Genomic DNA, 121,896 nt, shown 5'->3' with positions numbered 1-121,896 from the left:
TTCTCTGCTCAAATTCTCAGAAACTCGGTTGATTTGAGCCTTAAATTGGCATTTAACGGTTTTTGAAGTCACTAATTCCAGGTATGAGGCATAAATTATGATATGGTAAGACGAAGCACAAGATGTAGCACCTTTATTTCATAAATGCCACAATTTCTCTCACAATTCGAACAGCAGCAAAAGTACGAAATATAACTACAATCATGAAATATCTCACCCATTGCGTTTCATTTCCATCAAAGTTCGAAATTAAAAGGTATTAAAGCCAATAATTATAGTCTACGCGCTAGCACAGAGTTAATAAATTGATGTGTGTTTCCCCCTGCGTTGTCATGTAGAACGGATGATCGAGAAAAAGGGCATTCGATGAAAAATCCTGAGATCTAAGTCTTTTTTGGGAACTGGATCAGCTGCTAGTAAACTTCCCTCTTTACCCTCTTTTTTGCTCCCACTCCTTCATAGGGTACCGGACCTAAATTTCAAGATAACTATTTTGATCAAAATGGTTGAAGAACAGTTCTTAAAGAACTTTAAAAAAACAAGTCTTTTCGACTGAAAGTAAGGAGCAACATTAAAACTGAAAACGAACAGAAACTATTCCGTATTTGAGGGGGCTGCCCCCTCTACAATACCTAGCTCTTCACGTTAAAGTTGTTTGGTATTTAAAAAAAGTTTCTTATTCTAATTAAACGGATCTTGTGTTTCACGAGTCGTTCTTAAGAGACTGAGATCAACAGTCAAACTTTAGCGGAAAGATCAAGGTATTGAGGAGGGGAGAAACCCCTTCATATGCGGAATCGTTTGATTTTTATTGTTGCTCCTTGCTGCTACTACTAATAATTCACCGTGGCACAAAACCGCCTGAGGCCAACACAGCTTTGCACGCTCCTCCTCCATCCTAATCTATTCAAAGCCTCCATCTTTACACCCTCCCAGGAAGCTCCCATTCCCTTCAAATCTTTCTTTAAGACATCCTCCCACCCCAACCGCGGACGACCTGCTTTCCGTTTAGTCCTAGACGGTCCGCCGAAAAGGACAATCTGTGGCAATCTATCATCCTTCATCTGTGGAACGTACCCTAACCATCTCAACCTTTCTCTCATTATAGCCTTGGAAAACGGGATTAAACCACACTTTTCATCCAGCCTACTGTTTGAAATACGGTCAGTCATCCGAATGCCTAGAACAATCCATGAGCAATTTCTCTGGTAAACATTTGGCAAATCTTCATCTGCTTTTTGGAGCGCCAATGCTTCAGAGCCATACTTGACAAGTTTTTCACTGCAGCTTCCAATATTCTAATCTTGGTTTGTAGACTTATTTTCCTATTCTTCCAAACTTTTTTTTGAACTGTGATAAAACACCCTGAGCCTTGGCTATTCTACTTTCGATATCTTCACTGCCCCACCGTTTTTACTAATAATACTACCAATTTAAGTGAAGCTGTTCACCTGATCAATCATTTCGTTGTCCAACGTCACCTTTTCGTCTTCACTTATTCCTAGCCTTAGTGACTTAGTCTTCTTAACATTTATTTTTAGACCTATTTTAGCATCCTAAACTTGAAAAACCTCTAATAGCTCATTGATTTTGCTCACACTTTCATCTAGGATGCTTAAATCGTCAGCATTATCTAAGTCAAGGAGAGTTTTTCCTCCCCGTTGATTCCGTGGTCTCCTATTGCCTTTCCTGTGCTTATTATGATAAAATCCATCAACATGGTCCCTACAAAGGGAGATAAAGCACAACCTTGCTTAACTCCAGATTTAATACGAAACCAAATGCTGACCTCATTTCCTACCATAACTGCAGTAATATTATTGTCCTACGTAGCATTAACCACTCTAATGTATCTGTCTGGTATATCATACAAGGATAAAACTTTTGCTGAAGGTCTTCTATCAACAGAATCAAACGGTTGCTCACAATCTATAAAACTAAGGACCAAAGGTGTTTGATAACTCGGGGACATTTCAGTTATTAACCTAAGAGTGAAAATTTGGTCGACACATCCTCCACCTTTTCTAAAACCGCACTGTTCTTCTCTTAACACTTTGTCTTCAACATCTGTCAGTCTGAAAAGTGTCATATTACTAAGTAATTTGCTACCTAAAGAGAACAGACCAATGACTTGATAATTACCAAACTCACTCTTATCACCTTTCTTATACAGTGGTATGATTAAGGTTTTCCTAAAATCGCTAGGCACTTCCCCTTTTTCAAAAATCATTTTCAGAATCTTCTGTAACTTATTTCTAACATCAGAGCCGCCATATTTAAGAAACTTATTTACCACACTATCAGCACCTGGACCCTTATTATTTTTCAATCCTTTTAGTACAGTCGCTATTTCTTCCTCGCAAAAAAAAATATCTTCCTTCACATCCAAAGTATTATAAACTTTTTCATTTCTCTGTATATCTTTTCCTGCAACTCTATCTTGGTTTAGCATATTCTCAAAATGTACTGCCTATATCTCTTTAACACTTTCCTTACCACTAATTGTGGCCCCGTTCCTATCTTTAGCTGGGACAAGTCCAGATTGACTACTCCTGTCAATTTATTCACATGCTAGTACAATATTCTACTATTATGCCGTCTAGTTGCATCTTCCAAATCCTCAGTAATTTTATCCAAGACCCCCACTTCACATCTCCGTAATTCATATTTTAAAGCTATCGCTACTTTCTTTGCATTCATTTTGTTTTCATATGTTCCATCACTCTGATAATTCTTGTATAAGCCCCTTCTCATCTCACTTAATTATAAAGCTTTTTCACTAATATTTCTAGCTGTGGTCTTAACTTTCTTCCCCAGGGCACCACCAGCAACTTCACCAATTATTTTCCTAAAATTATTCTATCCATCTTCTTCATTGTCAAATTTTAAACTCTCCAGTTTAGGATTCAACCGTTCCTTGAAAGTTTCTCTCAATTTCTCAACCTGGAGTCTACCAACGTCATAACTTTTCAAGAGGTATTTACACTTCTAAAATTTCAGCTTTGAATCTACCCTAGACATTATCAGATGTCCCGGATACCAGTGCAGTATGGGGACCAGCAGATTTTCCCAAATCTACACCGAAGCGCTTAAGCCGGCTCAAGAGCCAGACAGCAAGAACTCCCTGGGACCTCCAGTAGAAAAGAGGCTTTGTGCAATGCTGGGCCCATCTTGGTCACAACATGGTTTTCAGCACTTAACGATGCTCGTCTATCAATAAGAGTTGAAATCCTGAATAGACAGTCTCAAGCTTATTACCTCTGACTCATTATATATGCATGCCTACAAATATTATGCTATTATGGGGAGGCAACCCATAGTGGATAAATTAGCTAGGAAGAGGTTTTTCAGCCCGAAAACGCCCGTCAAAACAGACCAAACCCACAAGAAATATACCTTAATCAAAATCCTGTGCAAATACTGTGTCATTTACAAGGCTATAATTTCCTCGAGGAGAGCAACTCCTCAAGTGGACATAGAATTGAGCGCAAAATCCCCAGGCTTGCAGGTACCCCGAAAGGGTCGAGGCAGCCCTTCGCAGAGGCAAGTGTCCATAGATTTGGATCTTACGCCCTGTCGCAGTTTTCATCCTATAGATTATCTTCCCACGATGGTGTTCTGTATCACCCTGCAATTTAACCCATTACTGGGGGAACGTTCGTAACTCACGCAGCTTGTGCACACACCGGTGGGCCCCTTTGAGTGTTTATATGAGGGACCTTCTTCCTCCTCCATCTGCATTTACTGCCCCAGGCAAGGGTGCCCCAAACCCGCGACTGACCGTCACAGGTCTTGGAGTAATTTTGATAAAAGTAAATTTGGAATATAATTGACCTTTTTATGTCTTCTTTATAATTTGAAAACTGCAACATTTTCATTTGATTGACATTTATCAGCAAATTAATGTTAATTGATTGATATATATATATATATATATATATATATATATATATATATATATATATATATATATATATATATATATATATATATATATATATATATATATATAAAAATATGATATATATATATATATATATCATATTTTATATATATCATATCGCAGCAATTCCGTAACATTTACATTTTAAACTTTTAGCAACCCCCGAACCAATGCTGAGGATATAAACAGTGAAACGACCAACAATAAAGATAAAAAATAAAATTAAATAAAGTTTAGAAGAATAGGAAGAAGGGACGTTATTAGTAAAATTAGAAGATTAGAAATTAGAGTTGAAATATAAATACAAAGATTACAGATTGGGAATCCATTGTAATGTAAGCGTAATGTAAGTATAGTTCGAGTAAGGTTTTTATTAGTAAAGGTGGTGGATGCAATAAAAAGTTAAAGAAGAACAGACAATGCCCAAGCTGTTTTTATGAAAATAAAAAAAAGTTTGGAAAAATAGAAGAAAAAAATATCTGCAAACCAACAATAGAGTATTGGAAGCTACAGTGATGACAAATGTCCAGTATGGTTCTGAAATGTGGGTTGTACCACAGACAGAGGAGAATTTGCTGAATTTTTCTTCCAGAGAAATACAGATTCTTTTGGGAACCCGTCTGACTGACCGCATTTCAATCAGAAAGGTGTACAAGAAATCTAGTTGTATCCAGATTACTAGGGCTGTAATAAGCTAAAGATTGTGATGGCTATGACACATTCTATTGATGAAAGATCACAGATTGCGAACGATCTAGGGACAAATAAATAGTGTGTCGTCCCCTAATGGTGGCGAAGAAGTTCGTATGGATGGCTTTAAAGGACATTCAAACGTTTTGGGAGAGTGTACAGAGGGAGCCTTCGTATGATTTGGGATGTAGGAGTAGCGTTGGTAGGTCTCTTTGCCTCAGGTAGCTTGGTTCTTTATTCAGTTGTAAGTAATAGCATTCAAGTTAGAGTTTAATATTGCTCCTTACTTTCAGTTAAAAAAAAAATTCATGGAAATTCTCTCCCCTCACGGGAATTTTCATCATGGACGTTCCTCCCACGTAAAATACCCCCTCACGTAAAATTCCATTCGCTGAAAAATATATGTTAACGGGGGTTAAATTCTGTAACTTGTAGCCCTTTTCCCATGGGTTACGGGGAGTCATATTATCCCTACCTTTCAACTATGCAGAGAAAAAAAGGCTTTCGTAGAATTTTGATCGGACAACTTTGAAGAAAAAAGGGGCGTGGGAGGAGGGCTAGCTGCTCTCCAATCTTTTTTGGTCGCTTATAAAGGGCACTAGAACTTTTGATTCCCGACCAAATGAGTCCTCTCCCGATTTTCTATGATCATTGGTTTGATGCGATTACTCCTGCGAAAAACATACAAATAACGGATCAAATAAACACTCATCCGTGAACAAAAAACGGATGGCATCAGTTTTGGCAAAAAACGCAAAATTCTCTATTTTTATTTATAGGAGCTTGAAACCTATTCAGCAGTACTCTCTAATATCCTGAATGTGATGGTATGATTTTCATTAAAATCACTTGATGTTATGGGGATGTTTTTCTCCTTTTTCAAAAATCGAGCAAATTTCCTCAGGTCCGTAACTTATATTGAGTCACATTAAATTTAATGAACTTAAGATATTTTGAATCAATCAACATCTAAATTTTGATTCTTCTGATCTATGTATTCTTATCAAGACTGGATTACTTAGAGTTTTAGTTACTATTGAGCCGCGTCGCTCCATACTTACGGTTCGCTACCACAAACTGTTTGATCGGAATCATGCAGGAACTTTATTGTATTTGCCAGCTCTTGATCATCAAAGGAGTATTAATGGAACGATTTTAAATAACTATATCAGTCATTCAGTTTAAAAGGTTAATTGCATTCAGTTACAAATCTGAGGAAATTTAGCCTTTAAAATTAAGTAATTCAATAAACTGTAAGAATTTAGCTGTACAGAGATAAGCCAGCTATACTGCTACGGAACTTGCATTACGGGTTTTTAAAACAAGATTTTCTAACTTTACTCGTCCCAACGCAATTGCTAGGACTATTCCTACGAAAATTGTTTTGATGACTATACCTGTCATGAGTTTCCCAACCTAAGTTACTCTTAACTCCGGCTACCAAAACTTCTCCGTCAACCACTTTTCCAAAAACGACTGTTTATACCATACCTCTCAGCACTATTCTTATCACGGTTACTCCAACGAAAGCGACCTTTTTATGGTTACTCATAGTACAACTGCTTTCACTACTTCTTTTTTTCCCAATACCATTTCGCTTCAACTACTATTATTGGTAAAACTTATTAACCGAAATTACTGCTATTAGTATATGCAAACAATGTCGTTGAAAAATGAAAGTCTATTAAATATATAAAAAAGACTGTTTATGTGCACAATTTAAACGGTAAATTAAAAACATAAAACGGGTATAAATTAGATTGTATAAGATACCAAGCTTGAAACGAATAGAAATTACTATAAATGAAGAAATGGTACCTAAAATGCATAAAAATTACAATAAACAATTAATTCAAATTTAAACCAAATTACCACAAAAGGTGTCTTGCCATCTTTCCCAAGTTCCTAAAAGGTTAGAGTTTCAGTTGAGCTTTCTTGAAAACAAAATAAATGGAACGTTTTTTCATCTTTATGTGAAGTAATATAAATAGAAATATATATAGTAATATATATATAAATAGAAATACCAATCCAGTTTTTATAAGAAACTTTTATCGATGAAAAGCTTTTGGGAAAATTAATGTAGTTTTACTATTATAAGAAGATCTATTTTCTCGCTGCTTTCTTCTTTTCGCATATATTCCTTTTGAATATTTTGAAAAACTAATTTGACAAACAAATCTTTTAATTTAAGTAATTCATTTAGTATTCACTAGAGATCAAATGAGATAATCTTTTAGGGAGGCTAAAAATTGTGGCAGCACCACACTTATTTGTGGTAGTTTACGTTGTTTTTAATTTAGCTTTTATTCTTTCGTGTTTTTCTGTTTGTTTTAGGTTTCATTTTTACATTCATAGTAATTCTCTTTCGTTTTAATATTTGTATATTCTAGACGTTTATGCTCATTTAAATTTGTTCTTTACTTTTTTTGGAAAAATTGTGCTGTTGTTTTTTGTTTGACGTTATTTAATATACCTTTTTTCATGTTTTGATTAATTCGCTTATGATTGTTAAGCTTATGATAATTTGCTATAAATTTGCTTATGATTTGTTTGCCTAAACTAAATGCTTTTATTACACATTCCTGTATATCGTAGTGACATTTTTTCGACAAAGAGGAAGATAACTAATGATGTCTCATACCTCATTTTTGTTCGTGTAGCCAACAAGTCTTGTTACATCGATGTTGCTATGGAAATCAGAAATTATAAATACATTTTTAGTTTTGTAGTCTTCTGTAGTCTTTAAGGATGTTAGACAGTGTTGCTTTTCGTCAACATTTGCAGTATCATAGAAGAAAGGTAGATTATGTATTTCTAATTTTTTAAACTTTTATTTGACCCACGTTTTATTTTGTTTGCTTGTAAGTATTCTGTCAGTCTGTTAACAATTCTTGTAACTTGTTTTTACTTAGTTCCAGTTGTTTGACTTAGTGTTCTGATTTCTAAAACATATCATTGGTAAAAATCGCATTTTTGAAATCAAAGAATTTATTGTAATCAAATAGTTCGTGGTAACAAACTATAGTAAAGAGGCTCAATAGTAACCGAAACTCTAAAAAACGGAATTTTGATACCAATAGATACATCGAAAGAATTGGATTTTAATCTTGATTTAAATATACAAGTCTCATCAAGTCTAGTCTTACCCATCAAAAATTACGAGCCTGAGAAAATTTGCCTTATTTTTAAAAAAATGAATAAAAACCCTCTGAAAGTGACAGAGTCTTAATGAAAATCACGCCATCAGATTCAGCGTATATGAGAACCCTATTGTAGAGGTTTCAAGCTCCTATCTGCAAAAATGTGGAATTTTGTTTTTTTTCGCCAGAAGAAACATTACGGATGCATGTTTATTTTTTTCTTTTCTTCTTTTCCCCATGAGTGAGCGTATTAAACCTGTGGCCCTAGAATAGCGCAAGAGGGCTCGTTCTAACGGAAATTAGAATTTCTAGTGCTCTTTTTAATTGACCAAAAAATTTGAAGGGAAACTACATCCCCTCACATGCTCATTTCTCTCGAAAGTCATCGGATCGAAATTTTGAGATATCAATTCTGTTCAGCTTAGTCGAAAAATCTAATAACTATCTCTTTGAGGACAACCTAACCCTCTACAGTGCCTGGGGGAAGGGTTGCAAGTTATGAACTTTACCCATCGTTTACATATAGTGTTGGTTATTGGGAAGTATACAGACGTTTTCAAGCGGGACATTTTTCTGGTACTGGGGTTCGGGGGTTACATGGGAGGATTACCTTGTTACAAGGGGTTACCTTGTAGGAATTTATCATGGAGGAAGAGAATTTCCATGAAGGGGGCGCTGGATTTTCCAGTATTATTTGAAAAGCCAATAAGGAATCAAATAAAAAACAAGTTTTTCAAGTGAAAGTAAGGAGCAACGTTAAAAATTAAGACGAACAGAAATTATTACGCATATGACGGAGTTCGTCCCCTCCTTAATACCTCACTCTTTTCACTAAAGTATTTTTAGTAATTTCGATAGAATTATTTATTCTACTTAAACGGCCTTTGTGATTCAGGGGTCATTCTTAAAGAATTGGAGCGAAATTCAAACTCTAGGGTAAAGAGCGAGATATTGACGAGGGGTCGAAACCTCTCATATACGTAACGAAAACATACGGATATCGAAATTCATTACGTAAGTTAATTAATAAGTTGCGTATATTTATCACTAATAAAAATATCCGTAAATAAAATTAAGTTCTAGTGGCCTTTTTAAGTAACCAAAAAATTGGAGGGCAACTATCCCCCCTCCCCCGTGCCTTTTTCTCAAAATCGTCCGATCAAAACTTTGAGAAAGCCATTTAGCCAAAAAAAAGCAAAATCAATATGTAAATTTCGTATTGATTATTCATGTACGATGAGCCAAAATCAAAATCTGCATTAATTCAAAAACGTCCAGAAGTTAAATAAAAAAAAAAAATTAACTGAAAGTAAGGAGCGACATTAAAACTTAAAACGAACAGAAATTATTTCGTATATGAAAGGGGCTGTCCCTTCCTCACCACCCCACTCTTTACGCTGAAGTTTTTATTGTTTTAAAAAGTAGAACTGTGACAAAGAGTCAAACTTTAGCGTAAAGAGTGGGGCGTTAAGGAGGGGATAGCCCCTTTCATATACGAAATAATTTCTGTTCGTTTTAAGTTTTAATGTCGCTCCTTACTTTCAGTTAATAAAAAACTTGTTTTTTATTTATTTAATGTATAGGTGAAACAGTGATGGCATTTATTCATATGAAACTTATTTTCAATATGTGTTAAATTTTAATAAACAAATATTTTGAATAATAAATTCTTTTTTTTCTATTTATTTATAATTGTCTATTAAAGTATTAAACATGTGTTTAATGAATTATTACGTAAAGATTACAACAAACCCAGGAAACTGAGTCTGTAAATGGTATAAATACTATAATAAAGAATAATTTTGACTATTCAGAGTCAAATAAACTGAAATTTTAGACTCAAATTGAGCAGGCTTTTACTTAATTTACAAATCCCACTTTACAATCTGATTTTTCATCAATTGTTTCATAGACAGACATAACAATAATTCTTGATCCCAAGATTAATTTGGTTGGCAATATTTACCTGTGCAATACAGTAAGATCGTCAACATTCAGAACTTTCTATAATACAGCCCTTTTTATCGATCCTTATAAAACCAGCATTAACCCCAAAAATTGCGCAAGTTAGCTTGTGTTCTGATATCATTACGAGATTGGTAGTTTCGAACCTTCTCTTTGTGGACATGTTCAACTTTTTAGACAGTATTCGTAAACAAATCATCAAATAGTTGGATGTACAAGATTCTTTCATGTGTAGCAGCTGTTTCAAATTGGCCAAGTAGACTTGACATACTGATTTACTCAAGATCAATAAGAATTTATATTTGTTCCTGATTGGTGGGTTATCCTTAGCGGACTCATCATAGACCATTTTGAATCGGTTTTTTACGTTAAGTAGGTTACGTTAATACGTTAAATAGGTTACGTTACAGAATGCCATTGTGAAACTTCTGTAATTTATCCTAGAAGAGATGAGGGCCACTTGTGGATTTCTTTGGATTATTCCAAGATGCTTTTCATCATCATCAATAACTGATAATTTTTTATAATCAAGCGCTATACTTTACTGCAAATAATGATAAGACAATTGGTTTTTGTTAAAAAAAAAAACTTGTATTGTTTGCCTAAAATTTTTATTTGAATACTTATTAACTGATAAGAATACTTTATCAGCAATACTTTATGAATACTTTATTTGAATACTTATTAACTGAATTAAAATAAAAGTGTGTCAACAAAACAAGTGATGATGGTGATGAAAAGTGATGCTATAAATGAAAATTGACCTGTTTAGGATTGTTCAATAAGAATATGGACTTCAAATTTACACTAGATATTAACAAGAACTATTCTTATGTTGGGATTTTTCTGTTGAATGTTCACTGGTAGGTGGATGAAAAATGCTGGGAATAAACAGAAATTTCCAAATATTGTTTCCGATATCGATATTTACGTTTCGATATTCAATATTGATTATTGGTCCATCATATAGATACATCACTTTTGATATTTATTATCGTTCAACTTTAGACTTTTGAATTGAATTCTTAGAACAAGAAGTTGTTATCTAACCGTAATGTGACTTGCCTCAAATCGCTTTTATGGTGTTTATGTCTTCTGGAAATTGGAAGTAGGATAGTTGGCTTATTATATTATAGTACTAGCTGTTGGGGTGGCGCTTCGCGCCACCCCAACACCTAGTTGGTGGGGCGCTTCGCACCCCCCCCCCCCCTAAGCCCCCCGCGCGCGTAAGTCGTTACGCGCCATATTAGTTACGCGCCATTGTAGTTGTGTCCTTGTGTCATATAAATAGATTGTCAGGTTTACTGACTCTTGAACATGCAACATATAATTGTCCATGGGAAAAACAATCCGTATTCAGATCTATACCTCATTATTCTAATGATGTGTCCCTGTGTCCCGGTTGTCATTGATATTCCCTGTGTCCCGGTCGTCATTTGTGTCCCGGTGTCCCAGTTTGTAATTTCTCTTTGAGTGTCCCGGTCGTCATTTATATTCCCTGTGTCCCGGTCGTCATTTGTGTCCCGGTGTCCCGGTCTGTAATTTCTATTCGAACAATCCCTGTGTCCCGGTCGTCATTTATATATCCCGCCTGTGCCCCCGGCGTCCCCGTTGTAGTTGTGTTCCTGTGTCCCGGTCGTCATTTATATTCCCTGTGTCCCGGTCGTGATTTGTGTCCGGGTGTCCCAGTCTTTAATTTCTCTTTGAGGTTCCCGGTCGTCATTTATATTCCCTGTGTCCCGGTCGTCATTTGTGTCCCAGTGTGTAATTTCATCAGTTGACAAACATGACGTCAGTCGACAAACAACTTCAAGACGCATACAGCTCAATCCTTATAATGACGTCAGTCGACAAACATGACGTCAGTCGACACACAAACATGACGTCACTCGACACACACGCACACAGACAACTTATTTTTATATATATAGATTGGAAGAAGATAATAGGAGTATAGTAATAAGACTAATGCTGAGGCTAATTGATAATTTATGATTTTTGGTGATTATTGAAGAATAAAGATTTCAGAAGATAAGATAGAACTTGCTAGCGATGTGAGGTTTTGTGAACTGTCGATTTAACTTCAGCTCCCCCCTTCCACCACAGAATCAGCTGTCCCTCCTAGAGAAGATGCTGACTACCCCACGGGAATATGGTCAGTTGTGAAATTCGGATTATGTAATAAACTGCCTTTGTAGCTTGAATCGATCCATATTTGAACCTTAGTAACTTGAATCTAACCTCTGTATTTTAAATTTCTAATGGTCAGGACATCAATAAGCTAACGTTGGCCAATCTCTTTCCCATTTTGTAAGAAAATACAGATTGTTTTCATGTGTTTTCATGAAAAAAGGGAAAAAACACCGTGAAAAAGAAACACCATGTTTAAAACAACCGTATTAAAGTTACACCGTATTAAAATTAGTACACCGTAGCGTAATTAAAGTTACACCGTATTTTAGTGTTTCTACCTTTGAAAGTTCCAGCCAATTGGATAAAGGTGAAAATGAATTTCGATACTGACAAGAAAATTATATTCTAATTTTAAATATCGCCTGATGAATAGACGTATTATTGTTACCAAATTCATAACGCATCAGTAAAGCAATTATTAAGAATTTGAAAAAATTCATTGAATAGTCAGTGAAAATCTCAGATATTGTTTTGATGCCTGGTTATGCAGTGATGTTGTATTTGGGTGATATTTTGCTTTAAGTATTGCTTGTGGCGGAATTTATTTTTGATTAAGAAAGTTTGTTGAAAATTTACAATTTTTGGCTCATCAAAAAGAAATATCTCGAGCAACTTTTGGAGGATCCTTATATTGCTCTAGTGCTATCGTAAAATTCCTAAAAATATTACTTCTATGGTCAATTTCTTATTGTGAAGTTTATTAAGGGATTTTTAATGATATATTCATACCTAGTCAGTTAAACGACTTTTCTTTTGAATGTAGTTTGTCTTTCAGGACTTTCTCCCAGCTTCAGCACAAAGCAACAGCTTAGCTTCCCATTCACTGTTGGTTTGTATAGACCCCTGCTGATGAAGAGTATTATCATTAAAATCGCTTCCTCAATTCTTCTTTCTTGACTTCTCTTCGTTTGGTTTTGACTTTGTCAAAAGCCTTCTCAGATATAACAAAAACCGCTTCTAAGGCTCCCCTATTCTAAGACACGCCCTCCTTTTGTGCTAAATGAGAGCTTCACTAAACGTTTTAAAAGATAAGTATACCCTTCTGAACTTCCTACTGTTTGAGTCTCGTGAGAAATGAAGATTAAGTTGTTTAGTTTGCAAGTTCTTATGTTTCTTGGGTATTTTGTATTGTACTTGACAAATTGGGGACAGTTATATAACTTCATTTGGCGTCCCGTCGAAGTTAGCTTAACCGTTTATTTGCTGAATTTATTTCCCAAAACAACTTTATTTTACATTATGTCTAATGCAAAGCAAATAAATTGCTTTTCTATAGTTCGCTCTTTACTAAGTGTTCCTTTACTAAGTCTTTGTTTTACTGTTATGGAAAATCTTGCGTGGAAAGTTTTTCATTTGCAACGGCACGTGAAAAAAATAGACCTGATCCTTTTAGAGTACCAAGAAAAGTGAAAATTCAATATAACTATTTGAATCACATAAGTAGAAATTTACGTAGTCATATATATATCGTTAAGGAATTAGGAAAAATAGGTAATTCAATTTTCAATGGAAAAGACCAGTATATGCAGTTGTGTAGTTATTGCTAGTAGTGGTGCCAAATAATAAAAAAAAAAATGTGGGTGGAAAATTATCAATAAATAAGTTAGAAATTTGTGGTACCAAACCACTTAAGAAGGTATAGCTTTCATTTGGATGGGTAGTTGTCTTTGAGAATCATCAGATTGTTGATGTCGCAAAGTTTACGGGCGAAAATTTTGTCAATCTTAATTAATTAATCTTGCTTATTTATTTACATGGTTCAACATGGTAATGTTTGTGTAAATGTGGTACTACCCCAAAAACATCATAATTTTGAAACAATCAAATAGAAAATTAATTGTTTTCGGGCATGCATGGGCCTGCATGCATGGATGATGGTCCAGAGGACGGAAATGACAAATTTTGATGTCCTTGGTGCTTAAATACTGTTACTAGAAGATCACACCATGAAATAATGCATCAATGCAAGTTTGCTATTATTGGTAATCTTTATATATGGAAGTTCTAAGACGGGACCCTAAGATCTGCATCTCTTCCCCTCCCCACTAGATAGGCATTTTGTACCTTCCTCAAATCAGGATAATAAAAAAAAATTCCTTGGTACTCAAATTTGCTCAATTTTTTTTTTTATATTCATTAATGTTCATACCCAACTCATTGTTGTACAGTAAGGTAAATCGTCCTCAAGTTGTCACTGTATGAATCGGTGTGATGCTGTTTGAGTTTAAATGTATTAAATAAAAAAAACAAGTTTTTTCAACTGAAAGTAAGGAGTGACATCAAAACTTAAAACGCACAGAAATTACTTCGTATATGAAAGAGGCTGCTTCCTCATCAACGCCCCGCTCTTTACGCTAAAGTTTTTTACTGTTTTAGAAAGAAGAATTGAGAGAAAGAGTCAAACTTTAGCGTAAAGAGCGGGGCGTTGATGAGGAAGCAGCCTCTTTCATATACGAAGTAATTTCTGTGCGTTTTAAGTTTTGATGTCACTCCTTACTTTCAGTTGAAAAAACTTGTTTTTTTTATTTAATTTCTGAACGTTTTTGAATCAATGCATGTTTTGATTTTGGCTCTCCGCAGAGGAATAATCAAAACAAAATTTGCATATTTTTTTTTTTTGGCTCAATGGCTTTCTCATAACTTTGATCGAATGATTTTGAGAAAAAAAGAGCGGGGGACGAAGCCTAGTTGCCCCCCGATTTTTTGGTTAATTATAAAGGCAACTAGAACTTTTAATTTTTTACGAATCTTTTTATTGCTAAAAGATTTACGTAACTTATAAATTAGCTTACGTAAAGAACTTTTGTATTCTCATGTTTTTATTACATAGAGGGGATTCGCCCCATCGTCAGTACCTCGCTCTTTACACTAAAGCTTAAATTTTATCCCAATTCATTAAGAATGACCCCCTGAATCACAAAAGCCGTAGAATAAGTAGTTGAAATTACCGAAAATGCTTTAGCGTAAAGAGCGAGGTATTAGAAGGAGGTGAGCCCCTCATATGGGTAATAATTTCTGTTTGTTTTAAGTTTTATTGCTGTTCCTTACTTCCAGCTGAAAAAACTTTTTCACTTTTATTTTTTAATTGTTTTTTTTTAAATAATGCTAGTAAATCCTGCTCTCCCTTCATGGAAATTTTCTTCTCCCATTACAAATTCTCGAAGGAATGTTCCCCCAGCATATCCCCCTCTTCTCAACCCCTCCCCCAAACCAAAAAAATCCTCCTGAAAACGCCTGTATACTTCACAATAACCATTACTATATATAAGCACAGGTCAAAGTTTGTAACTTGTTGCCCCTCCCACGGGGACTGTGGGGGAGTAAGTCGTCCCCAAAGACATAGTTATAAGGTTTTTTGACTACGCTGAATAAAATGGCTATCTCAGAATTTTGATCCGTTGACTTTGGGAAAATAATTAGCGTGGGAGGGGGCCTAGGTGCCCTCCAATGTTTTTGGTTACTTAAAAAGGGCACTAGAACTTTTCATTTCCGTTAGAATGAGCCCTCTTGCAGCATTCTAGGACAACTGGGTCGATACGATCACCCCTGGGGAAAAAAAAAACAAAACAAAAAAACAAATAAACACGCATCCGTGATCTGCCTTCTGGCAAAAAATGCAAAATTCCACATTTTTGTAGATAGGAGCTCAAAACTTCTACAGTAGGGTTCTCTGATACGCTGAATCTGATGGTGTGATTTTCGTTAAGATTTTATGACTTTTAGGGGGCGTTTCTCCCTATTTTCTAAAATAACGCAAATTTTCTCAGGCTCGTAACTTTTGATGGGTAAGACTAAACTTGATGAAACTTATATATTTAAAACCAGCATTAAAATGTGATTCTTTTGATGTAGCTATTGGTATCAAAATTCCATTTTTTAGAGTTTTGGTTACTATTGAGCCGGGTCGCTCCTTAAGTACAGTTCGTTACCACGAACTGTTTGATTTGGGCTTGAATATAAACACGAGTTTGAGAGTAAGTGTGAGCTTCGACGAGTGTCGGGATTTTTTCGAGAATGGCTGATTTTTGCAAGATATAACGTCCGTGTATACGGTGTTGAAGGGGTTGCGGGGGCTTCGATTCCATATGGGGCTCTCTTGCTGTATAAATCATGAATTTCTTCAACAATTTCCCGTAGGCTGAGGTGTAATACTACTGTCATAATCCTTCGTGGTTTAACATTTCTCAGAGCAATGGCATGCTGAACGAGCCGATTTTGAGGGTGATTTTTCTTGACTATCATGGGTTTGCCTCCAATGTTTGTATGCATATTTCCATTTGTTTCATTAGCTAGTATCTTAGCTTCCGAAGTGGAATGCACATGAAAACCATACGCATTTTTGGTCGGGCCTCAAAGCTTCTTGAAAATATTGTGGTAACAAATCTCAGCTCGAATTCTTGTTGCCATAGCCATTTTAAGAATTGGATGTGCTTGTGGAAAGGATAGGCGTGGAGGGGGGGCTGCTTGATCTCAAATCACTTTTGACTCTTAAAAAGAGCACTATAAATTCCAATTTCAAAGCAAATGAGCCCCATCTGAATTTGATACGACCAGCCATTTTATAAAACCTTATATGCCCCAGGGTATAACTTAAAACCCTTGCTTTAGGGCTTTGGGGGTTGTGTCAACCCGAAAAGCATTGTTATATGTTCTTTGGACTATTTTGGACAAAATGGCTACCTCAAAATTTCAATCAGATGCGTTTGGTGAACAGAGTGGTAGTCGGGCTGGAGGACTAGTTACCCTCCATCACTTTTGACTCTTAAAAGGGAAGTAGAATTTTTATCCAAAGGAAATTCATCTTAAGTTTATACAACCATCCCTTCCATAAAACCTTAAATGCTGCCGGGGGCATAATTTACAATCCTCACCTCCAGGCTCTGGGGTTTGTTTCAACCACAAAAGCCTTGTTATATGATCTTTGGACTATTTTGAATAAAATTGCTAACTTAAAATGTCAATTGGATGCATTTCGGGAGAACGAAGTTTGTGTGTGTGTGTGTGGGGGGGTACTTTCTTCTGATCACTGTTACTATTAAGCTGTGCACTACAACTTATGATTGACAATCCAATGAGCCTCCACCGAAGCTTATACGACCACCCTTTCTATGAAAACCTCGTATGCCCCTACGGTATAACTTACAAACTTTGCCCTGTGGGCTATTGGAGATGTTGGGGTGGTTATCCTCATAGGCATAATTTCCGGATTTTTCAACAACGCTCAAAGAAAACGACTATCTCAAACTTTTGACTGGATGTGTTTGGAGAAATGATGGGCGTGTAGGTGGTTTTTTTCCCTCCAATCATTTTTGATTGGTAAAATGGGCACTAGCCCTTTCAATTTCTAATCCAATGAGGTCGTTTCGCAGTTTCTACGACGACTCATTCTACACGAAGTGCCCTGGTCTAAAAATAAATAGATAATACATGGTGCCAACACGTTCTATACTTAGGCAGCGCTATTGTGCTGTCTATACCTATTTTTTGCCAAGTCACTTAATATGAAAGGGGTGGTCCTATAAACTTTGGAGGAGCCTCATTCGATTGGAAACTAGAAATTCTAGTGCTCTTTTTAAGATTCAAAGTGATCGGGGGGCAAAAACCTCTCCCCCTCCTTGCGCTTTCCCCCCTAATGTACCCGATAAGGATTTTGAGATAGCCATTTTGTTAATAATAGTGCAAAGATCAGTTAACAAAATCTCTGGGGTCAACACGACCCCGCGGGGCGGGGGGGGGCAGGCTTTATAAGCTATGCTTTTAAGGCTTATTTGGTTGTTATGGGAGAGGTGCTCGTATAAATTTCAGAGAGGGTTCATTTGATTGAAAATTGTAAGTTCTAGTTCACCTTTTAAGAGTCAAAAGAGATCGGAGGGCAACTAGCCTCCCACGCCCTTTTTCCCTCTGAACCCATCCGATACACTTTCGAGATAGGTATTTTGTTGAAAATAGTTCAGACATCAAATAATAAAACCCTGAGGTCCACCCAATCCCCAAGAGCTTGGAAGCAAGTGTTTTAAGTTATGCCCCGGGGGAAGATAAGGTTTTTATATAAGAGGTGGTCAGTATAAACATCATAGGGGGCCCATATGATTGGAAATTGAAAGTTCTAGCTACCTTTTTAAGAGTCAAAGGGGATTGGAGGGCATATACCCAATCCCCCCATACAGCCTCTTTTCTGCAAATGTATCCGATCAAATTTCGATATAGCCAGTTTGTTTGAAATAGTCCAACGATTAGTTACTAAAATTTTTGGGTCAAAATGTCTCCCCCCCCTTTAACAGCCTTAGGGAAGGGATGTAACTTATGCCTCGGGGCGTATAGGTTTTTATGGAAGAAACGATCGTATGAACTTTGGAGGGGACTCAAATGCTTATATTTACACAAAATCTATCAAGCTAAACCTTCACCCAACTCTAAACAGAATGAAGTCACTTTGAAGACAAGAATAAACATATGTCATGCCCTCGTTTGGTCTGATGTACTATACCTCTGTGAGATACAGGCTGAAAAAGCATCCGACATACGAGCCCTCAACTCATTCGACCGTACATGCCTAAGGAGAATCAATGCCATTAAACTATGTGATCGAGTCAGCAATGATGAACTCCGCAAAATTTGCAATCAACGTTATGGTTTGGTCCTTATAATCAAGCAAAGGAGATTCCGATAGTTCAACCATGCACTCAGATGCTTTTTCAGGGCCTCGCGCACTACTATTTATCACAGTACACTCTCGTCAATAATGCCCTCAGATGTACGCCTCTTCTGGGATGGAAAGCAACATGAAAGACGGAAGAAAACGTGGCTTGCCTGCATCAGAGCAGACCTTGACCCAATCGGTGGCTTCAAGATGTATGGACGAAGACGGGATAAGTCCTTGCTCGAATCGGTAGAACCACACAGAAACTACGGAGACTCTTGCTTTACCACAATGACGAAGCTACTGGACGCCAGGGAGAGCTGAGATACTTGAGTCCTACTACAAGCACAAGCGTAAGTAAGTATGTATTAAAAAAAAAAATTACAGAAATTCTAGCGAGCATTCCCTGTCAAATGAATCTATTACTTTTTTTGTTTTCAAGCTCAGTTATAAAAAGAAATAACTGCCAGATATTCCTTAAGTTTGGACAACATATTTGTCAAAAAAGCGATCAATGTGACTCTCTTTATCAAAAATAAATGTAAAAGAATGAATGATTCAGAGATTTCTTTATCTTTGTTAAGTATTAACATTTTCAAAGTCTTGTATTATACAAAATTAGCATGAAATGTAATTTAAACCTTACTATTATTCACACAGGTAGCTGAAGTTCGACCGGTAATAGATACAACTGCACCATTTTCAATGCAAAACCACTCAGGGTCCCCTGGCAAGAAATTTTTCTACCGGAAAGTCAAGCAAAATCTTCAAGATCAAGAAAATTTTCGCTTGCTGAGAAATCTGAATGCTATCATGATCCAAGGAAAACGCACCTTCAAACAGTGATTTCAAACTAATTTGACCTCAATGTGATTTATATTTTCAGTTCTAACCTTTGCACACGACAAATAAAAAGGAAAAAAAAAACAGAGAAAGAAACCCCAGACTCCTTCCGTATATTCAGAGATTTTGAAAATATCTTCAATTCATGGATACCAAAAAAGAGAATTTTTACTAATGGACCCATATTCATGATATGATGTAAGAATCTTGCACTCAAATATCGAAAACTGAACATAGACAAGAACAGTGTTATTTGCAGATTAGCTTGGATTAGCCCTTTTCCCAGTCTAATGTTTTTGCACCATCAACTGTTGCTAAATTTGCTGAAGAACGTATTATGCTTTGCGGCAAACAATTAATTTTTATAAATATGAAGCAACAATATTTTGAATGAATATAAATATTCCTGTCAAAAAATGGGAAAAAGTATTTTTTCTTTTTATCTATTTTCTCATTTATCTGGTCATCTATCTGTTTTATTTTTTTAGTTTTTCTACAATGTTGTATCGTTTGGGTAGTTTTTAGATAATCTTGTTTAGTTCTTTCAGTGTCTTTATCATTTAGTTCAATATTCTTGTTCTCTTTTCCATTTCTAACCAGATTCAGGTGCAGTTTGGCCTTCGGTTTACCCGTGCGTTTCCCGCCGTTTACCCGTGCCATTTAACCAAACACTTGGTATACTATAGGTTCTATGACTATCTTAGCTCTATGACTATCTACCATAGTTCTGCCCTGAGAATGATGCAGGACGGATAATATGTAGGCTCATCTGTTAACAAAGGAATCGACACCATTTTTAAACAATTCTAATAAAAGCTTAAGCCAGATTTGCCTCTCACTCAATCGGACTATCTGTCTTGGCTTTTTCTACAATTTGTTTCGATATAAAAGCGGAATGCATAAACACTCTTTTGAGTCTCCGTTCCATCCCTCATGGTCAAAATAATAAACACTTATTTTCTTTACTTGAAACACTTGCAATGTAAGATAATGAGGAACATATTCTAAGGTTAAAAAATGTTTCAAATTGTGAATTTTCGTGTCGACGCAATTAAAAGAAAATTCTTTTACTCTTAGAGCTCTTGCTTAGAAAACATTAAAACATGAAAGTGGAGGGGAGGGCTACACACACTCGCTCTAAGATTTTCACTTGATGCGATCTTGCGAGACAGAGATACTGAGGTGCATTACAAAGTTGTTTTTTTTTGGTTAGATTCAACAACTGATGTATTGTCCTCGGTTGTCAGGAAATCGGACTAAAAGCTTTTTATATATAATAAAAATTCACATATTTCGCTGTTAACTGAAATTACTATAATAAATCCTCCAAATTGTTACAGAGGTAATAAAAAAGTAACTAACGATAATAAGTACCCTAAGGTGCAGTCTATACTGTCAAGTACGAAACGGTGAACGATCATATAGTTGACACGTAAGTTGTGTGCAAAGGTTAACGAGATCAACTTATTTATTCTCTGAAATTTGGAAATATTCTATCGCATAAATAAACTTCATTATAAGTTTATTATTATTCGCCTACTTGATCTGACATTTTTTATTGTAGATGAAAATAGACAATACCAGTGTAGTAACGTTGCCAAAGTCATACTTTAAAGGTTTATAATGAATAAGTATCTCGAATCAAATAAAAGAAGGGTTATTACCTCAATGTATGTCTGTCGGAAGAGGTGGTTTTGATTGAGAATTGTCTTTTAGGGTGGACACAATCGCTCAGAGTCCATAGGCAAGGGTTGTAAGCTATGCCCTGGGGTGTATAAGGTTTTTTGGGAACGAATAGTCATATAAGCTTTGGATCGGATGGAGCTCATTTGATTTGAAGTCCAAGGTTCTAGTGCCCTTTTTAATAGTAAAAAATGAATGGAGGGCAATCAGCCCCACCCAAACCTATTATTCTCAAAATATATCCAATCGAAATTTCAAGAGATCTATTTTGTTCCGTCTTTTTCAAAGGTCCAGTAATTATGTCTTTGGGGATGTTAACCAGCCCGAAGCCCTCAGGAAAAAGGCTGTAAGTTATGCAATTCGTTCATTGTTTACGCGCTGTATATGGTATTGAGAAATGTATACATGTTTGAACTTTGCTTTCCAAGAAGATGATGACCATTAAGGTGAGCCTTCCAGAGAATGTTTTGAACTAAATCAAAACGCGTTATGTGTACAAGGATGGTCAAAAGGGTGTAACACTGGAATAACTGAGTACATTAATTCGGAAAATTCAAGAAATGATAAAGGAGATGATAAAAAGGCAATATTTGCATGCTACCAATACTACTACAACTACCACTATTACTACTACCAGACCAATCTATTTACAGTATTGAGAGGGAATTCAAACTAAATCAAAAGACGCTATGTGCATGCAAATCGTCAAAATAGTATATCTCAAAAATTGATTTGGGTATTAAGTTGGAACTTTCCGAGAATACTTAAAGAGGAATATCATCTCAACAACTACCGTTACTGCTGCATTTACTACTACTAGTACTTCTATTGATACTACTTGTAAGTCAAACAGCAATGAGAGGAAAATATGATAACAGACAGGATATCAAAAGGACATATCAGCGACGTCATAGCAACGGCTAATTGTATTAAGAAGAAACCTCTAGGACTTGATGAGAAGAACATTCCGCTGATCAAAAGATAATATGTTAATGCTATTACTAGCAATATCAATACTACTACTTTAACTACTAATACAACTATTTCTAATGGTACAAAGTTGAAATTTTCAATGATTTTTTTTTGGGGGGGGGAGTGGAGAACTGAATCATAAAACGTTGTCTGTGTGCAGGTTGTCAAATGAGTATAACAAAAGTATCTTAGGAACAGTTTGGTGTGTGAGGTTAGAAACTAACAAGGTTTGTTGTGAGGGATGTTGAACTAACCAAGATAAAATATTTCCAACCTAATACTACTACTTTTACTCATACTACTACTACTGTTGCTATTATTACTACCTATATTACTAATACTGCCACCGTTGCTATTGTGCAGTTCAACTTCAAAAGTTATAAAATTGAATTAAAAGATACTGTTTGTGTCAGGATTGAAAATTGTTGAAAAAGTTTCTTCAACCTACAAATAGCGAACCAAACTGTGGATTCTTATATGAAAAAACTGAAAAGATATAGAATATTATCTTTTTCCGTCAAAAACACTAAGTTAATAAAAAAAACGAACAGAAATTAATTTAAAAAACTTTTCCCACAAAACAAGGTTTTCATAGAAAAGTAAAGAGATCCATTAATCCAAAAATGAGCAGAAACAAAATCAAATAATCTCCCAAGCGTAAAATTACCACAAATAACCATCAATAAATAAATGAAACTCAAAACGAACAGAAATTACAATAAATAGCCGATTAAATTAAAAACGAGCAAAAATTAACATTAGTACGGCTGGTAACTTCCATGCCTTCTCAAGACCAGAGCATAATTTGTACTTTACTGAAAACAAAAAACATTTTAAATGGTTTCACTTATTTTTACTTTCATAAATAAAAAATTATCAAAACTTTAAGGAATAAATATCAATATATATCAATTAAACTGACAATTCACGGTCATTCGTTCTTTTTTCTTTCAGTAAAATACAAATTATGGTCCGTTCTTTTGAAGGCATAGGGGTTATCAGCTGTACTAATGTTATTTTTTTTTTATTTAAATGTTAATGTTAATTGAAGTTGCCCTTCAATCACTTTCGACCATGAAAAAGTCATCTAGCCCTTAGAATTTCCAATCGAATAAGGCCTTTTTGAAGCTTCTACGACAACAAATGGTCATCTCAAAATTTCTATCAGATACATTTCGTGAAAATACAAGGTTTGGGGGAAGGCATCCACCCTCTGGTCACTCTGAATCTCTGAAAGGGCTATAAAGCTTCTTATTAGCAATCCAATGAACCCCTTCTGAAGTTTATACGGTCACCCTTTCAGTATAAACCTTATATGCCCCCAGGCCGTAACTTACAACACTTGCCCTGCGGGCTCAAGGGGGTTGTCATCCTCAAAGACAAAATTTCCAGGTTTTTGAAATAGGTGGAACAAAATGGTTATCTCAAAATTTTGATTGAATGTGCTTGGGAAATGGTGGGCGTGGGAGGGGTGCTAATTGCCCTTCAATAACTTTTGAATATTAAAAAGGAGACTAACCCTTTCAGTTTCAAATCAAATTAGCCATTTTCGAAGTTTAAACAATAACAAATGGTCATTTCAAACTTCTATCAGATACATCTCGGTAAAATACAAGGGGGGATATCTACCCTCCCATCACTTTAGCCCTCAAAAAGGCACTAAAACTTCTGATTAGCAATCCAATGGACCCCTTTCAAAGTTTATACGATCACCCCTTTAATATAAAAAGCTTATATGGCCCCAGGCCATAAGTTACAATCCTTGCCCTGAGGGCTCTAGGGGGGATATCATCCCCCAAAAAATAATTCCCAGATCTTTAAACTACGCTCAGCAAAATGGCTATCTCAAAATTTTGATTGAATATGTTGAGGGAAATGGCGGGCGTGGGAGGGGCATTAGTTGCCCTCCAATCAATTTGACTATTAAAAAAGGCACTAGCCCTTTGAATTTCAAATTAAATGAGCCCTTTTTGAAGTTTCTACGACAACTCCTTCGATACGAAGTGCACGTCTAAAAAAAAAAAAAATTACATTGCGCCCCCATCGTTCTTTACATAAGCAGCACTTTTGCGCTGCCTATGATAGAACCTTGAAAATTCGTTATTACTATTATTAGTGCTTTTTGATGGTGAGGATGGGGAGAAGAAGGGCTGTTTGAGAGAACTTGGACCCAAGGTGTTTGTAATATGCCCTTAATCATGCAAATCAAGAATCCTTGTATGGGTTGAAATTCATCAGTGTGTGACATGTTCACACTTTGGGAGATTCAATTAAATTTTTTCTATATTAGCCTCAGATACACAATCAGAAACCGCGGATTTCTTATCGGTGACTTGACAGTGTTAAAGTATGTTTATATGTTTGAATTGGATAGAGAGGCAAAGGACTTGAGGACTGTTCTGATATTCATCATGTCAAGCAAATTAAAAATACTTGTGTTACACCAATTTCAAAATACCTACTTAAGGTACTTTTATTATTTATTTGTATGGCTATGTTACACAATTAGGTCTTTTTTTAAATGCAGTTCTCAATAAAGCGTCAATAGTAGCTGAAGGCTAAACTTTTTATTGTATTTAGGCATTGACTCGAAGATCAACACTATTATTCATTTTGTTGAAAATGTTACAATGATTCTGCTGCAAGATAAAAAGATCAGTCATTAAAAATGAGTGATCTTTTTCATCTGTTAAAAAATTTGATCAGGAGAATAAACAAAAGAAACTTCCTTGTATCACTCTGGTAAGTCAAATTAAAAGACTAATTTTAATCGAAATTGTGTGTTACAAATGGAACGTCTTATATCATTTTTTTTAAAATAGTTTTGTTTATTTCTTTCAAAGATATTTTCGTTACTATGTTACAATCCGTATTCCAGGAATAGCAAAAAGTTATTAGCTCAAGTAACTTATAAAGGAAACCAATTTGAATCGACCTGATTTTTCTACTTGATTTCACCTACTTCAATTCCTACTTCAGTTTTCTCGTCTGAAGTAAAAAGTTATTAGCAAAAAGTTATTAGCTCAAGTAACTTATAAAGGAAACCAATTTGAATCGACCTGATTTTTCTACTTGATTTCACCTACTTCAATTCCTACTTCAGTTTTCTCGTCTGAAGTAATTTAAATAACAAGGAGTCAAACTTGCAACTCAGAGCTAGACAAATTGAATATTGACAGAGCTTCTCATCCAAATAAGCAAGCAATAATTTAAGTAACGAAAGCTTCCAAAAAGCCATCAAGCCCTGCACACAAAAAAGTATTAGGTATCATACACTAGGCGTACATCGGAAGGTTTTTCCTTATTACTCTCTATGTATGAACTATGTGAGTTTTCAGGGAAGAATGCGCGACCGTGTGGCAATACTTCCTCCTAAGAGATCGGAAGAAAGGTCCATTCCAGTGGAAAATAATAGTCCAAGCCCTTTACAGTGACCGATAATTACTTGATTTGTATTCAATTAGAAACAAAACTGAACCCTGGAAATTTAAGTGTAGAAGATGCTAAATAACACCCTTCTTACTTCCTGCATACTGCTGACTCAGCAAATCCTGAATGCATAGCTAGCTCACCAACATGCGGATCGTTCCTGATAGATAGGGGAAGGGGATAAAAAACAAAACAAGAGGCAAATTATTTGAAAACTTAAAAAATTTACGGTAAATGTTATAAGGAAAATGCTCAACTGGCTACCTTTTACTACTTCAACTACAATGGTTATTCGTGAAAAACCATAATTAATTTCAGACAAAAAAAAAACAATCATCAAAATTTCTTAAGAGAAAATTTTCCACCAAGTCTGTGTTTAAACAGCAGCCAAAACTGACTAGTCTACCTCCCCCCTCTTTGCAGACTTTGGCTTGGTTTCGAACATGTTCATTTCTCCAGGATCTTGCGGTTTTATAAATGGATAGTGCAATATAGTCTATTAGAACCAAATAGACATATCTCGCAAGAACACTAAACCGGTGAATTCTGTAGTAATAGAATTCAGATAAATTCTAATCCTAAATTTTACTGGGTCTTTTCACGCGGAAGAAAAATTTTCTGGTAATTTTTAACCCTTTTTGGAGTAGTCTTCTCTACCGTTTGGTTCAAATAACTAGTCACACACCTCGTTGGTGGAATATTTCTCCGAGATCGAGAACCAAGTCTGGTCTTCACAGTTCACACTCCTCGAAAGTCAAGAGTCTAGATTTAAAGAGTGGCTTGGGGAAGGCCCCTACTGAGCAGTACACTCATAAATCTACGCATCAATTATCTATTTGTATGTGTATTTTCTAGCTATAAGGCATTAATTTTTTTTTCTGTTTTCTAAGGTTTGAGTAGAGGGCGATGGAGGTAGCTTTTTGGCTTCATTTTCTGATATTAAAAACACAGGGCTCAAAGCACAAATTGTTTCCAACAAAGCACAAATGACAGGTAAGCTAATAAGAGCCCTACTCTTACTTTGGAATTTCTGTTCGTCTTGAATTTGACTTGATGTTGTTTTTAATATATTTTCTTTTTGGCTTTCTTACCTTCATTCATAGCTGCTTGTGTTATTTTCATGTTTGGTGTTATTATTTTTTTTATTTCTGCTAATTTTGGGTTTCAGTGATTAAAACATTTTTTTCATTCGAATTCTAAATTATTATGTGACTTTATTTCTTTGGGTTTGAAGTTTGGATCAGGCTAAGGTTTGAAAAGATGTATTCTTAATGATAAAGAGAAAATCTTTATTTGCTACTATTGTAAGTATTTTTTTTTAATCACACATTTCTAATTTGGCTTTTTTATGGAGCACTTTTACTACCTTAAAATTGAAAAATACCAAGGGACGTATTGCGATTTTAAAGATTTACGTCTAAATTTCATATATATATATATATATATATATATATATATATATATATATATATATATATATATATATATATATATATATATATATATATATATATATATATATATAAAGAAGATTATATTTAACCCAGAGGTTGATGTACTTCTTCAGAACATACGGTAATATTGCTTTAGTATCATATATTTGCCGTATATTTAGCCTATTGAGGTCTTTCTCAAGCTTGTGTTCCCCGCTACCCAAAATGTCAGTCCACTCTCTTTTTTTGTTTTTTATGTACATGCCTTTCAAAACGAGTGCCATAACAACCATAAAATTTAAATTTAAGATCCAGTCAGTATAGTTCACTGGACCAGGAATAGTTTAACAAGGTCAAATTTTGATTACCCGAGACACTGAAGAAGAATAAATTAGTCAAGCTCTTTAGCCTTAGTCATGACACCACCAAAGAGAAGTATAAATTGTCATACTATGCTTTATGTCAGTTCATAACCTGATCTTCTGTTATTTTTTACAGAGATAAAATCACTGATGATTTTTGCTTTGATTTCAGGTGCTTCCTTGTAGTTTTCTTACTCTTCCATTACTGGCTATCTAATTACAATATAAAGGAGCCTGTGCAAAAGCAGAACGATAGATGGCTAATATACACTGAGTTGCCTTACAGTGAATCATCAGCTTACACTCACATTTTGGAGAGACTGTCAAAAATAGGCCGGTTTAGCTACACGTCGCATCCATATAGGACAAAATGGAATAGGTAGATATACAGAATTAGCCATGTCCTGTCGTTTATAGTCTTTTTGATAATATTTCTAAAGGTTAAAATTCCAATACAGTAAGGCTTCCAAGACGAAAGTGTCATGTTAAAAAGCAGTAGTACCCGTGTTTCTATTAAATCTGTGTTAAATTTTTTCCATGAGTCTCTAACAAAAAGCTTTTCTAATTACTGGAAAATCTAAACTTAAGCTTAACTCTGTCTTAATTTCGAAATCGAGTAAAATTCCATTTTTGTTTTATTTCCTGGACTGTATTATATTATAAATAAATTTTCACGTTTTATATGACTATACACCTTCAAGGATATTTAAATATAGTATAGAAATATTTATATATTTCAGCATAAAAAAACAATAATAGAACAAATCAGCTACATTTTTTTTTTGAACTTAAATGTACAATGTTCGTAATTAGAACATATTTTGTGCAGATCAATACTCATACCTATTGCTTTCAAAATAACTTCAAAGGAGGTACAAGCCCTCATTTGCTTGGGGCATTTTTCAGAGGCGCCATTTGGGTGGGGCAGGGGTGGGCAAATGCCCATCCCAGATTTTTCAAGGGGCCCAAGCTTCCACCAAAAAGGGTCCTTTGCCGGTCATAATAATAACACTATTTGCTATTAACCATTGTAAACTTTGAAAGCAAGTTAGATACATAATCTAATTCAAGTTCTGTCAAATGCCCGTTTCCTAGATAATTATATTAATATTATAAATTCTGAATATTTGCAGTAATTCCTCTAAGTTGATAGACTAAAATAGGTCAGTTCCTGGCCTATCATCTCTTGATGGAATCGTTCCTTGTTATCTTCCAACTGCACTACATAGGAGCAATTACGCGAAGGACGAAATCGCTGTCTCAGCAACTCCATGTAGCCGACTTGGTTATTTCTCAATCGCGCACCCTGACTCAGGCCAAAAGAAGCAAACTCACCGACCTGCGTTCAGATGCTTCATTTGTATCGCTTTTCAAGAAGGCTAAAGAGTTTGCAACAGAACTCGAAATTGAATTACCTGCTGTGAATGGACCCGCGACTAGACCCTCCTCTGTTGGTCAGAAAGGACGACCTTGAAGAACTCAAAAGATCACCAAGCATCGGAAACAATTTGTGGCAACTTTGACGCTCGGAAAGAATTTCATCGAATCTGGAAATTGGACTACTACTTTGGCGGATGAAATGAAGCAAGAATACTTCAAAACTTTTGACCGTCTACTAGCCGAATTTGACAGAAGGTTCACAGGTAACTTGCCAGTGCTGAGTACGCTCGAAGCCATGGATCCAAGCTCAACCAAGTTTATGGACATAGAACTGCTCAAGCTTTTCTCTTCTCTTTACGACGAGCTGGATATCGACAGCATTCTTCTCGAATCTCAAGCTGGTATTTCCAAGCGTTTCTTGCTCAATGAGGAGAAAAAGCCGGAAAACTTACTTGACATTGTCGACCATCTTCAGGCATTACCAGTGGCTTACTCAGAAGTAATTAAAGTACTTCGTATTGCTGCCACACTTCCTGAGAGAACAGCGAGCTATGAGCGTTTGTTTTCTAGCCTAGAAATAGTGAAAAACTACCTGCGGTCTACAACAGGAGATGATCGTCTCAGTCACCTCCTTTTGATATTTGCAGAGAAGGATTTAGTAAAAATTTTGACTACACCCAGCTTGTTGACGATTTTGCAAAGATGAAAGCTCGGCGGTTCCACTTGTTACCTTGAATGTTGTTATGTTTTTTTTTCTTGTTATGTTTTCCTTTTTATAAATATATTTGATCTGGAAGACTTCTGCTGAAGGAAAACCGAGATTTTGGTTACAACCCTCAGCATAACAATGAAGGTTACTTTCACCGACGTATTGTTTACTTAAATAAGAAAGTTCCTCGCTGAGGAATGCCAGCCTGTAGTCTGGTTGAATTTTCCACTTTCAGTTTAATCACTTGACCTCGTTGATTGTATTCTTCATTGTTATAATTAATCTTAGAGGTCAGTGTGGCTGAGTTCCATATTTGGTTACAGTACATTTCCAAGCAACACACGGGTGCTGAAAATGCATTTTTACTTAGAATATTCGATAATTCCAAATATTGGCATCGATATAACCCGGATTTTTCTTACGCGACACAAAGTGAATCGTGGGGGGGGGGGCCAGATGGTGTTCATGCCCACCCCAAGATTTGCCCCAAATGGCGCCTCTGGCATTTTTCATACCAGGATCTTGGTCCAGTCTAGCGCCCAGCCTATGACGGTTTTATTGGTGCAAGTACATAACAAAATTTTTTTTCCGAGTCTTTACTTTGAACAGAAGTTGATTCCCAGCAGTTGAAATTATTTATTGTATATATTTCTGATAATAGCTTTTTTGTCATTTTATCTAGTTAAAGCATCTTTCTATCTGGTCTTAATTTTCGATAAAATACTCGGACTCATCTGTATGGAATATGTTAACAGTGAGTATTAGGACGGCGGAATACGTACCTCAGTTAAAAATAAATTAAATGATTATGTTTGGGATGAAATTGTTGATTTTCTTATTGGTGGTAGTGCGGTTAGGTTTCCATTTGCCTCTTCGCATTCATTTCACTGACTGGCAATAGAGGTACAGTGTCTGACAATATATACTAATGAACAGCGTGAAGATCCAACGTATATACGTATTTACGCTAAAGTATTTTTAGTAATTTCAACTATTTATTGGGACATGAATTGGGACAAAATTTAAGCTTTAGTGTAAAGAGCGAGGTACTGACGAGGGTGTTGAACCCCCTCATATATTTAATAAGAACATGAGAATACAAAATTTCGTTACGTAAGCTAATTTATAAATTACGTATATCTTTTACTAAGAAAATATTTGTAGAAAATTGAAAGTTCTAGTTGCCTTTTTAAGTAACCAAAAAATCGGAGGCAACTAATCTTCCTTCCCCACTCCTTTTTTCCCAAAATCATTCGATCAAAACTATGAGAAAGCCATTTAGCCAAAAAATAAATAAATATGCAAATTTCGTTTTAATTATTCCTCTGCGGAGAGCCAAAATCAAAACATGCATTGATTCGAAAACGTTCAGAAATTAAATTAAAAAAAAAAACAAGTTGAGAGAAAAACGAATTTAAAACGAATAGAAATTACTTCATATATGAAAGGGGCTGCTTCCTCATCAACGCCCCGCCTTTACGCTAAAGTTTGACTCAGTCTCTCAACTCTTCTTTTTAAAACAGTAAAAAACGTTAGTGTAAAGAGCGGGGCGTTGATGAGGAAGCAGCATCTTTCATTTACGAAGTAATTTTTATTCGTTTTAAGTTTTAATGTCGCTCCTTACTTTCAGTTAAAAAAACTCGTTTTTTTTATTTAATCTTCTATGGAGTCAGACTGGCAAATGGCTATTTACCAATCACTTATTGTTTATTACTTTTCTTTCTTTTCCGTTGATAAAGGTTCTCGGATGTGGAGTTAAAATATTCTATTTTTTTTATTAATTTGTATCTTTTGGTTTTGTTTTAGATTAGGTATTTAATCCCTAACGTTCTAGATGGCCTGCTTTCTAAGCGTTCTAGGCGGTTTGCTTTCCATAAATCCAAGTTGCAGTTCCCATAATTTTGTTACAATAGTATTATATTTTCATCGTATTTTGGTATATTTCGTTAGGATTAACTTCACTTTTCGAGTTGTTTCTGGAGTTGTTACTTTTCGAGTTGTTACTCACCTATTAAATAAAATACTTAATAAAATTTATTATGAATAAGTCAAAATAAATAAAATATAAAATATATAGTAAATAATAAAAAAATAACTCTCACAAAAATAAAAAAAGACTGAATTAAAAATAGATTAATAAAAACATTACAGCGAAATAACAATAACAAATTCAGTCGCAAACCCCCATCATTATTCAGCTCGATGACATGCTGCCCCGAGGAATAATTGCACAAATTCCAAGGAAAAACTCTCTTTCGTTGTGAGGGAGCCGAAGTGCTTGTTGAAACAATTTAAAGTCTGTGTGTCGTATAGAGTTTGTTAGGAATGAGATACTGGATTTTTAAATTAAACATATGAATCCAAACTTTACTTAAATTATAATCTATTCCAATTCTTTCGAATTAAAATAAGTCAATGAGATTATTCATTTTCATCTGATGCCAACTCGAATTTAAAGAAAAGAAGTAAAAAGCTTATATCATAGGTTTTTGCTTTTGAAAGTTTGCTTACATCGTGAATTAAATGTCATTCTTTTAATTCATTCCGGTCCTCAAAAGGTGCAGTTGTTAAAAGTTTGTCGAAACTCAAATATCATTACCATATTCATGACCATTCGGCAAGTGGTAGTAATATGTTATACACATTAAAAAGATTTGTATTTTAGCAGATTTGTCTAGCGCTTTTGATCTTTTCCTTGATTGCTTTTGTCTTTTGCCGAGGCCAACTTTAATAATCGTAATATTTTTTCTCATTCAAAATGATTTGATGTGTCATTGGACCACTTGCTGTGCCAGGAATCTCAGGCATTACTATATTTCAAATTAAATGATTTGGTCATTTCACTTAATGACTTTTGGGTTATATCTTGGGTCGCTGGGTAGCTGAATGATTGACCCGCCTTTTTGTCAGCATTGGTGTTTCAAACTCTTAATTTACAAGAATGCGAATACCCTAGATTATCGTCGAAAGGGTAGTCCTGCTAGTAATTGGAATTAGCATGGAAACCGTTTAAGGATGTAACCTTATAAACTATGATAGATGTTTGCGCTTAGCATTTTAAAATGACGGTTCAGAATTTCATGTAGAGCTATACGCTAATAGAAAAGACCACTGTTCAGTAAACATTAAATGTTAGGACGATAAAACCTCAGGCAAGGACAGTATTAGTAGTAAAATTCTAGTCTAAGGCGTTAATTCCCAACGCGGGGTACACGCCCCATCGGTGGGGCATGGCAATATTTTGGTGTGTCTTGGGCAGGACATGCACCCTTGAGCTGACTTCACTTTAGAGCCTTTATTAAAAAAACTAACGTTTTCATTTGAATTATGTTATATTTAAATGCATTTAATGAGCACAAAAAACATGATAGTGTTGCAATGACTATGCATTGTATAAAAAGGTTTGGAGGTAACTGAACCCATGTAACTCAGCTTCCATGCAGCTGAACCACTGTTTAACTAGACTCACGTAAAACTTAGCGTTATTTTACTGAACCCTCGAGCCACTAGACGTCTTTGCAGCTCAACCCTATTTGACTGAGCCTTTGTGCAACCGATCCCCATTTAACTAGATCCTGTGCAACTTAGCCCACGTGCAACTCAGCCCTATTTAACAGAACTCCTCGTTCGACTGAGCTCTTGTACAACTCAACCCCATTTAAAATATTTTGACAGCAGTAATTAATGTGATTGTAAGCTGGTTTGAATGGTGGACCAATCGCCTTTTCTTTGGAAGTTTTGGGTGAAATGTGCTATATAACACCAAACCAGTCACCAGCTAATGCACAGCTTTATGGGGTGGAAGAAATAATACACTAATTCCGAGAACCAACCTCAGAAGGTTATCCATTTCAGTGTCCCTACAATGTTCCAGTAAATGGCTAGTGCTTGGCAAAAAGAGAAAGAAAAAGAAGACACGTTCTGGTATCATACACTTTTTCGTAATTTCCAAGAATTTCTTTAGAAATTAATTTTAGCGCTGAAAGGAAAAAAAACCGCTTCTATCATTAACGGATCAGCTTTGTGTTCGGATGAATCTTTTTCCCTCTGTAGTTTATTTCAATACACTATTTTTTCGCTTTCTACTTCCAAAACTGACTGAATCATCTTTTCATTTAAAGGGAGAGAGGTTTAAACACCAATAAGAGGATTTTTGATCATTGATGTTTTAGTGCTGACCTTTTATGGTTTAAAGCATTTACACTCCAGAAAAAACGCTAAAATTGGATTTTGATGCCATAAGGCTTTTTATGATGGTATTGTCATGAGGAAATTGCAAAAACCATATAAGAAATATTAGAAATATGAAACATTAGATTTCAAATAGCATTGAGCAACTATCTATGATATTTTAGAGCCCTGTCAGTACTGGAGAAATTATACAGAAAAGGGAAGACTTATCAGTGAATCTGGCGCTTTTTACGAGGTCCCAGAAATTTTTCCGAAATAAACTTCTACTATTAATTTGAATAATAGATAAGTTCTTAAACCATATAGGCCTCCCATAGCACAAGGAAAAAACAATTAAAAATAAGGTTTTTAAGGGCCGAACGAAAATACTGAAGAAAACATAGAAAGCGAATATTTCGAGAGAGCAACCGCCTCACTTATTTAATTAATGCTCCTGCCAAAATGCTTCCGGCGTCGAGAGTGATGCTACATGGTGCCTCCGTTTGGACCGGTCTCTTGCAAGGATGTGGACTTCTTATTCAGATCGAACAAAACAATATAATACAGGAAAAAGCAAAAACCAGAAAATACAACAAAACCAATGAAAAAAACACTCAAAAATTAAAGATAAATAAAATCCAATAAAAGACCAAAAATTATAGGCATTAAAATCAATTACCTAACAACAGTAAAGTGAGTTACTCGCTAATATCCACGATTTGCACAAAATCCAAACGAATATGAGCTGTCATTGGCGTATACTAACGAACAACTGAGAAATAAAAGAAAAAATTCATTCACTCAAACGACCGAACCAGCAACTAAATAAATTGGAGAACTAGGTCACCTGATTTCTGATCTTAATCAATTCATGTCTTGCGGATACCCTTTGAGACCTAAGGGGGTTCACGACGAATATGATTATGTGATTGGGGAAGTGGCTCAAGGTTTATTTCAGGGTTTAAAACTTCGCTTTTGAGAAAACTGTATTTTTTTCAATATTATCGTTTGGTCTTTGAAAACCAACTTTTTGATCGTTTTATGATATTGTGTTTTTAATGTGTCTCTAAGATTTTGGCTACCATAGGCTTTCTCTGTACTAGAGTACAGCTATTGCTACAACCGTAACCTTCAAGTGTGTCTCTAAGATTTTGGCTACCATGGGCTTTCTCTGTACTAGAGTACAGCTATTGCTACAACCGTGACCTTCAAGTGTTTTCGGGCTGGATACGAAAAGCTCTGCCAATTTTCAAATATATAGGATAGAAGGATAATTCTTTTTAGATGGGGGGGGGGTAGTCTTTCATCAAAGCAATATAAAAGAATTAATGAACAGATAACGACCATTTTATTCGAGTCAGCTTTTGTCACTGCCGAAAAAACGGGCTGAACTATATTTTGTATTTGTATAATAATTAGAAGGGGGTTGATTTGAATTGGAGTTAAGTTAGACAGGTTTGGGTTAAATGAGGATTTATTTGAATGAGGATTGAGTTAAACGAGAGTTGAATTGAACAGAAGGTGAGTAGAATGGGGGTTGAAACAGATGAGGGTTTAGATACGCAAGGATAGAGTTACACAGAGGTTGAGTTAAGTGGGGTTTGTGCTGAATATAGTTGAATTGCAAGGATAATGAGTTGAATGAAGGTATAGTTGACTGGGAATTAAGTTTCACTTGGGTTAAGTCTTAAGAGGTTTAGTTGCATCAGGGCTCAAATAAACAGGAGTTAAGTTGCATGAGGGCTCAGTTACACGAAGGTTCAGTTAAACTGGGTATGAGCTTGACAACGGTTCAGTAAAACTGAGGTTCAAGTTCCACTCGGATTGGACTGTATGACGGTTCAGTTGCAAGAGGGTCTAGTTACACGAAGGTTCATTTGTATGGGGGTTCAGTTACACAGTGGTTCAGTAATACAAGGGTTCAGTTGTGCCTGGGGTCAGATGCATGAGGGTTCGGTAGCAAGGGGTTCAGCTACACGAGAGTTCAATTGCAGTGTAACTTATAAAAAGTGTTGTGTTCAGGCAATATGTTTCATTAATATGATAAAAAGTCTAGAGGACGTCCTAAAAATAGATGCCAACGTTAATCACCTTAGCTTCCTTCAGGCGAATAAACGTAAAATTTTCATAATCAAATTTAAATATCACAAGGGGGTGTAAGGATTTCAGAAATGTTTTGGTGGGGGATGACCCAAAATCGGTTGGGAAACACTGATCCAGGGTATCAGTGCATTTTTTTTTTGTATTTGAAAAAAAATTTATATGAATTGGAACATAAGTCAATGAACTAAAAATAGAACATTGGAAAATAATGTTGGAACTTAATTGGAGAGAGCAAAAGTGGTGCTTTGAATAAATTTGGGCGGAGAAGGAGCACATACAGCTTTGTTGGCCTTAGGTGGCTTAGTGCTGCATTAAGTTATACGTATTAGTAGCAGTAGAAAGTAATCAGTAAAGGAGGAATTAGCCCCCCTTCTTTCTCTGAAAACCCTCAATACCATTGCGATTATTCTGTAAATTTGGCTTATATTTTGTGTAATTCACCTTTTTTCTTTTTTGCAAATACTCTTTTGGAAGCTAAAATACCATAATTATTATAGATAGAAATCCCTTCAGATAAGTTTTCTAGTGGGGGGGGGGGAGATATATCAACATTCGTTTTTGCCGAACCAAACTCTGCAGGAAGCTGCCCAATTATTGAGATCGAGCTTACTGTGAAATGTTTGCTGTACAAATAAGTAGAAAAATATGTGCAATTACAGAAACTTTTTCCATTACGAGCTATTTTAAATAGTGTAGTAATAATTTCCCTTTTGGATTTGTATAGTAGGGAAGGCTTTTGTCAAATATGTATATCCTGAATGGGTCGATACAAGCAAGACATTTGTCTCAGAAATGTAAATGCGGAACAAGTATTTAAACTCACTTCTCACAGTTTCCCACGAAAAGTAAGGGCTATCTGGATAGATATTTTTATCCTTTGCATTTGAGATAAACCTATTAACTCTTTTTTCCACCGTTTAAACAACGAGGGTATGGACGAAAAAGCTTGAAATAGTGATGTAGAGGCATTGAACTAATCAGTGGTAATGCATTAGCACTTTTTAAGCGTTACGTTGCTTGAGTGAAGAGCCATTGTAATGTATAGAGCCACTCTAAAGTATATTTTTCTCCCAACCAGTTGTATTGCAGGTTTGGTCAAAGCAACTTCTCAGGACATCTATTCAATTGATAATTCAAAGTTATAGGGTATTCTTCAAGGACCAAAAGTGATTGAAGGGCAATCACCCCCCTTCCTTGAACATTTTGTCCATGAGCTTCCCCGTAATCCTCTGTAATATTTGATGAAAGTTGTGAAATGGCTTTTATGTTCAGAATAATGGATGGGCTTAAAACTTAACCTCTGTAATCAACTTGACCACCACAGCCCCAGGGCCATGGGGCCATAGCCCAAAATTATATAAATTGCTTATTGTTTAAAGATAGGTTTTAAAAGAAAAAGGGACATGTTTAGTCAGCCTAGTTTGTCGGTCAGCTCGTAATTCTTTGGGGTTACGCGCTAGAAAAAGAGTTTAGAGAATTTCCCAAGAGTATATTGCAAAAATTGTTCAAGTGTACTATTTGATTAAAAGAAAGGAAGTTGCTTAAAACCACAGTTTAAAAAAAAGTTATATTTAGTATCTTGCGGAATAGCATAGTGGATGGAGTTGAAAATTTTCGTGAATGACGGAGGGGGCAAGCTGATATAGAGTTTTGAATTGTGGAGTTGGAAGAAGGAAATTAATAGTTACTATATGTATGTAGATAATCAAAATAATTTTTCTGTAATCTCCGGAACACCAGGGGGAGGAAGTTGAAATATTTAGGTAGTGTTAGGGAAGAAAGGGGACCCGAAGGACTTCAAATTTTGTGCTGGGGAGGGAAGAAGTGCTTATATTTTCTTTCTGATTAATATGAACGTTCTTATGCTATAGGCTCCTGAACTACTTTGAATCTATTTGTGCTTAAGTAGTGAGGTAAATCAAAAGACAGCATTGCATGCCAAGTTACCTAAATAGCGCATCTGTAACGTCTCGGAAACGAGCTGGAAACAAATGGAAACTTTAGGGAGATTTTGTGGAAGACAACATGAGTCCTATTTTTGACTTGGGGGAGATGACAAAGGTAGGGGGGATACCGTGTCTCTGTCCACCTAAAAATTGTTCAATAAGGTCCTGTGTGACTTAGAATGTATACACGGTTAAGTAGTGAGGTACATCAAAAGACTTTGTGTTACCAGGTCATCAAAGTAGCATGCTTGCAATATCTTGGGAGCCGCTTCGAGGATGAAATTGAATATTTAAGAGTGTTTTTGGAAAACAGTTAAATGGACTTAAAATCCTAAGTTTGGTGAGAGGGCAGAATAGGGGATGGGGTAATAGAAATTATAATGTTCAAAAAAGTTTGGCACAATAAGCCTTAATAAATAGAATTTATTCAGGGTAAAGCAGTGATGTAAAACAAACGGCAATCTGTTTAACCAGGCTATAAAAATACCGTATCCGCAATATCTTGAGAACGGCTTGGGGGAATGAAGTTGAACTTTCAGGGAATAGTAGAGGAACGTCGGGCTAATTGAATTTAAAATTTTGACTTTTGGGTAGGGGGAGAGGAGGAAAACTAATAAAAGTTTGTTTTCTTCACCTAAAAGATTGGGCACTATACAACCATGGAGCTAGAATCTGTTTCCCGGTAAATTATCAATGTAAACCAAAAGACTGTAAATTTATCCAAGCTGTCAAAATAGCTTGTAAATTATATTTCAGCATCGGCTCGAGAGATTGAGTTGGGTTTTCAAGGTGTTTTGGGGGTTTTTCATGTTCCTTAAAATTTGACTTTGGAAAATGGGGTGAAGGCAAAGTGAAACACAATATGTTTTCATACTGTCACACTACCATATCTGAAATTTGTGTTTTGCTTGGAAGGGTTACTTTAAATTTCACAATTTCGGTGAATAGGGAGATTTTGAATTTTGTTCGGGGGAACAGAATGAGAGTAAAAACAAATTATGGTGTCTCATCCGTCTATAAATTTTGTACAATGATTCCCAGAGAAACTTAGAATTTTTTCACGGGGTAATTGCGAAGTAAATCAGACGACACCATGTCTGCCCGTGTCATGAAAATAACTTTACTTCAATGCAGCTGGAATAGCTTGGGGGATAGAGTTTGACACTCTCAGGAAGTTCAAGGAGACAAGTGAACTCTAAATAATACTTTGGGTGAGGGGGTAAGCTGTCAACCCACGACTCCCATATTACAAGCTTAGTCCAAAAATATCCCTGTGAATAAGGGAAGCTAGCGATTAGTGTCTACCCCTCCCCAATACCTCCTTATATATTTATCCGGGCGTTCACAAAGAATTTAAAAATTTCGGAACAAAGTACACTTTTTAACCTTTAGACAGAATACTCCCCCCACCTGCAAAAAGATCTGCTGATCTTTCTCTGAAATTATAAATCAATTTTATCAAGTCCCAAATAAATCAGCTTAGTTAAACGAAGCCTTAAATTAACTATCTATTTTTGTCTATTTATCTATTGATGATAGTTATTTTATAACGATCATTATTTTTGACAGCCAAGTTACCAATTTAACGAGTTGTAATTGGGTAATGACAGATTTAAAAGCTTTGAGAAGTGTTTAGTGACGGTGGCGTTACGAAAAGTTGAAACCTAGGTTTTAAACTCCTTTCTCTCATTTGAAATAAGAAAGGTTTACTGGCTAATAATCATTTGACGATTCAGCTAGCAAACTTCAGATAGAACTTAGCTCAAACAATTAAAGTTAAACGATAAAGTAAACAATTAATTAAAGTTAATAGATTAAATTAACTATCTAAATTAACTATCTATATTACCGTTCATTCTGTATGAGCTATGTGCATCTTAAGGGATGAATACGTTTCATCGCGGCATTGCTCTGCAACTGGGAAGCTAATTTCATAAATTTTTGGTAGTTTAAATCGATTGGCAATTTCAGAATTTTTATCGATAGCTTGTTGGCCCTCTTTGGGGCAAAACTGATTTTTTATTTTGCTACAAAGTGGCAGAAAAACTATTTTACAATCATTTTTGCTACTTAAAATGACACAAGAACTTTTAGTTCCTGCTCAAATGAGCCTTCTTTTAATTTTCTAGAACCATTCATTCGATAAGATCACCCGTTAAAAAAAAATAAAGCGTGTCCCTGATCAGTCTTATGTTCAAAGATGCAAAATTTTCCATCTTTCTTTTTTAGATTGGGGCTTGAAACCTTAACGATAGGATTCTATGATATACTGAATTTGAGGCTGTAGTTTGCATAAGAACAACTCACCGCTTGGGTTTGTATCCCTCCTTTTTGAAATTCAGGCACAATTCCTCATGTACTTAGATTTTGGTGGCTAGCCTTATATGTAAGTGATTTTAAAAATTCAGAATCACCCTTAAAATTATATTCTTCTTAAGTATATATATGTTGTTATGAAACCAAATTAATTGACCGCTTTGCTTTACTTTGCTTGTATAAGTGGTATCGAATGACTGCATTACTAATTTTGTTCGAATGTGCTTCATTTTCCAGACCCAATGTTGAGACCACGCAATCCTGCAGTCCACGCAAAAATATTGAAAATTTATTGGTGCTTCATTTAATTTCCTATATTTTTGTTACAATCCGTATGTTTTGTATTTTTAGAATTTCTATCCTTCGTTCCCCTCCCCGGAACTAATTTCATGTTTACATGTCTAGAGGAGGCCAATGATAAATAAGCAAAAGGTTAGTAGTCTTACGGGTTTAAAGGTACTTTAAACATTGAATTTCAGGCCTAGGGAATCCCCCCACCAGTTTCTAAAAAACGATTTTGGCAAATTTTTAATTGCATTGCTGCATCGGTTCATTTTTAATATGGAGGCTGCAGCTTTTTTTAAGCAATTGCATCTTTTTTAAGCTTTTTAAGCAATATTCCTCGAATTCACAGTCAAACATTTCTTTCATTTGTATTGATAAGAGCATAATACTTGAAAAATATTGTACCATGGGATGTTAACGTGAAATTATTAATTTATGGTTTTTTAATTTGTCTTTTATAGACGGTGACTAATAATAACAAAGGTTAATTCTGGAATTTATTTTCGTACGAGCCTTCTGATGGTTAATAAAGGACATAATGATAACGCCATAGCTTCATTCAAAAGTCATGCTACATTTAAGTCCATCTCGTATAAAATAGGAACGATATTTCTTTCAGAAATCTTATTACACCCCCCTTGGCCAGTTTTTTATTCTTGGGTTGCATTTTTCTTTGGGGTTTAAAAGAAAATTCATTAGCAGCGGGGGGTAGGCCACCCATTTAAAAGAGACATTTCATAAAAAATCGATTCTATTGTCAAAGAATATTACTAGGATTCTATTGTAATATTGAACCAATTAAATAGTTTATTGTAATTGAAACTGATGGAACCGCGCCCAGGTTCCACCTCAAATTAGTGTCTTCCAAAACCTATAATTTAAAGCGTGAATGAACGTGTGAATAATTTACAGAATGACTACACACAAACACACACACATATATATATATATATATATATATATATATATATATATATATATATATATATATATATATGTATATATATATATATATATATATATATATATATATATATATATATATATATATATATATATATATTAAAAACAGTGACATGCATTAAAACAAAGTCAAATTATGCTTTGTATAAGAATTAGCTACAACCACAGAAAGATAAGGTTGGTTTTTATCATTAAACCTAGTATAACACAGATACGTTTCAGATATGGAAACACCTAAAATAAGGTCGGACCAATGTTGAAACTTGCATTCTCCAAACCATAATGTCAATGAGCGTTGATGTATACGGCACAGAAGCATATGCACCAAGTTAATAGGAGAAGAGTAGATAGCCCCATGCACCATGGGTCTGCAAGCCTCACATCTCTCAACCCAGAATGTTGGTTTTTTATACTATTTCCCTGTATTGTTTATATAATTAGTGCATTCTTTTACTTTCTGATGGATCCATCTTCCTGCGTCAAAATGATTCCTGGTTTCATGTCCAAAGGCTATGATGATATTGCGCATAATATTTATCAATAAAAAAAAGCGATTTTGAAAAACTGCTATTTTTCAAACAAAAGCAAGGAGCAAAATTAGAACCATTCAGCATGCTCTGAAAGTTTCAACTTAATGCCCTCAGCCGTTCCTGATGTATCGCTGATGTACACTTTTGACAATCAGTTTGTACCAGGTATGTTTTGATTTTGTTCATCATTTTAACAAAAAAACTGCCTCCTAATATCCCCTAGGATTCCCTGAGAGTCGGTACAAGCAAATGTAGTACTTGTTACATGCACTCGCAGTCATAGTTGCAAGTTGTTGCAGTCGGAAGTAGTCACTGCCTTTGTCGCAACCAGTCGCATTTGCAGAGCAATAGTAGTAGTAGTAGAAAAAATGACCCTTAAAGTTTCAAGTCAATAATCTTAACCGTTCCTAAGATGTTGTAGATACGCCATTTGATAACTTGAATGCAAAGAGTGCTTCTTGATTTAGCTTAACATGCCCCTCACATACCCAGAAACTTCACTTCAATACCCTTTGTCTTTTCGGGCAAACCCAGATAAGGGCAGCTTTTTGCCCTATGTTCTGTTTTCAACATGCTTCTCAGCTTTATTTTAAAGTTAAAACCTAATGCCCTCAACCGTTACTTATGTTTTGCTGATCCACTCTTAGATCAGCTCCTTAGACGTTGATGTTGATTCTTGGACTGAAATACCGTTTGTTTGTTGAAAGAAATTTGTTTGTTGTTTTTTGATTGTTTTTTTTTGTTTGGGGGGGGGAGTGCCAAGGACGAAGGGCTAGGGATCAGCTCCAATGATTTTTGGAATATAATATCGTTTTTAAGCATTTTTTTTTGGGGGGGGGGGGGTAGGTCAGGCCATGAAGGGAGGGCCAGGGGTCAGTTCTCATGAATTTTCAAATACAATACCTTTAATAGGTTTTTTGGGGGTGAGACGTGCAATGACGAGACTTGCCCCCTCCGTCATTCACGAAAATTGTGCAACTTTTGGAATAAAATACCAATTTTGGTATTTGGAATAGAATACCTGTTTTTTGGAGGGGGAGGTTTCGCGTCTTTGAGGGAGGACCAGGGATCAACCTCTATGACTTTTTGAATAAAGAATCGTTGATATGTTCTTTTTTGTTTTTTTTGTGGTGGGGAGGTCGGGTCTTAGAGAGGGGGCCACAGTTCAGCTTCCATAATTTGGAAGACATTGTTAAAAAGTTTTTTTGTGGGGAGGGGAGTCGGAGAATGGAAGAAGGACTAGGGGTCAGCTCTCATGAATTATCATTGATACAAATTCTTGGGGGAGGAGGGGGAGTAGATCTGACCATGGAGGGGCAGGGGTCAAATCCCATGAATTTCGAATAAAATATCGTTTATAAGTTGTTTTTTTTAGGAGGGATAGTTCGGGCCATTGAGGGAGTAACAGGCATCAGTTCCCATGACTTTTGGAATAAAGAATCGCTAATAATTTTTTTCTGGGGGGGGGGGTGGGGGGGCAGGACAGGGTTCAGCTCTCATATTTTTGGAATAAAATACCATTAAGAAGTTTTTCTTTACTTCTTTGGGGAGAGGAGGGGCCTGGGAACGGAGGAAAAGCCAGGGGTCGGCTTCCATGAGTTATCATTGATAATTTGTTGTTTTTTTTTTTGGGGGGGGGGTCGGGCCATGGTGGGCCAGGGACCAGCCCCCAAAAACTTTGGAATAAAATATCGTTAAAATTTATTTTTTTGGGAGGGTGTAAGGCTATAGAGTAAGGTCCATGGGTCAGCTCCCTTAAACTTTGGAATAAAATATCTTATAAACTTTTTTTGAGTGGTGAGGGGGTGGACTAATCTTATCTTCGAACTACTTTAAAACCCTCACACAAAAACCATATATATCCAAGGGTCTAACTTACAACGCTTGCCTTGGGGGTTGTGACGACCCGGAGTATTTTGTTTTCTGATTTTTGAACTTATTTTAACAAAACGGCTATCTCAAAAATTCGATCGGATGGATTTAGAGAAAAGAAGGTGGAAGAGGGGGGGGGGGCTATTTGCCTTCCAGTCTCTTTTGACTTCCAGTCCCTCTCCAATCAAATGAGCCCCGCTGAAGTTTATATGACGACCTATTTCATAAAAAACCTTCTATGCCCCAGGGAAGAATTTATAGAACTTGCCTCCGGGCTCTGGGGGGGGAGGGTGTAACTCTGGAGTTTGTCTTATATTGTCTTTGAGCTATTTTGAACGAAACGGCTATCTCATAAATATTCAATGGGACAGAGAAAAAAGAGTTGGTGGGGGGTCTAGAATTTTCAATTTCTAATAATTTGAGTCCCCTCTAGAGATCATACGACCACCTCTTTCATTAAAACTAATATGCCCCCCAGGCATAAGTTACAACCCTTCCTCCAGGCTCTGGGGGGTTGTGCTAACCCTGAAATTTTTGTTATCTGATCGTCAGATTATTTTGAACGAAGTGGTTATCTCAAAATTTTGATCGGATGTATTTGGAAAAATAGGGGGGAGGGTAGAAGCCCTTCTATAACTTTTGTCTCTTAAAAAGGAACTAGAACCTCTAGTTTCCAATCAAACGAGCCCCCTCCGAAGTTTATACCCCTTTCATATGAAGTGCCTCATAAAAAAATTAGAACCTTATGGCCTTTACTATCGGTAACGCTATAGCGTTGCCTCTGATAAAAAATTGTACGCTAACAATGGGCAGCTTGAATAGCTTAAAGCCCTTGTACCGGGTGGTTGGGGGGTTGTTAGCCCTGTATGCATAGTTGTCTAACCTTTGGACAATTTCAACACAATGGATATCTCAAAATTTTTATCGGGCGCATTTAGAGATAAAGGGTATGAGGAGGGGAGGGGGGCTAGTTGTCATATGACTCTGAAAAGGGGCACTCGAACTTTCAATTTGCAAAGGAATTATCTCCTTCCAAAATTTAGGCGACTGCCCTTTCCAAATGAAATGCCTCGGGAAAAAAATAACACAATAATACATGAAGCATTATGGCTCTTTACTATAGGCAACATTAATGCATTGCCTCTAATAAGGTTGCTTATTGAGAAAAGATTTCGGGTTTGATCCTGAATTTCCAAAAAGGTTTAGATTATTAAGAGAAAACTTTCAAGAAATATTGAGGGGGGTATCGAATAAAATCAAAACACAATATATGCAGGATGGCTGTCAAAAGGACGTATCAGCAATATCTAAGGAACAGCTGATGGCATTAAGTTGAAGCTTTCATGGCCTATTTGGAGGGATGCTGAAGAATGATTGGAGGGCAACCAGTACACCCTGGCCTTTTAGACGCCATCCTCAACAGTGATAGTAATTTTGAGAAATAATTTCGTTCTAAATAGTAGAAAAATCTAACAATTATTCCTCTAGAGATAGTTTGCATCTCACAGCACCGGGGCAAAGAATCTAAATTATAAAATTTGTCCATTTTTTACATGCAGGGGTTATTATTGGAAAAGGAGGAATGTTTGATCCTTGGTGTGTCTCAGAAGGCTAAGGGTATTGAGAGAGAGTCTCAGGATATATTGAGGGATATCTTAAGCTAAATAAAAAAAAACATTACTTGCATCCAGGTTAGCGAAAAGGAATATATGTAATGTTTTAGGGACGAGTGAGAGTGTTAACTTGAAGCTTTGAGGGTCGCTGCTACTCCAGCTACTACTGTGACTGCAACAGTGACTACTTGCGACTGCTACTGCAACTAAGTGTGACTGTGACCAATATTACTTGTAACGGTGGCTACTTGCAGCTGTAACTAATTGCGATTCGACTACGATTGCTTGTGAGTGTGACTACTTGTGACTGTGAATGCTCACGACTATGACTGCAACTAATTTTACTTGTTACTGCCTTGGGAAATTTTGAAGAGGACACTGAAAAAAAATCAAAACATCTTATGCACATGCTGGTTCTCAAAAGAACGTTCCAGCAATATCTTAAGGACGGTTGAGGGTATTAACCTGAAAATTTTAAGGCATATTCAAGGGTCAAGGACCTATTCATAATTTTTGTTCAACGGGTGTTTTTTCAGTGAAGGAAGTTACAAAAAGTATACATTTTTTACGCTTTTATGAATCTGACAAAAGTTGGGGATGGGGAGTTCAAAACTCTTAATATATATATATATATATATATATATATATATATATATATATATATATATATATATATATATATATATATATATATATATATATTTTACTTTTTACTGTTGCAGATTTTACTTTTTCTTTTTTCTTTGTTTTATTTTTTATGTTTACTGGTAAAAAAAATGTAAACATTTTTTACTTATTTTAAGAATGGAAGTCACGTCTAATTTATTGAAATTTGAATCTTGAAGCTCCTTTGTAATAAAATAAGCTAAGATATTGATGTTTTTCTTAGGATTTTGAAAGAGAGTGAAAAAGAAAACCTTGTCACGTGGTTTGAATATCAGCCAATGGAAAAGGCCTACAACAGAAAGATGCTTTTCTTTGATTTCAGTCCGTACTTAAAGTAAGCATTTCGTGTATTTGCAGTTCAGAGAGCATATAATAAAACAAAAGAGAACAAAAATGAAAGGAAATATGAACTTGATTTTCTGGAACATTCTCTAATATGGCTGAGGAAGGCAAACTGTTGTCTTTTCGAAATGTCTGTTTTTGTTCCATCCAGTCTTTTTCTTGGCATTTTAAAACACCCTTTTCACTTTTCTTCTCTTTTTTTTTGGTGATGGATGGCCGTGTGGTTTATGAAATTACCGAAAACACATAAGCGGAAATATGTCAGTGAACAAATATTGACATAATTCCTTATTTATGGATGAATCATCTCAAAAATACTATTTTAATTTTCTTTTCATTTTGGTTTTAGTTTTTTTTTCGTTTTTTTTTATTATTATTCATCGAAACACCTAGATTCTCCTCTAGGAAAATACTAAGAGACAGAAATTCATGTCCCGACTTCAGAAACTGTTCGAATAGAAATACTAGAAATAGTATGTTTAATAGGTAATAGGTATGTTTTTATCACGAATGGGTGATCGGATCTTAATAAAACTTGATACATACAAAGATGTCATGTCTCAGATCAGATCCGGATTTTAATCGGATCAGATCCGGGGACACATAGATTAGACAAAGTGCAGATTTTGCTACACTTGTTAGATAGACATGTTTTGCTCCACTTGCGGTACTTTTTCGAGCAGAGTGGCTGTCAGAAAACAAAACACACGTTTAAAAGGTTTTTTTGTGCTCCAGAGCTGAATTTGCTTGCAAGAGAATTCAAACATTAGACTTTTATGGTAAATATTTTTTTGGAGAACAATTATAAACTTAACAATTTTTTCTCACTGTGAAAAAAATGATCTAGATAGGCCATACATTTGGGAAAATTCATTCTGAGTTTCAATTTCTTATGGATGATGTCATATTCATGTATTTATTGTCGTTCTGCTTCTTTTATTCACTTTTATAAACCATCTTAGGGCATGGATAATATGATGGACAGTAGTAGGGTCATTCCAGATCCCAGAGAAACCTCATTAGCATACCCATATTAGAAACAAATTTGGGTGAATGACCTATTTACTCCTGTCAGAACATGATTAACATTTATTTGACCTTCATTGAATAAGCAGAAGGACCAGTTATTATAATACTTAATATTCAGTTCATTATATTTATATGAATACATTTTTTATTTTGGGTTGTATGAAACTAGTTTTGATATGCGCTTGGGTAAAGGAAATCGGATGTATTTTATAATACTATCCGGATTTCAGCGAGCCAAAAAGCGAAAAATCCTTTAAAAATTGTGTTTAAAAACCTTTAGGGCCCCATCAAATCTTGTTTTCTTTGAACTTTACTATTAAAAACCTAACAGTGTAAAGGAAAACTTACGTGACCCGACAAATCAGGATTTCTTTTAATCCTATGTCATAGTTTCTTTGAGTATTTAAAATCCTCTAACTCCGATGTAATTAAATTTACTTAGAAGAATGCGATGATCTTTACTGTCAACCGCTTTTTAAAGTCAAGCAATATAGCAGTCGGAACAAGTCCTAGGTCTCGTGCTTTGTTCACAAATAAGCTCAACTTGTGACCCAAGATGGACTCTCGATTGAGGGAAATTTTTTTTGATTTTATGACAAATTTCAGGCGTGGGAATAGGTACTGATGTTTGGAGCAAGTCAAAGGGTATTTTTTTATCCTCGAAAGTAGACTGATACTGAGCCAAATCGGTTTAACTCAATTCAATGATAGTTCTCCATTTGTAAGGTCGATTTGCGCGCATTCGATAAAATGGTGCACTGATTTGGAACGATAGCGGTAAATGGTCAGAAACAAAAAATTCACGGAGCACATCTACTGTTATTGAGCTACTAAAGATACTACTAGATACAGGGACGTGATCAAGGTTAGACACTGATCAGGTAGGGTGAATGTACGTGAAGTCACCCGCTTTTGGTATAAGAGCACTTTCATTTGAAATCAGACTAAGCAGAAGAGCTGAACGCAAGCTTCCACTTTTGGATATATCACAATTAAAGTCCGCCAATAAAATCCAATGGAGATGAGAAGCACTAATTTTATTCATACATTTCCCCAGTTGTTTGCACACTAGAGCAAACTTCATTTCGGAGCAATTGTCTCTGTAGTCGGTGGGCAGGTACACATTTATTATAACAGTCTCACCAACTCTAACTGCTAAGAAATGGTCGGAACGCGAACAATTCTGGGTTGAGATGCACACTTTTTAGCGTAGCAAGTCGACATGAGGTGCGCCCTCGTTTCTTAGGTTTTTTGGCTGGTTTAAAATGGACCATGTGTGAGGGTAAGGCATCGAATATATTTCTACTGTCGTAAGACAGAAAGTGTTCTTGGAGACAAATAATTTCTTCGGTGAGGCAGAGCTGTTCAAGCACGGTAATTTTGGCACTAAGACTACCATTCATATTCCAGGAGACGAAATGCTTGTCAATATAAAATTCATTTATTTTGGGCGTTTGAGGTCATTGACTTCGCTGACTTGTTAGATGGGCAGCTAGCGTGGTTGTATGTGTGTCAGGTGCTTGTACAGCTTAGGCAACGCGTCGCATTCTAGCAGGGATTTTCTTTCGTTGTACCATAGTTATTTTTAGCACAATAGGCACACTTAGCTACGTTTTTACACTGGGCAGCTATGTGGCTAGATTCATGGCAGTGTTAGCAACGTTTCGGAAGAAAGACGAATTCTTGAACTCTGAAACTTTCAAAGCCCACATTCATTGACAGTTTTGTGGCAGTATCAAGGGATTCACGACTTGGAAAATACAGCTTGAATGCACGTGATTTTCCACATTGTTCGGCTTTCTCACATCCAGAAAGTAGACTTTGAATGGCCTCTGCGTCAAGGGGTTCAGGAACACCTTTAATCAGTGCTATGTACAAAGGGGTTTTTACTTTGACATCGGATTCTGAATTTTTATTTTGATCGCTAGTGCTGTTTTTTTCCGCCGTAGATTTTTTTTTAACTGAATACTTATATTGCTAAGAAAAAGAAAAAAAATAATAAATTTCAACAATCAACAGTGTATACACTTTTATATGCACACAAAACAATGAAGGACGTAGAGGATACTGAATCAAATAGACAAGAAATGACAAAGGCAGCTTGGTTGTTCAATAGTCATCACTTTTTATGTATACATCATTTCCGCCATATAAGACATCTTTTTCGGAATATGGACGCAAGCATCAAAATAACCAGCGAGTTCATCTATAGAAATATCTTCAGTCACACATTGTCTTGCTTGTTGCGCAAATATTGTAGGAGAGCATTCACGGCCTGTCAGCATTTTGATGTCATTTTTCGAGATTTGTGTGCTACTTGTTCTTTTTCGTTTTTTAAAAGGTTTTGTTGCTTTAAGATTTCCGCTAATTTCTTCCAATTCTTCGTCTATGTTTTCTTTTGAACTACGAAGGTTTGAGTGTAACTCGATAGAGCCCTCTACTTCAAGCAAAGTTGGCTTTAAGTCACTAAAGTTCACGAATTCACTTTCAGAGCCAAATTTCTGCCCATTCAAATCTTTTTTTCTTTTAGATTTTTTGACTCGATCAATGCAAGAAAATTTTAAAGCATCTAATCTAGTTACTTGATTATACTCTTTGCCTGAGTTAAAATCCAATTTCGAGGAACGAATAATAGGTGATTGAAAATAATTCAAGCGACTTTTCCGAATTAGTGTTTTTGTGTTTTTGAAAGATGATGGACAGCTCAACGAGTGGAGTTTTAATAATTTTTTTGTCAGTCCAGTCACAAGTGCTTCATCTAGTCGTTTGGATAGTTCCTCATCAATATCAACATTCTTCATTTTTCTTGTGCTCATTTTGAACTCTCCTGCCGATTCGGAGCAAATGATTCAATTACGTTCGATCCACTTAAATATAAGAAAGCTATCATTTTTACACATGACGTCATATTCAATATAATGACGTTTTATACAATATAAATGTTTGCGGCTCAGAGAAAAATTACCATTATATTGTGGCTCAAAGAAAAAGTATTACTAACTAGCTGTTGGGGTGGCGCTTCGCGCCACCCCAACACCTAGTTGGTGGGGCACTTCGCGCCCCCCCAAGCCCCCCCGCGCGCGTAAGTCGTTACGCGCCATATTAGTTACGCGCCATTGTAGTTGTGTCCCTGTGTCCCACCTGTGAATATAGATAGATTTATATATGTGTTTCAAACTACGTAAAAATTGCGAATATACAACATTCTTGGCTTTCCCATTGTCTGTCCATATACAAAGCCGTATGTACTAATAATGACGTCATATGCAAACGCCCTTTTTACAAACAAACAAACATGCATACACACAAGTCGTTTTTATATAGATAGATAGATAGATAGATACCATACAAATTAACTACGTAAAACTTGTGAATATACAACAGTCTTCGCTGTCCCATTGTCTGTGCGTATAAATAGATTGTCAGGTTTACCGACCCTCAAAGATGCAACATAAAATTGTACATTGGTAAAGCAATCTGTATTAAGATCTATACCGCATTTTTCTAGTGATTTGCTGTCCAATTGTCGCTGCATATAAATAGATTGTCAGGTTTACCGACCCTCGAACATGCAACGTACAATTGTCCATGGGAAAAACAATCAGTATTAAGATCTATACCACATTTTTCTAATGATTGACCTTGAGCTTTGTTAATGGTGATTGCAAATGCTAATCGAATTGGGAATTGCACGCGTCATTGATGCAGTTATCCCAGTGTTGGTCATTCTCCAATAAATTCAGAGCTTGGCATGCACTACGGTAAGTGTCATGTATAGTACCATTTACAGTACTCAAATACTCAAAGGATGTCGGACCGGGTACATTCACCAAAAGCAGGCGTAGAAAGAAGCATTCATGTTGATTGGGGTGAACGGTGTAGAGTCTTCCTATCGTGGTATCTTTGAAGATGGTAGGTTGGCCGTCGACTGACTTACCCTGTTTTCGACGTTCAAATACTTTATTTTTAGTATTCCACGTGTAATACGAAGGCACTTCAGTATACAGCAGTTTTTTTGCAAAAGAATCATTTTTGCAAAGCGAAAAAAAAGCTGTTAATGTTGTATCCGGTGGATTCAGGACTCTTTGTTGCACGTTGGTTTCCGTGAAATAAACACGTTGACCATTCTGTAAATGTACCGCTAAGTGAACAACAGCTGGACTACGTTCATGTATCGGAAATGAAAAAATTCGCCAAACAGCTTCATTACTGCTTATGTATCTTCCAGCCTGATATTGTACGATTTCATCGAAATCTTTGATTTCGGGCTGCAAGCCAAAAACTGCCATGTCACTGCCTTTGTTGACGTATTTACATATGTATTTGATTGCCTTTACGGAGTTACAGTATTCAACGTTTATGTGTGCATTAAATGTTTTTGATAATAATGGGGAATATGGAACAACCCACTGGTTATCTACTTCGATGGTGGTACCGTTACGCTTCTTTATTATTGCTGTTTTACCGCCATCTTCAGTAGATCTTCTTCTATATTGTGGGTAACCATCATTGCCAGTAATTGTGTTTGATACTAAAAGTCGAGGATATTGCTTTGTGCACCTTCCTTTGGCCATGCATGGTGAATTTTCGTTCAGTGCACCACAAGGTCCATGTATCATATTTTTTACAATAATATCATGTAACCCCTTATCGACATTTTTATCAGGTATTTCAGCGGAAATCACATCATCAATTTCGTTCGAAGTAATTTTTTTATGTAGCCAGATTAGTATATGTGCGTGTGGCAAACCTCGTTTTTGCCATTCCACTGAGTACATCCAGCATCGCACTGACCCAAACACTTCAAGTTTTACAATGTAGTTTATCAGTGATTTCAACTTTTGCCGGAAGACACGGGCCGTAATGTCATGCCTATGAACCGCCGATTGTCCTTGAAGTAAAAGCTGCAGTATCTCGTCCCAAGATTGATTACATGTAAATGTAATAAATAAATCTGGACGACCATAGAGACGAACATACGCAATAGCATCTTGAGCATATTCATGCATATGACGGGGACTGCCAGCATATGACGAAGGTAAAATTGTTAATCTTCCAACGTTTGTGGTATTACCGTCATTTATAACTGCATCTCGCAAATGAATGTATTGTTCAGAGCGGAGCTTGGTCTGATTCAGGCGGATATATAGCAAACGTTCTGATTCAATTTTAGCATACATATCAACGACGAATTGGTGAAGCAATTCACGGCATTTTAAAATATAATTTTCTTCATCCTGCCGAATCATTAGTCTATAGGAATAATAATGCATTGCACTGCATTTCTTATTCATTTCTTTGTTAGTGGCTGGATTCATCAATTTAATATTAAAATGATAGCCGTCGGCTCCATCCCAAAAAATGATAGGATATTGTAGGGCATCGTAGCATCGATGAGTTTCAGCAATTCTTAACAACTGAGCGTTTCGCTTATGAAGAATAATATCTCGAGGTAAAAACTGATCACCGACCATAACGATTGCCACTTCGTCGATAGTTGGAGCATTGTATCTACGCACATGTTGGCCAGGAGGCGTTTTGTCAGCGGAAATAACAATTTTATGCGTATCAGTAGGCATCAAATCGATGGCTGTTTTGAACAGACGCACTAAATTATTATTTTCGTGGAAAAGATGTTGCAATTGGGAAACGATTGTCCTTTCAACGTTGGGAGAAATTTCGCAACGTGCATTCAATTCAGAATTTCTATCACTGATGAAGTACAATTGTAAAAATTTATGATTCTCGCCTGAGAATGGTAGAAGGGACCCTGTTCTATGATAAATTTGCCCTTTTACTTTGAAAGTAGACATAAATTGATCTGGATTTTCGATTTGGGCTCCAAACGACGTCATTTGGAAACATGAGTTGTATTTTCTGATTTTTGACAAAAAACGCTTAGATTCTGACGTAGTTCCAGTAAGGAAAGTCTTCAATGGCTCTGGTGGTGCAGCCCATAGAGGAAGTTTAACTTTTCCTGAGGCGCAACACATTCCCATTGTTTCACCATTGAATTTCAAGGCCTTGCAATAGGGACAAATTTTAGACATTGTCCCGATTTGAACACATCTACTCAAGCTATAATCATCGACTGGGTTGTACCTGAATGCCAGGCGATAACTTTCAGGTTGCTCTGATTCCTCGGCACGCTTTCTTTTCTTACTTTCTCTTTTAGCAGCAAGTCTGCTTCCGCGTTGCTCTGGTAGTTCCTCGGCACGCTTTCTGTTCTTTCTTTCTCTATCAGCCTCAAGCCTGTTTCCTTGCTGTTCTTTTGATTCCTCGGCACGCTTTCTGTTCTTTCTTTCTCTATCAGCCTCAAGCCTGTTTCCTTGCTGTTCTTTTGATCCCTCGGCACGCCTTCTTTTTTCACTTTCTCTTTTAGCAGCAAGTCTGCTTTCGCGTTGCTCTGGTAGTTCCTCGGCACGCTTTCTTTTCTGAAAACTTGCGAATATACAACATTCTTCGCTGTCCCATTGTCTGTGCATATAAATAGATTGTCAGGTTTACCGACTCTTGAACATGCAACATATAACTGTCCATGGGAAAACAATTCGTATTCAGATCTATACCTCGTGATTCTAATGATTGCCCTTGAGCTTTGTTGATGGTGATTGCTAATCGACCATTGCTGTGTCGCCGTCGTCATTTATATATCCCCCTGTGCCCCCGGCGTCCCCGTTGTAGTTGTGTCCCTGTGTCCCGGTCGTAATTTATATTCCCTGTGTCCCGGTCGTTATTTGTGTCCCGGTGTCCCAGTCTGTAATTTCTCTTTGAGTGTCCCGGTCGTCATTTATATTCCTTGTGTCCCGGTGTCCCGGTCGTCATTTGTGTCCCGGTGTCCCGGTCTGTATATACATTCGTTTTTGAATTGGTCTTTTTTTTGGTTTTTAGTTTTTTACCTTTTTTTTAGTTTTTTAGTTATACCTCATGATTCTAATGATTGCCCTTGAGCTTTGTTGATGGTGATTGCTAATCGAACCTTCCCTGTGTCCCCGTCGTCATTTATATATCCCCCTGTTATATAAATTATACAAACATTTAATCATTTAAATTTTTGTCTTTTTCCTCTTTTTTTCTTTTTAGTTTTTTTTGGTTTTTACTTTTTTTTAGTTTTTTTTTTAGTTTTTTTTCTTTTTTCTTTTTAGTTTTTTTATTGTAGTTTTTACCTTTTTAGTTTTATTTTTATTTTTATTTTTTTTAGTTTTGTTTTTCTCCTTTATTTTTCAGTTTTTTTCCTTTTTTTCTTTTTTTCTTTTTTAGTTTTTTTAGTTTTTTAGCTTTTTTAGTTTTTTTATTAGTTTTTAGTTTTTTTCTTTTTAGTTTTTTTTTTGTAGTTTTTACCTTTTTTTTAGTATTTTTAGTTTTTTTTTTTTACTTATGTCCTGGTCGTCATTTATATTCCCTGTGTCCCGGTTGTCATTTGTGTCCCGGTGCTTTGTTGATGGTGATTGCTAATCAAACATTCCTTGTGTCCCGGTCGCTTTCTCTTTGAGTGTCCCGGTCGTCATTTATATTCCCTATGTCCCGGTGTCCCGGTCGTCATTTGTGTCCCGATGTCCCGGTCTGTAATTTCGTCAGTTGACAAACATGCGGTCAGTCGACACACAAACATGACGTCACTCGACACACACACACACACAGACAACTTATTTTTATATATATAGAAGATTACTTGTAATCCATATTGGGACGAGATACAACGACTTTACTTCCTAAACAATCGCCAGTTCATAGATATGACATTACGGCCCGTGTCTTCCGGCAAAAGTTGAAATCACTGATAGATTTCATATTAAAATCAAATGTGTTTGGGCCAGTACGATGCTGGTTGTATTCAGTGGAATGGCACAAGCGAGGATTAATAAAAAAATGAAAAAACTAAAACAAATAAATTGAATAAATTAAAAACTATGTAACAAAATTGCTTCTAATGAAATTGAAGATGTGATTTCCGCTGAAACACCTGATGTCGATGTCGAGCTTACATGAAATTGTGGCAAAAAATATGATGCGCGAACCTTGCGGTGAACTGAATGAACATTCACCATGCATGGACAGAGGAAGGTTCAAAAAGCAACATCTTCGACTTTTAGTACCTAACACAAATTAATCAATTCAATTTATAAATATGTTAACTTTGTATATGAAAATAGGATGACTCGTTTTAAAATCACCTTATTTTAACTTCTAGATATACAAAAGATATAACTCCAACATATATAAGTGTGTTAAGAAAACCAATTGACCGGCTGTTTCTGTGGTATTTAGAAACGAATTATAGCCAGACTGCCCAAAAGAAGAAATATTTTATCCCTGGAAAAGGTGTGTGCTTTGTCTTTTGTTCCTGACACGTATTTTGTTTTATTTGATGCTTAAGATAACAACTTTCATTAATTCACTGCATTAACAGAAGCAATATAATATGTGCTATGCGGCGCTATAATTTTTATTGCAATTAGTATGTTTTTGAATTAGTATTTTCTAAAAATTGCTTGCGTATAGATGTATTCTCCAATACTTTTGTTTTCAGAGCCGTTCCCAATGGCGGGTGGGGTGGGTGGCCGCAGCAAGTTTTGTCTTGAGCCGCGTGGCTGGGGAACACTGCAGCCAAGATTTATTTTAAAAGATATTCTTTAGGCTATTTCACAGTTCACATAAAATGTCCTGTTTATTTCCCATACGAAAAATTAAACTGTGAAATGCAAATTATTTTTATTGTTTTTGAGAGTCTAAACCTAACCCCTCCTAACTGTCTTATCTCCAAACTCTCTTTTTTCTTAGCTCTCTATCAAAATTTTTTCTTCCAGTTGAAAATCCCTCTGTATTCTCACAAATAATACATATTAGAATTCCAAGCGATGGGACTGTTATAAATTCCCTGATTTTTAGTTTTTCCTTAATTTTTTAAGTCTACATTTTAAAGGAGAATAATATTGGCATCGCCATATTTAAAAGTCAAATATGTCGAATTTTGCAAAATGTCTCACTCTCTAAAATGGATATTTCAATTCAATTATTTCTTGTCTAGGGGAATAATATCTAAGGAGGATCTTGGTCGGCAAGAAGGGGGGGGGGGAGGTTAAGACTACAAAAAAAAAATCAATTATGGCTCCACTTTGAAATTTGTTCCTTTTTTTGGCATAGAGTAGGTATAGGTAAATTAGAAAGGTAGAGGATGTATCGAACAGATTTTCACTCTTAAGTTAACAATGCATAAGTGCCTGAGTTATCAAACACCTTCGGTCCATAGGTTTATAGATTATGAGCAAGCGTTCGACTCTGTTGATAGAAGAACTTCAGCAAAGGTTTTGTCCTTGTATGGTATGCCAGACAAATACATTGAAATGATTAGTGCTATGTGCGAGAATAACACTGCTGTAGCATATATTCTGGTAGCATATGAGGATAGCAGCTAGTTTCGTATTAAATCAGGAGTTGAACAGGGTTATGCTATATCTCCTTTTATATGAATCATTTTAATGGATTTTGTCTTAAGAAGCATAGGAAAGACAGTGGGAGATCATGGAATCAAATCAGGAGAAAAAAATTCTCCTAGACTTAGATCATGCTGATGATTTAAGCATACTAGACGAAAGTGTGAGCAAAGTGAATGAACTTTTAGAGGTTTTACAAGTTCAGGGTGCTAGAAGAGGTTTGAAAATAAATATTAAGAAGACTAAGTCACTAAGGCTAGGAATAAGTGAAGAGGAAAAGGTGATGTTGGATAAAGAAAAGACTGATCAGGTGGACAGTTTCACTACCTTGGTAGTATTATTAATGAAGACGGTGGGAGCAGTGAAAGTGTTAGAAGTAGAATGGCAAAGGTTCATGATTATTGAACCTTGTGAGTGAGGTAGGAAGGGGTGGGTATGGAGTATTTTTGGCTGGGTATTTTCGTAAGATATTTGAGGTAGAACTTCAATATTTTATAGTTATAATTTTCACATAGAAAGATCGTCGAACCTATTTTATTGACATATATTTGGGCGCAGAATCAATGACATATATCGGCGAAGAAACGTATTCTAGCTTAGAAACATATTTTGGCGAGGAACTGTGCTTCCACTATCGTTTATCTGGCCTTTATTGTGGTCCTCTCTTTTCTAAGAACTTGGAAGAAGGATGACAGATTGCCAAAGACCGTCCTTTTCGGCCAACTACCTAGGACTAAGGAAAAAACAGGTTGTCCCCGAACGGAGTAGGAGAATGTCGCAAGGAAGGAATCAATGGGAATTATATCTTCTTGGAAGGGTATAAAGAAGTAGATTTTGGACAGACTGGGCTAGAGGAGAGGCATATGAAGCTGTGTTCGTCTCAAGCCACTTGGGGTAGCAGTAAGTTGCTAGGAATAGTATTAAATGTTGTAGAAATGGATGTCGTAGCCATGAGTTTAACGCATCAGATGATTTTTTTTTTTGATTTTTTATAACAAGGACAGTGATACAATTTTTTCCCGTAAATAATTGACTGTTTCAAATTGACTCTTTTCTCTTTTTCTACTTCTTTGTCATTTGATTTACCTCTGCAGACGTTTGAATCAATACGAATTTGAACATGTTATCCTAGTCGAATCTTAAGGAAAATTTAAATATTTCTTATTTAAATAAATGGGTAGAGTATATTTATATACTAAATAATACCGATTTTTGTATCGAATATTAGAAGCCCAAATGAACCCTTTACTTTGAGACATTTATTTCTATTCTGAGGCAACCTTGACTAACAGCAGTCAATACAAAAAGTTCATATTTTGAGCTGCTTCATTTCTTTCCAATAGACATGATTAGTTTCAAGCATAAAATTGGCTAACCTGTACACCCCAATTGACACGATTAGTTTGTGTCTATTTCTAGAAATAGATGAGCACAATACGGGTCTTGGCTAGGGTATTCCTTTGTGCATCGCTTTAATACACTATACAATAGACGCTCGGCCATAGGTCTTAGAGAGCTTTATTAAGTTTGTGACATATCTAGGAGCCCATGCTGTTTGAGCCTCGCGAAAAATATCCCAACACCTGCATGATACCTTTAGATTATGTCAGGGTCTAATAAATTTATGGCAGGCTAGAATGGAAGGGTTTTTGATTTGTGGGTGCTATATTTTTTTGGAATGAAGTCCGCCCTAGCCATTGAAGATTTCAAATATGTATAAGGAATAATTTTATTTTGAAGGTGGGTGGGGACTCGATTTTGCTAATTAGCTTAACGTTGATGTTAATGAAGGTGCTCCTTTGTTTCTGTTGGCATGCAGTGCTTAGAAGGTAAAATTCAAGGGCGAATGACTTTTAATATCCCAACTTTACAAGACCAGATAAAATGTCAATTATTGGTAAAATCTTGCAACAATATCTTAACAGTATTATTGTCTAGACAAAAACCTAGGTTTGTATCTGAAATTGAAAATTTTTATAGGATTTCTAGATGGAACTCTGAAAGTAACAATTAGGTATGGAGGATTAAAAAAAAGTTTTGAGATCGAGCGTCCAGTAAAAGTTTAAATCAAAGAAGCTTATTCCCCGTAAACCATGAATGACACAGGAAATAACGACCAAATAGAATTAAGAAATCAGCTTTATGAAACATATTTGGATTCCAAAAGTGATGAGTCTTTTATTTTATCTACAAAGCAAAGAAATCTGGTGAATAAACTGAGGAGAAAAGCAATGTCTGATTGTTATGAAAATAAGTTGGGGGATAGTAAAGGCAATTTGAAGGAAACGTGGAATATTTTAAATGAGATCATGGGTTAAAAGGGAAAAGAGACCCCACAGCAGACATTAAATTGTATGGATGTAACCTTGGTGATTCAAATGAAATTGCAAATAAGTGTGCTAATTTTTCCTTAAATATTGGCTCCAAGGCGCAATCTAAGGCTAGCAACAAATATAACGAAATGGACTGCAATATTATTAATGATGCCGCGGTGAAACTTTAAATATGGAATTTCAGCCGTGCAAGAGTGAAGAAGTGCGTTAAGTTGTACAGTCACTTAAGTCAAATTCTGCTGATGTTGACGGTTTGTCCCTTCGAGCTCTTAAAGTGATTTTAGGATATATTCTTCCCTGTCTAGTTTTTATCATTAATCTTTCCATGGAAAAGTGATGTTTTCCGGTGCAGTTTAAAGTGGCAAAGACACAGAACCGGGGGGGGGGGATATTCTGAAGTATTTTTCTTTTATTATTTAAATTTGTTATGTCCTTATTGTTGGGTAAATCTGTCGATCTATCCATCTGTCTATTAAATACAACAAATGCTGTTTTGACACTAAAAACCGGAAGTTATCAAATATAAACTATTGTCTCAAATTGACTTTTTAAGAAAAATCACACAAAATGAATAAAATACAACAAATGCCATAAACAATTTTTCCTCCACTTTGTAACAAAATACGACACGATTTGTCTTTGTTAGTGGCTTTCGCATGGTTTGAAACGGTTGCGATAGTACTTACATACATACAATAATGCGTATTTGTAATCTCAAATGCCAATATTATATTTTATTTAGAATTTGCTGTATTCCCCTCAAACTTATTTTGTGTTTCAGAACTTCAAATAGTTAAAGATGAATTCAAACTAAAATTGGAAAAACTGCATTTTAATATATCTGGTTTATCTACATCTTTCTTCTTCAGCACGGCTTTCTTTTGTGGCCAAAACTTGGAATGTCTGTAAGTATATATTGTTAATAATGCATTACTTTCGGGGTTGCAGATCTCGAGTCTCCGTCTGCTCAAATATTATAATAAAGTAAGATAAAATGAATGAAAACAAAAAACAGAACAAATTCGTAATCGTTTTTTTTTCGTGATCTGCAACCACTTTCGTGGTTGCAGATCTCGAGTCCCCGTCTGCTCAAATATTGTAATAAAGTAATATAAAACGAAAGAAAATAAAAAATAGAACAAACTCATAATCGTTTTTAATGTATCTGGTCTATCCACATCTTTCTTCTTCAGCACGGCCTTTTTTTTGTTGCCAAAACGTGGAATGTCTGTAAGTATATATTGTTAATTAAGTATTACTTTCTTGGCTGCTCTTCTCGAGTGTCCATCTGCTCAAATATTATAATAAAATAAGATAAAATGAATGAAAACAAAAAACAGAACAAATTCGTAATTGTTTTTTTTCGTGATCTGCAACCACTTGGAATGTCTGTAAGTATATATTGTTAATTATGCATTACTTTCGTGGTTGCTTTTCTTGAGTCTCCATCTGCTCAAATATTATAATAAAGTAAGATAAAATGAAAGAAAATTAAAAAAAAAAAACTTGTAATCATTTTTTTTTTCGTGATCAGTGGTCTGAAGGTTGAACTATATCAAATAACTGTAATAACTTCAAATTATATCAAAACAACAGTGAACGGAAAATAAGAGTTCAACTTCAGATTGCAAGATTTCCAATAATGCTCCAGAAGAAATTATTTATGGTTTTGTTCTTGTTTCGTTTCTGTCCTACTTGATAGTGTAAAAAAGAAGCAAATAGAATTGTTTTATCATTAAACGACGAACTCGCGCCTACATTAAAGTAATCTCCTCGAGCCGAAACATGGGATATTATGTATCATTCCTTCCTAGGAAATTTTCTAAAAAATTCAATCGGCATATTCCAAATACCTAATTCAATTTTCCAGCAATTTAATTTTGACTAAATTTTTTACTATTCTATGTACATATAAGATGCGGAAACCAAAGAAACTGAAATAAGTCTAGCCGTGACTTGAAATAAAGCAGAGGGAAAAAAATTCTCAGGATAAAGAAAGAAACGGGACTTGGTGTTTTGTAAAAATCTTTTGCCATTATTAGCTATAGGTTCATGTTTAAGAATCATATCATAAATCGAGTTAATTTTTAAATTACCTGCATCTCTGTTTATAGAAAGATTAGTAAAAATAAGTTGTTGTTTTTTATTTCAATGGCTTCTCTACCCTATTGTGTCAAGCCTCTATCTTAAAAAATACCCGTGGCATCATAAAATTGTACGTAATGGTCAGGGTTGGGGAAATTGCGCTCTGCTAAAGGTGAAACGAAAGTTTCAGGAGATTTGCTATATTTTAGAGCCTTATCTATTGAGTTACGATGCTCAATAAATCGTTTAACAAACTAATGGTGGGTTCCTTCCATCTTAAACTTTCCACAAGAAAAAAGAATGTTGTACACCCTACTGCCTAAATTTCCAAGATTCTAATCCTTCCCATAATTCCGAAAGCTACTTAATGGTCTACTTGATTCAAAACATGTATCAGTGTTATATTTCCCTAAAATTCGTTTAATTTTTCACCTAGGCCAGGTTCATAGGATATAGAAATATAGCTAGTTTTCTAATTAAATTCAAATGTCTTAGAAATAGCGTTTATTTTATTATTATGTTTAGTGCATATATTTTCAACTAATACAATCATAGCTCCTTATTTCACTGAAACCGAGTGGTACGAGTGAAATTTTAGATGTCTGTCACTATGTGTAGGTCACTGCGGAAATATTTAGATATCTCTACAGTGGTGTCGGTTTTCTATATATTGAGAAAAGCAAATGGTTATCTCGTTTAATTCGCAAAATATCAAGCGATGGTAGCCTTTTGTCCTCTTCAAATTCATCTGTAAATTTAACGTTTTTATCAAAACTATTTAAATGATAAAGAAAGGGATTTAAGAACTCATAGCCATGCCTCCAAATACAAACAACGTCATCCTTGAATCAACCCCCAAAATAAGGGGACAACAAAATCCATGAAACACCTTTCATAGATTTCGTTGACACGTCTGCTATTTATTATTTTCCTTGTTTGTTTTAGGTTTTATTTAATTTAGGTTTTATGGATAATTTTAGATTTGTCTTTGTTCTTAGCGTCGACGACACCTTGGTATATACCGGCGAAACATCTGCTTCGTTTTAGTTTGTCTTTTCCTTCTCCTTGCCATAGTCCCGTTTGTTTCTGTATCTTGAGATTTTTAACTCTAATTTTGTCATAGCTGGCCAGTTTGGCTTTAGATCTTTCATTCGTGACTTGTAATTATTGACTTCAAAAATCCCTTAAGTGCGAACTTTAGTAACTGTCAAACAAATGATTCGAAATTTGCTATTATCACCTTTTGGTGGGAAATAGCTACTCGGCCAATTGAAATAATTCCCTTAATGATTGCTGATGAGCCACTGGCTGAAAGAACAGCAAACATGCTATCATTTATGAAGTCAGGAATGAAAGATACTTTAGCTCAAGGGCTTTCCTTTGGGTCCACCAGCTAAATTCCTTCAAGCATTCCTTACCAATCCTAGGTCGGCTAAGAGGCAGTTAATCCGTACTTATAAAGTGGGGTGGATGGGGAATAGGGGTTCCAGGACCCTGATTCAGTTACTTAACTACACAAGTAAAATTAAACGAACAGTAAAATCTATAATTTATATTCTTCAGTTCAATCATATGACCAAAAACTTCATGTGGAACATGTATTGCCATGTTCTGGTTAGTCACCCAATCATTTAGGATTATTGCCAAAAACGATCCTTGAACAATTACAAGTCAAAACACGTACAAAATATCCGTTTTTGGAAGCTTGGAAGGAGGGTGATGGAGTGTCCTCAAACTGCAAGGTCTTTTAATCACGTGAACCTATATCACCGCATTACTATTATTTCAGCAGATCATAATATATCCGTAGTTATACTTAAATTTATTTATGAAACGCTTGTTTTGAAATAGACTAGATGAACGAATCTATAGGTTCTTCTACACATAGGTAGCTGAAATGGGTGATTTAGCTCCATATTGACAATCAAATATTTCAAGAAACTACCAATTTTTAGAGAAGTCAAACATCCTGCATAAACTATATACATAGCTGGTTTTGATTTTTCATTTTGTGGCAAAAAGAAAAAATTAATTGTAAAGAGAGGGGGGTCGACGAAGGTGTAGGATCCCTCATATATCGAATCATTTCTGCCCACGTTAAGATTAGATGTCACTCCTCACTTTCATTTTGCTGTCATTTAAGTGTTGTCATGTAAATTGCTAAAGACAGTAAAAACGCATTATGATTCTTTAAGTTGGCTTAGTAGAAATTTATGCAAACATATACGTCTTAAGGAATAAGGAAAATGCGAGAACTCAAGTTTTAATGGAAAAATCCTCCGTTAAGCTTCAACACTTACGGGGTCATGTTTGAAAATAATCAATAATCATGTTTGAAAAATCACCAGAAAATGAGCATAGAAATATATCATCACGGAGCTTCGAGAAATGTAATTTTTCTTGATTTCTGTAGCAACAGACAAACACTATCATTAGTTGACAGCAAAGCTGGGTAAAAGCAAAACAGTGATTAAATAAGAAAAATAATGCAAGAATATAACTCTATATCTTGTTACCAAATAGGAATTGGAAAGAAATTTATACATTACTAGCTGTTGGGGTGGCGCTTCGCAACACCCCAACACCTAGTTGGTGTATATTCCTAGTTGGAATATACAACATTCTTGGCTTTCCCATTGTCTGTGCATATACAAAGCCGTATGTACTAATAATGACGTCATATGCAAACGCTCTTTTTACAAACAAACAAACATGCATACACACAACTCGTTTTTATATAGATAGATAGATAGGTAGATACAATACAAATTAACTGCGTAAAACTTGCGAATATACAACATTTTTCGCTGTCCAATTGTCGCTGCATATAAATAGATTGTCAGGTTTACCGACCCTCGAACATGCAACGCACAATTGTCCATGGGAAAAACAATCTGTATTAAGATCTATACTGCATTTTTCTAATTATTGACCTTGAGCTTTGTTAATGGTGATTGCAAAGGCTAATCCAATTGGGAATTGCAATCTTTTAAATTGAAAAGGCAGATCCGTTGGAATCATGGGAATACGAGGAATAAGAACAGCCTCACCCTCAAAAGGCCCTGTCAGGATTGTTGCCTCTATTACGTTTTCAATTGTTTTTTTTTACGGCAAGTCGCGTGCCATTGCAAAGCTTTGGTGGGTTGATATTTCGTAACAATATTATTGGTACGCCTATTTTTATTTCTAGCACGTGTGGTGGAAACCCTGGGAGATTCAGGGAATTCAAAAATTCATATGGATAATTAACCGCTTCATTTGGTTCCAGAACTATGTCGACTGACTTGAAAAGGACTGCCTGGTCTCGAATCTTGGTCAAAACAATATTGTTGATTTCGTGGACGTCTAAATTTTTGGCTGCCAGAATCGCTCGTTCACTTAGCCATTTATGATTTTTATAATTGGTTAGAATATTCGAAAATACTTTTTTAACCAATTCATTTTTGGACGTTACTAAATTACAGAATTCAGCGGGTAGTTGTATACGTCCTGAAATTGAGTCTACTGGGAGCTTTCCGTTTTCAATTGCCAGCAATTGATCTGAAAATGTTTGACCAGAGTCATCGTTTTGCAATCGGACACGCATATTTGTAGTTAATTTTAATGTATTTACGTGTGCCCATAATGATAAAAAACGCTTAGATTCTGACGTAGTTCCAGTAAGCAAAGTCTTCAATGGCTCTGGGGGTGCAGCCAGTTGAGGAAGTTTAACTTTTCCTGAGGCGCAACACATTCCCATTGTTCCACCATTAAATTTCAAGGCCTTGCAGTAGGGATAAATTTTAGACATAGTCCCGATTTGAACACTTCTACTATAATCATCGACTGGGCTGTACCTGAATGCCATGCGATAATTTTCACGTTGCTCTTGTGATTCCTCGGCACGCTTTCTTTTGGCTTTATCTCTTGAAGCCGCAAGCCTGTTTTCACGTTACTCTTGTGATTCCTCGACACGCCTTCTTTTTTCACTTTCTCTTTTAGCAGCAAGTCATGTTTCGCGTTGCTCTGGTAGTTCCTCGACACGCCTTCGTTGACGTAAATTGCACATTCCTAATCTGGCATTATCTCTTGAAACCGCAAGCCTGTTTTCACGTTGCTCTTGTGATTCCTCGACACGCCTTCTTTTCTTACTTTCTCTTTCAGCAGCAAGTCTGGTTTCGCGTTGCTCTGGTAGTTCCTCGACACGCCTTCGTTGACGTAAATTGCACATTTCTAATCTGGTCCTTTCTCTTTGAACCGCAAGCCTGGTTTTGCTTTTTGGTAACATTCTAACTTTTTCAATGTTTTTCAATTTTTAATGTTCATTCTAACATTGACAGTTGGAAAAATCTTCACGTACCAAGCTTGCGAAAGCTCAACAATTTATAATAAACCTCAATATTTTAAGTATCTGTTTTAAGGTTTTCAATTTACTTTAATCTATTGTCAAAATATTTCGAAATATTTATGCAATTCCCAGTTTTTACATTTTAGTTTGTTTTCATTTTCTTCTTTATTTTTTAGACGTCATATGCAAACCCTCAACACAAAAATACATACAACTTATATATATAGAAGATATTATTATATATAGATATTATAGATATATAGTTATTATAGATATTATATATATATGTAGATACTAGCTGTTGGGGTGGCGCTTCGCGCCACCCCAACACCTAGTTGGATGGGGCGCTTCACGCCCCCCCAAGCCCCCCGGGCGCGCAAGTCGTTACGCGCCATATTAGTTACGTGCCATTGTAGTTGTGTCCCTGTGTCCCACCTGTGAATACAGATATATATATATATATATATATATATATATATATATATATATATATATATATATATATATATATATATATATATATATATATATATATATATATATATTTTAACTACGTAAAACTTGCGAATATACAACATTCTTGGCTGTCCCATTGTCTGTGCATATAAATAGATTGTCAGGTTTACCGACTCTTGAACATGCAACATATAATTGTCCATGGGAAAAACAATCTGTAATCAGATCTATGCCTCTTTATTCTAATGATTGCCCTTGAGCTTTGTTGATGGTGATTGCTAATCGAACATTCCCTGTGTCCCCATCGTCATTTATATATCCCCCTGTGCCCCTCGGCGTCCCCGTTGTTGTTGTTTCCCTGTGTCCCGGTCATACCTCATTAATCTAATAATTGCCCTTGAGCTTTGTTGATGGTGATTGCTAATCGAACATTCCCTGTGTCCCCGTCGTCATTTATATATCCCCCTGTGCCCCCCGGTGTCCCCGTTGTTGTTGTTTCCCTGTGTCCCGGTCGTCATTTGTGTCCCGGTGTCCCAGTCTGTAATTTCTCTTTGAGTGTCGCGGTCATCATTTATATTCCATGTGTCCCGGTGTCCCGGTCGTCATTTTGTCCCGGTCGTCATTTGTGTTCCGGTGTCCCGGTCTGTAATTTCTCTTTGAGTGTTCTGGTCGTCATTTATATTCCCTGTGTCCCGGTCGTCATTTGTGTCCCGGTGCTTTGTTGATGGTAATTGCTAATCGAACATTCCTTGTGTCCCGGTTGCTTTCTCTTTGAGTGTCCCGGTCGTCATTTATATGCCGTATGTCCCGGTGTCCCGGTCGTCATTTGTGTCCCGATGTCCCGGTCTGTAATTTCGTCAGTCGACAAACATGACGTCAGTCGACACACAAACATGACGTCACTCGACAGACACACTGACAACTTATTTTTATATATATAGATTATAGATATTATAGATTATATATTATATATACAGAAGATATAATCTGGCGTAACAGACATAGTGTAACAGACATAACACACATACAGCTTATTTTTATATATGTAGATTGAACAGCTAGAAATCTAATCCATGCCCTACTATAATCATTGTTTAAATATACTTAACATTCAACAATTCATATTATTAGTTAATTGAATTACCGACAAGGACATCTTCTTAGAAAGACCAATATCTTATTTTGTTATTATATCACTTTAGCCTTTCAACGTTATTCACACATCAATAGAAACTTTATTTTCTTCTGATTCGGGATGTATTAGTTTTATTGCTGCATTGTTTAGTTTGTCAACCACAAAAGTAGTGGAGGGTTAATTCGTTTACAGGGTGTCCATTCCCTCGAATACCGGTCCCTATACCTTTTTTTAAAATTTTCTTCAAGACACAGGTGCTTTTTAAGTAATAGAAAGGTTTTTAAAGATGCTGGTTTATGTTACATAATAGAGAGTGTATTTCCTTTGATTGTTTAAAAACCTTCAAGGGCCAGGAAGAAACTTCAGGGGGCCCTGCCAAATGATGGATTATTTGGTTGTTACGTAATAGGGTTTATTTTCTAAGAGATGCAGGTGTATGCTACATAATAGGGGTTTGTTTCCTTTTTTAAATGGATTCAGGTGGCTGTTATGTAATGGGGATAGTTTTCTTATGTTGAAGATGATGCAATCTTGCGTGACTTGATAGATTCTTTGGGGGTGACGTAATCATCCGTGAGTTGGTAGATTTTTTTGGAATGACGTAGTATCACGTTTTGCTAAGCTTCATTGGCCCCGGAGGAATCCCTGCTTGTACTGAGGAGGGCGCATATGTGGATGTTATGTATTTGCATCACATACGTGGGTGTTACGTAATGATGGCGCACACTTGAGTCTTGCGTAATCACGAAACATAAGTGGGATGTTACGTAATGACAATGTACACCTGGATGCTACGTAATACTTTAAGAGATAGCATTTTCCTTCAATGCGTTTTTTTCTCAGGAAACCTTTATAATCTAAAGATTTTTGTCCGTAGCTGAATTTGAAAGAAATTTCCCCTCAAAGAAAAAAGCATTAAACAGCTAGACGAACAAACCCTTTCTAATATTGTTTTTGGGAATGCTTCTAATGGAAGCGATTCAATGTAGGTGTGGACTACACCTTCCCTATGTCAGCAATAATTGACATGTAGAGGGGAAATCGATTGCTAAAAATTAGTTACATTTGATGTGCATCTGCTTGTTAAAGCGCTATTAATTATCTAACGTAACCATGACAGATTAATTTAGCTATTGAATCAGTGAGATGTTAAATAGCATGGGCCTTAGATATTTCATTGCGCAAGTCATTGCGTATTGGAGTTTATCCTGGAACAAGAAATCTAAAGAATGAAAACTTTTTTTTACATACTAGTTTTATTAATAAAAACAAATATGCAAGGCTTATTAAAACACTTCATTCATAGGACGCTGAAATCAATATTATACAGGTAGGAGGGCAACGAAAAGGCCGCACAATCGAGGATTATCAACATAAATGCTGAGAAATTCACCGTATGTAAATCCAAAACATCAAAAATAAAATACTGCATGAAAATCATTACTTTAACCAATAGATTTAGATCCATTGAGAGGGGGGTTGGCTTATTAGAGATAAATTCGAGGGGGCACAGGACAAGTGGCTTAATTCTATATTTTGTTCATTTTTCTTAGTATTATTTTCTGATGATTCCCAGTATCTAACACTCAATGGCTGACACACGGCACCCTCTGGCAACCATTATTACACACATAGCATTTTTCGGACGTTTTCCTTTAAAATATTCGTTTACACCAGAATCGATCGTTTAGATCTAATTAAAAATCCTCAATAACGTTTCTTCTGATGACTCCTGACAATTGTAGCCAGCGTGGCACAATCTACCATCCCGATGACACCTTTTGACTTACACTATCACACCAATTAGTTTTTCAGTTTTCCCCCAAAAATATTTTTATAAACTAAATGACCATTGTTTTTATGTACAGCAGAAACCTACCATTTCATCATTAGATTTATATGTTCCATTACGATTCCCAGCTTGTGACACTTAAAGGCTGGTACACGTCACCCTCTGACAACCCTTGTCAGACATATGGTATTTTTCGGACATTTTCCTCCAAAAACATCCTCCACACAAGAATTGATCGTTTAAACTTAATGAAAAACACCCAATAATGTTTCTTTTTATGACTCCTGGCAATTGAGGTCAGCGTGACACAATCTATCAGCTCGACAACACTCTCTGGTGCATATTATCACACCTAAGGATTTTCAACGTAATTACCACAAAAAAGAACATTATAAACTAAAAATGAATTTTTTTTGTTTGAACTGTGAAAACTTGCCATTTTATGGTTAGATTACGACGTTCCATGCCAATTCTCAGCCTGTGATACTTGCTGACACACGGCTCCCTATGGCTGCAATTATCACAAAAATGTCATTTTCGAGCATCTCCCTTCAAAATATCAATTTATACTAGAATTGATCGTTTAACCTTAATGAAAAAACATATAAAAATTTTCTTGTGATGACTCCTGGCAATTGAGGCCAGTGTGGCACAATCTGCCAACCAGATGACACCTTCTGGCGTAGATTTTCACACCTAAGGGTTTTTCAACTTTTTTTCACAAAACATAACTTTTTAAGCTAAAAATGACCATTGTTTTTTTATTTCAACAGTGGAAACATGCCATTTTACTGTGAGATTGCGATGTTCCATGGCAACTCCTATCCTGACTCCCATCTTGAATTTTAGAGGCTAGACTTGTTTTCTTCGGTTTGTTTTTGATTTTTACGAAATTGTTTGGATTTTTAGGGTCTCTTCAGGATTTATATATATTGATCTTGATTTTTAGATGTTGCCCTTGATTTCTTTGAATTGGTTTGTATTTTAGAGGTTGACCTCGAAAATATCAGAAATCGAGTTTGGTCTTGGTTTTTACGGTTTACTCTAGATTTCTATGCACATAATATGGTTTATAAAGTTCGGTCTTACTTTTTATCGTTAGGTCTTATCTCGTTTTATCTCTTGATTTCAGTGTATTGTTCTTGATTTCTAAGGACTGTTCTGGATTTCTTCATGTTGATCTCTTGATTTTTGCGATTTTGTCCGGGTTTTAAAGATTTGGACATGATCTCTATGGGGTTGGTTTAGCTTTCTAAATATTGATTTCTTCGGATTGGTCTTGATTTTTAGAGGTTGGAGTTGATTTCTAAAGTTTTGTCTTGATTTTTAGGATATCGTCTGACTTTTTAGGGCCTGGTGATGATTTCTATGTATTCATTTTGTTTTTTGGATGCTGACCTCAATTTTTCGGATTTTTTCGATTTTTAGAGGATGATTGTAATTTCTAGAGTTTTGTTTTGATTTTAACAATTCGGTCTGGATTTGTCATGATTTTTAGGAGTTTTTATGGATTTCCAAATGTTGATTTCTTGATTTCTGGGGCACGGTCTTGAGGTCTTTGATTTGGTCTGGATTACTAGGATTATTGGTTATAATATCTATGGACTGGTCTTAATTTCTAGAGTTTGGTCTTGTTTTTTTTTAGTTTGCCTATATTTCTCTTTATTGGTCTTCATTTTTAAGGATTGTTCTGGGTTTCTACATAATGGTCATTCAATTTCTGGTGGTTGGTCTTGATTTCTACGGTTTGTTCTCAATTTCTCTGCATTGATGTCTTGATCTCTATGGTTTGGTCTGAATTTCTACATTTTCATTAATCTATTTTTTTGGGTCGGTCATACCTTTCAGAAGTAGACCTTGATTTTCACAGTTTAGTCTTGATTTTTATGACTTGGAGTGGATTTCAAAGCATTGGTCATGATTTTTAAGTATTGTTTTGAATTTCAACATATTGATCTCTTGGTTCTTCAAATTGGTCTTCATGACTATGGTTTGGTCTGTATTTCTAGGGTTGGCCCTATTTTTTGTGAGTTCGTCTGGATTTCTATGCATTGATTATGATTTCTATGAACTCCCCTAAATTTTTATGCTTTGGCTTTGAATTTTATAGGATTTTTCCAGATTTCTATGGACCGGTCTTGATGTCTACAGTTTTTCTTTATGTCTTAGACTGATCTGGATTTTTAGAGTTGACCCTAATCTTCATGAATTTGTGTGGATTTCTTTAAATTGCTTACGATTTCTATGAGCTCGTCCGTGTTTCTATGTATTGTTTATGATTTCAAAGAACTGGTCTTGATTTCTGAAGTTTTGTCTTTATTTTTTATGAGTTCGCCTGGATTTCTATGTATTGGTCTTGATTTCTAAATATTGATCCAGATTTTTACATATTGATTTCTTGATTTATGGGGGTTAGTCTTGATTTTTATGGTTTGGTCTGGATTTCTATGCGTTGATCTTTTGATTTCTATGGTATGGTCCGGATTTTTACACATTGATTTCTTGATTTCTTTGCCTCGGTCTTAATTTTTAGGGGTTAAACTTGATTGGTACAGTTTAGTCTTGATTTTTATGGTCTGGTGTGGATTTCAATGCACTGGTCATGATTTCTAAGGATTGTTCTGGCTGCTACGTATTGATTCCTCGTTGCATCATATTGGTCTTGATGTTTATGGCCTGCTCTGGATTTGTAGGGTTTGCGCTGATCTTTATTAATTTGTCTGGATTTTTATATATTAGTTATTATTTCTATGATTTCCCCTGGATTTTTAAATATTGATCTCTTCATTTCTTCGGATTGGTTTTGGTTTTTACAGGTTGGGCTTGGTTTCTAAAGTTCGGTGTTAAAAATTATGAATTCATCAGGAGTACAGTTTAGTCTTGATTTCTACGGTTTGGCCATTCTATGGTTTTTATGCACTCGATTTCTATAGTTTGGTCTTGATTTCTTGAGTTTAGTCTTGATTTTTATGTATTGGTATTGGTTTCTAAGGATTTGTCTGGATCTTTACATATTGATCTCCTGATCTTTGCTGCTTCGTCTGGATTTCTATGGTTTGGTCCGGATTTCTACATATTGATCTCTTGTCTAGAAGTCATAATCTCTAGAAGTTGACCTTGATTCCTACAGTTTAGTCGTAATTTTTATTGTTTGGTGTGAGTTTCTATGCACTGGTCATGATTTCTAAGGATTATTTTGGATTTCTACATGTCGATCTTTTAATTTGTTATTTCACCTGAATTTCTGTGAGTTGGTCCCAACTTTTATGGCGTTGCTCTAAATTTCAACATATTCACCCCTTGATCTTTCCAGTTTGGTCTTGATTTTTATGAAATAGTCTGGATTTCTAGGGTCTGGCCATAATTTGAATGTATTCCAAATTATGATTATTGGATGCTGAAGTTGATTTCTTAGGATTCGTCTCGAATTTAGAGGGTGACCTTTAGTTCTAGATTTATACACTGGTTATGGTTTCTACAGTTTGGTGTTGATTTCTTTATACTGGTTGTGATTTCCAAGGATTGTTCTGGATTTCTAAAAATTGCTATCTTTATTATTTCGGATTGGTCTTGACGTCTTTGGTCTGAATTTCTACGGCTGACCCTGATTTTTATGAATTAATATGCATTTCTATACATTGATTATGATTTGTGTGTGTCAGTCTTGATTTTAGAGGTTGCCTTTGTTTTCTACAGTTTGGTCATGATTTCCATGAGTTTGCCTGGATTTTTACGGCTTGATCTCGATGTCTATGGTTTGGTGTGTGTCTCTGCTTATTGTGGGAATAAGGAAAAGGCTAATTCAAGAAAATTTTTTAAATTTCATGTCTTTTTTAACAATGAAGAGGAATTTTCTAAAAAAGCACTGGCAACAAAAAGAAGGGAGGTTTTAAATGCCAAGGAACTTCGCAATCTAACGATAAAATGAAAATTTCCCTCTGTTCAAATAAAAACAGTGGTCGTTTTTAGTTTATGGAAAAAAGGTAGACAAATCCTTAGGTGTGATAATTTGCACCAGAGGGTGCCGTCGGGCTGTTAGACTGGGCCATGCTGGCCTAAGTTGCTAGGATTCATCAGAAAAAAAAGATTTTGGAGAATATTTTGTTGACTTAATTGATCGATTCTAGTTTATATTCATATTTTCTTTGGTAAATGCTTGAAAAATGTCATATGTGGGATAATGGTTGCCGGAGGATGCCGTCTGCTAGCTACTGAGTGTCAGAGGCTTGGAATCACCATGGAACATCGCAATCTAACAATGAAATGGCAAGTTTTAACTGTTCAAATAAAAACAACGGTCAATTTTGATTTACAAAGTGTGTTTGTTGGAAAAAAGGGAAGAAAACCCTTAAGTATGATAATTTGTGCCAGAGGATGTCATTTGGCTGGTCGATTGTGCTACGCTGGCCTCAATTGCCAGGAATCATCAGGAATAACGTTATTGGGGATTTATCATTAAGTTTAAACGATCGATTCTACTGTAAACAGATATTTTTGGAGGAAAATGTCCAAAGACCGCCCTATATGTAATAATGGTTACTATAGGGTGCCGTGTGTTAGTCATTGATTGTCAAAGGCTGGGGATCTCCAAAAAATAATACTAAGAAAAAAGAACAAAATATAGAATTAACCAATGTCCTGTGCCCGCTTGAATTTCCCTTTAATGAGTCACTCCTCCTCTCAATGGATCTAGATTTATTGGTTAAAAGTAATGGTTTTCAGACAGTATTGTATTTTTGATGTTGTGGATATACTCATGGCGAGTTTCTCAGCACTTATGATGATAATCCTTGATTGAATGACTTCCTAGTTGAAAAAATCTTCCTCCTACCTGTATAATATTGATTTCACTGTTTTATGAGTAAAGCCTTTCAACAATGTTTGTAATTCATTTTTATTAATAAAACTTGTATACTCAAAACAAGCCTTTATTCCTTTGATGTCCAGTTCCAGGATAAAACTTCAACACGTAATCATTTGCGCAATAAAATATCTAAAGCCAATGCTATGTAACATCTCATTGACACAATAGCTAATTTAACCTGTCTAGCTCACGTTAGAAGATTAATAAAACTCTAACAAGCAGGTGCACATCACGTGTAACCGGTTTCTAGTATGCAATCCCCCCTACTTGTCAATTATTGCTGAGATCGGGAACATGTAATCCATAGCTTCATCGAAACATTTTCATTAGAATTTATCCCCTGAAAATCAATATAAGAAAGAGTTTGTTGATCGAGCTGTTTAGCGATCCATTTCGTTGAGGGGGAGTGCCTTTCAAATCCAAAATGGGGACAAAAATATTTGGATTATAAAGGTTTGCTAAGAAAAACGCGTTGAAAGAAAACAAAATCTTTTTTACCTATCAGTATTACGTAACATCCTACGTGTGCAGTGGCATTACGTAATATCCTGTGTGCATGCCGTCATTACGTAACACTCTTATGTGAGCCGAAAATACGTAACACCCAAATGTACGATTGCCATTATTTAATACCCACATGCCCCCTCCTCAGTTACAAGCGGGGATTCACGGGCCCCTGAACTCTAGCTTGTCAGAGGAGATTACATCATTCTCAATAAATCTACCAAGTCACGCAAGATTGTGTCACCCTTAACATAAATAAAAAATCCCTATTACGTAACCTACACCTGTATCTCCTGGAAAACAAATTCTATTGCGTAACAATCAAAGAAATCGTGATTTGGCGGGGGCCCCCTCAAGTTTTTTTCCTTGCCATCATAGGTTTTTGAACAAAAAAAGAAAATACAATCTCTATTGCGTAACTTACACCTGTATCTTTTAGAAACATTCTCTATTATGTATCAAGCACCTGCGTCTTGAAGAAAATAAAAAAAAGTGCCGGTACCGCGATTTAAAGTGGGCGGGCACCCTTTAACCGAATCGAACCCTCAATGCTCACGAATATTAAATCAATTTCATTGCTTTTTTATTAATTAATTTTTATTAATTTTATAAGTCAACATGAGGACAACCTCTCCGACTTGATGTATTGTAAGTTTCATATTGGCACCAGTAGAAAGGTAAGTGCTAACCTTGGGTTATTAACCTGGTTTGGTTCAATACAATGATGAAACAACAGAGAATGTGATAGAGGCAATATTACATAAATCGAAAATAACCTGTCATTAACACATTGGGACTCAACTGGGAATCTGCTTGAATTTTCAAGAACGAAACACAGTATCAATTTACCAAATTAGCTTACGCTTATTTCTTTTCACGATTTAGAGTGGCAACAATGGTGAAACTTTATGAAAGACCAGTAATCTTTTGTTGATTTATAACAACCAACAGCAAAGTCGTAGAAGATCCCGGTTTTCCGAGCTAAATAGACCTAAGATGGAACCAGGGAGAGAAATAATTTCATTTTAATATACTAGGTACTTTAAGACCATTCCCTTAGCGATTCGAAGCAATGACGAGACAAAAAGGGCATAACATGCCATTGTTTGTGGATTTAAGGTGGATGATGCTAGGGCTCTAGGTTTCTGTAATGAAGATCCCCATCCATGCAAGATAATTATTTCAAAAAACATAATCATGTATATCTCTCTGTTACACTATTTAATGAAGCCCTGTTTTGCAGACCACTTGCAAAATATGGGGCTTTTACCTCTGGTTCTGACCGGAATCTTGCCCTTGGAGCCCTGATCACGTACCATGCAAGGCTGCGGTTCGTTAAGTGGCATGAACTGTTAAATAGGTAGTTCGTTTCTCTCCGGTCAGTTTTGGTCCCTAAAAAGGGTACTAGAACTAAAAAATTCACTTTATAATTAGTTCTACTCCATTCTTACGAATATTCGTTCTACATAAGGCCTAAGGGAGAACATTTACGGGAGATACATCGTTCTTTATAAAGTCATCACCATTGCATTGGGTAGGATAAGATCAGTAAAGCTGTTCCAAGCTTCAAGTTCTTTAAAACTGAGCAAGCCGTAGGAATTTGATAATTTCTTCAACATCTATTATATTCAGTGATAATTATTTTAGCAGCAAATTTCTGCAGAAGCGAATCAGCTAACGTCTGGGTTGTTTACAGTCAAAGTAAAGACATCCGCGATCTACTGTTCGCGATTTGGTGTAAACAGCAAAATGTTCACATTTAACAAAGTACACAGGTTTTAAATGTGCGCGATTTGATGCATTTTTCTACAGTCAGTACAGAGTCAAAATAAATTTCATAAAGAACTAATGTACATTAGGTTTGTGAGAGCTATTATTTTTTTTGTGTGTTTGTATACCGTGATGGTAGAAATTCTTTATTTACTCTCCATCCTTCTACCTAGGAAACCATCCCGATACGCGTATGAAAAGGCAGTTAAGAATATTGAGCAATTTTACACCGTTGTTGGGTTATATGAGGATGCTAACACTACACTATCGTCGTTCAAACGTCTGATTCCCAGATTTCTTGGAAAAATCACAGAAACAGGTAATGTAATGTCGGTTTCTTTCTTAAAATTTCGCTTTTGCGGTTCTAATGGGGTAGAATGGCATTTTATAACAGAGAAAAGAAAAAAAACAATGAATAGACGCCTTACGTATACGGAGAGAGGGTTTGGACTCTTGATCCCTACTCAAATTCTCGTGAATTTTTCAATTTATCCCGTGACTTATGAAGAATGACTTAACAGTGGGGCTTCTTGATATCCCCTCACGAACATCGACCCCATGTACATGTGAGTATGTGTATATGTGTATTTCATGTCTTTTTATTCATTTTCTTTTATTTTTTCTACCTTGTTTAGATCTGTTTTTCATTTTTTTGTATTATGCATCATATTGAAAATGATCTGTTTTCAGGAAAGTTTCAGGATGTTCATTAAATTTTAATTATGATCTGAGTTTTGATGCTTTTTAATTAATTTATTGAATATTACTTATTTATTTAATAAATTCTTTTTATTAATCATTCATTTGCGCATAAAAATCATTCTTTAATCAGGAAACCAGGCAGCTTCTAATCACAAAAAAAATCTTCATAAAGAGTGAATACTATTTCATCCAATTTGTATATACTGATTTTAAAAGGTAATGTACAACAGAAATCGATCTTGATAATCCTTGTCTTTCTCTCTTTGTTCCCTCTCCTTCTGTCCCTGTCTCTTGCTTTTACTGTATATTTCTATCCCCGTCACATCTTCTTTCTCTCTTTTACTCTATTTTTTTCTATGTATCTGTCTCTCCATCCTCTCCATCTTTCATTAATCATAGGAATCAGATAGTTTTAATGTGCTGGCTCTTAGTCGTCTGACATATGTTTAGATTTATGTAAGACATTTGCTTCACAAGCAGGAGTAGAGCTGAACAAAATGACCCAAGCAGCAATTCCTATCCTAGCTCCCATTGAGATGTTTCCATTGCTGCTGATCAGGGTTCCTAGGTGCCTTGCCTGCACATACGCCTGTAAACAGGCAAGAATTTACACTTAGGCCGAGGCCTAAGGGCGCACAATGCCGAGGGGTGCAAGTAAAACTGAGTGATTTTTTTTCTTAACAAAAAGTGGACTGATGTGATTTATCGACAAAAGGGCCAGGTGCACATTGCTGCTTTGCTATCGATTCACAGAGAAGTGATTTTAAAACAACACAGGAATTCCGTAGCCACTTATGAACTGTCAGATGTCTCCCAAGAAAGGGAGCTGATAGTTCGGTATCATTTTTGGCGCATCACTCATCAGCTGCCTTCTATTCAGGTTTTTCAGTATGGAGATTTCTCGGTAGATCTCTGTATTTCCCCGAAAAAAAAATGCTCGGGTCTAGGGGTGCCAAAGATTTAAATTCGGTCCTGCCTGCAAACGGATTAAATATTGACTGACTTATCTTTTGTTTACAGATATAGAAGCCGTTATTCGCAAGACTCAATTAAGTATGGCTTATAACTGGAAAACTGAAGAAGAAGCTCAAGCCAGAAAGTTACTAGTATTTGAATATGAACTGTATGATTTTGTTACAAGAAGACTCAAAGGATAAAATTTTCAACGCTGTTTAGATTTGGAACACCTTTCAAACCTGGATAAGAGGTTTGACTCTGGCTAAAAGAGTGGGGTTAAGTGTACAGCAGCTTTATCTTATTCAGGATAATTCTGTTTTACTGTGTAAAGAAATTACCCTTAATTTTAGTCAGCTTCATTTTTTTTAAGATTCTTATATAAAAGTAAACTTTAACGTAAAGAGTTTGCTTGAAATGGCAGCCCCTCTCATAAATAGAACATCCCTGTATACTTTATTAAAAACTATCAAGAAAATTGTTTTTCGAATGAAATTAACGATCCCGTTAAAAATTTGAAAGAACAGAAATTATGCGTTACATGAAAGGCGACTTCAAACATCAAGGTTTCGCCTTTTCTCTCTCTTTCAAAACTAAATGCTCTAGCACAAAAACCAAGACATGAGAAGTTCCCTCGCTGAACTACGATTTGGAAAGTTTTTTGTATTTGCGATAACAATGCAATTTTCTTTGCAAATATTTTAAAAGACAATCTGCAGGTAAAACACTGACGATTGCCAATCTATATATATAAAAATAAGTTGTCTGTCTGTGTGTCTGTCTGTCAGGTGACGTCATGTTTCTGTGTCGACTGACGTCATGAAGTTAGTTGTCGTCATTTTTGCTATGACGGTGACGTCATTAAAGATATTTAATCATGAAGTTAGTTGTCGTCATTTTTGCTATGACGGTGACGTCATTAAAGGTATTTAAGACATATATGTTCACGTAGAAATCTATTAATGTTTAAGTTTAAAATGACTGATGAACTTACAATGGCAAAAGCCGATGAAGATGCTCAAAGAGTCTATGCCAAAAAACTTGCTGCTGATAGAGTCAGAAAAGAAAGCGTGCCGAGGAATCAAAAGAACAGCAAGGAAACAGGCTTGAGGCTGATAGAGAAAGAAAGAACAGAAAGCGTGCCGAGGAATCAAAAGAACAGCAAGGAAACAGGCTTGAGGCTGATAGAGAAAGAAAGAACAGAAAGCGTGCCGAGGAACTACCAGAGCAACGCGAAAGCAGACTTGCTGCTAAAAGAGAAAGTGAAAAAAGAAGGCGTGCCGAGGAATCACAAGAACAGCAAAAAATCAGGATTGCTGCTGATAGAGAAAGTAAGAAAAGAAAGCGTGCCGAGGAATCAAAAGAACAGCAAGAAATCAGGCTTGCTGCTGATAGAGAAAGTAAGAAAAGAAAGCGTGCCGAGGAATCAGAGCAACCTGAAAGTTATCGCCTGGCATTCAGGTACAGCCCAGTTGATGATTATAGCTTGAGTAGATGTGTTCAAATCGGGACAATGTCTAAAATTTGTCCCTATTGCAAGGCCTTGAAATTCAATGGTGAAACAATGGGAATGTGTTGCGCCTCAGGAAAAGTTAAACTTCCTCTATTGGCTGCACCACCAGAGCCATTGAAGACTTTCCTTACTGGAACTACGTCAGAATCTAAGTATTTTTTGTCAAAAATCAGAAAATACAACTCATGTTTCCAAATGACGTCGTTTGGAGCCCAAATCGAAAATCCAGATCAATTTATGTCTACTTTCAAAGTAAAAGGGCAAATTTATCATAGAGCAGGGTCCCTTCTACCATTCTCAGGCGAGAATCATAAATTTTTACAATTGTACTTCATCAGTGATAGAAATTCTGAATTGAATGCACGTTGCGAAATTTCTCCCAGCGTTGAAAGGACAATCGTTTCCCAATTGCAACATCTTTTCCACGAAAATAATAATTTAGTGCGTCTGTTCAAAACAGCCATCGATTTGATGCCTACTGATACGCATAAAATTGTTATTTCCGCTGACAAAACGCCTCCTGGCCAACATGTGCGTAGATACAATGCTCCAACTATCGACGAAGTGGCAATCGTTATGGTCGGTGCTCAGTTTTTACCTCGAGATATTATTCTTCATAAGCGAAACGCTCAGTTGTTAAGAATTGCTGAAACTCATCGATGCTATGATGCCCTACAATATCCTACGTCTCTATGGTCGTCCAGATTTATTTATTACATTTACATGTAATCAATCTTGGGACGAGATACTGCAGCTTTTACTTCAAGGACAATCGGCGGTTCATAGGCATGACATTACGGCCCGTGTCTTCCGGCAAAAGTTGAAATCACTGATAACCTACATAGTAAAACTTGAAGTGTTTGGGTCAGTGCGATGCTGGATGTACTCAGTGGAATGGCAAAAACGAGGTTTGCCACACGCACATATACTAATCTGGCTACATAAAAAAATTACTTCGAACGAAATTGATGATGTGATTTCCGCTGAAATACCTGATAAAAATGTCGATAAGGGGTTACACGATATTATTGTAAAAAATATGATACATGGACCTTGCAGTGCACTGAACGAAAATTCACCATGCATGGCCAAAGGAATGTGCACAAAGCAATATCCTCGACTTTCAGTATCAAACACAATTACTGGCAATGATGGTTACCCACAATATAGAAGAAGATCTACTGAAGATGGCGGTAAAACAGCAATAATAAAGAAGCGTAACGGTACCACCATCGAAGTAGATAACCAGTGGGTTGTTCAATATTCCCCATTATTATCAAAAACATTTAATGCACACATAAACGTTGAATACTGTAACTCCGTAAAGGCAATCAAATACATATGTAAATACGTCAACAAAGGCAGTGACATGGCAGTTTTTGGCTTGCAGCCCGAAATCAAAGATTTCGACGAAATCGTACAATATCAGGCTGGAAGATACATAAGCAGTAATGAAGCTGTTTGGCGAATTCTTTCATTTCCGATACATGAACGTAGTCCAGCTGTTGTTCACTTAGCAGTACATTTACAGAATGGTCAACGTGTTTATTTCACGGAAACCAACGTGCAACAAAGAGCCCTGAATCCACCAGATACAACATTAACAGCTTTTTTTTCGCTTTGCAAAAATGATTCTTTTGCAAAAAAACTGCTGTATACTGAAGTGCCTTCGTATTACACGTGGAATACTAGAAAAAAAAGTATTTGAACGTCAAAAACAGGGTAAGTCAGTCAACAGCCAACCTACCATCTTCAAAGATACCACGATAGGAAGACTCTACACCGTTCACCCCAATCAACATGAATGCTTCTTTCTACGCCTGCTTTTGGTGAATGTACCCGGTCAGACATCCTTTGAGTATTTCAGAACTGTAAACGGTACTATACATGACACTTACCGTAGTGCATGCCAAGCTCTGAATTTATTGGAGAATGACCAACACTGGGATAACTGCATCAATGACGCGTGCGAAACGTCAACCCCAAGTCAAATTCGTGCCTTGTTTGGCATCATTTCAACAACTTGCTCTCCATCAGCTCCTACAGAGCTATGGGAAAAATATAAGTCAAAAATGTCCGAAGATATACTCCATCGAAAACAGTTAGAGACGTCAGATATGACTTTTGATTTTACATCAGAAATTTATAACTACACTTTAGTTATTATAGAAGATTTGTGCGTACGTATGGCAAACAAACCTCTTCAGGATTTGGGAATGCCTTCACCTAACCGTATCGCTGCTGTTTCGACATGTGTAGAATTGGATCGTGAACAAAGTTACAGTACGAGTGATCTATTGTCGTATGTACAAAATAACATTTCCAAGTTAACGTCGGAACAAAAAGACATTTATGATACGATAATGCATTGTGTCGATAACAACGTTGGAGAAATTTTCTTTTTGGATGCGCCAGGAGGTACTGTTAAAACGTTTGTGATAAAACTGATTCTGGCATCAATTCGATCAAAAAATGATATAGCGTTGGCAATTGCGTCGTCCGGAATAGCCGCAACATTGCTGCCTGGTGGAAGAACTGCTCATTCCGCTTTGAAATTGCCTCTGAATTTGCATTCTACAGAAACTCCCACGTGCAATATTTCCAAATCATCTGGGATGGGTAAAGTATTGCAGCAATGCAAACTTATTATTTGGGATGAGTGCACAATGGCACACAAAAAATCGCTCGAGGCTTTGGATCAATGCTTGAAAGATTTGAGAGGGAAGTCGAAACCCTTTGGCAGCACATTAATATTGCTTGCGGGAGATTTCAGGCAAACATTACCTATAATACCTAGATCAACTCCTGCAGACGAAATGAATGCTTGCCTGAAAAATTCTAATTTATGGGCACACGTAAAAATATTAAAATTAACTACAAATATGCGTGTCCGATTGCAAAACGATGACTCTGGTCAAACATTTTCAGATCAATTGCTGGCAATTGGAAACGGAAAGCTCCCAGTAGACTCAATTTCAGGACGTATACAACTACCTGCTGATTTCTGCAATTTAGTGACGTCCAAAAATGAATTGATTGAAAAAGTATTTCCGAATATTCTAAAAAATTATAAAAATAATAAATGGCTAAGTGAAAGAGCGATTCTCGCACCCAAAAATATAGACGTCCACGAAATCAACAATATTGTTTTGACCAAGATTCGAGACCAGGCAGTCCTTTACAAGTCAGTCGACACAGTTTTGGAACCAAATGAAGCGGTTAATTATCCATCTGAATTTTTAAATTCCATAGATCTTTCAGGGTTTCCACCACACGTGCTACAACTAAAAATAGGCGTACCAATAATACTTTTAAGAAATATCAACCCACCAAAGCTTTGCAATGGCACGCGACTTGCCGTAAAAAAAAACAATGGAAAACCTAATAGAGGCCACAATCTTGACAGGGCCTTTTGAGGGTGAGGCTGTTTCTTATTCCTCGCATTCCCATGATTCCAACGGATCTGCCTTTTCAATTTAAAAGATTGCAATTCCCAATTCGATTAGCATTTGCAATCACCATTAACAAAGCTCAAGGTCAATCATTAGAAAAATGTGGTATAGATCTTAATACTGATTGTTTTTCCCATGAACAATTGTACGTTGCATGTTCGAGGGTCTGTAAACCTGACAATCTATTTATATGCAGCGACAATTGGACAGCGAAGAATGTCGTATATTCGCAAGTTTTACGCAGTTAATTTGTATTGTATCTATCTATCTATCTATCTATATAAAAACGAGTTGTGTGTATGCATGTTTGTTTGTTTGTAAAAAGAGCGTTTGCAGATGACGTCATTATTAGTACATACGGCTTTGTATATGCACAGACAATGGGAAAGCCAAGAATGTTGTATATTCGCAATTTTTATGTAGTTTGAAACACATATATAAATCTATCTATATTCACAGGTGCGACACAGGGACACAACTACAATGGCGCGTAACGACTTACGCGCGCGGGGGGGCTTGGGGGGGCGCGAAGCGCCCCACCAACTAGGTGTCGGGGTGGCGCGAAGCGCCACCCCAACAGCTAGTTGGCTATAATTGTTGTATTTGGATATGCTTTCAGGAAAGCACTAGTGAACCTTCAGCTTAAAGAACAGGGAATAGATGGGGGTATACCCTCTCCCTCTGCGCATATGATAGTGTATGTTAGAATCTTTAAGTTTTGGGGTTGCTCTTAGCCTTGTTGAAAAAAAAATAGTTTCTTTATAAAACTGATGCCTTTGATAATATATAAAATCTCAAAAGGATAAAAAAAGAAAATAATATATATATATATATATATATATATATATATATATATATATATATATATATATATATATATATATATATATATATATATATATATATATATATATATATTATATATATATTATATATATATATATATATATATATATATATATATATATATATATATATATATATATATATATATATATATATATATATATATATATATATATATATATATATATATATATATATATATATATATATATATATATATATATATATATATATATATATATATATATATATATATATATATATATATATATATATATATATATAATATAAAATAATAATATATATAAAATAATAATATATATATATATATATATATATTATAATAAATAATAATATAAATAATAATAATATATATATAAAAATAATAATATAAAATAAATAATATATAAACAAAATATAAAATAAGTAAATATTTTGTGGACAGAGTTTGATTTTTACCAAGTAGGTATTTCAGGAATTCTAGGATGTAGATTACAAATCTGAGGCTACTCTCGCAAGAAAAATAACAGACAGTGTAATGATAGAGTTCACAAATGGTTTTGTTTCAACTAAACTTGGTACTTAAGGATCTTAAGGCTTTTTGGTAACTGATCTGAGGCAAATAATCACACCTAGCGATGGAGTGCAGAAATAAATTTATGTAACTTGTGGAAAGATTTCGTTTATTCAGTGTAAATTAAACACAAATTAACACTCCATTTTATATTTGGATTCAATTAAATCTCTCAGTTTGTATTGTTGTTCTATTACTATTGTTATTAATGCAGTATAGTAGTCTGAAATCAATACCTGGTAAGCACATATTTTCCAAATGGTATTTCGTTCCAAACAAAGTTGAAATTAAAGAGTGTTCCTTAAAGCTTTTAGTTACAGGCAACACTAGCAGTGCCTGTAGTGAAGGGTCATAAGCTTTTGATGTTTTTTTTTTATTTTCAGAGCAACTTCACATGTAAGAGGTAGCCACAGAAACTTCAAAGGAGGCTCATTCGATTGAAAACTGAAAGAACTACTTCGCTTTTTAAGAGTTATATGTGTCGGAGGGCATCCATCTCCCCCCTGTTCTCGATCTTTTCTAACCACAAGTGTCGGAGGGTATCCATCTCCCCCCTGTTCTTGATCTTTTCTAACCACACCCTCTTCTCCATACCCTTAAAAGACATTTGTTCAACATTTTGAGATGTCGATTTTATTCAAAATGGTCAGAAGATTGAACAAACACGATCCAAGGATAATGTAACCCCCACAGGCTCTACATCATGGACCGTACATAATATAAATCTGCAATAATCTAAACCTTTGTTCGATTGTGGAAAAGGAGGCTGCTCCATTGTCTTAAGTAGGACTAAGTTTAAACTTCCAGGGAATGTGGGGGGGGGGGGGGTATTCGTTTAAATTTAAAGACACTATGTTCATTCTATTTGTTTAAATGATATATCTGCATGCTCCCAGGAATGGTTAAAGGTATTAAAATGAAAATCAGAGAATTTTGAGAGAGATATTTAACTAAATCAAAAGACATTAACGCAAATAATTAAAAAAAAACACGAATTTAGAAAATCACAGGAGCAGCTTAGGCAAGCTTTTTGAAACTTTTAGGGAATGCTAATAGAGACTTTGAACAAAATCAAAAGATGCTATATGCATCTAGGCTGCCAAAGGGACATATCTTCGTTATCTCTTGAATAGTTAGGGATATTAAGTTGAAAATTTCACGGAATACTGAACTAAATCTAAAGACAGAGGGTGTTTCCAGGTTGTCAAAAGGACCTATCTGCTACATCCCTTGAATGGCTAATGGTATTAAGTTCAAACTTTCACGGAATATTAAGGGGAAGGTTGAACTACACCCGAGGGTTCTATGTGTAGCCTAGGTTGTCAAAAGGTTGGTTGAAGATGTGCAATGTCTCAGGCACGGCTGAATTTATTAGGTAAAAACCTTCGGAGAATCTTGAGGAGGATGTTGAGATAAACCAAAAGACACAATGGGAATCAGGTGATCAAAAAGGCGTATCTGCAATATCTTAAGATAAACTTGCAGATAATATTGAGGCGAACGTTGAACTGAACCGAAAGTTACTATGTGCATCGAGGTTGTCAGTAGGTTGCATCTGTGATATCTCAGGAAACCTATGGATATTGAGTTGGAACTTTCAGGGTATTTTGAGGGCAATGCTGAACTAAATCTAAAGATACTAAATACATTCAAGTCGTGAACATGCCATATATGCAATACAGAAGGAACAGCTAAGCCTTTATTTAATATCTGCTATTTAAGAGCCTTCTATGCTCTAATTACAAAAAAAGGTTACAATATCCTCTGATTTCAGAAAAGCACAAACGACGTTAGTCTTAGACGCAATTAAATAAAAAAAAAGTTTTTCAACTGCAAGTGAGGAGCTAGATTAAAACTGAAAATGAAAAGAAATTATTCCGTATATGAAAGGGGTTCTCCCCTCCTTAACGCCTCGCTCTTTACGCTAAAGTTTGACTGTTTCTCACAAATCTACTTTTTAAAACAATAAAAAACTTTAGCGTAAAGAGCAAGGCGTTGAGGAGGGGACAAACCCTTTCATATACGGAATAATTTCTTTTCGTTTTCAGTTTTAATGTCGCTCCTTACTTGCAGTTGAAAAATTTGTTGTTTTTTTCATTTAATTTTTGAACGTTTTTTAATTAGTGCATGTTTTGATTTTGGCTCAGCGCACATGAATAATTAAAATGACCTTTGTATATTATTATTTTTTTTTGGCTAAATGGCTTTCTCATAGTTTTTATTAGTAATAAATATATATAACTTACAAATTAACTTACGTAACGCAATTCAGTATTTGTATATTTTTATTACGTATTAGGCCTACGTATATAACTCGCTCTTTACACTATAGCTTGAATTTGGTCCCCATCCTTTAAGAAAGACCCCTGAATCACAAAGGCCGTAGAATAAATAGTTGAAATTACTAAAACATTCTTTAGCGTAAAGAGTGAGGTATTGTGGAGGAGACGAACCTCTTATACACGTAATAATTTCTGTTCATTATAGGTTCTAATGCTGCTCCTTTTTTCCACCTAAAAAAACTTTTTTTTTTATTTATTTTCTCATTGTTTTTTTTTAATAATGTTTGAGAATCTTGCAGCCCCTTTATGGAAATTTTCTTCCATCATGATAAATTCCTCCATGGAAGGATCCTCCCACTTAACCCCTCCACCTCCTCCCCCTTAGTGTGAAAAAGTCCCCCTGAAAACGTGTGTGCACGTCTCAATAACCATTACTATATATAAACAATGGTCAAAGCTTGTAACTTACAGCCCCTCCCCCGGAGAATCTGGGGGATTAAGTCGTCCCAAAAGACATAATTACTAGGTTTAACGACTATGCTGAACAAGATGGCTGTCTCAAAATTTTGATCCAGTGACTTTGAGAAAAATTAGCATGGGAGGGGCCCTAGGTGCCCTCCAATTTTTTCAGTCACTTAAAAAGGCCACTAGAACTTCAATTTCCGATAGAATGAGCCCTCTCGATACGTTGTAGGATCACTGGGTTGATCCGGTCACCCCTGGAAAAAAAAAAAAACAAATAAACAAGCATCCGTGATCTGTCTTCTGGAAAAAAAACCAATAAAATTCCACATTTTTATTGACGGGAGCTTGAAACTTCTGCGTTAGAGTTCTCTGATACGCTGAATCTTATGGTGTGATTTTCGTTAAGATTTTTTGACTTTTAGGGGGCGTTTCCCCCTATTTTCTAAAATAAGCAAATTTTCTCAGATCTTAACTTTTGATAGATAAAACTAAACTTGACGAAACTTATATATTTAGAATCGGCGTAAAAATGCGATTCTTTTGATGTAACTATTGGTATCAAAATTCCATTTTTTAGAATTCCGGTTACTATTGAGCCGGGTCGCTCCTTACTACAGTTTATTACCACGAACTGTTAGATAAAAAATCTGTGGGTGGCGGGGTGTTCAGTAGCTGAACTCAATTCTGTTTTAACTTTGACTTGGGTATTAATTTTAATGTATTCCCGTTTTACGATTTGTTTATTCTTCAATATCAGTGACTCTTGCAATCATGCTTAATGTTCAATTTTTCAATTAAATAACAGAACATAAATTTAAAATAGCAAAACTTTCATATGTTTTTGATTCATTTTATCGAAGGTTTCTTACAGAAAAGTCATTTAGGTTTACAGAAAAATCATCTTCAGTTTGACCATTCCACCTATAATTTGGAAAAAAAATGTGAATCCCCTCTATTCTTTAATTTATTTCGTATGCCAGTAAAACTTAATTTATGCCAGTAAAACAAATACAATAGTTTTATTTTTTTGGCCAATGGGCTATTTAGTTGACTTGATGGACCAGATACCATTCTTCGTTCCAGTGGACGTGAAGATTTACACAAAAGGTGCTTTCGAGATGAACTTTCAACTCCGGCACATATATCATACGGTACACTGGCGTGAATCTCCATAAATTTTCCTAAGCATATAAATGCAGAAGCTTAGCAACAAAAAACTTATAGCTCGTTAGTAACGTGGAATGATCTGTTTTTTTTTGCCTTTTAAAACCCTTCCAACCAATAATTGTGAACAAAAGGGTGATCCAACATATTTTGAACAATAACAAAAATGCTCGTTCTGCACTCAGTTCTCGTTCCAGTGTAAAATTTACAAGTTTAGATCCAGTGCCAAATCAAACAGTTCGTGCTAACGAACTGTAAGTAAGGAGTGACCCAGCTCAATAGTAACCGAACCTCTAAAAAACGAAATTTTGATACCAATAGATGCATCAAAAAATCGGATCTTTATGTTGATTCCAAATATATAAGTTTCATCAAGTTTAGTCTTACCCATCAAAAGTTACGAATCTAAGATTATATGCCTCATTTTCGAAAAAGGGGGTAACAACCCCTAAAAGTCATAAAATCATAATGAAAATTAAACCATCACATTCAGAGTATTAGAGAACCCTACTGTAGAGGTTTGAAGCTCCTATCTGCAAGAATGTGGAATTTTGTCTCGGATGCGTGTTTATTTGTTTTTTTCTTCCCAGGGATGATCGTATCAACCCAGTGGTCCTTGAATATCGCAAGAGGGCCCATTCTAACGAAAATTAAAGTTCTATTGCCCTTTTAAAGTGATCACAAAATTGGAGGGAAACTAGACCCCCCTCCTATGCTCATTTTTTCCCAAATTCGCCCAATCAAAACTTTGATATGGCTATTTTGTTCAACATAGTTAAAAGATATGATAAATATGTCTTCGAGGATGACTTAGTTCCCCAAAGTCGCCAGGGGAAGGGCTGCAAGTTGTGAACGATGTCCATCGCTTAGATATAGTGCATTGGTTATTGGGAAGTATACAGACGTTTTCAGGGGAGATTTTTTCTGGTGGGTGGGGTTGGGAGAAAAGCTTACGTGGGAGGATCTTTACATGGAGAAATTCTTCATGAGGAAAGGGAATTTTCTCCATGAAGGGGCGCATGATTTGTTGGCATTATTTAAAAATGATCAGAAATAAAATAAAAAAACAAGTTTTTTCAATATAAAGTAAGGAGCAGCATTAAAACTTAAAACGAACAGAAAATATAAGGTCTAGTTAAACAGCCGTCGTGATTCATGAGTCATTCTGAATCAACTGGAACAAAATTCAAACTAAGGTTAAATTAGTTTAAAATAAGTAATTTAAAGTGCAATTTTCGTTTTAACTATTCGTGTACGGTGAGCAATCTTCAAAGCCTGTATTAATTCAAAAACGTTCAGAAATTAAATAAAACAAAACAATTTTCTTAACCTGAAAGTAAGGGGGCGACATTAAAACTTAAAACGAACATAAATTATTCCGTATATAAAAGAGGCTGTCCCCTCCTCAACGCCCCGCTCTTACCGCTTAAGTTTTTTATTGTTTAAAAATTAGATTTTTCAGAAACATACAAACTTTAACGTAAGGAGTGGGGTGTTGAAGATTGGACAGACCCCTTTCATACACGGAATAGTTTCTGTTCGTTTAAGGTTTTGATTTCACCCGCTACTTTTAGTTAAAAAAAACTTGATTTTTTATTATATATATATATATATATATATATATAATATATATATATATATATATATATATATATATATATATATATATATATATATATATATATATATATATATATATATATATATATATATAAGTTTATCTTCCATGGCAAAGCTGTTTTTCTTGCTAGACCCATGGATACCCCCAGGGGATGTTGGCAATTTCCTCCCCCCAAACGACTTAAATAAAGTAAAAGTGTAAAATCATGTAATTCCTAAGACTAAAACGACAATTTTTGACCTGAAACTTTTACTTGAGAACGACATGATAATCAAACAGTTCGTAGTAACGAACTGTAGTAACTCTAAAAAATTGAGTTTTGATATCAATAGCTACAACAAAAGAATCGCATTTTAATGCTGATTTTAAATATATAAATTTCATCAAGTTTAGTCTTACCCATCAAAAGTTACGAGCCTGAGAAAATTTGCCTTATTTAGGAAAATAGGGGGAAATACCACCTAAAATTCGTAGGATCTTAACGAAAATGACACCATCAGATTCAGCGTATCAGAGAACCCTACTGTGGAAGTTTCAAGCTCCTATCTACAAAAATGTGGAATTTTGTATTTTTTGCCAGAAGACAAATCACGGGTGCGTGTTTATTTGTTTGCTTTTTTTTCCCCCAGGGGTCATCGTATCGACCAAGTGGTCCTAGAATGTCGCAAGAGGGCTCATTCTAACGGAAATGAAAAGTTCTAGTGCCCTTTTTAAGTGACCAAAAAAATTGGAGGGCATCTAGGCCCCCTCCCACGCTCATTTTTTCCCAAAGTCAACGGATCAAAATTTTGAGATAGCCATTTTGTTCAGCATAGTCGAAAACCATAATAACTATGTCTTTGGGGATGACTTACTCCCCCAAAATCCCTGGGGGAGGGGCTGCAAGTTACAAACTTTGACCAGTGTTTACATATAGTAATGGTTATTGGGAAGTATACAGACGTTTTCAGGGGGATTTTATTTTGTTTGGGGGTGGGGCTGAGGAGAGGGGGCTATGTTGGAGGATCTTTCCTTGGAGGAATCTGTCTTGGGGGAAGAAAAATTCAATGACAAGGGCGCAGGATTCTCTAGCACTACTATAAGAAAACAATGAAAAATAAACATGAAAACGTTTTTTCAAATAAAAGGAAGAAGTAGCATTGAAACTTAAAACGAACAGAGATTATTACGCATATGAGGGGTTCTAAAAATACTTTAGCATAAAGAGCGAGGTATTTAGGAGGAGATAAATACCTTGCTCTTTATGCTAAAGTATTTTTAGTAATTTCAACTATTTATTCTACGGCCTTTCCGATTCAGGGGTCATTCTTAAAGAATTGGGACAAAACTTACGATTTAGTGTAAAGAGCGAGGTATTAACGAGGGTACAAACCCCCTCGTACACATAATAAAAATATAAGGTTATGAAAGTTTGTTACGTAAGTTAATTCTTAAGTTACGTATATTTTTTACTAATAAAGACGTTCGTTAAAAATTAAAAGTTCTAGTTGCCTTTTTAAGTAACCGAAAAATTGGAGGGAAACTAGGCCTCCTTCTCCACACCTTATTTCTCAAAATCGTCTGATCAAAACTAAGAGAAAGCCATTTAGCCAAAAAAAGAATTAATATACAAACATCATTTTAATAATTTATGTGCGGAGAGCCAAAACCAAACATGCATTAATTCAAAAACGTTCAGAAATTAAATAAAAAAAACTAATTTTTTTAGCTGAAAGTAAGGAGCGACATCAAAACTTAAAACGAACAGAAATTACTCCGTATATGAAATGGGTTGTCCCCTCCACAATCCCTCGCTCTTTACGCTAAAGTTTCACTCTTTGCCACAATTCTACTTATTAAAACAATTAAAAGCTTTAGTGTAAAGAGTGAGGGATTGTGGAGGGGACAACCCATTTCATATACGGAGTAATTTCTGTTCGTTTTAAGTTTTAATGTCGCTCCTTACTTTCAGCTAAAAAAATTAGTTTTTTTTATTTAATATTGAACTAGAGCCAATGTAAGACTCATCCCTCCCTAAAAAAAAAAAAAAAAAAAAAAAAAAAAAAAAAAAAAAAAAAAAAAAAAAAAAAAAAAAAAATGAAGGTGCTGTTTGCAATTCTCCTACTTGACAAAAGCAACGGTATTTTCGTAGTTACCTAGGGTTCCACATAAGACTTTGCAACTAAACTATTCTTTTTATCATTCTATAGTTATTGTGTCCTCAATTTTGTCATCATCGCCATATCCGGCATCTGGTTTTGCAAAGGTGTCAGTGCTTGTTTGTTTTTTTCTGACACGGAACGTTTTTCTGTTACGGACATCGTTCTTTTTAATGGCCATTGAACGAATTATTATCGTTTTTATCATCACCGAGCAAACTATTGTTGCAAATATGCGTCATTGCAAAAATTGCCAAAATTCCATACGTAAACGTTCTGTCGTTTGAGCTCGAATTTGTAACACCCTAAACCTCAAGGACTATTTTTGTTTGTTCTGATAGACGCATATACGCCATGAATTCCGTTTTAGAGTGACAAAATAATTATATAGTAATTTGTTGTTTTTTTTTTTAATTAGCCTTGTTATTGTATGGAGATTGCTTCAAATAAAATAGTTAATTTCAAATAGACCATGGGCGCACGAAAGTGACGTAAAAGTTGATATCTCCTTTTCTCATAGTCTCATAAATCCATTTCTTTACATAGCCTACGCTTTGCAAATAATAATTTGATATTTTATCGCTACAACCCTGTTGCTTTTTCACCTTACTTGGGATTTCTGTGATAGAAATATCCAGCATGTGCAAGTATTCAATAAGAGTGGGGCATATTTCATAAAAAGAGGTGTTAGTTTAAAAATTGAATTTATCCAATTAAGAACTTTTGTCTATTAAACAATTTTTGAAAGTTTTTGTTTTAATGAAGTATTTCGGGCTATCTCGTTTATGAGGGGGGGATGATATACATAATCATACATGGTGCTATATCGTATATTATATACATATGCCTCTACGTTCCTTCATTCCATGTAATTTTGCTTTGTCTCCCAACTGCAAATTTCGTCGTTCTATGTTTTCGTTTGGAATTCAATGTGATTTTTGCTGTTTCTTGTTCCAGGCCTTTCTTTTTTTGGCTGTTCAGAGCAGTTTGTCATCTTGCGTAGTTTTACATCCGTCATAGATACTAAACCACTGCTGGGGTGTGGGAAATTAATGTAATTTTTGCCTTTATAATGTATGTAATTATAATTGGCTCGTGACTTATCTAGATTGCTTTTTTTCAGGCCAGAAAATCCCAGGGTTCCAATTTTTCGATATATATATATATATATATATATATATATATATATATATATATATATATATATATATATATATATATATATATATATATATATATATATATATATAATATCTGCTTGATATCCTGATGTTGAATTAAAGTTTTCCGTTTTTTCGTTTAGCTTTTTATTTTTGGAGATTTTTGCAGCCATTCCTATCCCTGTGGGCAAAAACAATTTTCCCAAATTTTTCATGTTTTACCCAGACGGGAGAGTAGTAGGCATTTTGCAAAGGTCAAGATTAGTGCCCAAAAATAACTCACTAATACCCACGGCCCTCACTATGTGAGTCTTGGTCGTTGAATCTTCGAAAATACAGCCTGACATCATCTACTCCCCGCGAAATATGGCATAGTTGCACATCAACTCTTTATTGACGAAGGAAGAGGTGACAACAAGATTAAACTGGGGATCGGAATTGTTCAAACCTTCAACAAATCTTCTGTTAAGTCTAAACACTCCAGCTACTGGTAATTTGGTACTAATCTTGAGATTCTAAAAAATCCGGAGTTGGTGATTTAGATCCCCAACTCCCTTGGTAAGAACAAACAAAAGTTCGACAAAGTCTTAATAATGAAATGTTAATAGTGCATAATGAAAAATTGCATTCATAATTTGTCTTTTACAGCGGGAAGGTAGGAGGCATTTTACAAAAGTCAAAATTAGTAAAAAAAAGAAAGTAACTAAAATACAGAAAAATGATTCCCTAAAAATCACTTTCGGCTTTGCAGATCTCACTTCCCATTAACTTTTTTCCCGGGTCATTGCACTACACCAAAAGCTGTAGAAGATTGAGGGATTTTTCTTTCAATTGGAATTTCCTATTTTTAGGCTATCCTTAAACATCAGAAGAAATCCAACTCGGAACAAATCCATCTTCCACTCTTGGTGCCGAATGTGGCAAAATATCGCCAAACACAAATATGAAATAGATATTTAGCTAAAACATTGACAATTCCTTGAATATATTATTTTCTAAGGGAAACTCCTAAATAGTAGCGCATAATTTTAATCTCATATACAATTTATAAAATTTAATAAATACTTATTTGTTTTGTCTATGACGAATTGTCACTCAATATATACTATAGGGACAAAATTTGTATGTATATAAATTTGGCTCTGATGTCAGGCAAATAAAGTTATTGCATGTGGTTCAGTTTCAAAGGTTTGTATTTTAAATATATCTTGGAAATTATAGGTATTATTTTGATAGTCATTTTGTTCTTTACTATTTATGTAATGTGTACTCATAGTTGAACACAGTGATCCAGGATTTGAGCAGAGGGAGGGGCTAATGTCTTAATTTTTTTTATTCTGCTCAGAACATTCATTCAAATGTAAGTAGAATTTGCACAAGTTCAAAGCGAATGGGGGGGAGATGGGCTCTTCTTTGCATCCGCCATTAAGCATGAAAGCTAATTAGTGTGTAATTTGAACTTATTTTGTGAGAACTCCTTCTAATCCGTTTTACACTGACAAATGTGTTTTGTGAAGTGGGGAGGGGCTTCCTTTACCTGCAAAATACTTGGAAGATCATTCTGGGGCAATTTGTGCTTCCACTTTGTTTATGTCTACCTTAATTTATTTTTATCCTTTTTTGTGTTTCGAATTCAATTCATTTTTTTTACAATCTTTCCATCTATTTTATATCCATTTATTCTGCTATAACCCGCAAGAATATGTTATACATTGAAGTGTAGGCAAATTTCATCGGACGTAAGGAGCAAGCAAGATGAGCAGACAGCCATCATTCCAGCAATGAGTAAACTATAACCTGAGGTGGAGGATAACAATACCATCAGAAATACCTTATACTGACAAATGAAATTTGTTCTGAGCTATACTAAATATTAAACAAAAAAATAACTTTTTTTAAATGAAAGTAAGGAGCGACATTAAAACTTAAAACGAACAGAAATTACTCCGTATCTGAAAGGGGCTTTTTCTCCTCAACGCCCCGCTCTTTATGCTAAAGTTTGAATCTTTCTCTTAACTCTACATTTTAAAACAGTAAAAAAAACTTTAGCGTAAAGAGCGGGACGTTGAGGAGGAAAAGCCCCTTTCATATACGGAGTAATTTCTGTTCGTTTTAAGTTTTAATGTCGCTCCTTACTTCCATTTAAAAAAACTTGTTTGTTTTTTATTTCTGGACGTTTTTAAATTAATGCATGTTTTGATCTTGGCTCTCCGCACATAAATGATTAAAACGAAATTTGCATATTAATTTTTTTGGCTAAATGGCCTTTTCATAGTTTTAATCGGAAGATTTTGAGAAAAAAGGAGCGAAGGAGGAGGCCTAGTTGCCCTCCAATTTTTTGATTACTTAAAAAGGCAACTATAAATTTTAGTTTTTTACGAACGTTTTCATAAGTAAAAATATACGTAACTTACGAATTAACTTACGTAGCGAACTTCTATATTCGTATGTTTTTATTGCGTATATGAGGGGGCTCACCCCTCTTCGATACCTCGCTCTTTACACTAAAGCTTAAATTTTATACCAATTCCTTAAGAATGACCCCTGAATCACAAAGGACGTAGAATAAATAGTTTAAATTACTAAAAATACTTTAGCGTAAAGAGCGAGGTATTACGAGGAGATAAACCCCTCATATGCGTAATAATTTCTGTTCGTTTTCATTTTTGATGCTGCTCTTCACTTTCAGTAGAAAAAACTTTTCATATTAATTTTTTGATTGTTTTCTTAAATAATGCTAGAAAATCCTGCGCCCCTTCCATTGAAAGTCTCTTCCCCCATGAGAAGTTCTTCCATGGAAAGATTTTCCCACGTAACCCCCCCCCCTCAACTCTCCCCCCCCAACCAAAAAAATCCCCCCTGAAAACGTCTGTACACTTCCCAGTAACCATTACTATATGTAAACACAGGTCAAAGTTTGTAACTTGCAGCCCCTCTCACGGGGACTGCGGGGGATTAATTCGTCCCTAAAGACATAGTTATTAGGTTTTTCGACTATGGTGAATAAAACGGCTATCTCAGAATTTTGATCGGGTGACTTTGGGGGAAAAAAGAGCGTGGGATGGGCCTAAGTACCCTCCAATTTTTTTGGTCACTTTAAAAGGGCACTAGAACTTTTAATTTCCGTTAGAATGAGCCCTTCCGCGACATTCTAGGACCACTGGGTCGATACGATCACCCTTGAAAAAACAAAACAAAAAAAAAACAAATAAACACGCATCCGTGATTTGTCTTCTGGCAAAAAATGTGAAATTCCACCTTTTTGTAGATAGGGGCTTGAAACTTGTACAATAAGGTTCTCTGATACGCTGAATCTGATGGTGTGATTTTTGTTAAGATTGTATGACTTTTAGCGGGTGTTTAGCCCTATTTACAAAAATGAGGCAAATTTTCTCAGGCTCGTAACTTTTGATGTGCAAGACAAATCTTGATGAAACTTATATATTTAAAATCAAAATTCAAATTCGATTCTTTTGATGTAACTATTGATATCAAAATTCCATTTTTTAGAATTTCGGTTACTATTGAGCCGGGTCGCTCCTTACTACAGTTCGTTACCACGAACTGTTTGAAAACAATCCTAATTGAAACAAGTGAAGTAGCCCAGCACGTTGTGTAACAGGATGAGCTTGCTGGCGGTATATTTGTTCGCAAAAAAGTATTATAAGTATTATATATATATATAACGAAAAGAGAAATCACCAATGCAACAACACAAACACATTAAAAAAAAAAAAAAAAAAAAAAAAGGAGACAGAAGGAGAAAAGGAAGACTGTTTTCCTAAATTAGTGATTAATATAGACCAGCACTTGAATGAGGCCTTAACCCTACTCATCCATACAATCATATAGGTCAAACAGCATAGCCATACACAATCAACCATAAAGAATAATCCATGGACAGGCGGTCATGTCGTCAATAAGTATAAGTCGTCATTTACCAAACAATAAAAACAGTTAAGACAAATAATTCAGAGGCAACAATCCAACACAAGGGCTCATCAGGAGAATACACTCGCCTATAGGGTTTCGGCACTTTAAATTCTCTACCCAGTCAAGCGTTGTGCCTACCACAGAATACCTATGGTATCCCCGTGTCAGGTATCACCCCAGAATATATGCCTATGAAAAAAAAAAAAAAAACAAGCAAATGTAGAACAACCAAGTAACACCAAAACAAGCTTATCCTGTTAATATAATCCTCTGTTTAGCAGCAATAGATAAACTAAATGTGATAAATTTTACTATATCACAAATAATAACTCTTTGCAAAAAACCTGAATGAACTAAAACAGTTACAGATTTCATCAGTACCATGTGGCAATTTTTGAAAAATCCGCTCATTTAGATACACAATTCACAAGAAATATATATATATATATATATATATATATATATATATATATATATATATATATATATATATTGGAAAATTGGAACCCTGGGATTTTCTGGCCTGAAAAAAAAACAATCTAGATAAATGACGAGCCATTTTATTTATATATTTATATACATTAAAAAGGCAAAAATTATATTAATTTCCCACACCCCAGCAGTGGTTTAGTATCTATGACGGGTGCGAAATTGCACAAGATGACAAACTGCTCTGAGCAGCCAAAGAAAAATGCGTGGAAGAAGAAACAGCAAAAATCATATTGAATTGCAAGCGAAAACATAGAACGACGAAATTCACAGTTGGGAGACAAAGCAAAATTACATAGAATAAAGGAACGTACAGGTATATGTATATAATACACTATATAGCCCCTTGTATGATTATGTATATCCCCCCTCATAAACGAGATAGCCCCAAATCTGGCAAGTACGCAGGGGGGGCCTTTGGGCCCGTCTCCCGCCCCCCGAAATTTTGTAAATGTTTAATTTCCCCATGGTTTTTTGGGATTTCTGGCAAAAGTAGGACATTTGAAGCACGGGGGCTCCGAAAAGCCGATGAAAATTTACTAGATGTTTTCCAGAGAAATTGCCTACGGATTGTTCTGGGTACCCGGCTGACTGACTGTATTTCAAAGAGTAGATTGTACGAAAAATGTGGTTCAATCCCGCTTTCTAGGGCTATAATGAAAGAAAGGTTGAGATGGCTAGGCCACGTTCTACGGATGAAGGATAAAAGATTACCGAAGATTGTCCTTTTTGGCCAAACGTCTGGGGCTACACGGAAAGCAGGTCGTCCTTGTCTGGGTTGGGAGGATGTCATAAATAAACATTTAAAGGAAATTATCCGGTCAAGTCACTGTCCGTTTATTAACCCATTTTCTGTCTAACTTTTTACCCTCTTTGAAGTAGTTAGCGATTGCACTGTCATTTTTTTTTTTTTTTTTTTTTTTTTTTTTTTTTTTTTTTTTTTTTTTTTTTTTTGTAAAGAGAGTTTGCTTTCCACAGAAAAATAGAATTATCCTTGATATTTAAGTGTTTATCCCCCCCCCCCCTTTTTCAGGATAAAGTACAGCTTTTAATCGATCAATTTTGGAAACTATCATTTTTCATTAAAATCGACGTTTTCGTAATGGAAGAACTACCCTCCACAGCACCCATATTGCTCTATTAACCCTAAAATTTCCCTTTCAGTGGGATATAATAGATTAATCACTGGTTCTAGTCTCCTTCCTCCCATCCGCTACAATACTACAGATAAATGTTAATCTGTATTTTCCAATATACATGCTTTTTGCATTTATTTAGTTACTAAATTAAAAATGCTACTTTATGTCTGCTGTTTTCGAAGGTTTTGCCCCCCCCCCCGAAAAAATTCCTGCGTATGTGCCTGCCCCATATACTTCATTAAAACAAAAACTTTCAAAAATTGTTTAATAGACAAAAGTTCTTAACTGGATAAATTCTATTTTTAAACTAAGACCTCTTTCTATGAAATATGCCCCACTCTTATTGAATACTTGCTGGATATTCGCATTACAGAAATCCCAAGTAAGGTGAAAAAGCAATAGGGTTGTAGCGATAAGTCTACGCTTATCTAGTTTAAGCTATCAGATTTCCTTTTTACTGTCCTTTGTACTTCAAAGATGTAAGAAATTTGAATATCTGTTTTTCTCAAATTTTATCACTGAAAAAAACAACGAAAGATTTTTTTTTAATCAGCTTCCTGTATTTCTAAAAAACGGAACGGTAAACAGAAACTTTTTACCAGCTTATAAACTGCCTTTTTTAAAACGCACTAGTATTTTCAAAAAAAGAAACATAAAGACACATGTGACAGACTTGAACAAGCTAATCGATGTTTTGACGGACTGGTTGTTAATGTCTCTAGTAAATCCAAAGATCGCAAATATTTTCCAAGATATTATTAATGTCTACCGGAATAATATAATCAGTGAATCGCTTTTATCATGTCACTCACCTCCACCTCTCCAGCGAAACCCAAATATGCTCTATTAAGCATCACAACGTTTAAAACATTGCCTTGAGTATTTAATGACATGTTGCGATATTTATAATACACCATACTAGGATTCAATAGGGGAAGATAAGAGATGTCATTAAGATGAAATATCACTGTTGTTTCCTACCACACCTTGGAACATTTATCATTTTTCGGGATCGCATCAAGGTGATATTTTTTATTCTATAGTAGGAGGAGCCAGGTGCGAATAATGCATATTAAAAAACAGAGGCAACCATTGTTGTAATTGCTAAATAAAATAATCGCCGGATGGAGGCTAATTCTACTGAAGATAGGGTTAGTATAATGAACGGTCTTGGAGCTCATTAGATAAGGTTTGGATATTATACGCGAGTGAAGGGTCTACAGCTCTTTAAATATTTGGGATTTTACGAGATGTGTAAATCGATCCCTTTAATAGCGGAAAAAGCCTACTACTTTAGTGATTTTTTTATTTATAAAAAAAGTCAATGATTTTAAAACATATCCCTGTGGTCAGGGTCATATCCAAGATTTTTTGGGGGGAGGGGGGGTACAAAAAAGTTTCTAAAAACGCATCAAACATTTGTCTATATTCATTTTTGTTACGTTTTTTACGAGTTAGACAAACATTACAGCGAAAGTAAGGAGGGGGTGTTCTAACCCCTGTCCTGGATACGGCCTTGCCTGTTGACAAAGTCTTCTACAGAAAAAGAGACATTAATATTTATATTTTTCTACTTCAAAATTAAATGACAAAACAGCGGTAAATAGTAGACAACAAGTTAAACCATTCATGGTAATGAATAGATAATAACTTCGGCTATATATATATATATATATATATATATATATATATATATATATATATATATATATATATATATATATATATATATATATATATATATATATATATATATATATATATATATATATATATATATATATAGTGAAAAAACTTGCTCTTTATTCTGACTCCAAATATATAAAATTCTTCAAATCTAGTTCTATAAATCTAAGATTTGTAACCTAAGAAAATATTCATCATAAACTTAAAAGATGAAGGAGAAGCGGTAAATTTACAGTTTCAATACCATTTAACTGGAATGAAAATTAATGCATCGCTTGATACATTTTTCTCTTTTGTTTGCTCTTTCACTATTCAATAATCACTTCTGGGGTGAATTAGATGTTCGGCCTTATGAGCTAAGACATAACTTTTCTCTGATTTTTCAAAGAAAACTTTTAAAAATAATTTTTAAAAGAGTCTGAAGTCAATTCAAAAAGACAACCCAACAATACTGACGTCATTTTGAGGGGTTTCGGCTCTTTTTAAAATTATCTGCAATTTTGTTTTCATAACAGCATTTGCTCTTATAGCAAGTAATAATAACAATTGTCAGTATGAATCAGCTACGAATTTTCAATATTTTTTTTTCACTAGCCGGCTTTTTTTAAATATACTTTTAAACTTTTGGTTAATATGGGATGTTTCGAGCCCTTTTGGCCCCTTTAAGGGCTCAAAGTATAACTTCCCCAGAAATGATTGTAGAATTATGAATGAACATAAAAAAGGCAGCAACTGATGTATTCACGGTACTTGTCTATAATAGAAAACACACCCGAGAAGTAAAATTCGATTAATGCTAATGAAAAAAAGAATATAATGAAAATAGAACAATTTATTAGCAAAATTGTGAAAACAACAACTCGAACATATGCTCCCAGAATGCAGTATTAAACTTTCAAAAATGCTGCTTGTCGTAAGAATACAAAGTCCTGGTGTGTCCATTGACGCAGTGGTTTGGGCAAAAACCCCTTGTCCTGGAAAAATGTAATTGACTGTTTTTCAGTTCTTGGCAAATCCCAAATCATAATTTGAACATCCATGGAGAGTCACTACATTTTATCACTAGTCAAAGGAAACTAACCGGTGTCCTGAAGAGACAGCGTTAATAATTAACTTTTCTTTGTCTTTAAGATAGTCACCCGACGCCAAAACCCCCAATTTAATAATTCACAAATGAGCTTAATAATTTTGCTAATAAAGTATTCTATTTTCATCACATTTTATTGTCACCAAATTGCACTTCTCAAGTGTGTTTTGTAAAATAGACAAGTACCGTATTCACTTTCATCCTAGCTAAATTATGTAGAAAACTGCAAATTTACTGGAGAAGCTCTTCTTTTTTAGTTCTCCTTCACCGCTTTAGAAGGTTTTTTCCTGAAGGACGTCTCTAAAGTGATCTTCCTAAAACATAATGCATTCAGATTCGACATATGTGACAAATTCAGAATAAAGGTTCCAAGGTATTACCCATAGATACGCGTTTACCTGAGACTATCACATCGAACCAGTTGTCGCAGGATATCACTGCACAGGTCAGGCAAAACGAATATTTAAATTTATGTTGCCCTTTCTAAGTTTCAAAGAACTGTCAGAGCAACTATTTTGTGCAACGGAACAACAATTTTTGCCCAAATAATGCCATCCAGCAACAATTGTGGAATAACCCATCTGTTCTAGAACCCAAAAAGTTACTTACAAATTCTTCCAGTCCAGAGAAGAAGTTACCGCGTTTTGTTACGTACGTAGCTGAGTCCTTTCATTCTCGAAGTACCGCTATGCAAAAACTGTATTTTAGTCTCCTTTATCCCTCGTATTTACGACAGGTTTGTTCTTGATGTTAAAAATTAACAAAAATCGAATAATTTTTTATTTCTAAGTTAAGATTCTTTTTATCTGTTATAATGTATTTATCTCGATAATACTAACCTTGGCTAAAATAGGTGCTGACAATCGTTAATTTAAGTTATTTTTAAGATGCAGTTAGAATAGTTGTGCAGTGTATAGTCGTTCGAGAAGTCATGGTAGATCCTGGTTAAAACATTCGTGGTAAGATTAGTCAGTTGCAAGGGTATGGGTAGGGTATAAGTAGGAGTTGTCAAAGCAGTCCTGACATAAGCAGTAGCGGTAGCCAGGGTATAAATAGTTAAGGGAATTGTCGCAGGGGTGTATCAATATATAATTATACATTATAATCACTGCTGTGATTTGAAATCGACAAGTTCAAAAATTATTTCAATGACATAGTCGTAGAAATTAATGAACAAATTTGAACTGAGGTATAGTTTTACCCACCCATTCACACTGCCGTGCTAAATGTGAATTAGGCTAAATAATAAAAATAAAAAAATCAACTGTAAGTGAGGAGCAACATTCAAACTTGAAACAAACCTAAATGGTTCTCTATATGAGAGGGACTACCCCATACCCCATCCTTTGGGCTTTGGTCTAAAGTCTTGAGGTTCTTTAAAATAGTTCTCATTCGAATTCAACGGTCCTTGTGTTTGAGGATCCTTCTTAAATGTCTATGATAAAAAGTCGAAGTTAGCATAAAAAGTACGGCTTAAGGAGGGCTAGCCCCCCTCATACACAGAATAATTCCTGTTTGTTTTGATGTTGCTGCTTACTTTCAGTAAAAAAAACACTGCCTTTTATTTTATTTCTGACTGTTTTTCAAGCCATGCCGGGACATACGCTCCTCCCTCCTCCTTATGTAAAATCCCGCTAGAAAATTCCGCCTTAAAAATCCTCCCACATAATATTGTCTCCTAGAAAAACCTTTTCACAGAGAATACCCCCCTAAAAATTATCAATCAAAACACACCGCCGTGCTAAATGCAAATAAATAACAATTAAACAGTGATACATTTTACAGTCTTATAGTAAGAGAAAAGTATTTTATTTCATCTTTCATGAAATAAATGCTGACTGTGTTTTACTACTGGACACTGATTCTTTGGCAAAAAAACCATTTGGCATAAACTTTTAGAAATTGAGAGCAATTCACAAAGCATAAGAAAGAAATATTCTGTTTCGTTTTAAGATCCTCAAATAGGAGTTTTTGAACTAATATTTGCCATTAGTAATATATCCCTGGTGGTTGACTAGTCTTGGTGGTGAACATAAAATCTCATTTGCGAATTATGTAGGTTACATTTTACATTTTCGGCACACTTGCCTGATTTTATCAAGCTAAGAAATCCTTGGAACGGAGTTTATTTCCAACAGTCCCTGAATTACACTGAAAATTGTACTTAGAAAAGGCTACAATTGAGCAAATCTCAACCATTCAGTTATAAACGTTGACGTACATACATTAATACGTAATGCAAATAAAAAGTGAGAACGGTGAGCAGTGGGGTCAGACAAATCTAAACAAAAAGAATACATATCTAAAGATTTTCTTTATTTAATTGTTCTTGTTTATATAGTTACTCTTGTTTATTACTCTGTTAATTACTCTTGATTATCCTTTTATGTCTTTTTATAGGCTTAGCAAGAATAATGATCAAACTACGGTGAAAACTAACCATATCTACTTGCATAGTTTGTTTTGGTTTTGTACTTCGATATTTCTATACTCAACTAGTAAAAATCGAAAACAATATTAAAAAAAAGAAGAAAAACCGTTGTACAAAATGCTGGTTAGCTACTTTGTTTTGATTTTGTGTTTTGATTTTAACCCCATATTTGTAATTAACGAACAACAAAAAAGACAAGATTTGCTGAATATCGAACACTTACTAATTTTAATTTTCAGATTACAATGTTATCTTTGTTAACAACAATTTCTAAATCCCATATACAAATAGCAGTAGCAAAAAAGTCTTTTAGTTTATTATTAATGCAACACATTTGAAGACAAATTTATAAACTAAAAAAACTTGAAATTTAATTTAAGAAGGAGACATTTTATATTCTTCTAAAGTTCTGGCCGTTTTTAATAATACAACGTCTTTAAAAAACATTGGCAAACCAAATCTCCAAGACAAAAGAGATAAAATTTAATTTAAAAAGGGGCATATAAGGTTCCTAGGAGGTTCTGGGTTTTTGTGATATTTAACGGGGAACACCTCCTAGTAGTTGACAAATTTAAAAGAAAATATAAAATAAAAAGAGCTAAGAATTTATTTAAGAATGGGACATTTAAGGTTCTTAGGATGTTTTTGGCATTTCTAGTAATCCAACAAAGTACAGTTCTTTATAACAGGCGAAACCGATAGCTCTTACAGTATAGAAACCTTAAATTTATTTTAAAAAGGGGCCCTACAATCTTCTTATGAGCGAATTTGGGCGCATTTGGTAATCCACGGGAGAATATATTTTGGTAATTGATCAATTCAAAAGCAAATCTTTAAAATGAAAAGAGCTAAACTTTATATGACATAGGAGGTATACAAGGTTCTTAGGATGTTGTTGGCGTCTTTGGTAATCCGATGAAGAAAAGATCTTTGATAATTCACACATTCAAAAGCAAATCTATGCAAAAAAAGAGCCAAAATTTAAGTAAAAGGGGGAAATACAAGGTTCTTAATAGGTTCTGGGCGTCTTCCGAAATCCAACGGAGAACATATTTTAGTAATTGACAAATGCGAAGGCAAACCTTTAAAGTGAAAAGACCTATAATTTAATATGAAAAAGGGGTATTCAAGGCTCCTAGGAGGTTCTGGAAGTCTTTTCCATAAAACACAAAACCGTTCTTGGTAACTGACAAATTCGAAAGAAAATCTTCAAAAAAAAAAATTGTTCAATTTAAAAAAAGGGCAAGTAAGGTTCTAAGGATGTTCCGGACGTCTTTTATAATCCAACAAATAGATCTTGGTAATTGAATAATTTGACAGCAAATCTGTTAAATAAAAAAAGCTAAAATTTTATTAAGAAAGGGGCATGCAAGGTTCCTTGGAGGTTCCGGGCATCTTGGTTAATCCAACGGTAAACAGATCTGGGTAACTGACAAATTCGTAAAAAATCCCCCCAGCAGAAAATTTACTCCCTCACCCTAAAAATATGTGCATACCACCCAATAACAAATATTATACATAAGAAATGGACAAATTTTATAACTGAAATTCTTTTCTCCGGGGACTATGGGGGTCATATTATCTCCACAGGAATAACTATTGGATCTTTCATCTATGGTCAACAAAACGGCTATCTCTAAATTTTGATCCGACAATTTCGGTGAAGTGGGGGCATGGGAGGGAGGTTAGTTGTCCTTCAGTCTTTTTGGTCACTTAAAAAGAGTACTGGAATATTTGATTTCTGTTTGAATGAGCGCTCTCCTGATATTTAAGGATCGTTGGTTCGATATTTTCACCTTTGAACAAAAATAAAAAACAAATGACACGCATCCCTGATCTTTCTTCTGGCAAAACGTAAAAAATTTCCTATTTTTACACATAGGAGCTTGAAACCTTTACGTAGGATTTTCTGGTAAGTAGAATCTGACGGTATGATTTTCACAGAGATATTTTGACTTTTAAGGTATATTTTCCCCCTCTTTTGAAAATAAGGCAAATTCTCTCAGGCTCTTAGCCTTTGAAGAGTGGCACTAAACTGCATTAATCTTGTATGATTAGAATCAGGATAATAAGTCATCTCTTTTGATATACCTATTGGTATCTAAACCCTGCTTCTTAGATGTTCGGTTACTATTGAGCCGCGTCGCTCCTTACCTACACTTCTTTACCACAAACTGTTCGAAAAATTCGAAATAATCTAAATGAAATACAAAAAAAAACTAAAAAAATTACTGAATAAAAGGAGTATGCAAGGTTCATAGGAAGTTCTGGGCATCTTTGGTAATATAAAAAGAACAAGATCTTGGTAATTAACAAAGTTGAAAGCAAATCGCTAAGATAGAAAGAGCTAAAAATTAACTTGAAAAGGAATATGCAAGGTTCTTAAGAGGTACCGGATGCATTTGGTAATACAACGAAGAACAGATCTGAGTAACTAACTAATTTGACAAGATGTCTCTAAAATAAAAAGAGTTAATTATAAAAAGTGTAAGCAAGGTTCTTAGGAGGTTCCAGGCGTCTTTGGTAATCCAACAAAGAACAGATTCGGGTAACTGAGTAATTTCAAAACAAATCTCTTAAATTAAAACAGCTAAAATTTAATTGGAAAAAGGGTATGTAAGGTTCTTAGGAGGCTCTGGGCGTCTTATGTCATAGCACGGAGAACAGCTCTTAGTAAAAGACAAAAAAGATGGAATATACATTTATAGAATTATTTTAGAATTTAGAGGGATATGTGATTCGTCTGGATTGCGAAATGTTTGATTTTTGGGAGATTTATTTGATGATTGTTGTAGCTACCGAATAACGCAGGGCCCATCGAAAGTAGAACGTGATGAAATGTGATGTATTAAAAAAAAATGGTGTAATGTTTTTATCTGTTTTTTATTTATGTAAATGTAGCAAAAAGTGTTTTAAGAAAAGTGAAAGTATTTTAAAGTTCTAAAATGCATATGTATTGTAAATGTATATTTTAATTTTATATGTCACAGGCCTAATAAATGGAGTAGCCCCTTGCCGCCATGGGTAGCTAGAATGTGAATTTGAAATTGTTGTATCATAAATTAATGGATGGAAATTCGTAAATTGGAAAAATTAAATAAAAATAATTTTTTCTGGAAAAAAGTGGATAAAATGTATTAGGAAAGTAAAAATTAGGTATGTGAGGAATTAGAAAGATAGAAAGTCATGGAATGCCGAGTAAGAGGTAAGATAGATAAGTAGTAAAGTAAAGGAAATGATAGTAAAATAGTGATGAAATAGATTACAAACAAGCAAGGAGCCTTAGAATAAAAAAGAAGAAAGAAATGTGATTGATTTTTTATCTTATTTTCAGGAATACGAAAAAAAAACAGCAACGCCCGGTTTGATTCTAGCCATTTAATGAAGCATCACCAGCCCATCATCCAGAAATCGAAAAAGTAGAGTAAATCAGGAAAGGATTTACATCCAGGATATTTTAGTATAGACCAAAGAACGCTGGATAAAACAAATAAAAGAAGAAGAATTTAAAATATGTATTAGAAAAGGACTTTGTATATTCTTAATATTATGGTGTCTTTTTGAAAAAAAAAAGAAAAAGTAATTGACAAATTTGAAAGAAGATCTATGAAACATAAGAAGTTAAAAATTTAATTAAAAAAGGGGGTAGGCAAGGTTCTTAGGGGGTTTGGGGCGTCTTTAGCAATCTAACAAAGACAGGATATTCTTAATTGACGATTTCAAAACCAGTCATATCGTGACCATGGAGGTTACTCACGCACATTTTCAAACTGAATATTTTTTCACTTAATACTCGCTACGCCAATTGAAGGATAAAGCGGTTTCTAAAAGCTCCTTTAGATCTTTTTTTTTGACTGTTCAGGCCCTCAAGCTTATGTCAAAACTTGAATACTTCAATTTAAAACATAATTTTCTGTAATTTAAATGTTCTAACAAACTCATAATAAAATACATAAAAAACGGCATGGTAACGCAAAGTGTCTTTTTTCCAGTTTAAATAACCTAAGTCACATTTGAATAAACAATAATTAATTTTTGTAAAATAAATTGACAATTGTCTTCTTTATAATTTCGAACATCAACAGGTATTACTGGTCTTTTGAGAAGCGCACTGTGGCCTCGAAACAAATTGTGTTTTCCGATCTATTAATATATCTCTGTCAAATAATATAATTGCTCTTTATACAGTAAAGAAACATTTCAAAACCCTACAAAAACTTTAAACTCTGCGACAAATTATCTTTAAATTCACAAAGAGGGTAAAACAAAGGGGTAGGGGGGGGGCTATAAACACATGATACTTTGATACTGGATATCAAGCCTCGTCTAAAGTATTCCGCTTCTCTTTGAACTATTGTAGACGTCCATCTAGGCATTGTATTTCCCTTTAATGGAAAGTTAAAATTTTTGTATGTCAACAATTTGCTTGTTATAAAATTAAAAGTAATTACCTGCTTTGAAGGGGGGGGGGATTAAAGGACTTTTCCTAGGAAAAATTATTTTTCCGAAGAACTCCATTTGAAAGTGTGAGTATAACGATGGTAAAATTTGTCAAGAGAGCCCTGTTGCCAAGATGTTTAATATGTTTTGATGTGTTTTTACTGGACGATCGCATGCTTCCCGTTTTTTCCCTAAGGGTGATCATATTAAGTATCTAAAACCCTCCTCAAGTAGTAAAAGGTAAGAAGAGGTGCCTATTTTCAGAAATCACGTGTACCAGGTTGCACGTGGCAAGCGTGGAAGAACTGTCCAAGGTATTGTGGGGATTTTGTCACGCTTTTGGGACTGTGCTATCTGCGGGAGAACTGTGGGGCACATATGGTGCTCCGATATATACACCAGTTTGTGGAAATTGGGCGACTCCTTGACAAGATTTGATGCCGCAACCATATGGTGGTTTCAGGGATTTTGTTTTCAAAACTGCAATTTTGGAAGAGCATAATTCTCAAGGAAGGATTTATAATCAGTTAGATAGAAAAGTTCTTGTTTTTTATGTCAGTTTGGTTTTAGGGCATGCCATTTGACAAAACAAGTAGTTCCAGCTGAATAATTAGACTGTTTAGATGATTCTTCTATGTGTCTACTGTTTCACTAAAACTCCATTCGACACTTTAAACCACAAAATTCTTTCTGATAAAATAGAAAATTCTGGCATAAGAGGGAAAAGACTAGAAATACTAAAATTATACCTATATGGATGCAACATTGCCATCGATTTGGATAAGAATATGTCTTATTTATAAAGCCTTGAAGATGTTGGGACTCTTAAGGTTGAATATTTGGTCCGCTTTTATTTTTACTATATATTAACATTTTTCCGCGAAATTTACAGGAGAGTAATATGCTTGCAATTTTATTTGAAGATGACACAGTCATACCTGTTGATGTAAAGGATTCAACTACATTAATTAAAAATTTGGTTTATTTAAAATTATATTTAAATATTCGATTTCGTTAAAAAAGTTAAAAAAGTCAAAAAAGTCAAAGTAAAAAAAAGTCAAAAAAGTCAAAAAAGTTGTTGTATCACTTGCTTGATGTTTTGTCCCAAATAATTTGTCACCAAATATCACGAAAACTGAGTTTGAGGATAACGCTTTATTAAAATATCGGGTCTATGTATCATTCGAAATATGTTTTTCCATTTCCTATTTTTAAAGTGTTTATCTTTAATTGCCTTTTATTTGAATTATTGCAACAATTATTTATCTTAATACTTATTAGACGCATATAAAATTGCTACAGTACTTCAAAATAAAGCAGCGAGAATACGCTGATTTTTTATGAAATCGACCATCAAAACTTGCAACTGCATCAGCAACAGAAACACTGTGTTCTTTTTCTTAAAATCTTATGTTTAAAACATATAAGATTTGTTAACATTCCGGCATGGTATTCTCAATTACGGAATCTTAGTAATTTTATGAAAGATGTCTTCTCCTTCTGCTCTTAGGCCGTTTAAAACAAATAATTTCTTTTATTAGCTTAGAGAGGTCTAGATTTTCGATTATATACCAAACATCATTAAGTTCAGACCAATATGAGGTGAAAAACAAAATTCTAATTTATTCATCCCGGGAATGCAGATGAAGTTAAGGAAGGAAAAATTAAAGATTATCTATTGACCTGTGTGGATATAATATAATCTATTACATTACATTATTTTTTGTGTAGCCTAGTCAGGTTAGGGCAGCTTCCTGTGCCTCACTAGCCCATGATTTCTTTGTTTTTATGTATTTTGTCTATTCTTCTTTTCTATCCAGACTAGTTTTCTTTATCATTATTATTATAACGAGATGGACTGGTATGTGTTCTTTTTTAATACGCTTAGCTTTACGAGCCCTGCTCTCTGTTGGGGGTGGGCTAATATTTTTTTTTTAGCTTTAAGTGAATTAAACAAAACAGTTGAAACAGCAACAAAATGATATCAAGCTAAATTATGAGCTTGCCAGTCGGCTTAATAGGATTGAAAAAATGATTGTTTTATAGCCAGCCAGTTTTTAGAAGCCTTACTGGCGTATGGCGTAGTATTTGCTATAAACATTCGTCTTTTGAACATTTTTGAAAGTTTTATCAAAAAAAGTTATAATTTAATTTAAAGAGTTAAGGTTGGAGGCGGTAGCCCCCTTATATCTACCATAAATCATGGTGTTAAAAAAAAAACAAGTCATTACTTGTGTTTTGGTCTTTACAAAAATAGTACATCTAAAACAAAATTACCACTTATATGAGGCGGGCGACCCCCTTCATCCTTACTCTAAAATCTGATTACTCCCTCCTCCCCCCCAAAAAAAACAATAACGACTTTTCTTCCTCAATAGCAATGAGGTAGAAAACTTTTGCTGATAGTACATCTGGAATGGAAAGGCTTGCTGACGCTCGTTTACTTTCAACAATGAAATTTTTAGGTTAAATATTTTGAAAAACAATCAGTACACAAAACACTTTTAATTACGTATTGGAAATATTTACTGCACTCAAAAGTGATTTCACAGCATTAGTATTGCTTTAGCGTCACGACCATAAGGGGAGGGGGTAGACCCCCTTATTTATAGGTTGTTTTTGTTTTTAGTTTCCAATTCGCTCTTTGCTTTCATAGAAAAATTATTATTATTTGTATTAGTTAAAATGATTTAAAAGAAAAGCCCCAGTCACCTTTTTACCATCAAAATGAAACAATGACTGAAAAAATTCCACAGCGGGAAATAAAAGAGTTTAACTTATATATTAACTGATAATAGAGCATAAAGAGTATATTTCCATGATAGAAATAATCAACCAAATGAGTGGTAGCTTACTTTGCTGCAGGGGCGAATCCAGGATTTTGGACAGGACAGGATATATCCTTTTTTCACGAAAGTTTGGAATGAATAAAAGCGAAATTGGCAAGAGAGTAAACTGGGCCTGTCAGGGTGTCATCTCCCTGGGTCCAACCCTTGCTAATCAACTCTGTTTTTCTCTGTAAGCTCTTTTACTCGTCTTATCTTACGTTGTTTTTTGTTTTTTAATTTATAATTATTTTTAACTTTTTCTGTTACATGGAGTACTCTTTGGTGATAACCCTCGGGGAAATGTTACACACTGCAACATCATTAGGGGGACGAAAGGAATTAGTCATGATCAATGCTACTTCTAGTGACACTAACACCTAATTGCAGCATTAAGCCACCTAAGGCCAACACAATTGGATACAATTCTCCTCCACCTCAATCTGTTCAACGCTTTTATCTCTTTTATGCCAAGAAGGTTCTATTTCCTTACAAAATACTTTCCTATAATATCTTCCCATCGCATTCGCGGACGTCCTCCTTTTCGTTTGGTTTGATATTAATAGCAGAAGGCATGATTTTGGCAGCCAACCATTTTTCCTCCTTGAGACGTGTTCTAGTCATCTTGACCTTTCTCTCATCGTAAAAAATGAGATCAAAACATAATTCCACTCAGTAACATTTAGCATGTCTTTTTCAACTTTTCGAAGGAACCATATTTAAGGGCCATGCTTGGCCACTCTTGTCGTCATAGCTTCCAGTATGCATTCTATTTTTCTCGAAAACTCACCTTGCTATTCTTCCATACTGTTTTCCATAATTGCTGTTCCATACTGTTTTTTGGGCATTCCACCTTTCACATCTTCAGTTGATCTTATATTCTCACGAATGATACCGCCCAGGCAAATGAACCTATCCGCTGAGTCAACCATCTCGTTACCAAACATCACACCTTCATTCGTATTTATTCCTAGCTTAAGCGACTTAGTTTATTTAGTATTTATTTTCAAACCACTCCCATAGTTGAAATCTTTAGACCTCCAAACCTACATCCATTGTAGATCTACTTTTTCTGAACTGTGTTATTTGCAAAAGAGCATGTGTATCTGATTTGTTTGAGGAGCGATTTACATTTCGGGAGGATAGAGCATTGGCAAAGCGTAAATAATATACAAACTATGAGAAAAATAAAGGAGTTATAGAATAGATGATAAGAAGCTAGAGGTATCAGGATAATAAATGACTAGAAACCCCCCTCCCTCCGTACAAATCTATGTGTAAAGTTGTTTATAGCTCAACGCACTATTGAGCAAGCGCGTCCATGCTATCCAACATATCCAATAATTCTCCTGTTTTCTGATTTTTCCTCCTCCCTTCAATAAATTTCTTTACATGAACCTAAGAAACTTATATTACATAAAGTCTGCCATCTCGCAGAGATAAATAGTAAGTAAAATTAAAACCTTAGGCTACGTTACTTCTATGTGGGCAGACACTAATCAGTTTATCATAAAGCCTTATTTAAATTACCTAACCATATTTTGTATAACGATAAATTTTGATCAAAAACAATACTAGTCAATGATAGGTATAGATATAATCCGCATTTCTTAAAGTCCTGAGCCAAGGGTGGTCACAGAAGGGGGGAATATTTCAAATAGCAGGTAGATTACTGTGACACGAAAAATCAGAAAATCGGAATATGCAAATGAAATACCCGCATTTTTATGCATTAAAATATAACACACATCAAGATGGCGTTTGATATTACTTGAAGTTGAAAGGGGTTCATTATTTTGGAGGGAGAAAAAAGATTTTCCTAAAATATATCAATCTTCATAAAAAAACAAATTGAAAAGAAACTGGAACGGTTCGTAGCTGCACTAAATTGTAAACGAAAAATTAATTTTGAATGTCGTATTTGACCCTTTTCAACCGTTGGGGATGGATTCAGGTCTGGAATGAGGCTATCAAGGATAAAGAGGATGAATACATCTCAAATACTTATCTTTATAAACAACACGTCGTATTTTTTACTGTAAACTTTTAATTTTTTGAATTATTTTTTTTTCAATAGAGAGGGGAGGGTATGTGGGTACCTGGTCTCTGTTTCTCATTTGTGAGTATCGTGAGTACCTATATGGCTTCTGGGCAAACCAACTGAATAAAAAATCTGATTCATATTATAATTTGTTGAGCAGCATTTGTCCATAATTTCCCAGGTTTTTCAATCTTCGCGTGTTTGGAGTCCCTCCCACTCAAACTAAAACCTCCTTTAAACAAAATTCGCAATTTCCTCGGGGTTGTGTATTGTGTAATCTAGTTATGATGCTATTGAAGGGTGCTTGTAAAAAGCATGTCTAAAAAGGGTTGTTTTAATCGTTCGATTAATACAAATTTTTGTGTGCAGTAGTTTTATGTGCCTTTTTCCGATTATTCTTGTTAACGCTATTGCCTGTTTAACATTCATTGTTAATAGGCCACTAATATTAGTATTTTATTATCACATTAATTGAAACTAATGAGCTTCTATTTCCTTTCTTTTATAGATAAGTGTGTCTCAGAAACTTTTTCTGGAGGGAGTAGCCTATAGGCATATTTGTATAGGGGTTTTCTTAGTTTCAAACTCTATTGGTTTTCCTCATTGTTTCTACTTCTAAGGCTCCCGAATTTTCAAATCCATTTGTAAAAGCTTTCAACAAGAAAAAAAAATTGACCCACATAACAGTGCTTCCAAAATCCCCGTATTCTTAGGAATATCCTTGAAATTCTCAGATTTTCCCTGAAGGAAAGTTAAGGATCCCGAAACGTATTTAAAATCTTGATTTCCCTTTGGAAATCTACCCCAAAAAACAAATTATTTTCCTCCCGAAATATCATCTAAACTACGGCATTCAGCTTTGTGTAAGAACGTAACATTTTTTTAACCTGCATATAGGTATATATGTGCCTAATAAGCCGCCTTTTTACGAAGCAGATTAAAAAATCGATCAAAGAATGGCTATTGCTTGAATTTTGTCGGCTTTGCTTTATTGCTGTTATTTGAGAAAATTATGTTTAAGTTTCATTGTTTTTTTTTCTTTACCATTTTGACGTTTTTCTTTGCTTAGTTAATAAAAGTCCCTTTCCAGAATCAATCAATGGAATTATTCACGGGGGTGGTGGGGGGGGGGGGGGTAAATTACAGGTTCGATCTGAACTCCGAAAAATGCCTATTACTCGTACATTGGTTTTAGAAATACAGTTAAAATATTCTCGAGCGAAAATTCTTTTGTAGCCCCTTTAACAAATAAAAATTTTTCAGTGCCTCCTCCGTACAAAAATCCAAGTATAGCCCTGTGGTTTCAAATTCTGAGTTTATTTTCAAAAAAATTATTATATCAGTCTTGTTAGGTTTCTTGGACACTTGTTAGTTTGCTTTTTTAGTGTAAGTAGCTATTTCATGCTCACTTCTTTTATTGCTTTTTTCATCTTCATTTTTTGGTTTTGTTAATTAAATGTTTCTCATCCCATTAATAGGCTCTACTTCTTCAATGGTTTATTTTTTATGTAGTATGCTTGAATTAAATAAAAGGTTTCCAACATTAACAATTATATATATATATATATATATATATATATATATATATATATATATATATATATATATATATATATATATATATATATATATATATATTGTCGCGTTTGCCAAACCAACCCTTCAAAGAATAGAACGAAGTTTCAGAATGTTTGAAGAAAAGTGAGTTTTGGTGATTTTTTCCAGAAACTTGGCTTTATACCTGTTTTCACAAAATTGAAGTCTAAAGCGATTTTCGAGCATGTATTTGGGCACAACATGTTCGAGTAAATAGTAAAAGATTCTTAAAACCCACTCAAAACCAAAGCCTCTGTGTTTTTAAGGTTAGAATTCAGGCCTTAAAGTACGATTTTTGGGGCATTTCCCAGTTTTGGATATTCGCAGACTTTTAGTATGTTATTCTCCAGATTTACCGAGCATTTTGGTGTAAAAGCCATATGCTCCAGATTTAACTCTTTTTCAGTAGCTTTTCACATTTACAATTATTGTATAGCCTTTCATATTTATAATCAGGGGCTTAAGTGCAAACTCTCTTAAACTGCTTGACAACTCTCTTAGACTCTCTTAAAAGCATTGGTGGAGGTCGAGTTGTATTTAGGAAGCACGTACTTGATATCCTTTGATTTTGGATTTTTATATTTCAATATTCACCTTGTAATTAGCAAGATCAGAAGAGACTGAACGAAATGTGGTGGATAATAGGTGACATTAATGAATAGTTTAGGCTTGAAATTATGTTTTGTTTTGAAAAGATAATAGTGCAACTTTAGGCTCCTAAACAAAAACAGAGAACATTGGAAATTTAAAACAAATCAGCAATTATTTATAATTTTGTCTGAAGAATAGTTTTGTAGTGGAGAAGCATGGAAAGGAGGGTTTTGTAGTGGGGAGATTAAAAAAACTGTTTCGTAATGAGTTATTGGGTACAGTAGTATCAGTTCAAAGAAGTTAGAGGGGAAAGTATTTTTCCAGATCTAAGGGGTTATTTTTTTGGGGGGGGATAATAAAAAAAAAATTCTATGAAAATACCAAAATGGGTATTTCAAAAATATGGGAAGAGGAGGAAAAATCTTGGGGGTGGCAGCTGCTCCCAAACTGATACCCCTGTTGGGATGAGGAGCTCCACGGCGGCCAGGCTTAGGGGTTTTTGAATCAAAGACTAAAATTATACTGTAGTTTAATCAGCATTGCCTCTCGCTCAGCATTCGAATTCGGAAAAACCCTACACTACTGGGTCTTTTTTTTTTTAATTATTATTTTCCAAATGTTAATTGATACCTATTTAGTAGTAATATTTTCTCGGTTTGTTCTTCAAACATTTCTTTCGAAGCTCCCATTTCGATCCCAAGTCCGGATTGACTGCTCTCTATCAATTTATTAAGATGCCAGTACAATATTTTATAATTATGCCGTCTAGCTGGATCTTCCAGATCCTTGGTAATTTTATCCATGGCTCCCACTGTACACCTCCTTAGCTCATATTTAATGCTTTCTCCACTTTCTTTACATTCCCTTTGTATTCATATGATCTATCACTAAGATAATTCTTGTAAGAACCCCTTTCTCCTCTCTACTAATCATAAAGCTTTTTGACTAATATTCCTAGTTGCAGTCTTACCTTTCTTCACTAAGACACCATCATTAATTTAATAAATTGTTTTCCCTAAAATTGTCCCAACCATCTTCCACATTGTCAAATTTTAAACTCTCAAGTTTAGTATTCAGCTGTTCCTGAAAAATTTCTCTTAATTCTCATCCTGGAGTTTACCAACATCATAACTTCCCGAAAGGTAATTAACCTTCCGAAATTTCAGCTTTAAATTAGCCCTGACACTATTAGATGGTGATCCTTTCTTTTAACATCAATAACAGCACTCCTAAATACCCACGTATCTTGTACTGATCCTGCCAGTCTTCGGCTTACTATATCATAATCAATAAGGTTTGCTGTCTTACCATCACGTAAATAGAAACTATTAGATGGTCATCTTCTCTTTTAACATCAAAACAGTCCTTCTAGATACCCACGTATCTTGTATTGATCCTGCCAGTCTTCAATTTACTATAACATAATCAGTAAGGCTTGCTGTCTTACCGTCACATATATACCATGTCAACTTATGGGCTATTTTATGACCAATCACCGTATTTGTTATAAGCAGATTATTATACCTACAAAATTGTAAAAGTCTGTAGCCTTTACTGTTTTCTTTTCCTGTACCAAATTTGCCAAGGCTAAGATACCACATATCCCTATTTCTACACCTAGGCGTTGAAATTTCCTAGTAAAAATATCATATTTCTACCTGGGACCCTGTCTATTTGCTCCTGTACCTGTAAGTAAAATTTATCTGAGTCACTAGTATCTCTGTCGATCGGTTCAGCAGGAGCATATACTGCTATAACTGGAACCCCGAACTTTTCAGTTCTAAAATGAGCAATTAGTATTCTATTATTAATACCTTCCCAGTCTAAACAAGACTCACAAGATTCCTTATCCATTATGAGCCCTGTTCCTTGTCTATGTACCCCGTCCTTCCTGCCTGAGGAAACATATCACCTATTTTCATGCTTTCTAACCCTGGGATATGAGTTTCTGAAACTCCTTATAAGTCCAGTTTGAATCGTCTGAATTTGTCAGTCAAAATGTCGATACGATAGTCGTTTTTAACGTCGTAACATTTCAAGTTCTAATTTTCATGTTCATTAAATCATTGACATGATTTTGGCCTTAGGAAGCAATGGTATCGAATACCAGTGCTGGACGGGGATCAACATATCTTCTCAAGTCTACACCGAAGCGTTTAAGTTGGCTTAGGAACTGGACAGCAAGAAGTCCCTGGGACCTCCAGTATGAATAGAGGCTTTAATCCCGGGTCTATCTTGGTCACAACATGGTTTTCAGCACTTGGCGATGCCCTTCTATCAACAAGAGTCAAAATCCAGCACAGACAGTCCCAAGCCTATTACCTCCAACTCATTATACATTCATGCCTACAAATATTATAATACGGGGAGGCAAAGTAGATGAATTAGCTAGGAAGTGGTTTTGGCCCGAAAACGCCCATCAAAACAAACCAGGCCCAGAAGAATTATCCATTAGGATTCAAATATTGTCATTTGGTTTGTTTGACATCCCCCGCAACATGACCTGTAAGCTTCAACTTCACACACCAACCGTTCCTAAGATATTGGTGATACGCCCTTTTGACAACCTACATACAGACGCCGTGCTGCGATTCAGTTCATTTCCCCCCTTGATATTCCCTGGAAATATCACTTTCTTACCCTTCGGCATAGTTGTAATAGTAGTCACAGTAGTATTATTAGTACTAGCAGCACTACTAGCAGTATTAACAGTATTAACACTAGCAATAGAAGCAGCAGTAGTAAATACATTGCCTTTTGGTCAACTGAACATACCACTAATCAAGTCCTGAAAGTTTCAGCTTAATACAGGTATCCATTTGTATGACATTGCCGATATGCCCTTTTGATAAATTGTTTATTCATATACTTCTTGATTATTTTACCTTAATACCCTAAGCCTTACAGGCAGTTGCAATAGAAGTTGTAGTTGGAGAGATAGTAGTAGTTGTAGTAGTAGTAGTAGTGGTGATGCTAGTATTATTGGTAGTAGCGTGCACATATTGCCTTTTGGTTAATTGATTTTCCCCTTTAAACATTCTCTATAAGTTTCAGCTTAATATTTGATCTATTCTAGAGATAACCCCTTTTGACAATCTGCATGCAGATAGTATGTTTTGATTTGGTTCAAAATTCCTCCTCAATATTTTCTTAACCTTCATATTTTAACCTTCATACACTTAGCCTTAGTAGTACTAGTGTCTTAGTAGTAGTAGTAGTAGTAGTAGTAGTAGTAGTAGTAGTAGTAGTAGTAGTAGTAGTAGTAGTAGTAGTAGTAGTAGTAGTAGTAGTAGTAGTAGTAGTAGTAGTAGTAAGAGAAGTATAGCTGTATTAATACTGTATTAGTAGTAGTATTAGCAGTAGTAGCAACAGTACTAATAGGAACAGTTGAAAGGACACGTAGGCTTTTGGTCAGTTGAACATCCCCCTCATGATACCACGGAAAATTTATCTTAATCCGATGAGCTGTCCCAAAAATATTACTCGTGCGCTCTTTTGACGCCCTTTTCCTCTTAATACATTTAGCCTTAGAAGTAGTTGCAATTGAAGCAGTAGTTGAAGTACCTTATTATTATTAGTAGTAGTAGTAGTAGTAGCAGTAGTAGTAGTAGTAGTAGTAGTAGTAGTAGTAGTAGTAGTAATAGTAGTAGTAGTAGTAGCAGCAGTAGTAGTAGTAGTAGTAGTAGTAGTAGTAGTAGTAGTAGTAGTAGTAGTAGTAGTAGTAGTAGTAGTAGTAGTAGGAGTAAAAGTAGCAGTTGTGGTAGTATTAGTAGTAGCATGAATATATCACCTTTCGATTACTTGATCTTCCTCTTTAACCAATTTCTGAGAGTTTCAAATATTTACCCAAATCTATTCTTGAGATACGCCCTTTTTACTATAGTTTTGTATTAGTAATAATAGTAAAAGTAGTAAAGTAGTAAAACCAGTAGTAGTAGCAGTAGTAGCATGTACATGTTGCCTTTTGGTCAGTTGAATATCCTCCCTTTGATGCCCTGGAAGTTTGATCTTGATACGGTAAGCCGTTCCAAAAATATTGCTTATACGCCCTTTTGACAATCTGTATGCACAACGTATGTTTTGATTTACTTCAACTTTCAGCTAAGCATTAACAGCAGCAATAGCATTTACGTTTTGCATTTTTGGTCAGTTGAATATCCCCCTTATGATGCCCCGGAAGTTTGATCTTGACACGGTAAACCGTTCCAAAAACATTGCTTATAAGCCCTTTTGACAATCTGGATGCACAACATATGTTTTGATTTACTTCAACTTTCAGTTCAGTTTTAATAGCAGTAATAGAATGTATATGTGGCCTTTTTGATAAGTTGAATATCCCCCTTATGATGCCCAGGAAGTTTGATCTTGATTAAATAAAAAAAAAACTAATTTTTTTAGCTGAAAGTAAGGAGCGACATTAAAACTTAAAACGAACAGAAATTACTCCGTATATGAAATGGGTTGTCCCCTCCGCAATTACTCGCTCTTTACGCTAAAGCTTTTAATTGTTTTAAAAAGTAGAATTGTGGCAAAGAGTCAAACTTCAGCGTAAAGAGCGAGGGATTGCGGAGGGGACAACCCATTTCATATACGGAGTAATTTCTGTTCGTTTTAAGTTTTAGCAAGGTATTTATCTCCTCCTAAATACCTCGCTCTTTATGCTAAAGTATTTTTAGAACCCCTCATATGCGTAATTATCTCTGTTCGTTTTGAGTTTCAATGCTACTTCTTCCTTTCATTTGAAAAAACGTTTTCATGTTTATTTTTCATTGTTTTCTTATAGTAATGCTAGAGAATCCTGCGCCCTTTTCATTGAATTTTTCTTCCCCCATGACAGATTCCTCCAAGGAAAGATCCTCCAACATAGCCCCCTCTCCTCAGCTCCACCCCCAAACAAAATAAAATCTCCCTGAAAACGTCTATACACTTCCCAATAACCATTACTATATGTAAACACTGGTCAAAGTTTGTAACTTGCAGCCCCTCCCCCAGGGATTGTGGGGGAGTAAGTCATCCCCAAAGACATAGTTATTATGGTTTTCGACTATGCTGAACAAAATGGCTATCTCAAAATTTTGATCCGTTGAATTTGGGAAAAAAATGAGCGTGGGACGGGGCCTAGATGCCCTCCAATTTTTTTGGTCACTTAAAAAGGGCACTAGAACTTTTCATTTCCGTTAGAATGAGCCCTCTTGCGACATTCTAGGACCACTTGGTCGATACGATGACCCTGGGGAAAAGAAGAAAAAAAAAAAAACAAAAAATAAACAAACAAATAAACACGCATCCGTGATTTGTCTTCTGGCAAAAAATACAAAATTCCACATTTTTGTAGATAGGAGCTTGAAACTTCTACAGTAGGGTTCTCTGATACGCTGAATCTGATGGTGTCATTTTCGTTAAGATCCTACGACTTTTAGGGGGTGTTTCTCCCTATTTTCTTAAATAAGGCAAATTTTCTCAGGCTCATAACTTTTGATGGGTAAGACTAAACTTGATGAAACTTATATATTTAAAATCAGCATTAAAATGCGATTCTTTTGATGTAGCTATTGATATCAAAATTCAATTTTTTAGAGTTTTGGTTACTATTGAGCCGGGTCGCTCCTTACTACAGTTTGTTACCACGAACTGTTTGATACAGTAAGCCGTTACAAAAACACTGCTTATGCTCCTTTTTGACAATTTGTATTCACAAGCATGTTTCGATTTACTTCAACTTTCAGCTCAGCATTTCCTCGGGTGTAATTTTCTATTTTCTCAGTCTTGTAGTACTCGCTACAGAAGCAGTAATTCTAGTGATAGTAGTAATAGTAATAGTAGTGGCTGCGATAGTAGTAGTAGTAGCTGCAGTAATAGTAGTAGCGTCAAAAATTTGTTTTGTTGAATTGATCATCTCCACAATCATTTCTTGTGTTAATGGGTGTCAAGTTCCAAATTAATATAAACAGTCATTTCTGAGTTACGTTCTTTTGACAATCCGCATGCTCGTAACGTGTTTTGATTTAGCTCAACACTCCCTTCGGCATTCTCTCAAAGGCTGATATGAATGCTTTCTGTCTTTTTGGAAAGAAAAGATCAAACATGCCCACCCTTCTCAATAACATATCGAATGAGCTCATTTTTAGTTTCTACGACAACTCCTTCCATAAAAGGGCCTTGAGGAAAAAAAAAACATAACTAAAACGTAGCTCCCACTTCGCTCTTTACTTTTGCAGAGCTATTGCGCTGCCTTTGATTTTGTTTTAACTGCTCTAGTCTGATGTTTAAAAAAGGAACAAAAATAGGGTTACAAGAATCAACAAGAGCTAAGAGCTCAAATAGCACTCGTGATGAGGTCGGAAGAGCCAAGGGCCAAGAACTCATAAGGCATGAGCCCTAGCAAAATTCTAAGAATCAATAGATGAATTTAAAAGGAAAATCAGAGGCTTCATGCCGGTCGGGATTTAAATTAAGAGCTCTGAGACACGAGGTCCATCTAAATTTCAAAATTCATTAAGATCCGATCACTTAGTCGTGAGTTAAAAATGCCTCATTTTTCTAATTTTTCCTCTCCTTTCAGCCCCCCTTCCAGATGGTCGAATCGAGGAAAACGACTTTATCAAGTCAATTTATGCATGTCCTTTGACATGTCAACCAATTTTCATCGTCCTAGCACGTCCAGAAGCACCAACCCCGCCAAAGCACTGGACGCCCCTATATCCCCCACTGAGAGTGGATACAATCCGGTTACGTCAATCACTTATCTACGATATTTGCTTATTCTACGCACCAAGTTTCATCCTGATCTCTCCACACTAAGCGTTTTTCAAGATTTAGGTTCCAACCCCCACTCCCTCCAATGAAA

General features: G+C 35.3%; 1 protein-coding gene across 5 annotated transcripts; it reads left to right on the top strand.

Annotated features, from left to right (window-relative positions):
- The first annotated feature begins 4,185 nt into the window (after positions 1-4,185).
- On the top strand, positions 4,186-77,797 carry LOC136037177 (uronyl 2-sulfotransferase-like). Of its 5 annotated transcripts, XM_065719725.1 has the most exons (9): positions 6,308-7,435; positions 12,710-12,763; positions 19,235-24,814; positions 27,469-27,675; positions 46,073-46,183; positions 55,412-55,542; positions 59,769-59,892; positions 76,094-76,239; positions 77,643-77,797. In XM_065719725.1, the coding sequence occupies exons 3-9, from the start codon at positions 24,741-24,743 to the stop codon at positions 77,777-77,779; spliced, it is 930 nt and encodes a 309-aa protein (XP_065575797.1). In that variant the 5' UTR covers positions 6,308-7,435; positions 12,710-12,763; positions 19,235-24,740; the 3' UTR covers positions 77,780-77,797. The 5 variants fall into 5 exon arrangements, with proteins under 5 accessions (XP_065575800.1, XP_065575797.1, XP_065575796.1 ...); XM_065719728.1 differs by lacking the exons at positions 6,308-7,435; positions 12,710-12,763 and adding an exon at positions 4,186-4,839 and having other exon boundaries at positions 19,239-24,814; XM_065719724.1 differs by lacking the exon at positions 12,710-12,763.
- The last annotated feature ends 44,099 nt before the right edge of the window (positions 77,798-121,896 follow it).

This window comes from Artemia franciscana, chromosome 16 (assembly GCF_032884065.1).
Source record: "Artemia franciscana chromosome 16, ASM3288406v1, whole genome shotgun sequence".
NCBI classification, from domain to species: Eukaryota; Metazoa; Arthropoda; class Branchiopoda; order Anostraca; family Artemiidae; genus Artemia; species Artemia franciscana.
This window is presented reverse-complemented; position numbering and strand designations above follow the sequence as displayed.

What these genes read in the sequence shown, in the direction of transcription:
- LOC136037177 (XM_065719728.1), top strand. Translation starts at nt 24,741, where the DNA reads ATGAGTGATCTTTTTCATCTGTTAAAAAATTTGATCAGGAGAATAAAC. An exon ending in ATATTTTATCCCTGGAAAAG is followed by an intron (nt 55,543 to 59,768) that starts GTGTGTGCTTTG and finishes TTTGTGTTTCAG; the next exon opens with AACTTCAAATAGTTAAAGAT. An exon ending in GGCCAAAACTTGGAATGTCT is followed by an intron (nt 59,893 to 76,093) that starts GTAAGTATATAT and finishes CCTTCTACCTAG; the next exon opens with GAAACCATCCCGATACGCGT.